The 144,179-nt window shown below is 33.6% G+C and overlaps 1 long non-coding RNA gene and 1 pseudogene across 1 annotated transcript; both read left to right on the top strand.

The window, feature by feature from the left end:
- Nucleotides 1–39,154: 39,154 nt before the first annotated feature.
- On the top strand, nucleotides 39,155–87,246 carry LOC149556050 (pentatricopeptide repeat-containing protein At3g09040, mitochondrial-like; annotated as a pseudogene).
- LOC149556051 (uncharacterized) lies at nucleotides 42,376–43,896 on the top strand. Its single transcript, XR_016364621.1, has 3 exons — nucleotides 42,376–42,913; nucleotides 42,993–43,072; nucleotides 43,267–43,896. It is a non-coding gene; the product is annotated as an uncharacterized LOC149556051 (long non-coding RNA).
- Nucleotides 87,247–144,179: the final 56,933 nt, after the last annotated feature.

The raw sequence follows: 144,179 nt of genomic DNA, 5'->3' as shown, positions 1-144,179 counted from the left end.
TGAGAAGAACAATACTTGAACACTAGTACCGAGACTTTCTAATAAAAAGGTGATTGAAACAAATGGATTTTCAGAAACAAGCTAAATGATAATGGAGACATTGTAAGAAACAATGCAAGATTAGTTTGCAAAGGATATGCATAAGAAGAAAGAATAGATTATGGTGAAACTTTTGCACCTATGGTAAGATTCGAAGGGGTAAGAACACTAATGGCCTATGATACATACAAGAAAATCAAGGTACATCACATGGATGTAAAATATGCATTTTTGAATGGGATACTTGAAGAGAAAGTCTATATTGAATAACATGAAGGATTCATTGAACCTAAAAAGAAAAACATGATCAGCAAGTTGAAGAAAGCATTGTATGGACTGAAACAAGTACCTAGAGCATGGTATGAATGATTACACTCTTATCTGATGAAGATTGGATTTTCTAGAACAAGTGAAAATGGTAATCTATATTTAAAATATGATGTTGAGGATATGGTGTAGATTGTTGAGATATTTGTTGATGATATAATATTTGGAGGAAATGACATGTTGAGTAAGATATCTGTTGAACAAATGAGTACTGAATTTGAAATGTCTAAGTTTGGTGAGATTTAAAAAATTATTAGATTACACAAACATTGAAAGGCATCTATGTTACTCGGACTAAATATGCGAAAGAAATCTTGAAAATATTTGGGATGGATGAGTCTAAACCAATCAGTACACCTATGGTGGCTAGAGTAAAACTATCAAAAGAAGACACTATTGATGAAGTTGATCAAACATTATACAAATCTATGATTGGAAAGTTGCAGTATATTGTACATAGTATACTAAACATTGTGTTAGCTTTTGGAATTGTTGCAAGGTTATCATCTAATTCAAAGAGGACACATATGAGTGCTATGAAAAGGATATTCAAATATCTTAAAGGAACTAAATATTATGTCCTATGGTATAAACAAGAGGATGACTTTAATCTTAAAGTCTGCACTGATGTTGATTGGGATGGAAATGTTGATGATAGGAAAAGCACAAGTGGTGGAGCTTTCTTTTTAGGAGAAAGGTTTATTACATGGATAAGAAAGAAACAAAGTTGTATTTCGCAATCTATTGTTGAAGTTGAATATGTTGTTGTTGCAATCAATTATTCAAATATTGTATGGATCAAACAATTGTTGGAAGGAATGTAAGAAGAGGTAACTAGGCCTCTTACTATTTATTGTGATAATACAAGTGCAATAAACATTTCAAAAAATCTAGTGATGCATGCAAAAAGAAGCACACATCAATCAAGTATCATTATTTAAGAGAGAAAGTGCAAGAGAAGAAAGTAAGGCTTGAATATGTAAAGTCTAAGGAACAAATTGTTGATATATTTACTAAGCTAATAGCTAAGGATGCTTTTGAGTATCAAAGAGGTAAACTTGGGGTTCTGTCCCTGTCCAAAATTCTTGAAATAAAAAAGCTTGTTGCATTAATTCATAGATGAATTGTAATATTTTTATGGAGTTGGTGCAGAAGTATTCATAGTTTAGGAGCATTTTTGAAGTTGTGAAGTTAAAAGTGATGAAACTAAAGTAATTTGTATATGCAAGGTATGAGGATAACTACAAGGTTTTATAAGTTTCATGATGAAATTTATAATGACCTTTGGCATTATTGTCAAAGGGGGAGAGTGTACCCAAGGGGGAGAAGATTACTACAATTGATTGTATGCCAATGAGAGAACCAATGAGAGAATATACTAGAATGAGATGAAACAACAAAGAGAGATTATCCAAAAGGGGTTGCTACAAAGATGAAGCTGAAAGAAAACTGAACCTGGACTTAGATATCGCAATCTAAGGGGGAGAAATGTTGAAGATGTTGAAGATTGTTGCAGTTGAAGATATAGACTAAGTTATAGAGTTCTAGATTGAATGCAAAGAACTGAAAAGTTGTATCATTGTCAATCCATATATTTGATTATCTTATGTAATGTTTTGTAATGTAAATCTTATGTTATGCATTGTCATCAATGTCAAAAGGGGAGATTGTTAGCCCAAACTGATAATGTAATTGATAGTGAAAGATTGTTAGATGTTGATGCTATGAATGTCATATCCCCATTTTAAGATAGAATTTTAATAATAATTAGATAATACAATGTTATTAAATAAACAATGATAATAAAGTTATATTAAAACTAATACTAAAATATAATTCTAGGAAATAATAATTATTTAATTTATATTATTAATGAAATAATATTTAGTGATATTTTAAATAATTAAAAATAATAAAAATTTCAATGAGTAAATAAAGAAATTAAATTAGATACAAGAGACAATATTGTAGAAAGTATGTTAACTTTCTAAATAGAATTTAATAATAAATAATAATAAACGTAAATAAGTAAGTAAATAAATGATATAACATAGAATAATATAAATTAACTAAATCTAATGAAAAGTCAAGAGATGCCTAACAAATAGACCTGACTCCTTAAAATTAAGATATAAAAGGGAGGAGAGTTTATTTTATAGAGGGGAAAAATAAAAATAAAAAGAGGAGAAGATAGGAGTTCAAAAAAGGAAAATGAAAGAGGGGAGTAATATGAAAAAAATAAGGAAGTGACTTTTTGAAAAGGTGTCAATGATATTGAAAGGATGTGAACCATCGAAAGGGTCATAATTATGAATAGTTACGACTCTTCAAAAATATTGTGATTATAAAGTAGTGGGACTTTTCCAAAGGATTTTAGTTATGAAGTGTTGTGACTTTTCAAAGGATTCGTATTATGAAAAGGTGTGACTCTTGGAAAAGAAGGTAAGAAAGGTATGTTTATGAATTATATTTTTTAATTATGTTTATGAATTTATTTATATTAATGAACCATACTTATGAATAATATTGTGTTAGCTCATGGGATTAACACCATGGATAATAATGTGAACTCGAAGCATGGAGCATGTGAGATATTAAGATCTCCATTGTCTGCCATGGCTGAGAATCGATATCAAAGCATGATGCATGGATATATTAAGATCTCCATTGACCACCACGATCAATAATCGATGTGCTAGAATATTTTGATGTTGTCAAACATATGAATATGTTGTTGACCTTGGATAAAGGATGCCCATCCAAGAAGAATCTTAAGGGGTGCACTCTCAGGATGATGGTGAGGTAGCTATGAGCTAAGAAGCCCAACCTAGAGACATCCTTAAGATTGGGGTTAACTTAGAGGGTAGAATAATATAGTTATTTTTATTATTATTGTGATTCTAACATTTATTTTGCAGGTATTACTTGTCCCTAACTAAACCTATTAGTGGGGAAATTACAATGAATGTATGTAAGAGAGTCATATCAATTGTTATATTGTCATTGATGTCAAATTATTATTTGGCTAGACATTATGCTAACTTAGTAGAGTACCATATCAAATTGATGAAAAGAATTTGATTGATGAAGAGGATTTGAAGAAATTATATTGAAGACCGAAGTGATATGTAAGGTATTCAATGGGTACTTAAATAAATTGGATAGAGATAATGTATCATTGATTTGATTGTTTTACAATCATGTATTATTTCCAAGTATTGAAAAGTACAAGCTTAACCGAGTTACAAGGTTAATGAAGGGAGACTGGCACCAAGTCACAATAGTATTGCCTAAGCGATGGACAAAAAAAAAAGGAACACAATATTACCTGAGCAAGTCAGTGTTAACAGAGTTCTATGTTGCCCGAGTAAATGTTATGTTTACCAAGTTACAGTTGAATGAACAAGTTTGGAAAATTGGAATCTAAGGTCGTCTTGTGAAAGAAATTTAGAAATTTTGAGATGCTCTAAGGCATGAGTTAAAGTTTTTTACAAGATCAATGATTGGGAAAATTCAAGAAGAATTTGATGAAGGATATTGAATGAAGATAAGGATGTGCACAAAGTTCTATGCAAGTTATATTTTCAGAATGTTTAGATTCATTGTATGAAGTTTTTGAATCCATTAATTTTGCATGAACCTAAGATTTATGATGTTGTTTAAGAGGCAAAAGATGAAAGGATCTAGAAACATTGAGAAATATATTTAAGGAGAAGAACAAGATAGTTTTAGGCTATTGATTTCATTATGTTGGTTGGATGACAATGATGTTGATGATCAAGAGTTGATGTGAAAGTGTGAAGTTGTTGAAGAAAAAAGAGTAAAGAGTTGAGCCAAGTGAATCAAGAAAAGAAGAGAAAAGATAAGAAGAAGAATTGGTGAAAAGGAGAATCATCCAAGCGAGCAAAAGATAGAGAAAGAGAAAGAACATAAATCTAAAAAAGAAAAGGTAGTTGCTAGTCTTGACAGATCACTTTATATTGTTACTCTTTAACCATTATTACAATAGTATTGCCTAAGCAATGGACAAAAAAAAAGGGAACACAATATTACCTAAGCAAGTCAATGTTAGCAGAGTTCTATGTTGCCTGAGTAAATGTTATGTTTACTGAGTTATAGTTCAATGAACAAGTTTGGAAAATTGGAATCTGAGGTCGACTTGTGAAAGAAATTTAGAAATTTTGAGATGCTCTAAGGCATGAGTTAAAGTTTGTTACAAGATCAATGATTGGGAAAATTCAAGAAGAATTTGATGAAGGATATTGAATGAAGATAAGGATGTGCACAAAGTTCTATGCAAGTTATATTTTCAAAATGTTTAGATTCATTGTATGAATTTTTTGAATCCGGTAATTTTGCATGAACCTAAGATTTACGATGTTGTTTAAGAGGCAAAATATGGAAGGATCTAGAAACATTGAGAAATCTATTTAAGGAGAAGAACAAGATAGTTTTAGGCTATTGATTTCATTATGTGGTTGGATGACAATGATGTTGATGATCAAGAGTTGATGTGGAAGTGTGAAGTTGTTGAAGAAAAAAGAGTAAAGAGTTGAGCCAAGTGAATCAAGAAAAGAAGAGAAAAGATAAGAAGAAGAACTGGTGAAAAAGAGAATCAGCCAAGCGAAAGAGAAAGAACATAAATCTGAAAAAGAGGAAAAGACAGAGAAAGAGAAAGAACATAAATCTGAAAAAGAAAAGGTGGTTGATATTCTTGATAGATCACTTTATATTGTTACTCTTTAACCATTATAGCAAAAAATCTTGGAAGTACTAAGTGGACCTAACAAGTATGTGAAATCCTATATGGTCACATTGACTAGTGATATTTGTAAGTCCTTTACATCAGGCCACTCTTTTTAGTCAAGCACAGGGAGTGATAAGGTCTAGATGATATTGTGGTGAAATCCTCTAACAAGATCTCTTTAACAAAGTGTATGTAAACTTTAACAAGATTGGATCCTAGCAGAGCTCACTTTAGAAGAGTGAAAATTTTGGGTTGTTAGTCCCAGGTGATTTTTCCCTTCATAGGGTTTCCACATTAAAATCATGGTGTTAATTGTGTGATTGTTAGTTATGTTGCAAGTTTTTTTACATGCTTTAAAATTTACTACAACTTAGTAATAACTAAATAACAACAATGTAATTTAACTAAGTAATTTACTGATACTCGGTAGTACAAGGAATGATGAGTTAACAATTTGGATTAAAATGAATGAAAGAGTTGATTAATGTTTACATTAAGTGATTTTCACTGAATTTTATGGTGTTTCATTGGTACTAAAATGTTTGAAGGGACTATAAGATAATTGGACATAATTGATTCATCCACCCACCCCCCCCCTCTAGCCCCTATTATCTAACAATGTCTAGGAATTAAAAGAGATTGTTAAGTAAAAATAAGATATATTGCAATATAGGATTAATAGGAGGAAGTCTTTTCAATTGGGTTTAAATAAATCAATCTCAAATATTATAGAAAATATCATAGCATTAGACAAGGGACATTAAACACTAAGGTATTCCAAGTAGACTTTGATACAAGTGCAAATGCAACTAGAGCAGTTTCGAATTAAGAGGGTACATTTGTTGTTTTTTAAAGCGAGAAGTTGATTGATGCCAAGAGGAGATATTCAATTTATCACTGGGAATTTATGTCTAGTTCCATCTTTATGGAGACATTACTTGTTACCAAAGGAATTTGTGATGTATATTGATCATAAAGCATTGTAATTTTTGAGTAATCAATGTAGGTTTAATCAAAGACACACGTGATGGGTTGATTTCTTGTAGAGTTATACTTTTGTATCAAAACATGGGAGTGGATAGTCAAATAAGATAGTTGATGCACTGAGAAGAAGAAGAAACTTGTTAACAAGGATGAAAGTGGAAGTAGTGGGTTTTGATGAATTGAAGACTTTGTATGAAACATATCCTAATTTTGCAAGACCGTGGAAAGCATGTAAGGAACCTATTACAACTAGCCAAAGTAAGTAGTTAGATTATGTCATTTAGGATGATATGATGTTCAAGGTATTTCAGTTATGCTTTTGTGCAAAGTTACATAATTTATCAAGTTGCTAAGGGTAGTATCCAAAACGTGAAATTGTATACACCATTACATGTACCTAGTAAACCTTGGGAAGATATTACCATGGATTTTATTTTGGGATTGCCTAAAACACAAAGAGGTAATGATTCTATATTTGTGGTGGTAGAGATATTTTCTAAGATGTCGCATTTCATTCCTTGTAAGAAAACTTCAAACACAATGCATTTAGTACAAATGTTCTTAGGGAGATTGTGAGATTGCAAGGATTACCAAGCAATATAATTTTGGGCTGGGATAGTAATTTTGTGGGATGTTTTTAGAGGATACTTTAGAGGAAGATTAGTATTGAATTGAAGTTTAGTTCTACTTTTCATCCACAAATCGATGTAAAAATAGAGGTTTTGAAAAAGAGGTTAGGTAATTTATTAAGATGTTTGGTTGGAGATAAACCAAACAATTGAGATGTGGTTTTGGCATAAGCAAAGTTTTCATATAATAATTCGATAAATATGAGTATTAGTAAGACACCATTTGAGATTGTTATAAGTATGAGTCTTAAGGGAATTTATCTAATCCTTTTCTGGAATTAAATGACCCAACTCATTTTTTTTTTATTAGACTGCAGGAATTGGGTGCAGCACGGCCCCCCTTATAAACTGTAGTGCGCTGGGTAAACTTTTTAATGTGATCGGTAGCGCTGGCGCGACACGCCCATCAATACCATGGAGATGGGGGAGACTAGAACCCATGACCAACCCCCTGCAACAGAGAATATTTAGCCAATCGAGCTAGGGCCCCCGCCCAATGACCCAACTCATTGATCCTTATCTTCAACACTCTTTCCATATCCCAAGAAATCAACTTAGTTGGTTGGAAGTTACGATTTCTCATAAACTGTTAAAATATTGTTCCTCTGCCAACACTATGTTCTAACACTCGATCATCACTAGGTTACTCGATTGCTGCTAAATTTCTTGCTCAACACATAAATTATTGACACTAGCATCACTCAACATATACTTCAAGCTCCTTAATCTTCTACTTTGTTACTCAGTCAAGCCAATGCATTTGATCTGTCTTTGATCACATCTTCAAGGCTTTAGCATTACTATCTTCTCCACTTGCAACATGATTTAAAAAATCACTTTATCTTGTCAAAGTCCAACTAATCAAGTGTCTATTTATAGTTTCCTCTTCATAACTTAACCTTTCCTATATATACTTTTGTTATGAATAACTTCTCAAATCCTCTTCATCAATCAAATAGATATGACACCCAAATCAAATAGAAAATTGTCTCATCAATAGGTTTGACATCAATGACAACATAACAATTGTTCCAATTGTAGTTTCCAACAATCTCCCTCTTTAGCATTGATGGAAACGCCTGTAGTTACCATGTAATCCAAAACATGTATTATCTCGATCAACATCCTCAATGTATCAAATCTTCATTATTGTCTTTAGTTTAATTCTGATTTTCATCTCTATAACTCTGATATGTAACAAACAAGCTCTTTCTATCATATCAGATCTGGCAACACCTCTAGTAAGTCTTATAAACCCCCTCTTAGTAATCTCTCCCTCTTTGCATGGATATCTTACTTTCATTTTCACCCTTGAATATCTCTTTCCTCTTTCTTGTGGTACCAATTTTCACTATCTCTCTCTTTGACAACAATGTCAAAGACATTTCAACTCATGCATATTTTCATGTAGATATCTTTATGTTAGTTCTGAATTCATCTTTTGTCACTTTTACATGAATGATCCATCATTATGTTCTTCTTTACTACTACCTTAGGCAACACCTAAAGTAGAACTATCTACATCAATTTGTAAGATAGTCTAATCAACACATTTGATGTAGAGCACCATCTTTTGTTAAGTAGCTTTATCTAGGGGAATCACCCCTAGTTTACCTATAAGATGTTCATGAGCATCTTCAAGAAAAGCTTTAGTGAATATGTGACCTATTTTCTCTTTAGTGTTCACATACTCCAATTTCACTTCTTTGTCTTGAACTAGGTCTCTCAAGTAATGACACTTGATAGCAATATGCTTTGTCTTTGTGTGCATTACAGAATTCTTTGATATGTTAAATAGCACTAGTTTTATCACAATAGATAACCATTGGATTTGTGATCTCTTCATTCACACCTTTCAACAATTGCTTTATCCATATAATAGTTGAAAAAAACACTATTGCTGCCACATACTCATCTTCAGTTGTTGATTGAGAAATGCAATTATGCTTCTTGCCTGTCCATGAGATTAGTTTTTTTCCTAGAAAGAATGCACCTCCACTTGTGTTCTTTCTATCATCAACATTTTCTACCCAATCAAAATCACTAAATACCTTTAGTTCAAATTTATCATTCTTCTTGCAATACAATCCATAGTATTATGTTCCTTTCAAATATATCAGTATCTTTTTTACTGCCATCATGTGATTTTCTTTAGGACTTGCAAGAAATCTTGCAACTATCCCAACTACCAATGCAATATTAGGTATGTTATGAACAACATATTACAATTTTCCAATCATTGATCTATATAATGTCTAGTTCACATTAGAAGAATCATTATTCCTAGATAATTTGTGTCCAGGAATCATAGGTGTACTAACTGCTCTTGAATCATCCATTCCAAAAGTTTTTAGTATCTCTTTGATATATTTGGATTGAGTAATGAAGATACCTTGCTTCATTTGATATACTTGTAAGCCAACAAAGAATTTGATCTCACCAAACATTGACATTTCAAATTCCTTTTTTCATTTCATCAGCAAATGATTTGCATAATGCTTCCTTAACAAAAGATTTAGATGAAAATACCTCATTGTTCTTGTCAGTCTTCAAGTATAGATTAATTTTATCACTAGTTCTTGCAAATCTAATCTTCACCAAATAGTTATGCAGTCTTTCATACCATGCTCTAGGGGCTTCTTTGAAACCATGTAAACCCTTGTACAGCTTGCACACCATATTCTTCTTGCTAGGATCCAAAAATCCTTTAGCTTTCTCTATGTATACTTCTTCTTCAAGTATCCCATTTAGAAATGTAGATTTGACATCCATCTGATATACCTTAAATCATTTATCAACAAAATTTGCGAGCAGTGTTCTAACTCATTTTAGTCTTTCTACAGGGGTAAATGTTTCCACATAATCAACACCTTCCTCTTGTGCATATCCTTTGCATACAAATCTAGCCTCGTTCCTTATCACGTTACCATTTTCATTCAGCTTGTTCCTAAATACCTACTTTGTTCCAATAACATTTTTGTTTTTGGGTCTGGGTACTAGTGTCCATGTTTTGTTCTTTTCAACTTGTTCAATTTCTTCATTCATTGCTTGTATCCAATCCTCATTCTCCAAAGCATCTTTCGCAATTTTGGTCTCAAGCTCACAAAGTAAGCATGTATGATTTCTGAGTCCTTTTCTCGCCATAACACCATATTCTTTATCTCCAAGATTTTTTTAGGTGCATGATGTCTTCTCACATATTTTGCTAATACAAGTACTTTTCTTCTTTTTTCTTCAATAGGTTCATCTTGAAAAATAATTTCAAGATCATTGTTTCTCTTTGGTTCTGTTTCTAGTTCATGTTCTACATGCTCGTCATTTTCTTCCTGATTTTTAGCTTCCTATATTTGTGACTTGGCATCATTTCCTTATTTCTCGGCACCCATAGTCTAGTGCTTAGCAACTGGCTATTGCAACTCAACTGGATCTACAACTTTGTTCTCTTGTTCAAGTGGAGTGCTAGGAGCACTATCATTCACATATACGAATGAACTGTAGTCTTCAAGTTTTGTCTTGCATTCAACTTCATTCTTTTCTATATACTCGTCAACTTTTATATTTGCATTTTCCACAACTCTGTTAGTATTAGAGTTCAAACACTTATAAGCTTTGCTCTTAGTGGAATAACCTAGGAATATGTTTTTGACACTTTTAGCATCAACTTTTTCAATTTCTATTGTCTTTTAAGTATGTAACATTTGCCTCCAAAAACTTTGAAATACTTTACATTAGGTGCATACCCAAATCATAATTCAAAAGGTGTAATATTTGTACCTTTCTTGACTTGCACTCTATTCAGGGTGTAAATAGTTGTACTTATAGCTTCTCTCTAGTATTTTTGTGATACATTTTTCTCCATCATCAATGTTCTAGCACAATCCATGATTGATCTATTTCTCCTTTTGGCTATTTCATTTTGACGAAGGGTCATGGATACTAACATCTATCTTTTGATTCCTCTGTCATTGCAGAATATGTTAAATTCATTGAAAATAAATTCACCACCTTTGTCAGATCTCAATCACTTCAAACTCTTTCATGTCTCCTTTTCAACTCTAGCCAAATACCACTTAAATAACTAAAAAACATTAGATTTTTCTTCAAGAAATATCACAACCATCATTCTAGAGTAGTCATCAATAAATAGAATAAAATATTTATCTCCACAATAGCTTTGAACACCAATAGGTGGTAAGTCGGTATGAACTAATTCCAAAATATCATTTGATGAATATCTATTGCTCTTGAAACTAGACTTTGTCATTTTTCCCAATTGACATTGTTTACACATAGCATTATCAAGTTTCTTCATTTTTGGAAAACCTCTTTCTCTTTTCATTTCACTAACATTGACCAAATTGTCAAAATTTACATGACATAACCTCTAGTGCCATAACCAAATATTTTCATGTATGTGCCAACAAACATACCTTTTTTCTGATCACCACTTCCAATTAGTTTACTATCAGCATCAAATATTTTGACCTTTTTATGATGGAAATCAACTTTGCAACCCAATTTCTTTAACTATGAAACAGTCAGAAAATTATAGTTAAGTCCTCCAACCCAATAAAAATTGTCACATTTGATCTTATTAGTCATTTGTATTGATCATTTACCTTTCAAAAGGCATGGAACATCATTACTAAATTTAACATAGTTGCCCTTGTATGGTCCAATATTCTCAAATTTACTTCTATCACTAGTCATGTGATTAGAACAACCACTATCAATTATCCATCTATCACTTTTATTCAAATAAGAGATTAGTGCATTTTTCTCATATTCATCAAAATCTTCTTTAAAAGCAACATAGACTACTTCTTCATCATTACTTTCAGATTCAGTGTCAGTTTCTTCTTCAACAATATAACAATATTTCTTACCTTTATCTTTGTAGTCCTTGTTCTTCTTGTTGTCTCGATCATCTCTTCTTCCTTTGTACTTGCTTTCCTTTCTCTCATCCTTGTCTTCTCTATTAAGACATCTTGTAGCAATATGACCAACTTTGTTGCATGAAAAATATATTATAGGAAGTTTACCTTTGTATTTTCTTTTACCTCTTCCAAGTCTTCTAGCCATCAGTGCCTCAAGTTTATCAATTTCGTCATCTGAAGTATCATTATCACTTTTCACTTGTTTTCCTTTTCCTTTCTTGCTAAGAACCAGTTGTGATTTAAATCTAGATTCAAAAGTAGTAGGAGTATAACTGTCAAAATTAGACATCTCAAAAGTAGTAAGCCTACCAATCACACCTTCCAAAGTTAGGGTATTACTTGTGTATGTCTCAGCTCTTGCATTGCAGAAACCCTAATAACATAAATAAGAAGTAGAGTTCTTAATACCTTGCTTATTACCGTTTCATCCTCAATATTTTCATTTGCACCTCTAATAGCATTGACAACCTCTAGTTCTTGCATAGTACTAAACTATATTCTCACCTTCTATTATTCTCATTTCATCAAATTTTCCTCTCAATCTTTTTGATTTGGCTCTCATGATATTATCATCTCCTCCATATATGGTCTTCAGTTTATCCCACATTTCATGTGCATTCTTGCAATCTTTTATGTCATCAACTCAACATAGCTTAGGAATGAAGCAATCTCCAACATTGCTTGGTTGTGTTCTTGCTTTTCTTTTAGTTGTTGAGTGTTCAGGGGGACTATTTTTATATTCACATATGCATTATCCAAAAACTCTAGTGCAACATCACCAATACCATCTATATGTAGCCTCATCAATCTTTGTCATGCAGGAAAATTCTCTTTTTTCAACTTTGGTACCTCCTTTTTGTACATTGTGATCTTTAGCTTTGAGTACCTTCAAACTTTTCTCTACAAGCACCAATGCTCTAATACCAATTATTAGAATATTTAGAATAACTGAGAGGGGAGTGAATCAATTATCCAAGGTCCAGATATACCAATTGAACAAATTGAACAAACAAATACTTTAAAAAATTCAAACATTATCATTCCATAGCTTGGTCTCTACAGTCATCACCAATACCATCTATATGTAGCCTCATCAATCTTTGTCATGCAGGAAAATTCTCTTTTTTCAACTTTGGTACCTCCTTTTTGTATATTGTGATCTTTAGCTTTGAGTACCTTCAAACTTTTCTCTACAAGCACCAATGCTCTAATACCAATTATTAGAATGTTTAGAATAACTGAGAGGGGAGTGAATCAATTATCCAAGGTCTAGATATACCAATTGAACAAATTGAACAAACAATTACTTAAACAAATTCAAACATTATCATTCCATAGCTTGGTTTCTACAGTCAACTTTTAGTAACATCAACTAGTTGTCCACTATCCTAAATATAACAGACTTGAAAAATGTAAACATTAATCAGTAAAACACCATAAATAACATCCACACAAGTTTGACACTAAGATTTAATGTAGAAACCCACTTTGAGAAAAACTACCAGTAACATGTCACCAATTTTTCACTCTTTTGAAGTGAGCTCTATTAGGAGCCTACCCTATTAAAGGTTACAAAACACAATGTTAAATGTGACCTTGTTAAAGGATTTAATCACCCTATTAGGATTGTCCTTGTTAGAGGAATTTATAACATTCCATTAGAATGTCACCCTACTAAAGGATTTGCATATGATTGTTAGGTTAATTTTGATTAAAGGATTTCAATTCTATTTACAATGGTTAGAAAGTAACAATAGGTTTTGATCTATCAAGTACAACTCACTTTGCATATACAGATTTTAGTTCGGCTTATAAGTTGATTCATTGTTTGGCCTCCATTTTCATTTCAATCTCTACTTTTCTTGGCAATCCTTCAAGCAATCACTCTTCACCTGTTCTCAACTCTTCTTAGCCTTCTGCTTAGATTCATTAGTCAACAACATTAGCAATTGGTCCAATTTTCAATAACACTCTGGAACTCTCTAAAAAATTTCCCTTGTACCTCCTTAAATAGGTAATTCTGATCTTTTGTTGCTTAAACATCACCGTAGATCTTAGAGTTTATGATTAGATCCACCTCATACAATAAATATGATCATCATCTTGTTTATCCTCTTCTTTTCTAGAAACTTCTCTTAGAATCCATTCCTTAGGTCATTTACCTTATCCTTTTCTAGCATTAAATAATCCAACTCATCGATCCTTATCTTCAACATGCTTTCCATATCCCAAGAAATCACCTTAGTCAGCTAGAAGTTACAATTTATCATAAACTATTAAAATATTATTCCTCGACCAACACTGTGTTCTAACACTCGGTCATCACTAGATTACTCAGTCACTACTAAATTTCCTTCTTGGCACATAAATTGGCACTCAGTTGATACTGATGGTCGGTCAACACTAATTTTTCTTGGCTTATTCTAGTGCTTGGTTGACACTAACATCACTTTGCATATACTTCAAGTTCCTTAATCTTCTGCTTTGTTTCTCAGTCAAACCTATGCATTTGAAATCTCTTTGATCACATCTTCAAGGATTTAGCATTAGTGTCTTCTCCACTTGTAACATGATTTAAACAATCACTTTATCTTTTCAAAGTCCAACTAATCAAATGTCCATTTATAGTTTCCTCTTCACAACTCAACCTTTCTTCTAGATACTTTTTTTATGAACAACTTCTTAGATCCTCTTCATCTATCAAATAGATATGACACTCAGATGAGATACAAAATTGTCTCATCAATAGGTTTGACATTAATGAAAACATAATAATTTTTCTAATTGTAGTTTCCAACAGAGGTTATGGTTCATTTCAAGAAATCCAGTTGAAACTTATAGCAATTTGAAGATGGGGAAGTTTGATTCTTGAAATGCTTTAGAAGTTGATGAATAATTTGAGGATATGGATATGTCACCCATATATAATGTTGTGGATTTTTTTAAGTATCATGAGACCGGTCTGAGTTCAGATCAGGATTGTTCAGATATACAACAATAGTATCTTAAGAAGAAAATGGAAGATATAGAGAGAATCTTGAGTTGCATGGTTTAAAGGAGTACAACAGATAAGGAGTATATGGAATATTTGGTGAAGTGGATGGACATAGTAGTTAATGGTTATTCATTGATTTCTCAATTTGAGTTGGATCAGTTTGATTCTTCTCAAATTGCAAAGTGAGAGACTCACTTTATTAATAACCTTGGGTGTCTAATGCAAGAGCATCTTGGGTTTAGAGCAATCTTGTATCAAGCAAAAATATTTCAATTTCCAATTGTTTAGTTTATCAGTTTGTATAGTCTATATGATTGATTCAGCTATCATTCATTTGTTTGAGTTAGTGGTTGAAATTGTTAGATTATAATAAGGACCTATCTTGGATCATGTTCCTAAGATTACAACTCATTTGGATCATTGTTTCTCAAGTTACGATTTGTTTTCTCTCAAGTAGCATGTTCTTGGACCCATTGGTGAATTTTGATCTTGAGATGGAAATCTACAACTTGTAAGTTTGGTGGCACATACATCTATGTTCTTGGATCATGTGTGGACATAAATTATAGTTTGTTGGCCCTTAAATAGTTCATTTGGTTTGTTCCTAATGATTTGGGACTATACCTATCTGTTGTATTGCATTTCTTGTTCTTGGGGGGTGTAATCTTTTCTTGGGTTGACCTATGTGTCATGTTGCCTATATATTGTAATGTAATTGATCCCAAATGATTGTAATTTGATTTCTAGTTGAATGAAGGTAGATTTGGTATTGCTCTCTCAATCTCTCTTTTTCTTGTTGTATTTACTCTTAATGCATTCTTGGAAAAATCTCTTTGAGGTTCCTCCATCCACGATTGCATCACTTCCCCATTCTTAGTGTGGACTAAATAGATGAAACATCTTATGTTTTATCTTTGGTGTAGGCCAAGTGGACAATCCTTGGGTCATATCATCCTCAGTATAGGCGAAGTGGATTAAGTTTTTTTCTAATGTCCATAGTGTAGACTAAGCAGACAATTTTATTATTTGGTCTTTGTCCATTGATGTTGAGCCATAGGACTAGGCATGGGGATTAGATCCTTATGTAGACTATGGTCTAGAAGTGTCTATAAAGATTGTGCCAAGGAGTTCCTTAAAAATTAAAAACATAATAAAATAGAATACACAATAACCAAGATTATTTGGTTGAATAGAAACTATCAAATCTTTGAATGTCATGTCTGACCTAGGCATGACCATAGATTGTGATGTGGATATCATTGAATCCTTCATGATTTAATCAAGAGTGGGCATAGATGGTGGAGATCATTGAATTCTTGAATGTTAAGAGACATTTATGTGCCAACTAGATTATTGCACCTTGGATTTTAATATTGGTTCATGTGGGTAGAGCTTATCCCTATGGTTGGTACTCTCATGTCTATGTCTAGTAACAGTAAGTAGTACCTTGTTGTGTTATGGTTATGTGGCATCATAATTTTACTTTAGATATTTTTCCACATGTTGATTATTCTCCATGTATTATTGTATTTTGCATCTATGTGATTACATTAGATTTTGGTATCACACTTTGAGATCATATATTTGATTGGTGTGGGTATTAACCACCTCTCATTTGCGTGTGTACATTGTATTGAGGTTTGGCTACTATCTTTGTAATCACGATGGAGTGAGCTTGAGGGTTCCACATGGTAGGGTAGTGTTGTATTATACCACAACTAGAGACTAGTGACAAATGGTGCACTCCTCTTTAAAGATAGAGATTTTGAGTATTGAGAGATTAGTTTTATTTCTTCACCTTGTACCATTATAATTTATATTTATATAACTTGATTTTTATGATCTTTAGATTATTTTTTAATGATATTGAAGTTGTAATTTGATGATGCAATCCAATGATTATTCCCTTGATTTATGCTATCTATTACACCTCAATGTGGAGCTAGTTGTTTACTAGTCGATGATGGCTTAGACTTTAAATTTATACCAAATTTGTTGATCATTGATTGTGCTTCAACAAACACCTATGTGATTCAATGCCTCTATATGTTGGGTTAATGCATCTGACTCACTAGTCTAAGACTTTTTGTGTCTCAAGTATTTACTAGTGCAAAGTTGGGTGGCAATTGTGTAAGTCGCAATGACCATGACTTAAAATAGTACGGATAGTTTGCAACTCATTATTTTAAGAGTCAAATGTAAAATAGTGTTTCTAGTCATAGCATGTGAGATAAATTCTCTCCTACTTCTCATGGAAGGTTACCCCCTATTATTGCTACTCAAATCAACAAAACACTCAACTACTTATTTACAATAAGCTAAATCAAGGTGGGATATTCTCTTATTTTAGAATAGATGTTACTATTACAATACAACCTTCAAATAATAGTATATTTCACTTACATAGTATTTGTTAGAGCAATAATTATGGACAACAAAATGTTAGGCATAGGAATAATTTTTAGCATAACAATACTTTAATGTAACCAAGAAACCCATGAAATCTCAAAGTCTTATCATGGCTTCTTATAAGATTTTAAGATTAAGAAAGAAGTGCATGAGTAACTCAGAATCTCCTTGGGCCATAATAATGGTTCCCACTTTTCATCACAAAGAAATCGGATGAAAAGTGGAAAAATTGTCTTCTTAGGGCTCCATTCAAATTTTTGGGCCTAGGGGCTTCATTCAAAGCCCCTTGTGTCAACAGGCATGGGGGCTTCATTTGAAGCCCCTTGTGCCAACTAGCATGGGGGGCTTCAAATGAAGCCCCTAGGGCCAATAGGTGGTCGAAAAGTGGGGTAGGGAGCTTCATTCGAAGCCCCACTATGGCCACCCAAATTACCCCTAGGGGGCTTTGAATGAATCCCCTTCATTTGAAGCCTCTCCAAGGGTTCCATTTGAAGCCCCCTTAATTCGAATGTCCCAAATAGGAACTTTTACAAACTTACTGAAATTTCTGTCAAATTTTGCCCTTTTGAGGCTCAAAAAAGGGCTAAACAGGTCCACATTTTGAAACTAAATATAGAAAATTATTGTACTCTAAATAAGATTTCCAATGAATATATTTTTAGTACATATTGTATTTATCGTTATGTTTTATTTTTAGTTTTACTAAATATAGGTTGTCTAGCTATTTCATAAATCTCTTTTGGAAGCTTCAAGAAAAATAGAAAATGAGAGAATTAAAATTTTCAAAAATATGTTCATCAAAGATATGTGTGTTACCTTTTTAGAAAATCAAGAAAAAAATTATTTCAATAAATAGAAATCAAATTATATTGATAAAAAATAACCTATGTCTGAATTATAGTTAGCATCACTTTGCCAATGAATAAAATCTATAATTTTTAACAAAATTGAATGAAACCAACTAAAATTGCTAGATATTGATGTTACTATTCTATCCTTGAATGAATTTTGTCATTTTCATATTATTATTTTTTTAAGTTATATTGATCAAACAACCCATCACTCTTTGAAAATGTCAATTTTCATACAAACCACTTCTTAAAGGAGATGGAAAAATGGACTTCAAATTATTATTTTTAAAATTAAAAAATATTTTTAGAAACTAGAAAAAAAATCTAAAAATCACTAGTTTACATAATGTTCAAATTCTTTACGATTTTTTAGTAATACACATATGAAAATGAAGTTTTTTTTAAATATATATGTATTTCAGTGTCAAAGTTGACCAAAAAGTGGGAACCATTACTATGGCCTGACCATGACATGAACTTGTGTTTAACCATGCATGCACAAATGAAGAAAATGAAACATCACAAAGTCTACAAGTTATTCCCCACCTTGAGTGCCCTATGTTAATTTCAGGTTTGATAGGTAGCCCTCTTCAAGATCAAATCTAAAACCCAAATTCTAACTCTGACCACAATATAAAACTCAAAGTTTGCAAAATTGGGTTCAAATCCCACTTGATCAAAGAAAGAAACTCACAATCAACTCAATAAATATCACCACATCACAATTTGTATTGGCACAAAGTTTCAAAATAATTTTCTTATTTTATTGAAAGAAATTTAATTTGAATCTAAGGAAAAAGTCTTAGAGTGCATACACAAATTGGTTGAATTCTCTTGCATTGTCAAAAGATCATTGTTTACAATGAGATCATTTATTTATATAGGAAAAGAGTGGAGAGAAAGGTGGATAAAGAAAGGAAAAATCCATAACCACTTTGACTTATTATTTTACTAGCTAACTAACTTTGACATATTCAATGTTACAAAGCCTAAAGCACGTGTAGCCTAATTACATGAAGATATTATACAAGTATATGTTTCTCTATATTTACAACTTGCTCATGCTCTACATGAAATATGTTACAAAAACTGCACCTATCCTATCAAAGCATGAGAAAAGAAGAAGTTGCCAAGACACTTGAGAAGTGCCTTCAAAGAGTGTCGATGAAATTCACAAACTTTTGCAAAGACTCGTGTACAAATACAAGATTTAGTTCACTTGTATGTTCTATGATGACAACTTTTTTTTTTGAACCATGCTCGCACTTTCAGAAATGACCTGTTATGCTCTATTAATTTTCTTTGTAGAGAACTCAATGAGTCTTTATAGCTTATCAACTCATCAACCATACAAAAATAATTGTTATACACCTCATGATGTAGATGAATAACTCCTATGAACTATGTCATATAATCCTTCTCCTTGATTAGTTCACCATTTTCAGTGATTACCTTGCATGTCGATTCTTGAAAGTGTTCATCGATCATGATTCTTGATTGTTACAATGATCCATTATCACCTTGATTTTCACCATTAACCCTTGAACAATGCATTTCTTGTGGACCATTCAATGCAAATAGTTATGATACATCTCCATAGAATAGATAATCTCATACTCTTATAGAACATCCAAGTCAACTTATGTCATGCTCTTCCAAACACCTATACCATCATCAAGAATACTAAGTTGTTAGTTGAATTATGTAAGGAGCTCATTCAACTTGGTCATGGTCTCCCTTTCATGCTTTAGAATCTTGTAAGTATCATAAATCACTTGCATAGATTTGGAAGCATACAAGTTGGGAAAAATACTACAAAGCTTTGGGACAGCAAAGAGTAATTGATTATGGGTGAAATCAACTCTTTAAATGAAGAAAAAAATAAAAAATGGGTTTTACAGAAGCACTACGATGGGTGAACAACAAGCTTTAGGTGAGAAAATGAAGTAATGATGGGTATATATAGATGAGGAAAGGTATCACACTCATAGATGGGGTTTTTATGTCCCAGTACAAGTCATTTGTTGAGCATATAATGCATATAAGGAAATTTTGAAGTCCATATACAACCTTGGAAAGAGGAGAAAAATATATGCAAAACACTTAAGAAGTGGACCTTTTAGCTTGCATTCAATAAAGGAAATACTTCCTATTTTGTTAAGTGATTCATTACTTAAAACGTAGTTATTAATCTTGATTGCATATGCAAGAAAGATGAAGTTCTTGTATATGCAACTTAGAAGAAATATTGAGATGAAACTAAAAGGATCAACGCTTAAAACACAAAACAAATACAAATCTGAAAATCAAATGAGAAATTTGCATTGACAAGAACAAATCTCTCTCTCTCTCTCTCTCTCTCTCTCTCTCTCTCTCTCTCTCTCTCTCTCTCTCTCTCTCTCTATATATATATATATATATATATATATATATATATATATATATATATATATATATATATATATATATATATATATATATATATATATATATATATATATATATATTGTGTGTGTGTACACACACACACACAATAAAAACTTGAAATGAAAGCCATAGAAACTCAATCTTTCCTTTGTATAGCTGTAAAATGGAAGTGTTTTTATTTGAGACCGAAACCTGCCACCTCCGCCAGTTGTGCACCTACTTCCTCCACTCCGGCATCGCCGCCTGCAACTCCAATGCTAACGTCATCCTTTAACGTGATATCATTACTTGCTAACGTGACATCATCTTTTTCGGCCAGTGCTAACATCATTTTTCGATCAGATGACATCATCATTCTGATTGCTAACGTCAGCAAACTGGCGACTGGATTTTTTTCCAATGATGGTCTGTGACGATCGTGCGGGCGTCAATTTTAAGACAGTGTCTGTAATTTTTTATAGAGCCTCTTTTTTGGAGCAGCAGTCAGTTTTTTACCCATAACTTGAGCATACAGACTTTTTTTGCGATCCGAAAGAAGCGCCAGAAAGCTAACTCAGATATGGAGAAAATGGTGCTAGCTTTGTTTGATTCTGAGTTCATTTGAGCTTACAATTTTGGTGTTGAAGTAGAGGCTTTTTTTTTCCTCTTCTCTACATCTGAATTCTAGGTTCTTTTCTTAGTTTTTATGTTTCTCAATAGTTGTTGCTTTGGTTTTGGGGGATATATTTATTCATTGTGGGAGGGAGCCTTTTCTATTCTGTAATTTACTTTAGAATAAGATCCTTCTACTTCCTTCTTTTTCTGTCAATGTCGGATCCTTCTATGATCTGACTCATGACGTATAACTATCACACCTAGAAGACACAGATGACTAGGCTTCTCATGTCAAGAGGCTTATGGTCATGTCTAGATGTGAACCAACCTGTTCTATAGTGCCCTTTTGAGGTGCTTCTGCACATAAACAAAATGGATGAATCCATAGGATTGATTGCACTAAACATCTCAAATATTCTAATATTTCACTTGGATAGTTTGACCACTCCACTGGTTATTTGGACCAAATTCCGCACGTTGTTTGGCACAGTGAATGAGTTTCGGGCACTATAGCTTGATGCAGAGTTGACTTTTTTGACACCAGCCAGCTTTCCCACTATTGAAGACTTCTTGATGAAGTTCAAATCTCTGCGTACAATCTTGCAAGGATGTGGTAAAAACAAAACAGATGATGAGTGTATTTTTTTGATACTCTCAAAGTTGTGAGGACAATATCAGATCGTTTCTTCCACTTTCTACTCCACTATGGATGCCTTGGGTAACAAACATCACATGCCTTCTTTTGAGACATTTTGTGATCGGTCGACACGAGAATAGGCTAAGATCCAATAGGTGGATGCCTCTAGCTCTTCCAACCAAGCATTGGTTGCTCAAACTTCTTAGAGGAAACCAAAATAGAAAGCCAAACTGAAGAAAGATACATCAAAAACTAATTCCAAACCTTCAACTAACCCTTCCAAGGGTAAATCTTCTTCGAAGTCTACTGAGTCTACCTCCAAGACTAAAAAGAAATCAACTAAGACCTACAATTTTTGTGGAAAGGATGGACATCCCATTTCTAGGTACATTAGAAATGTTTGGATGCTTTAGAGAAAGCCACGCAGGAGCATCACATTTTAGCTCCTAAATCTTCATCCCCACCTGTACGGAAAGGTCACACTCTTACTGCACGAGCTATGACTTCTAGGCCTACTTGGATTCTTGATTCTGGTGCCTCTCACCATATGACAAACACTCAGTAGTTGGTCACCTCACTTGCCCCTTGTCTTACTTCACAGATTGCTATTGGGAACTCATCACATCTTTATGTCATGGGTTTTGGTTCTGTTGCATTAGCTGGGGGCTCTCTTCAAGATGTTCTTCTTGTCCTTGATACATCGACATACCTATTGTCTATTTATCAGATATGCCACTCTGACTCTGGTAAGACAGTTGAGTTCTTACCACATGATGTGGTTATCTAGGACTTACACTATTCTGAGATGATTATGGCTACTGGGAGTGTTGACTCTACATCTCACCTCTACAGATTTGATGGATTTGAGTCTTCTGATGACACAAGTTCATGTCTTGTTGCATATGCAGATTCAGTAAGCAGACTTTGGCATGAGTGTTTTGGCCATGTCAATTATAGATATCTTTAGCAAATGAGTACACAGGCACTTGTTCTTGGGCTTCCCTAGATTTCCTGCACAAATGGTGTTTGTTAGGGTTGTGCACTTGGCAAACAACATAGGGATCCTTTTCCACATGGACAAGCCACTCATGCTTTGGCACCACTAGAGTTGATTCATAGTGACCTCATGTCATTTCCCACTCCTTCTTTTTTAGGTGCCAGATATGTGTTGACTTTCATTGATGACTTCTCTATACGTACATGGGTGTACTTTTTGAAGTACAAGTCTAATGTCTTCGATTCATTTTGAGTCTTTAAGACATTTTTTGAGAAGCAGTCTGATCTTTCTATTCGACAAATACGACAGATAATGGGGAGGAGTATGTGAACCAAGCTTTCAGGGATTTTTGCCCTAAACATTGTCTTCAACATTAGTTTTTAGTGCCCTACAACCCTCAGCAGAATGGTGTGGTTGAACGAAAGAACAGAACCCTTCAAGAGATGGCAAATTGTATGATTCAGTCCAGGTCCATGAATTTGTGTTCTTGGGCAGAGGTAGTCAATTGTGCCAACTATATTTAGAATCGGATGCCTCACAAGGTAGTTTGAAATATGACTCCTAAGGAGGCTTGGTCTCATGTCAAGCCTGATGTATCTTCATTCTGAGTTTTTGGTAGTGAAGCATGGGTGTTTATACCAGATGCTCAGAGGAGAGCCATGGAGCGGAAGAGCTGACACCTCATTTTTTTTAGCTACTACGAGGATGTTAATGCCTACAAGTTGTTTGATCCTAATTGCAAAGAGGTCCTATTTTGATGGGATGTCCAGTTTGATGAGCGCCTTCCTACAATAGATACCCTACCTCCAGAGTCTACTTCACTTACCACCACTCCCTTATCCTTTCTAGTCTCTTTTCTAGATGATGAGGATGATGATCATGTTGATCCCCATTTACCTCTGCCACAGGATCCTCCCTAGATGCCTAAATGGGCTCGAGCTACAGTTGAGGGTGCAAGATCGCTAGTTCGTGACCCTACCACTTCCTATCGCACCCGTACACATACTGCAGGTTCTAGTCTTCTCAGTCATGCTATTTGTGATGATCCTCAGACATTTGCAGTAGCGATAAGACATCCTGAGTGGGACAGTGCAATGAAGGAGTATTCTTCTTTAATGAAGAATCAAACTTGGGATCTTTGTTCTCTTCCTAAGGGAAGAAAGGTAGTCTGATGCAAATGGTTGTATCGTACTAAGTTTTTTGTTGATGGTTCTATTGATAAGTACAAGGCACGTCTTGTTGTGAAGGGTTTTTCACAAGTTGAGGGTATTGATTACACTGAGACATTTGCCCCTGTCGCCAAGATGAACTCTATTTGCCTTGTCTTATCCCTCACAACTTCACAGGGATGGCCCATTTTTCAGAGGGATGTGAAGAGTGCATTCTTGCATGGTGATCTTACTAAGCATATTTACATGGAGCAACCTCAGGGATTTGTGTAGAATTCCTCCTTGGTTTGTAGACTTCGACGCTCATTGTATGGTTTCAAACAAGCCCCTCAAGCTTGGTATGAGAAGATGGACTCTTTTATGCTTTCTACATGCTTCAAATGCTGTCATTTTGATCCTACAGTCTACATTCAGTGTCTTGAGGTTGAGGTTTTGATCCTTGTGCTATATGTTGATGATCTTCTTCTCACAGGTAGCTCGTCTTCTATGAGTAAGGATGTTCAGAGAGCATTGATGGAACAGTTTGAGATGACTGATCTTGGACTGCTACACTATTTTCTTGGTCTCTAGATTGTTCAGTCCCTTGCTGGAATCTTTGTTTACTAGCAGAAGTATGCTCTTGACATGCTTTGACGCTTTGACATGCTTGATTGCAAGCCTGCTCCTACACCTTTTCAATTGGGTGTTACTTTGTCTACCTCTTGCCCTTCACCTTCAGTGGATCCCACATTGTACCAGCAGTTGGTTGGCAACTTGTTGTACCTGACACACACTTGTACTGATCTCTCCTTTGTAGTGGGTTTTGTCTCTCAATTTTCACATGAGCCTCATGAGAGTCATTGACAAGTTGCCAAGCATATTTTGAGATACATTCAGGGTACATTGATGTATGGCATGCATTACACAACAAAGACTTCTCACATTGTTGGTTACACTAACTCAGATTGGGCAAGTGATGTTGATGATCAAAAGTCTACTTGTAGCTTTGTTTTTTGTGTTAGCTCTGGTCCTATCACATGGTCATGCAAGAAGTAGCATGCTCATGCACTTTCATCTATAGAGGTTGAGTATCGAGCCACAGTGCTTGCTAGTCAGGAGATTTTATGACTTCGGCAGTTGATGACTGAGTTTGGTTTTCCTCTTGATTGTCCCACTGTTCTGTGGTGTGATAATCAGAGTGCTATTCATATTTCCTGCAACCCGATGGAGCATCAACGCACTAAACACATTGAGCTTCATATGCACTTCATTCATTATCTGATCCAGGACAGTGTTCTCTCTTTGGAATATATTTCTACTAAAGCACATGTTGTTGACATCTTCATCAAGTCATTTGCATCGCCACGCTATCTTCAGTTGCAGTCTATGCTTGGGGTTTCAAAAGTTGTCCTTGGGGGGTCTTCTTGAGGCCTTCCTTCCTTCATGTTTTTTCAGCGTGTTTGTTCTATCTCTTTTTGGAGAGGGGTTTTTCCCACTAAGTTTTCTCCTTTGTCTCTGATTTACAGAGATTTCCTTGTTTTGGGTACCTGATCAGGCCTTGTTGTCGGGACCCATTTTCTTGCTTTCATAGCTTTGCTAAGTTAGCTTCCTCCTAAGCTTCACTTAAGGGGGGGTGTTAGAGTAAGTTATTTATTACTCTAGTTACTTTATCTCTCTTAGGTGCATATAATTAATATTTTATATTACTTATATTGTGTAAACCTAGTTTCTTTTTCCCTCTAGGGTTTCGTTCACCTTTAAAGGTTGAACCTTGGTACTTTTCTTTTTTAATAACTTGGAATACATTCTCGCTCTCATATTGTTGAGAATTTCCAAGCTCTGCTTTTTTCATTTTTTGGTTTCTCTTCATTGCAGGATATTTGCATGCAGGTGTTCTTGGGGATCTGTGAAGTTGGTTTTCTCAACTTCTACATAAACTACCACCTTCTACTATCCATACAATTGTTGCTAAGAGAAAAGAAATAACAAAAGGTTTTATCTTCTATTAGTTGATAAATATCTCAGCCAAAAAAAAAAAAAAGTAACACTCAAATCATTTATTTATAAAAAAAAAGAACATATTATTTGCTTTCTGTATTCTAATTGAAAATAAATAACGAAATCTTGCTCTCCTTACAATAATGACATCATGAAGCCTCATGGGCTTAAGCCATACCCTCGAGCAAGTAAACTCTATACACCACTATGATCAATGGTGGGCTTACTTTACATATCACAATCACTCATATTACAATAATAATTTGAGAATCTTGTTTAAACTAACTTCCTTAAGGGCCTGTTTGGTTGCTGGAATATGATTTAGGCATTGGAATTCAAAATCCTTGATTTGGGATTTTGGAACTTGAAATCCAAATTATGATTTCCAAAATTTATTTTGGGACTATTTGGTTCAAACTCAAAAATATTTGATATTCGAATTTTGTTTTTCCAAGCCTATTTGGTTCAAAATAGGAATATATGATTCAAAAGATGACTATAAAAGTTACTGTGAGAAAATAAAAAATAAAAAAATGGCAAAAAAAGCAGACTTTTGCGAAGCTCACTTTCGAGCATATCAAAAACCCTTTCGCGGTAAAAATAAAATATCCAAATATGGCAACAAAACAATAACACTAGCTGCAGAACTGATTGGAAGGCAGGTGCACCCCTGCATTCCAATTAGGAACAAATTTGAAGCGTTATCAAATGGCGATCAAAAGGAAAACTCCTCCCGAAATATGGCAAAAGAGTATGAAGCCGGAATAGTCGAAGAAGAATCCAAAACTGGACTTCCTTCTCAACCAAGGATAAAAAATTTGAAATTAGTCAGACATCAATCTGATGAATCAACAAAAATCAAAGGGTTTCAACAAAAACCTAGAACACCCAAAAAAACAATGGGTTTCGAAACCCTAATTCAGCTCTATTTTGAACACAATGCAGCCATTTAGAAATCATAGATTAGTAAGAATCAACAGGAATGGAAAACTGTCGTCAATAAAAAGAGGATGAGGCAAATGTATAAAAATTAGAATTTAGCACCAGACAAAAGGAGCGAAGGCATACACCAACGCCTCAAAGACCAAGAAGTATTTTTCTTCAAAACAAAAATACCCTAGAAAAGCAGAACAAACAACTCCATGGAAACAAAGTAGGAATACAATTCAACCCCCCCAGATTTTTGAGCTAAACAACATACTAATTGGCCACGCCATGGCACAGACTCTAGATCTTTTAAATAAGAAAGAAGCCAGTTATTCTATGCAAAAGAAATATGGAATCAATTCAGAAAGGAACCAAAGCAAGGTCGAGATCAGTCTATATACCACGCCATCGGAAGATGAATAACATATCAAAAAAGCTAAGTGAAGGAAAAAACTCTAAATCAAGTAACTTTGTGGAGGAGGACTATACAGACACCACAATCATCAGAAATACACACAACGAGGCTAAATGGAAGGAATGTGCAAGAAAAAGGTGTTTACATTTACTGAAACGGCCCAGATAAGTACACAACCAATCTGGCAAGGTATTTACCAAAGATCTCCTAAGAACAGGTAAGTACCATATTATCCCATGATAGGCATTATTGGTTTTTACAATGTCTGAATATAGAATCTAGAAATAAAATTTTGGAATTATCAAACTGTTATGATAAAGGATATCACATAGATTGCTTAGAATGGAAACCAAATATTAATGAAAATGATAATAAACATAAATAGGAAACCAAATGGATGGAATGCGTAAACATACTAGTAGAGCTAAATGAAAACCATATTCTAAAAAGAATAGGTCAATATTTGGGAACATTAATAGGGTTTGAATCAAACAAACATAAATCACATATAATTAGATTTCTAATAAAAACCAATCATAACGACCAATGTATAACTTAACATTTACTAAATATACAGGAGAATCAACAAGACAATAGGAACTAATTTTAGAAAAACAAAAATAAAAAACAACATTGAGAAATTATCAAGGGCAGGTAGAAAAGAGGATGGGAGACTTGAGGAAAATAGGATAATAAGGTCACCAAAGAAGGTCAGAGTTAAAGATGCAGGAAAAGCAGAAAGAGAGCAAGAAACCCAAACTGAGGATTTAGAAAGGATAGAAGAGGCAAAAGAAGGATTGATGACAAATATAGACCATCAACATTCACTAGAGATATATAGGAAATGTCGTGATTGTAAAATAGAGCTGGATTCAATAGATGAGATTGAAAGCAATATCAAAAAGATAAAGAAACTCACTCATGACATCCTGTTATTACAAAATGAACTAGAAGACCAATATATCATAGCAGAAGAAAATCATACAAAACACAAAGGAAAAGTTATTTTGGAGACTAAGGCAGAGGAGATACCAAACAACAGTAACACACATTTTACACAAGAAAAGGAAGATATTAGCAATAACCAGTTATGAAAATAGAATCACTGAGAAGTGGAACCAAAACAAGGAAATATTCAAGAACAAGATCAAGCAATGAGGTAGAAAGAGAAAAATCTATGCATCCCACCAGTAGACTCAGCTCAATGGAGTAACATAACTATCAGGAAAAAAACAAAAAAGAAGAGCTACAAATTCTGGCAAACACCAAGTAATAGAAAGGACATGTTCAATCAAGATGAAGAGAAATCTAGGAAGGAGTCAGATATAGGTAAAGAGGCATCAGAAATTGAACAAATAAGAAAGAAATTAATTATGCAAGAAGATGAACAGGAAAATCAAGCAAAGGAAGTAAGGGAAGAATTCGAACCCCTGATGGAAAGCTCTACTAGGAAGAATGAAACAAAAGAAGCAAGGTAGGAGGAATTTAGATAAAATCTAGAAGTAGAAGAGGACCTAATGAATAATCTACTTATCAAAGAAATCCTAGCAGAGGATCAACAGCCACTAGAAGTATCAGAGATAGCAGTAAAAGTAATCAACCAAATAAGGTTGGAAAACTTGGGCTTAGCAATGAATTAGGAAGGCATAAAGACACCTATATGTGGTAAGCAAAAATAGAAAAGAGGATGAAAATCATTGAAAGAATTAAGGGAAGCAACAGGGCAGGTAAAGGATCAAACTAAAATAAAGGAAATTCTACAAGGAGGGAAGGGGAAGAACCTTCCCAAGGAACAATGAAAATCACTACATGGAATGCTAGGGGCCTAAATGCCCCTAGCAAGAAACACTTATTAAAGCATAATCTAAAAATTTTTAATACAAATATTCTATTAATCCAAGAAACAAAACTAAGTTAAAAAGAAGGCATCAAACTGGGCAGAGACTAGGAATATGGAAATCACAATTTAAACCATCGCAAGGAGCCTCACGAGGGTTGGGAATTATTTGGAATAATCATAAAGTTAATGTGGAAAACACTATTTCTCACTCAAATTGGATGGGTAGTAGAGTTTCTAGCAATAAGGCAAACCTACAGATGATAGTAATCAATGTCTATGGACCCATAATAATAGCAGAAAAACCAATAGTCTAGAGTGAGATAACCAACTACATTAGAACATTGCAGGAAGAAAACATCATTATTGGAGGCAACTTTAATGCAATTTTAAAGAAAGATGAAAAATATGGTGGAGTCAAAATAGTGTCTAAAGCTACAGAAGATTTCAAAGAATGGATAGAAAAGAATTCTCTCATTGACATTCCAACATCTAATGGAATATATACTTGGAGTAACAGGAGAAAAGACTTTAATTACATTGCAAAAAGATTGGATAGATTTTTCTTCAAAGGAGAATTAAATAAGCTGAACAGAGAAATCAAGGCAAAAATATTACCTATGGCAGGATCTGATCATTTTTTGGTAAAAATCGAAATCAAATACCAAATTAAACCAAGCAAAAATCCATTCAAATGTGAAAAGATGTGGTTCATGGACAAAAACTTTATGAATAATATAAAAAACTGGTGGCAAGAAGAACAATTTCAAGGATCTAAAATGTTTTGCTTTGTGTCCAAACTTAAGAGCATAAAGGCAAAGATTCTAAAATGGAATAATACACAAGTCAAAAATATTTTCAAAGAAAAGATAGATATAGAAGAGAAACGGGAAAAATTAAATAAAGAAGTTATCAAAAATGGAATGAATAATGAAACCTACCAATTTGAAAAAGAATACCTAATAAAACAAGAAGAAATATTCTAGAAGCAAAAAACTAGAGAAAAATGCTTGGCAGAAGGAGACTGTAACACAAAATACTTTCATAATAGTACATTACATCATAGGAACTATAACAACATATCAAAAATCAAAGACAAGCAAGGAGAATCTACTAATAATCCAGATAGCATAGCAAATATCTTCGTAGACCACTTCAAAGATATTCTCAATAATTATGAAGCATCCAATAGAACCAGGCAGGAAGAATTGTTGAAAACTATTCCCAAGCTCATAACACATGACAATAATAAAATTCTTAACAAACCATTTACGCTACAAGAAATCAAAACAACCCTCTTTAATATCAATCCAGATAAATCTCCTAGACCTAATGGATTTCAAGTAGTCTTCTTTCAACAATGTTGGGAGATAATAGGAAAAGATCGATGGAAAGCATTGGAAGCAACTAGGAATGGAGGGAAACTTCTAGCAGAAATTAATCACACCTTTTTAACCCTCATACCCAAGAAAAACAAAAGTGTAGAACCAGGAGACTTTAGACCAATAGCTCTCTGTAACACTATTTAGAAGGTATTCTCCAAAACCTTAGCTAATCATCTTAAAAACCTTCTCCCTAAGCTAATATCAAAAGAACAAATAGGCTTTGTACTAGGGAGATCTATCCTAGATGGCATCTCAATCATCCAAGAAACAATCCATTCAGCAATAAAAAATAACGAAGCATACATGCTACTAAAACTAGATATTCAAAAAGCTTACGATAAAGTGGATTGGAGATTCCTATGTAGATCTCTTGAAGCTTTTGATTTTTCAAAACAATGGATAAACATCATCTTTCAATGTATTTCTACCCCAAAAATTTCAATCCTCTTCAACCGGACACCAGAAGGATTCTTTAGTATTTCAAGGGGGATCGGACAAGGTGACCCTATCTCTCCTTTTTTGTTTATCATTATGGCTGAATCCTTCGATAGAGCAATCAAATCAACACATCTCCAAAACAAAATCATAGGAGTAAAAGTCACCAAAAATGTAGAAAATACTACCCACCAGCAATTTGTTGATGATACAATTCTTGTTGGAGTAAGCACTAAAATAGAAATGGAGAACTTCAAAAATATCCTCAACAATTATTCTAAAGCTTCGGACCAAAAAATCAATGCAAAAAAATCGAAAAAAAATTCTTAAATACAAAAGGGGAAAGAGAAGATTATATATGCAATAGATTTGGATTCAAAAATGGTACATTCCCCTTCAAATACCTAGGAATATATCCGGAAAAAGGAAATCTAAGTAACCAAGGTTGGAAACAAATGCTAGAAAAGATAGACAAACAAACTGAAGCTTGGAAGGGAAAGTGACAAAAATCAAAGCAGCATTATCAGCCTTACCTACTTATCATCTTTCCTATTTGCAACTGCCAAAGAATATGAATCAAAAAATTGAAAAGAAGTTTAAAGATTTCTTTTGGAATGGTTTAGAAGACAAAAATAAAGTGGCATTAATCAGATGGAAAAAAATCTGTAGACCTAAAGAAGTAGGAGGTCTAGGAATCAAAAACTTAGAATGGTAGAATGAAGCCCTATGAGCCAAACAAGTTTGGAGAATGTATCAAGAAAGAGACAGCAAATGGGCAAGAATTCTTTACAACAAATATTTAGAAATAGAGGAAAGCACCTCAATATTTAGAACTAGGAATCCCCCCAAAGGCTTGGCAGCTTGGAACTTCCTTGTGAAGTGTCACCCCCTCATAACCAAGTATATAACTTGGGATGTTGGGAAAGGAGATAAAGTGTTATTTTGGGAAGATTCTTGGAACGGACATCCCCCCCTAGAAAAATCAGGTTTAAATCATAACATCATCAACCATTTAAAGAAAAAATGGGGATTCAAAGTTAAAGATTACATCACAGTAATTCAAACCTTTACAGAAACTTCCTGGGAATGGAAATCCTTAAGGATTGCGGCCTTAATTAGATAGATCAAGAGTTCCTAGAAAAACTTTTGAAAGATAGGCTGATCAAAGCTAAAAATACGGAAGATAGGCTAATATGGGCAGTATCCAAAGATGGAACTTATAAAGTCAAAGAAGGATATAAACAAATAACTAACTCATAGAAATGGGAAGCTTTAAACATGCCAATGAACCTGTGTTGGGACCCAGCAGGACTTCCCAAATTTGGTATCTTTCTATGGACGGCCATCTAAGAAAGAATCCTCATAGCAAACAGAATTAGAAAGATGGGATTAGAAGGACCATCAAGATGTATTCTATGCAAAGAAGAATTAGAAACTTCTGAGCACCTTCTTTATCAATGCAAGTTTGTGAAGGAATTTTGGACCTAGCTCAAATAAAAGCTTAACGGACAACCCCTGTACCAAAAATTTGGCAAAACCACATAGCTAGATGGCCAAAATACACTAACAAGAGTGTATATGGAAAACTGTGGAATATCACCCTAGCAATCTTAGTATGGGAAATATGGAAAGAAAGAAATAGATGGATTTTTCAAGATAAAGAACTTAATCCACTAACACTCTACAACAAAATTGAAGCAAATATAGTGGAAGTTATGAATAGTGACTTAAGAAAAAAGATGATAGAATAAGGCTCATTTACCAAATGGGATGCTGAAACCAAGAAACAATGGAATCTTCTAATAAATCCACCCCTAATATTCAAGAAGAAGAATACAATGGCTAAGAAAGAATGTAAATGGGAACCACCCTCAAAAGGTTGGAAGAAACTGAACTTCGACGGGGCCTCCAAAGGTAATCTTGGCAAAGCAAGAATAGGATGTATACTTAGGGAAGAAAAGGGCAAATGGATCATGAAAAGAGCAAAGCCATTGGGAGTGACATCAAATAACATGATGGAACTGGAAGCAGTAGAAGAAGGTCTAAAGATATGCATAAAGCTAAGAATTAAAAAATATATAATTGAAGGAAATTCACAAATAGTCCTAAACGCTCTTAGAAAAGGAAAAACCCCAAATTGAATTATAAACTCTCGATTGGAAGCTATCTTAAAATTATTGGAGGAATTTGAAGAAATAAGATTTTCCCATATTTTTAGAGAAGGTAATAATGAAGCAGATCAACTAGCGAATGCAGGTACAGATGGAGAACACATCTTAACTTTTAATCATAGTTAGATCACAAAGTATCAATCATTAAATACTAGGCATCATGATTTCCCAAATCAGCACATATTTTAGCACTTGCCTCTATGATTACATAAATTCGGCTTCTTGAAGTTTAATCACCAAAGTGACACTTCAATGATGACTTAGAGGGGAAATTATCATCAGACGATCTTAGATATTGCATCATTATGTGAATTTCTAGATCCTTCATTCTGAGGGTATATTATACCATTCTTGAAACCGGCCTCCTCATTTGTATTCTCCCCTTTTAGCAATTAGGCTAGTATAGCCACTACATTATGGATACTAACATATGCCTATATGTAAGGAAACTCAAGTGTGGAAACAGCTTCCTACACTAATCTCTTAAGAGAAGTATGGTGCAAATCCTATTAAAATCTTTTCACTTACAGATTCAATATCATGTAAACAACAATATTTTCTGCCAAGCAAGCATAAAGAAAATAGACAGAGAAAGAAACACAGAACACAAAGATTTACCGGGGGGGAAAAACCTTTCGATAAAACAACCCCACCCCTCCAGAACCTGCACAATGTATTATCTTCAACACAAGGTTACAATACACTTGCAATGCAAGTTCAACAACAACAACAAAAGACTCCAATAGCAACTCACAGTACCAACAATACACTTTTTCGCATACTCCTCTTCGCAACCCTAAAAATGCTTATAACATGTGCTTCACTTTTAGGGTTACTCCCAAAGGTAACCGTATTAGGGTTTTACCATTTTTCGAGAAAATAGGAACCCGAACCCCACTATTTGGGCAGAGTGTACAGTACTCAAATTTATCAGTTGCCACATGTCTTCACCTATCATTGAGTCTTCCTAACATAGCTCTTACCTGTCATAGGAATCTGTCATAACAGTTTTAGCTATGATCTCCTTATACACAATTCAAGATGCCGACACATCAACATTATTTGCAAGAAATACATTTTACAAAACAAATAATAAGAATAGGAATTATCCAAGGTTGAGACACCTTATTCCTAACACTATATAATACCTTTGAAAGCAGAACGATGGCATTCTATGGTCCGGTCAAGCCAGAAAGATGGAACCAATTGTTTCGACCAATTAACGACATGAGCATAGTAGCTATTAGTAGGGTCCTGGGAGAAGGGGTATTCAACTATGAACATTCATGGCAAACAAACAGTGATATATTAGGGCTTTGGATAGGATGTTTAGCTAGGGCAGGAGTAGCTAAATGGGACATTGTCAAATTAAGCCTCAATATATTTGACCCTAGTTGGCTAATAGGATTGGAGGAAGTTATTTTCAATATTGATGACAAGTTTAAAATCCCCTTGCTAGAGGCCTATATGGAATATGAATTAGGTAGCCCTGAACTCATGAGAAGCCCAAAATGCCCCATGCTTGGTGATTCGAGATAACATTCTCTTTTACAAAGAATGGCCAAAAATGGAGGCAAGTGTACAATTTCTTTTATGGTGGAGAGCAGTCATTGAGGACCTGACAAGAGATTGGCTTCTAGACTACCTCCAAGCTTTTGACGCCTACATCCACCCGGAGGTGAATTTCACCGACTTGGACACTATCGAATTATGCCTTCCTAACTATGACAGGTCAAGTAGGGCGAGGAACACTTATGAATTTCCTCTGGGTTCAAGGGCAAAAAATTTGTAAGAATCCATAGAGATTATTATGGTCTTCAACAAACGGAGCTAGGCAGATTAACTAAGCTAGTGGGTGTCTCAACATCTTTGCTATGTTTCACTTTTCCCTCTTTCGACAATATAGCCTCGTAGATGATAATAATGTAGTTTATCTAAATTTTTGAAAATTTTCTAATGTTACTTTTATGTCTATGTATAATGTATTAACCTTAGATATGACATGGCTACATTTTATCTTGACAGCTCATATCCTATATAAAGTTGGAAAAAATGTCAAGTTGTGTCGTAACTAAGCAGCTAGGATAGCTTTTTGGGTTTTCTAGATTGTAAGTTTGTATTACAATACTTTAGACTATATTAATATGAAAACTATATTTAGCATATATTGTCTCAAAATTGTTTTGAATTGGCTTGAATTTCGGCAAGAAAATCTTCAATAGGGCTTAAGTTTATCATTTTTTGAACTAGCTCGAGTTTAAAGGAAAATATTTGGCATGGGAGAACAAGATTTCATGACTAATAAAGATTTCAAGAATTAAAATTAGAAAACAGGTACATTAATCAAATTACTATTAATAAATCTTTTTTTAACACTTCCCAATGCATACAAGTAAGCACGTACACTCAAATTAAATTGTCAATTTAATCAATCGAGTCAGATATATTTAAACTCCCTATTTATAAGAAAACTAGGAAAGCATGGATTTGTCTAAATTTAGGCACTCATTTTATATTACAAATAAACATTAAATCAACTTGGCTCCTTTGTGATTTAACCCCACTCTAGTTGTAATAATATGGCCTTTGATTAGATTTTAATTTAGGATTAACGATTAACATTGTATGGTGGTTAGTTTGTGGTTTTTCTAATGTATGCAGGGATTATAATCAAATTAGGCGGCAATCCTCGGAGTGCAGGAGAAATGTAAACATTGAAATCCATCAAGTATAAATGCAAGTATAATTTAAGATACTCATTTGATTGTATTTTTACGAGGGTATGCCCCTTTGATTCATGTATAATAAAGGACTATGGTCTCGGGCTCGACTAGAGGTTTTCTTTCTCCGTTCTTTCTTACCAGTTCCTGTCAGAATGGAGACTTTTGTAATACTTATTAATTTTAATATAATTTAAGGCTTTGACCATTTACGGATAATAATAATAAAAGTTACAGTGAGAAAAACTATTTGTATCTCCAATTTGTTCAAGGAACTGTTCATGGTGCTTCCAACTCCACACATGCCGAAAATGTCAATGTTCATTGCAAATAAAAATTCAAGGAAAAGTTAAAAAGAAGACAAAAGAAATTAGATATGTGGGGTACTAGTTATTTTATTTAATCCAAACATATGAGCAAGTGCAACAATAGCAAACATTTTTCCCCAATTTAAAAAAATTGTTTTCGTACTAATTCCTACAATAATCTTTCTAATTTCTTCAAGTAGCTCCTACTTTTTTTAACAAAATGGCGTTCAAAGGGTACCCAAAAGTAGATGTAAAGGGTGTGATTTCTTGAAAAGCTTCACTCGGTTACAACTCAATTAAATTTCAAAAATGTGCAAAAATAAGTGCCCAAATAGGCATCCGGATGTCAAACCTAAATAAATTTTACTTTGGTCGAAATCCTTATTTTCAAAAAATGGGATTTAAAACGAGAATTCCAAATAATAAGTATTTTGAGGGGAGATGGAATTCTTATTTTGGCAGTCAAATGGGGATACCAAATCCATATTTCCCTGAATTCCAATTCTTATTTTATAGACCCAAATTATGGATTAGGAATTTTTGAGGGTCCTAAATTCCAATTCTAGCTCAAATCCATGATCCAAACGAACCCTAAATAATAATACATGAACAAGACATATAATGAAAACCAAACAAGTGGATGTGGAAATGTCTTATCTCTCTTTGAGTACCATTTGACATCCATATTGATATGCAATATATTTACCCTTTAATAATGATTTCCTCCTTTCCCCATTCTTTCTTCTCAAACCCTAATATAAAGGACTTTCAACTTACAAGGCTTGGACAGGGAGGTTTGGGTTGTATTGCTATCCATAAATTAATGTCATTTTCTCATTTAAGAGGGCAACATGCCCATAGACACCCCACCCATACTTCAACCCTCAAGTCAATTTTTAAACTCGTCACCTTCATTAAAGAGGGGATTTCAAGGGTCGTTTCATGACCAAATAGTAATATTATGAGTTTTATGAGTACCTTTCTCGTAGGTGTTCACTATAGGAGCCTATTTTTGCACAAATAATCATGAAATTGACCTCTCAAGACTTTTTAAAATTTGAAAGAATGTCAATTTTGAAATTCAATCCCCTTTATGATTTGCTAACATTAATTTTGAATTGAAAATCCTTGACACATAGTGCACACTAATAAATCCTCCAAGCATACACCCAATTTACCTTATAATCAAAATGGTTGAGATCTAACTTCCCAAAAGTATATTGTTCAACATAAACACAGCTAGAATTAGATCACGGTACTAAATTATTTTTGTTATAAGGTGTATTCTCATAGTTTCTATACAATAATGCATTATTCAATTGTATTTCTTATACAATATTTTTAAAAGTGCAATGCATCGTCATTACATCAAATAGTGAAATACAAGATTCCTCAGACCCCTAAATTGTGTTTTCATCCAAGTATCTCAAAGTGATATATATTCTCATGAAAAAAATTAAAGAAAGAATAATATTGTCATTTGTCAACCTCAATTTACACCATCACTCTATCTAATCCTTTGTAAAAGATACACTTTCATCAATTTAGAATTTTGTGAGGAATGGGGTCTCACATGAGTAAGATTGAACTTTGCTTTCTCATTAAGCCTTTATCCCTAGAACACTAGTAAAATTTATTCATAAAAAAAAATCATCTTTCTTACACAATGTATCACCAAAAACAAACCTAAGTCATCTTCCCTCAACCATTATCAAATTAATTTTAATTGCCTTATAACCCTATGTCCCCATGCATGGACAATTTCTACTTAAATTTAAGCAGCAAGCATGTTCCCATGTAACTCTTAGATTAAGAGGAAAGGATAGTTTGGGATCTTTTCCTATTATGATGGAGCAGCAGTTGCTAACAAGGGGCACATGTGCCAAAGTTCCTGCCTTCATGTTTGTATGGTTGACTGAAGTAGCTTTTGTAATGATCTCTATCTTGTTTATAATTATTATGGCGTAGATTTTGGTCAATTTTACAAAAGAATCTAATGAAAAATGTTAGAGTGTCTCTTAAAATGGAAACGTTCATAACATTTTTCTGTATATATACAACTAAGCTAGTGTTGATATCAAGGATGCCTATGGCCCATGGGATATAATGTTATACGAAGAGAGGAGCTAAAAGAAAGAATGATACATTATTATAAGGACAAGTAAAGGCAGAATAATAGAGAGAGTTGAAGAGAATTTGAAAATTATTAATATTTTTATTATTTTAAGTAATATATAAATAACAATAAAAATTATATTATATGAATGAACTACTCATTTCTACCAATTCAATTATAAGTTGAAATATTTAATTTTAAAAAAATAAAAATCGTTGATTACTTAAATCAAAGTACCAAGATATGTAGTAAGTTTGAGGGGTAGAATTAATGGTATAAAAGAAAATTGAGCAAAATTGTAAAATAGTGGAAGATAATAAATGTGTTTAAAATAAGAAACATATTTAACTCTATATTTGATTAAAATATTTATATTTGAATAACATTTTACAAATTACAAAAATAAACATCAATGTAGAACTAGTAATAAATATATTTAAAATAAGAAATATAAAACATTGAAGTCTATATTTGAACTTGGTGAAAATAGACAGGAATAATTAATATTGATTAGACATATTTGTGAGGTGGAAGATAAAAATGATTGTTTTTTTGGAAGTTTATCCACTTGTCACAAATGTGGAAAAGATAAACTTGCAATTAATGCATTCATTAATAGAGGTGTTAGAAAAAATATTTGTATTTTTGTTGAAGAAAATTGAATTTCTTCATTGCCTTTTTCATCATGAGCCAATACAATTTTTAAAAAATTATATTTTTCAATTCCAAAAAACATGCAAATTAATATAACTTTTGCAAACATTAGTATATGTTGAAATTTATGGATTATGCAACTAATATAGAACCTCATGATTCCATTAGTTTCTTGCCACTAATAATATCAAAATAAGCTTAGAAAAAAAAAGAAGGGGTTCAAAATAAGGAGTTGCATATCAGAAAAATGACAAATGTTTTCATCATAGTTTTTCATCTTGTCTAAATTTTCTTTTCCAAATTTAATTTGGAACAAATGTTCATTTAAAAGATGTTTGAAAATACTTTTTAAAAAAAAAAAAAAAAAAAAAATTGTTCCAATAGTAGGGCCACCAACTTCACAATTTTTTACTAAAAATGGAGCTAAGCTAGCTAGCTAAAGTAAGCCCAGCACCCATACACTAGCAGCCATATGGAGACCTCCCCCAAGAGGCACCATAGCAAATGCAAAACTTAAAAAATGGAGACAAGAAGAAAATGTTTTGGCACACCTATTCTGTTAGTAGAGACCTGGATTGCAAAGCACCTTGAAAATCTTATTTATTAAAGAAACTTTGTTCCCTTGTAATATCCTGTACAGAGGAACCCAAATCTGGAAATCTGTTCCAGCCATCTGAAAGCCAATAGTTCTCATCCTTTAAACCCAATGCCCGCTTAACCAAGCCGTCTTATGACTGCAGAAGCCCGTCACTAAAACCCCACCTCCAGACCTTCAAACCTCGCGAACACATGGAATCTCATATCGTAATGTAGGATCAAAGACTGTTAACAATGATCGAACAAACTGAAACAACATGCTATGTTGGAGAAACAGTCACCTGCTTTGTATTTTGATTCTCATAAGTTGGGTTTGAAGACAAACGACTTAACCCTGGAGAGACCGATGGAAACTTTCGTGTCTGACCCTCGAAAACCCTTTTGGGGAAGATTATCTCGTAATTCTTTCTGTGTTTGTGGCAAAAATTAAGTTTGCACGACCTGATACTAATATGGTAACGTGATATTGTTGCAAAAGATTTCAGCTGTTCCATCGAAATAGTTCTACATCCTACTAATAAATCTTATCACAAGCCACAGGAACTTTCGGTTCCCCAATTGTGCCATGTTGCATTTGCATAAAAATGACATTTCCATATACCGCCAATCTCAATCTTATGGGATTATGCAGAGAAGGTTTGTTAAAGGAATCATTACACTTTCTGCTTACTATATACAACCCACCTGTGAGCACTTCTAAGTATGTCCAGCTCTCGCAGACTTGCATTTCTAAGAATGCTCTTTCAGAGGGTAAGGAAATCCACTCCCGCACCAATGAAAGCGGATTTATGTTTGCCACAGACCAACTTTTACAGAATGGCCTTATACGCATGTATGAAAAGTGTGGAAATTTAGCAGATGCACACGAAGTGTTTGATCGAATGACTGAACGAGATGTCTTCTCGTGGAATGCAATCATTTCAGTGTACAGAAGGCATGGGTGTCCTCATGAAGCATTGACATTCTTTCATGAAATGCGAGCAAAGGGTATCCAGCCCAACCAGTTCACCTTTGCCAGCATACTCTCAGCCTGTTCGAAAATTCGAGTTCTGGAACATGGTATGTCCATTCATCAAAGCATAATTGAATGTGGATTTTTGTCAGATAATGTAGTTGCGAATGGCCTGGTAGATATGTATGCAAAATGTGGAAACATAAACAAGGCACGCGACCTGTTCGAGAAACTGTCTCAAAGAGACGTGGTCTCATGGACTGCAATGGTTGCGGGATATACACAAAATGGATTTGTTGAAAAAGGTTTTAAAACTTTCAAGCAAATGCAATTGGCAGTTGTTCAGCCGAATTCTGCAACCTTTGCAAGCATTCTCCCAGCTTGTGCTAAAATGGGAGCTTTAGAAGAGGGCATGGAAATTCATCAAAACATTGTGAAAAGGGGATTTTTGTCCACTCTTGTAATTGCAAATGCCCTGGTAGATATGTATGCAAAATGTGGAAGCACACACAAGGCGCATAAGCTGTTTGACGAAATGCCTCAAAGAGATGTGGTCTCGTGGAGTGCAATAATTGCAGGGTATGTGCAAAATAGGTTTGCTGAAAAGGCCTTGGAAAGTTTTAAACAAATGCAATTGGCAGGTGTAAATCCAAACTCCACAACCTTTGCCAGCATCCTTCCAGCCTGTGCCAAAATGAGAACTTTAGGACAGGGTATGTACATCCATCAAAGCATAATGGAAAGAGGTTATCTATCAGATGTTGTAGTTGTAAATTCCCTTGTAGATATGTACGCAAAATGTGGACAGGTACAAAAGGCAAGGCATCTGTTTGACAAAATTTCTCAAAAAAATGTGGTTTCATGGACTGCAATGATTACAGGATATGCACAAAATGGCTTTCTTGACGAGGCTTCCAGGCTTTTCAGAGACATGCCTGAAAGAAATGTGGTTTCATGGAATGCAATGATCGCAGGATACTCACAAAATGAGTTTGTTGAAAAAGCCTTACTAACTTTTAAGGAAATGCAATTGCTCGGTGTACAGCCAAACAATACTACATTTGCCAGCATCCTCCCAGTCTGTGCCAAAACAGGGGCTTTGGAACAGGGCATGGAAATCCACCGAAGCATGCTAGAAAGGGGACATTCATCAGATGTTACAATTGGAAATGCTCTGATAGACATGTATTCAAAATGTGGAAGCATACAAAAGGCATATGAACTGTTTGACAAAATGCCTGAAAAGAATGTGATCTCTTGGACTGCAATGATTGCAGGATATGCACAAAATGGATTTGTTGAAAAGGCTATGCAAGTTTTTAAACAAATGCGAGTGGCAGGTGTAAAGCCAGACTCAACAACCTTTGTCAGCATTCTTCCGGCATGTGCTAAAATGGGAGCTTTAGAACAGGGTATGGATATACATCAAAACATAATGGAAAGGGGATTATTGTTAAATGTGGTAGTTGCAAATTCCCTTGTAGATATGTATGCAAAATGTGGGAGCGTAAACAGGGCACGTGAACTATTTGAAAAAATGCCTCAAAAAAATGCAATTTCATGGAATGCAATGATTTCAGGATACGCACAAAATGGTTTATGCAAGGATACTCTTGAACTCTTCGAACTAATGCAGCACTCTGGAACATGTCCAGATTGTGTAAGCTATGTTTGTGTTTTATTAGCATGCAGCCATGCAGGTTTAGTGAATGAGGGCTGTAATTATTTCAATGGAATGAGTAACTTATATAACATTCTACCCACGATGGATCATTATGTGTGCATGGTTGACCTTTTTGGTCGTGCTGGCTATGTTGAGGAAAGTCTAAATTTTATCATCAAAATGTCAATCAATCCTGTGGTTATTGTGTGGATGTGTTTTCTTGGTTCCTGTAAAGCACATATGAACATAAGGCTAGGACTATTTACAGCAACTCTTCTCTTTGAGCTGGATCCTATGAATGCTGCAACTTACGTTATTCTGTCAAACATCTACGCAGAAGCTGGAATGTGGGGTGAAGTTCAACTGGTAAGGAGATTGATGAAAGATAGAGGAATTGAAAAGATTCCTGGATGTAGTTGGATTGAAGGTCATAAGACAGTGCGTGGTTTTTGTGTAGCATTCAGATAACACCAACTTACATTGTAGATCCATGCATGAGATTTGATATCATCTTAGGGTATGAAGGGAGCTGCGTATTTCCGGATCAAAACATGTCCTAGATGATATGGATGATAAAAAGAATGTTCATGTGCCACCATAGTGAAAGTCTAGCAATCATTTTTGGATTGTTGAACAAACCCTTGAAATACATATTAGGTTGTCCAGCATCTTGTAAGTGTATGTTGGCTACCATACTGCAGCCACAAGTTAATCTCCAAAATTGTTAGAAGCCAAATTCTTTTGAGAGATGCAAACTGGTTACATTGTTTCAATTTTTACACAAGGACAATGTTCTTGCAGTGATAATTGGTGATGTTAAAGTGAATCAATCTGTAGACATAGGCTTATAGTGTAACAAAATGCACGTTGTCTGAGCTGCAGTGATAAAGAAGGAACCATATTTGATTTCCAGATTCTAAAATGTAAATTTTTGTGCGTTTGGAGATCTAGACTGGGCTATTGACTTGATTGAAATCAGATGCATGATATGCAATATGCTATCCCTGCCTAAAGGTACTGATGAACATTTTTTTTATGCTGTTCTAAACTTTTACGATACCGTGAATGTGTCATAACATCAAACTGTTTTCAGGAAACCAACATATCTGGAATGCTGAGCAAAGTGAAAGTAATGCTGGAAGGATATCAAAGGATACTTGAAAAGCAGGAAATGTTCGAAATTATAGACAATGCTCGGAAATTAATAATATTTAATCGTGATCTATCCATTTCATTCAGCCAATCAAACTGCCAGACTTGCTTTGCATAAATTTATCTTCAAATTTATGTTATGTACAACTTGCATAATTTTTATCTGAAATATTGATCATAAAATATTTGGGCAATTTGTGATTGGTGTTGTACAGGGTTGGCAGCTGCCTTCCCAGATACCAACACGAGAGGGCACAACTTCAGAGGGCAAGCTGGCAAAACAGGATCTTGTGGCATTCCATTATAGGGATCATCGTATATGAGGACGCTGCAGGTCAAGAATGATCGAGAGGAACAGTTGGCAATTAGGGTTTTAGTTTATTTGCATGCAGTTGAGAGGTGGATGATATTACTGGACTGGCACATGGTTTTAATGACGGTAATTAAAAAAGTGAATCCCATAGAGCATATACCACCCTGCAGACATTACAGGGATTGAAGCATTTGTGCCCAAATCTGTAACCGCATTATAGAGACAAAGGGAGGAGTGAGTACCCTCAAATAAGGAACCCAAGTGACCAGGTGCAAAGAAAATTACATGGTGAGGAGTAATGGGTATGACAGCAATGAAAAGTATAGTTGGGCATCAAGTAGAAGGGAAGCTGCTGGATCACACTCCAGATGTGTCTCAGAAAGGTTCCTCACAGGAGGGAGGTCAAACACCTATGGAAATTGCCTTTTCTCCATTTATTATAAATGTTAAGATTCATCTCTGTCTTTGTGTAAAAGTTTTCCTTTTTGAACTTGTGATTTTATAAATCCCCCTCTACCTACAATTGTGGAAAGTTTGCCTGAGTTTAACTTAATTTCTAGGCAGAATGAGAGGTGTAAACTTTTCAAAAAATCATTGTTGAGCTTTAAACTAGCAATGAATCTGATATTGGAGTTAATCATTAGATTTCATAATTAGAGGCAGGTGCACAACACGGCTTCAGTCCTACATAATGAGTCAAAACACATTTTGGGGAGATCCAGCTAGTTCTGTCTGAGAAAGATGATAGGTTGTGTTACAAACATGGGAGAACTCCTTGCCCTTTTATATTTTATCTTGTGCCAGGTCATTTCTTACACTTGCTTCTTGACAATTAGTGCTCCAATCCAAGAGTGTATTGTTGTCTATCTCTAGTGCTCCAATCTGAGAGTGTGTTGTTATCTTTCTCTAAATTGAAGATGAATGATATGCTTTCTCTTTCTTGTGTGAGAGTTATTTTCTGGAAACATTTTTCCACCAGTGAAACATGGTGACATGTCACTGCATATGAACCCTCGTGTTCTGAGGACAGGTAAGTACTTGGTACAAGGGGACAGGGTGTGCCCCTGCTGCTGGAGCGTAAGGGCTGCCCTCTCTCACCCACTTTATTTTCCCTCTCTCGCCTACTTTGTTTGGCTTATATATTGACAAGTTGGAAGAATGATTAAAGAAAATGTCTAGGGGGAGTCCAACTTGCTAAGTACGTGGTGAAGTTGATTCTCAATGCGAATGATCTTATTCTAATAGCATAAACAGCCAAGGACTTTAGAGATAATTTGAGATCTTTGGAGAGTTTTTATCAAGAAGTTGGGATGCAAGTGAACACTAGCAAGACTAAAATTATGATTTTCTTTCTCAAAAAGAAACAGCAGTAAATTGACTTCCACTTTGAAGGCAAAATTTTTGAGATTGTGGAAGAATATAAATACCTGGGCATAGACTTTACCAACAAACTCTACTGCAAAACTTGTAGAACTAAGTGGATACAAGGGGGATGGAGGTCTTCCTTTTTGCTGCAAAAAAGGTGTAGACAAGCGGAACTTTGGGATTGGAAAACCAAAAAGATTATTTTTGGGTTGCTGGTCACGCTGGTCATGCTATATGGTTGTGAGGTTTGATGGAGCAGCCTATCTAACCACAAATGGAAGCAGATAGAAAGAATACAAAAATACCTTATCACTACCAACCTTAAAGTCAAATCAACAATACTATACGAGATCCTCTTGGCTGAAGGAGGGATGTTCCCAATGGAAGTTTTTTCAGTTATTCGTCTGTTAAGTATATTAAACGAGGTTAAAAATATGGACACAAAATGCTGGCCCAAGTTTGCCATTGAAGAGGGATTAGACCGAAGAAGAAAATGTGGATGAAGCAGAATGAAAAATGGTTAAATAAGTGGGATGTTGACATTCTAAAATGCCCCAACACCAATGAAGAGATAAAAAGACTTGCGCTAGAAAAATTTAACATTGCCATGTGGACAAACAAACGGGAAAGAAAAAGACCCACTATGTGAAAGGGTTCAACCCCATGTGGCGTTATGAAGTTAAAGATTACCTACAAGTGGACATGAAAGGTAAAATCAGGCTGCTAGTGGCATAGTTAAGAACAAGACCCCATCATCTATGGTGTGAGACAGGTAGATGGACAGTACCCAAGGAGGCGTGGGAAGAAATAAAGTGCTTCTTTTCCAATAAAGGGTGTGTTGAGACAGAATGGCACTTCATTTTTTAGTGTGTTATGTACTAGGATATTCGAGAACAGTTTGAGGATAATTTGAATGAGGGCCACTTGCACTAGCTCTACGGAAAGAATACTACACAAAAAAATTAGTTTTTTTATGTAAATTCATAACAGGTGGACTGACATAGAAAAGAACATGAAAGTGGTCCCATAAGCTAGTCAACCTCGTGGACATTATTAAAATACCTTCATTCATTCAAGGATGGCACGGTGTTCGGAGAATGGAGTGAGATGTTAAAGCATCTCTTAACCTTCTAGGGACATTTGTGCATTCCACTTTATTAAATTCCAATGATGAGAGGAATTTGTCTAGTGTTATGATTAGAGGTCTTCATCCACTACATTTTGTACTCGTTTTGAAATTATGCTACTCGTTGTAACCATATTTATGATATTTTTTGATATAATAGATCTCTTCCATTTGTAGATTTGACAATATAATTTGTCAAATTGAAATTTTATTTAGTATTATAATATTCTATTGATATTCAATGTTCAGGTATTTGTATTTAATATTTACAATTTTGTTATTTTACTTCTTTTATAACAAGCATTTCAACTACTACATGTATAATATATAGTATATAGTATGTAAAACACTATCCTTGTCATCCCCAAACTTAGGCCCTTTGTTCTATCATCTCAAAATTATTATCCATGTAAATCTAATATCTCTTATGGTTTGTTGTTTTCTACATTAATTTTGATTCTGCAACAAAAAATAATCTTATTTGATAAACTTATTTTTAGTTTTGCAAATATATTCTTAGTAATCTTGAGAATCTATTTGAGTATAGTTTCAATTTGCTAACAACACGTACACAAGGCTTAGTGCCTCTCTAGATCTTTGAATTTTCCATGTTAACTCTTAATAGAGGAATCATTCCTTCACTCTCTATACTTTACACCTTCATGGTTATATACCTACACTTGCAAGCATCATTATTTCCTCAACTTTTATATTCACATTCTTACCATGTGTTCCTTATATGTTAGGGGAATCATGAATTTACCATGTGTTACCTTGCTACTATTACATCCACTATAGGCATTCCATACCTACATGATTGTGTGTTGGTGCTCTTGGATGCCATATCAGGGGTCTATGCCATTCTAGTGCCTTATGCACTTACATGGGTGTTAATGACCATTGAGGGGAAAATCGGCATTTTCTATTCCCATATTGGGGATTATTACCTTCTAGATTTTGTCCCTATGTCATACATGCATCATGTTTTAAAACAAATTAAAGTAGGGGATATATCATTAGCAACATTCTTATATAAAGTTTTTAGGTACTTGTAGGTGTTATAGTGCATATGATTATGTAGTGACATTTCAAGACATAAGCTATTCATCATATGTGTTTTCTTTGTTTTGTAGGTCACTGTGGAGACTATATATTAAAAAGTGGGATTACACGCCCATATAGGATCATGTAATGTATATGAATCCCCCTTTGTAGACTTTGACATTTGAATTTTCACCTTACATGCATGTTTGCTGGGAGGAAAATGTAATTGTGAAATTATCAATAATTGTACCATTTCTCATGTAATTTAATGTCCATTTTTGAGGAAATGACTTCATAAATTTATATCAAATAATGACAAAATATCGTGTGAAGTTGAGTTCATTCCTCTATCCATTATCATCCATATACATATATTACCACACTTATATCTCACACCTTATCCTTGTATATGGTTCACTTCTTTGAATTTATGTATTCACAATACTTATCACATTTACTTATGTATGTGTCTCTATCTAATTTTTAGCCACTTAGATCTAACCATTTACGCACCTTTGGAAATTCACATAACTACAAATTGACCACAAGGTCCAAGAATTTGTGTTTCTTTCTAATAACTAAATTCAAAATTTAGTCAATTAACCTTCTTTATTGTCGTGCCCTAAGCTAGCTAAGCATGCTCTTTGAGAATATTGATGTCATACAAGTGCAGTTAAAGATATTCAATGTATCCATTCTAACACATCCATGATATACATGCTCTCTCTCGTCCTAGAGCATTGAAGGAACAACTAATATATATACATTTCAATTCAAAGGAGTAAAAATCTGTCTTGCACCATTCTAGGGCCCTTTCTTCTTGTTTTTTAATTGTTATACATGTTCCTTGGGGCTGACTAATAAGTATGAGTATGGTTGTGATAAAATGGTCATCATCTCAAGGTATTCTCAAATATTTCTACCCCACAAGTATCAAAAGAGTAAAAGAATGCAAAAATACTTAGGGTAACAAAAAGGTTAGAATTCTATTGTGTAGGGATGAATTTGATCTTGAATACTATTTTACAATGGAAAACTTCTCTAATACATGAGTATAAAATCTAAAACACTTGTCTAAAATAAGCTAACCCATTTTGTGAATATTATTGATTGATATTAAAAATCTTAATTGTTAGCACACATTCTTTGGTCATGTAATTGATTACCTCTATATTTAATTTTCTTAAACTAGGAAGTATAAGTGTCTAAGTTAATAAACTATTATTAGTTTATTTATATTGACTTATGTTTATTTATGTGTATTTGATCACGCTAACCTAGACTAATCTTAAGGGAACTTACATTTTCCATTTTAATAATAAGCATGAAAATGCAATGCTTAATCTTGTTGTCTAGTGATGAATTGCTATATATACAAGTTAAATATAAAAATGGCATTAATAATAATATAATTCAATAGTGTATTTTATCACATTAAAGTTTGAGTATCATGTTAATCTATAATTACACTCCAACATATGAGGTGTGATAAATATTTAGAGGGACACAAATATCAAAGTACCTCATTACTAAACTTATAGCTTCAAAATCCTAAAGGGATCCAAGAGATACTCGGTTAAAATTTTAGGGATTTGATATTTTCAGACAATGTAATTAAGGATAGGGTATCATTTTTTTATAACCTTATCAATGCAATTACTTCTTTAGTTTCCTTGCCAAATTGCATCTTATGATTATTAAAGCTTTTAAGATTATGCAAGAACCTAAATCAATGCAATGTATATCAATTTTAGCAACAACGTCATTCTATATGCCCCCTAAGAATTATAGATTCAAGATGGGGTTCTAATCACCTCAATATCTCAATCTTTACTACTCTCATTATATATTCCTCCTATTGAGCCTCTTTCATTTTTGCATCAAGTCCTCTCTCTATCTCATCTCTTTTTTTCTACAGCTAGAAATCTAGTCTATAGATTGGTTTTCATCCTTTAGTCTTTTGAGTAAAACTCGCACTCCATCTTTCTCCATTTCTTATATTGAAACCACTACAACACTATTTAGACATCCCTACATAATATCATTAACCATCAAAAATGACATTTAACTCAATGGAACCCTTTGTTAAAATTTCCATATATTCTTAACAAAGTCAAGCTTTTGGCATGTGAAACTTTATACTTAATAGCTTTTGAGACTTAAAAATCCCAAGTCACCAACATCTCTTTGTTTGAATGAATTGTTATTTGAGTAGGCCAATAGTACAATATTATGACATGTGTCGATATCTTGTAAATTCTATTTTTGACATATGCTCCTTTGCATTTCACATTTAAGATTATATACCCCTTTGAAAGAAAATTGTTGCCATATGACATCCACTAGACCACCAATCAAGCATTTTTTTTTTCACTACGTAGCATCTACTAGGCCATTGATCACTAATCCCTATAAGATCCATGAATATTCACATGATTAACAAAAGAGTCTATCTTGAATACTTTAAATGATTCAATTATTTTAAATATAAAATACAAAATAAAACCCATGTTATGAATACAAGATATGTAATAATGCAATCCCTTTTGAAAACCTACAACATGTTCTTGACTGATTTCTTTTAATATTGACTTGCTTTTATTTTTATAAAAGCTTTCAATTGAAATCGTAAAAGCCTTCAATACTTAGGTGGGACCAAAATTTCATTCCACTGATATGTTAACTAATCTTTAAACTTCTTCCTAGATAATACAAAGTTTCACTACTAAAATACTCTTCACCCAAAACGGGTCAATCCATATCCCTAAAATCAATCTTATACAATTCTAGGAGATGACAATGCAATGAGAAAAAAATTCAACCAAGTCAAGTTATAAGATGCATGTTTTTAACATCATAACCCCATATACTATTAGTTAAAAATAATTTAAAAATAAATAATATATTGTGATATTACTATCACGATTCAACTACGTAATGTTTCATGATTAATGGGTTGATTAAGCCAAAAACTCAAAACTTAACTCTTTGACTATGTGAACCCCCATAATCTCTCAAATAGTGTGTGATGAGCTGCACACACCAAAATAAATGATGTAGTTCATATATTTCTCTACTAATAATTGCTTAATAAGAAAATAAATGGGAGGATGTGTTAGAATCAATGAGCTAGTGTTGACATTCATTATCATTGATGTCAAAACTATCATACCAACAATCTAGCAATATCGATTGGTTGTTGGTAGTTTTAGGTATATATCTTGTTGGTTGTCAATGATGGAATAGGAGTTTTGGTTGTGGACAAGAAAATATCAAATGTATGTTTCTTATGTTCCTTGGTGCTACTAGGCAAGTGTTTTATGTTTTACTCCTACTTCACATGTATTGTTGCACTTCTATGCATTTGGCGTTCAATTGTTTTTATCGATTTTGGTGATTGTTATGGTTACAAATGTTTTTTCAAAGATTTATGACATCTAAACAATAGTGCATTTCATCAAATGATTTGGTGTATCACATACAACACACTATGTAGACTATTCTATTGGGGGTAATGGTTATCTTATGGCTTCTTCTTTTGGTCTTGGTTGTGGCATTCAAGTGGCTTCGACAAATGTGATATGAATTATAATATGCTAAGTGTGACCTATCTAGGGGTGATGTTGTAAGGTATTAGATAGAAGATTTGTATGCATTTCCTAAATTCAGGGTTGGTGCTTTGAAATTAAATGTAATTTAGCATCACATGTTTGGCGTGAGGTCGCTATATCTATACTTGGATACCAATATAAATAAAGAAAAACTCTTTGCATCCAAAGTAGTGTAAGTGTGTATGTAAGTGGTAAGAAGTACAATGGTTGCATACTCTATGCAAACTTGTAGTGGTGGTATATGTGTTCCTATGTTCCTAGGTATATGTGTTCCAATAGTAATATATCAGACAACAAATGTAGAGAAAACCACATCTTTTAGATCTACTAGTGGTGGAGGTAGCATAGCTTTATCGAAGAGTTGTTCATGCATATTAAGATGCAATTCAATCAGTTCATGTTCTTGTTGTATCTATTTTGATATCCATTTTGTGTAAGGGTAGTTAGCCCAAGTGACATTGAACCTTTTGGCAATGAATTGTTATACAAGGAGAAAAATTGGTAGTGGATCTCTTACAAAAATCACCTTAACCTATGTCACCCTAATAGGTGTTTCATTTCATAAGAATTATCTTCTCTGTGGTTTTCTACAGTTTGGGTTTTCCATGTAAATCTTTGTGATCCTGTGATTTTCACATTTACATTTTCTATGCATTTTTAACATGTGCTTGAGTGATAGACCATAAGATGGTATTGTTTTTGTTTATAAGTTTATAGACAATAATCGAAATGAATGCAAAGTTCTTTTGGAAAGAGCAACAAACATTGTTTCTACAGTCAAGTCTTGAATAGTGGTAAACACTCTTGAATAACAAGTAAACATTCAAAATATTGCCATAAGAAGCTTCCTTCTGCAAATGTATGGAAAAGATAATGGATCAGTAGTTGCTGGCAACAAGCTCAAATTGGGCAAGAATCCAATGCAAAGAGACTTATTAGTAATTACCAAATCAATTCAAAAATAATCAATTAATATTTTGCCTAAAAAAATTAAATTTAAATTTCAACTGTAATTCCATTTTTAGCTTTGTAGAACCAAATAGAGAATAGGAGTACGTATTCCTATTTTCTATTCAAGAATAACAAACCTAGTATAAGAAATCCCTATTCCTCTATTCCTATTCTGCAGCCAAATAGGCCCTAAATGGTTTTAGATCACTAGTAAATAGTTTTCCAAACATAGTAAAGTAACCCAAAAAATAGTTTAAGATTGCATTTTGCCAAACCATTTTGTTAGTGCGCGCTACCTAAGCATTACTTTCCCCACTACATTGGCAACACACTTAGCACTCAACCGCACTCGACACTCAAAGCACCAAGTCCACTGACTTGTTATGGGTTGTCATAAACATCCATATATGCCTTCGCAGCCCTTACAATAGGATGATAAATCAGGAGTGGGGGATTATGTTCCAATCATCGCAAGGGATTATGTTCCAATGGCTATCCAAATGCCCATTCTAGCTTGTTGCATGTCCATGGCTGAGCCTCAATAGCTCTTATGTCAGAGCTTTTTTCTCTACATTAGTATTATTACATCTTTGGAAGGCAGTGCTCCTTAAATGCAACTATCATTGCAAGCAATTCTCAAAAGAACGTGGATTTGAAACTTATAATATTATTGTCACTATATTTTAAAACCCAGGGTCAACACCTTTCAATATAATAGAAAAGGGGACAGGCTAATCTCCAGACAAAATGCACTAAAGACAAACAAAGTCAAAAAAAAAATCTAGATTCACGAAAACGTAGTGATTTTTTTGCAATTTTTTTTTTTGTTTTCGACTACAAACTATGCAGATCATGAAGATCAAATGTTGAAATTTTTAGAAAAAATCCAAGATGTTTTCATTTTTTTGAAAATTGGTCAACTGTACAGTTTGTCTAGAGGATAGTCGCGTCCATAGAAAAGGCTTGATAAACTTTGTCTCTCTATCTTAGTATGCAAAAACTGTCAAGCGTGGTTTGAGCTTTCATTGTCCATTTGGTGGAATAGTTCTTTTTAAACGTTGTTTAAGAGATTACGGTCTCTCATATTAAATTTGTTAATGATAGTTTGATCATATAATACTTTTCTTATGTTTTTCAAAAAAAAAATTATTTAAAACATTACAAATTATTTAAGAAATTATTTTAAATATAAATGGTTTATCAATATAATTAAAAATACATATATTCAACATAGTAATAAATATAGATACAAAGTTTATGATTTCATTTTTTTTATTTAAAAAGATTGTAAATCAATAATAATATAATATATTAAATTTTACTTTTATAAAATGTAGATTAATTGAATAATATTTTGTGAAGCAATTAACAAAAAATATAGTTTATTAGAAGTTATCTCAGATTTATATGTATTAGGAATATTTCATCATTTATTTGTAAGAGTGTGAATTTGAGTTTTTATAATATGATTTTGTCATGAAAACAAAGATTGAAGTATTGAAGAAACAGACAAAACACATGGAAAAAATCAACCACAAACTAACAAATATTTTACTAATGAGAGATACAAAGACAAATTTGGTTTTTAATTAAGAATCAATTAGGATTTGAAGAGCCTTGAACCCCTTAACAAATAGATTTTAGAGGGATAAGCAGCAAGTTTTCTACCATGCTTCGTTAATTTGAAATATATGTTTAAAAAATAATTCCATAATTTTATTAGGTTTTAAGATGAATCGTAAAACTAACTAGAGATAACCTACAAGATCTTCTCAATAGAAGAACCTATCCTTGCCTATAATACTACTCTTCACCTCAATACAGAAGAATTACAACTTAATAGGGACAAGTGAGGAAGAGAAAGTTAGGCAAGAAGAACACACACAAAATAATCGCACCTTGAAGGATTAAAAAATGAGAGTAGAGCATATAGAACATTTAACCTTTCCCAATTCGCACATCTCCTTCTCCATAGGGGATGCCACAACCTATGTACAAACTATGAGATGAAATGAATCAAATCAAGATAATGAACACAAGAATAATCCCCAACAAAAAAGGTGAAAAGTTCACCTTCAAAGGATCCTTTTGAGGAAGAGTTAAGAAAAAAACTAAACATAACCCATAAAAGTAGAGAGGAAAGAAGGCATCAAGCTCTAGTAGAGGGAAGTATGACCCCAAAACCAAAAGGTTCCCCTTAGTAAAAGTAAAATGAAGAAAAAAAGAGCCCTTGATTTTTTTAGAAACCAACTAACAATTGTACCAGACATAGACACTAAGAGGTGCCTCAAAAGAAAATGGAACTAGAATAACAAAGCTACCAAAAGAGGAATCCACAAAAGAAGCCCCCAACCACAAAAATGTGGATAAGATACACACCTAGGTCCACCCTCTTTGAAATATCCCTTGCATATCCAAGAGACTCCCCTTGCTAGCCATCAACCAAAAATAAAGTCAACAATAGAACCAAAGGAACTCTGGCAAGTGACCCTCAACATCACCATGTATGGTAACAAAAATACCACGCATAGACCTTGCAACAAAAATACCCCAAATAGAGGAAGGGAACAAGAAACCCATTCACCAAAATTAGAAACCTCATCCTTAAGATGAATCATGTTTGTAGGAAGAAGAAAATCTTTCAAGATTGCTTCATGCAAAATAACAATACCAATGAAGTCAAGGAAATAAATCCAAAAAAATTATAGAGCCAAGGTCAAAGACCAAATCTCGCACATGTAAACCAAGAAAAAAAAGAAAAATATTACAAAAAATAAAGCCCTTAAATCACATAATCCAAGTTGGAGTCCATCAATACTAGCATATGATCAGTGAAGTTGGAGGGTGCAGAGAGAAGGAATAGAGAATCCCATCCCTTAACACATGATCTTGGTGTCTAGACTAATTGATGATTCGTTGACCAAATAAAAGATGTACAAAACCAAGAAAGCCTCTCTATATAAATGCAAAGAAAACCCTCACACCCCAAATGACCACAAAAAAATCATTTATTATCATCCTCATGTGATTCAACTTTCACCTTTGTGCTGCCAAAAACCTTGACAACTCCTTGACTTTGGCTCTGTACCACTAGCTCTAACTATTAGCTTCAATTAAAATATTGTTGTTTTTTTATATTTTTATAGTTTTAACCAAGGATGTAGGGGCACATGCAAGAAGCCCAACCATTTCTCCGAGGATCTTTTGAAGGCCAATCAAGCTCCATCATTAACATTATAGAGACTAACTTGTGAGGTTCGAACCTTGTTTGTATGCAGTATAGGCAAGAAGCCCCACCATTTCATCAAAGGGTCATCCACTATAATTTTAATGGTTTGAGCCAAGGATGTAGGCACTATATGTAGGAAGAGCCGCCATTTCTCCTGTTGTGATGTGGAGCCTAATTAGACTCAGAGGTTTATTCGACATAGTTTTCTCCCCATATTTTTTCTATGGGGGTTTGGGGGCAACACCCCCAAGACGGGGTCAAGGGGCAACACCCCTGTTGAGGGACAATGCCCTTGTGGGGGTTTTTAGGAGTAGTGCCTCAGAAGCCAAAATTGACCCTATATTGTAAAAGGCATTGACTGTTATTTTCCTATTGGATGACTTATTCTAGCCCTAATTTTGTAAGCGGTAAAAAGCTTGTATAAAAAGGGTTAGGGTTAGGGATTTCACAATGTAATGGTGATATTGTAGCTTCTTGTGGCGATATCGAGCTATAAAGGATTGTGGATTGTAATCACTAGATAATAATAATATTGGACTTGTTGTTGGTGGACATATCTTGTAACACCCCACCAAGGGATCCAAAAGAATTAACCTAAAGTTTTACTAAGTTTGCCAAACTTTTTTTTTTTTTTAAAGAATAACATACACATCAAACATAAAGTAGCAAAAGCAATAACATACAATCATCTATAAGCATACATAACAAGTTACATTCCTTAATGATCCCACAACATTGAATCACATTTAAAGTTAATTAATACTAAGTCTAACAAATACCACATCCATATGAAAGAATAATTAAATGTCTAATGTCCATTTAAATAATATATATTTGTTATGAATGCCACCTGGCAATAAAATTTAGAATGCTCAATCATCCACTATACATGTCACAGGGTATGAAAGGCTAAAAGAATATACATTTAAAAAATAGAATTACATTATCCTTCTCGGATCCATGATAAAAAGTACAATACAATAAAAGAAACCATCCATCATAAAAGATATAAACATCCATCATAAGATATAACCATCCATCACAATGATACAAAGATAGAATGAAAGGAAATGCAGACAAGGAAACTCCAACCACAGTATCAATGGATGGATCTCAATGGTAAGAGTAAAAATCACTACAACCTGACCACCTGGTAACCCAAAAAGGCCCACTCCCACCATGCTAAGGAGATAATATCAAGTCCCAAACAAGATATCAATCCAAACATCAAAAGTACTCTCTAAGTCCAGGAAATCCTAAAAGTAATCTAACTCAAAGGTTCCAAGATAAATCAACATCTATACACAGAGGCACACAAAGACATGTAGGGAATCTACTATGTAAGCAGGCAAGTGTCATCACATGAATCATGCTAGAGTTACCCTAGCAATCTCTCAGGACTCTAGCCCCCTAGTGATCCCTATGCAGCCACTAGTATCCTTTCATACTAACAAGGCATACTATGAACGCAAGGTCACAACCAAGCATTCTCTCTACTCCCATCCTAGTCTGTACTAGCACTCGAGGCATGGGTGAGAACATACAAAGACTCTTATTAGGTTCATTTTATTCCCATTTAGTGTAGTGTTTTCACTTATTAAATAACTTACAATGGGTTACCCTGGGAACCACTTAGGGCCCTGGCCTCCATTGCAAGCCACTTCCCGACATTACGTATAGATAAACTACCCTGGGCTCATAAAAGCACAAATCAAATAATCATATAAAATCACCTCAGTCCTATACAAGTGACTGGAAAGCATCAAAAGATAATTCACAATAACACATCAGTTCTCTACAAGAAACTAGAAAGCATCCCAAAAATATCGATCGAAGACTCAAAATGGTTAAGTCAAATATGTCATAACATGACATCACCAAGAACAAATCATACCAAACACCTCAGTCCTATAAAAGTGACTGAAAAGCAACCAAATATAATTGAACGAAGACTCCAAAATGGTGAAGTCAAGTAGGTCATAACATTCACCTCAACTTCACACAAGAACACTGGAAAGCAATAACAATCAATAGATCAACACACATCATAGAGCATACCAGATACATTACCATGGTTGAGTATAAAAGATCAAAACCAAATCATCATAACATCACAAACGTAAAACTCCCAAGCCTCTGGTAACATCCTAAGACTGGTCAACACTTTACTCAACCCAAACACCAAAACATAGATAACATACAGATAACATAATGTGGGTTTCATAGTTTGGTTTGATTTAGAAAACATACTGTTGAGTTAGATGTAAGGTTTTCAATTTTCGTTCAATGTAAGTTTTCGAGTTTAACAGATTACGTCATAATCCTTATAGTTTAACCCATTTATTATATTTGGATTAAAAAGCACAATTACTCTTATCTTTAATGTTCCTAATTAAATATCATCAATGATAAAATATTTATCTCCAGAAAATTATTTTAATAATATTTGACCCTTAATAAAACCACTACCATTTTATCACTAATCAAAATTATAAAAAATATATATATATATATTTTTTATTTTATTTTTAAAGAAATAACTTTAAATGATATTAATTAATACGTTATTATTAACTATTATCTTATTCAAACTAAAATTAATTTAATTAAATTAAAAATTATTTATAACTAATTAAAATTAAACTATATTAAAATCCATTAATTATTTTATTATATTGAATAATTATTATTAAATAAAATTTATTAATAAAATCTATAATTAATTACATTTAAAATTACTAATATTTAATAACAAAAACTTTTAATAAAAATTATTAATTAAAAACTAAAACTATTAATAAGCAATTTTTTTAAACATAATATATAAAAGAAGAAAACAAAAAATAACATACCCTGCAATTGTCAAATCGTCGACCTGCGAAAACGGCAGCCTTGCTGTCGTGGACAGCATGTGTACTTGCTACCACGGCAACAGGCTTATAAAGGTTATCGCAACCTCCACTGTCGAGCAGGTAAGTCAAGGGGTGGGGATGTCATGGCCCCACCTTCCCACTTAATATTATTTTATTTTATTTTATTATATATATATATATATATATTTATTTATTTATTTTTTTTTTTTTTTTTTTTTTTTTAAATTTGTTACTAAACAAATTAATGAAACCCCCCCTCTGTAAATAGTTTAAAATTTATTTATTTATAACAGAATTATGACCAAACTCTGATAGGGAAAATTCAACGAACCAATCGACTTTTCAATATAAATTTTCCATATCATTTCAAACCCTTCCCGAATAAAATTGAGACTCTAATCTATAGAACAAAATTTGTTTTACTATATTTTAAACCTGCACGTATACAGAAGATATTGATATGCATTCAGTAATTTACAATATTGAAATATTCACAAGTTCATCACAGAGAAATTCAGATTTACAATCCACAATCACAAAGAAGACAGGAAAGGAAAAAGGAAAATAAATTGAGTGAATAATCATGAGCATCTACCTGGACTCTGATGCTAATCGCTACGACCAAGAAGATTGCAAAAGAAATTTCTCCTCTCAAAACCTTCTCTTCTTTGAAAATATTTCCTCTTCTCAAAATTTGCGATTCCTCGAAAATGAACCCTTAATTGGTGATAAGGAGTTCTCTCCTAAAACCCTTAATTGGTGATAAGGAGTTATCTCCTAAAATCGGAGCACTAATTGTGCGTTCACCTGAGAGGACTCCTTGCTCACCAAACTTTAACTCTTATTAACTTTTCTTTATCTTTTCTTTATCCTTTCCATGCACGTTTATTGAATTATAAAATAACTTTATTTAATTTTCACTTGACTTCTCATTTTCAATTAATTTATTAAATTTTAATCTCATGCACACATTATGCAATTTTTAAAATTTTAATAAACTAAAATATATATTTTTGCTTTAATTAATTTTTGAAATGTTAATTAATAAAATATTTATTAACTTAAATAATAATAATATTTAGCATTTATTTAAAAATGAACTCTAAATATATTACTATTAAATTAAATAAATATTATCACATTCTAAATTAAACTTATAACTTTTATCTTTAAATTTTTAATTCTTTTTATTTAATTAATTTGGAAATTAATTAATTATAATTAAATATTAAAAATACCATAATAATTTTCTATCAAATTAAATCATTAATTTAATATTTTAATTTGACTTAATTAATAGAAAAATCACCAAAGACTCATAAAACAAAATATGAAAACCCATTATAGAAAAACACATACAAGATCAAACTAAAGGGTTATAATCATGAATTAACATCATTCAATGCATTTGGAAGGTAAACAACTCGGATACTTGTCCTAATTTTCTAAGACAAATGGCTTTAAAGGTTAGGATTTGGACTTAATAATTTTCTCCCCTCTCTTACCATTCAAATAATGAGATAGGGTACACTCATCCTGGCAATTAAGGGAAGTTGATACCCAGTGCCTGCAATCTGCATAAAATTCACGCATGTACAAACACAATATTCTAAGCTAAATAGACAATGGTAGGAAGTGGTGCATCGTGTAGATCTCAACTAGTAGGTGACTACGACTCCCTTCCTTAACCACATCAGAAATGCCATACATAAAGAAAACATACACGCACACCATACACAAGCAGTATGGGGTAAGTATCCATAAGAAGACACATAATAATCCATCTAACTAATCATCATCAATTACTAAAATCACTGAATAATCATCATGCATATATAAAATTTAGAGTACCAAGTAATCTCATCATATAATCAACTGAATGTAAAACAATATCTGATAATGTCAAAACAATACTACTAATAATCAAGCATAAAACTGGCCTAAAAGAGTTTGGCAATGATAACAGAAATACAAACTAGGGGCAGGCACTACATCCACCCCCCTAGACTTAGGCTTACTCCTAGAAGCCTACAAGAAAGGTAAAACTAAAGAACTCACTATGCAGGTCCCATTGGACCCTTTCCCCCTGTAGGAGGATATGACTCCACTAAGAACATTCTCTAGGATCTACCCATGTCTCCAACTGTAGGTTCTGAAGCTGCAGGTCTCTAGCCTGAGAATTGTGATTTCCCTTAAGGGAAATGCGACGAATTTTGTCTACGTTATTCGCATGAGAAACATTCTCCGTCGAAACTACTCTACACTCTAGGTGCACTAGACTACTGAAAACTACCCCCACTAGGATAAGACTGAATACTCTGAGATGGCTAGTCATACTAGTTGTGCTTATTACGCTAGGCGTTGCGATAGTTCTTAGAGATAGAACCACCATCATCACCCTGGGTTGGAGGATAAGATCCTCCCTACTATTGATTACCTCCAAAAGGAGATTTCTTATTACCACCTGCTCCCTGATTACCCTTGGATCTCAATGTTGAAGGTGCTCCTACAAAACCCCCATGTCTTAGGTTAACACTCTGCTCTAGAAGAATGGCTCGATGTACTGCATCTTTGAGGGTTTTAGGTTCAAACACCTTAACAACCCCAACTAGAAAATTGTTCAAGCCTCTAATGAAATGTTGTGCCAACTGTATTAGGTTGTCACTAATTCTCGAAAAGGGCATGAGCTCAGAACTTGTGCTTATACTCTACTATGGTCATAGTGAACTATCTCAAGTTGTGGAACTCATCTGCTCTATGATGCTTCCATTCCTCTAGTAGGAATCGCTCACAAAAGTTTTCCAAGAATATCTCTCATGTGACACTGTTCATGTCTATGCCTAGCTTCTTCTCTTCGATAGTCCACCAAGTGCCTCCAAAGAGTTCCAGGTTGGTAATAGCAAACCTTGCTTTGACATTACTATCAAAGTCCTGAATAGAAAAAACCCTATAAAGAGCAATAAGCCATTGCTCGACTACATAACCTGAACCATGCACGTTAAAGGGTTTGACCTTGGACCTCTGAAGGTCCTTCATCTGAGTAGATACAATGGATCTCTATCGATCCCTTCGAGGGCTCCTAGACCTAGGTCTATGCTCATGTCCTCCGTGATATGCTCCATCCTGATTTTGAATAGGAGGTAGACGATCAATGATGGTTTTCATCATTTGCCTAAGATCAACCTCCTCAGAGTCAGCCTACTGCTCTCTATGGTTCTCCTCCTGATGCTCACTAAGTTGCTCTTCCCTATTCCCTTCCTGGAGAGGGCCTTCATGGATAGATTCATGAATATTGATGGCTCTGCCTCGTCCACGGCCTAGACTACGAACTCTAATTGAAGATCTTATCCCAGATACCATCCTACAATAATATCCAAGATAAAAGATGCTATAATAACCATATAACATACTAGTATAAAGCATATATAAAAGACACATGTTTTGAAAGCAGAACAAGTTTCAATTTTGAGTTTTGCCTATATTTAGGTTTACATATGTTTTAGTTTTGAAGTCAAAAAGTTCAAGTTTGAAAATATACAACTAAAAGTTTAAGTTCTATTTTAGTTCAACTAGTTCAAGTTTTAGCTTGAAAAAGATATACATAACAGTTTAAAGTTTCATTTTTGTTCAACTAGTTAACAACTAGTGGCATTCCAATATACCCAGAGCTCCCAATGTGGAAACTCAGGCTCTGATACCAGATGTAATGCCCCGCCAAGGGATCCAAAAGAATTAACCTAAAGTTTTACTAAGTTTACCAAACTATTTTTTTTTTAAACAAGAAAGAATAACATACACATCAAACATAAAGTAGCGGAAGCAATAACATACAATCATCTATAAGCATACATAACAAGTCACATTCCTTAAGGATCCCACGACGTTGAATCACATTTAAATTTAATTAATACTAAGTCTAACAAATACCACATCCATATGAAAGAATAATTACAAGTCTAATGTTCATTTAAATAATATACATTTGTTCTGAATGTCACTTGGCAATAAAATTTGGAATGCTCAAGCATCCATTGTACATGTTACAGGGTATGAAAGCCTAAAAGAATATACATTTAAAAAAATAGAATTACATTATCCTTCTCGGATCCATGATACAAAGTAAAATACAATAAAAGAAACCATCCATCATAAAAGACATAAACATCCATCATAAGATATAACCATCCATCATAATGATACAAAGATAGAATGAAAGGAAATGTAGACAAGGAAACTCTAGCCACGGTATCAACGGACGGATCTCAATGGTAAGAGTAAAAAGCACTACCACTCGATCACATGGTAACCCAAACAGGCCCACTCCCACTGTGCTAAGCAGATAGTCTCAAGTCCTAAACAGGATATCAATCCAAACATCAAAAGTACTCTCTAAATCTTGGAAATTCTAAAAATAATCTAACTCAAAGGTTCCAAGATAAATCGACATCTATACCGAAAGGCACACAAAGACACGTAGGGAATCTACTATGTAAGCAGGCAAGTGTCATCGCATGAATCACGCTAGAGTTACCCTAGCAATCTCTTAGGACCCTGGCCCCCTAGTTATCCCTATGCGGCCACTAGCATCCTCTCGTATTGACAAGGCATACTATGGATGCAAGGTCACAACCAAGCATTCTCTCTACTCCCATCCTAGTCTATACTAGCACTAAAGGCATGGGAAAGAACATACAAAGACTCCTAATAGGTTCATTTTATTCCCATTTAGTGTAGTGTTTTTACTTATTAAACAACTTAAAATGGGTTACCCTGGGAACCAATTAAGGCCCTGGCCTCCATTGTAAGCCACTTCCCAACATTACATATAGATAAACTACCCTAGGCTCATAAAAAAACAAATCAAATAATCATATAAAATCACCTCAGTCCTATACAAGTGACTGGAAAGCATCAAAAGATAATTCATAATAACACATCAGTTCTCTACGAGCAACTAGAAAGCATCCAAAAAATATTGATCGAAGACTCAAAATGGTTATGTCAAATATGTCATAAAATGACATCACCAAGAACAAATCATACCAAACACCTCAATCCTATAAAAGTGACTGGAAAGTAATAACAATCAATAGATCAACACACATCATAAAGCATACCAAATACATTACCATGGTTGAGTATAAAAGATCGAAACCAAATCATCATAACATCACAAATGCAGAACTCCCAAGCCTCTGGTAACATCCTAAGACTGGTCAACACTCTAGTCAACCCAAACCCCAAAACATAGACAACATACAGATAACATAATGTAGGTTTCATAGTTTGGTTTGATTTAGAAAACATACTATTGAGTTAAATGTAAGGTTTTCAATTTTCGTTCAATGTAAGTTTTCGAGTTTAAAAGATTACGTCATAATCCCTATAGTTTAACCCATTTCTTATATTTGAAATAAAAAGCACAATTACTCTTATCTTTAACGTTCCTCATTAAATATCATCAATGATAAAATATTTATCTCCAGAAAATTATTTTAATAATATTTGACCCTTAATAAAACCACTACCATTTTATCACTAATCAAAATTATAAAATAATTATATATATATATATATATATATATATGTATACATACATACATATATATATATATATATATATGTATGTATACATATATATATATATATATATATGTATGTATACATATATATATATATATATATATATATATGTATGTATGTATGTATACATACATATATATATGTATGTATAGATATATACATATATATATGTATGTGTATGTATGTATACATACATATATATATGTATGTATAGATATATACATATATATATATATGTATGTATAGATATATACATATATATATGTATGTATACACACACACATATATATATATATATATATATATATATATATATATATATATATATATATATATATATATATATATATATATATATATGTGTGTGTGTGTATACATACATATATATATGTATATATCTATACATACATACATATATATGTATATATCTATACATACATATATATATGTATGTATACATACATACATATATATATATATATATATATATATATATGTATATATGTATGTATACATATATATATATATATCTATATGTATATGTATACAGACATATATATATATATATATGTATACATACATATATATATGTATACATACATATATATATATATATGTATACATACATATATATATATATATATATATATATAATTATTTTATAATTTTGATTAGTGATAAAATGGTAGTGGTTTTATTAAGGGTCAAATATTATTAAAATAATTTTCTGGAGATAAATATTTTATCATTGATGATATTTAATGAGGAACGTTAAAGATAAGAGTAGTTGTGCTTTTTATTCCAAATATAAGAAATGGGTTAAGGGATTAAACTATGGGTTATACATACATATATATATATATATATATATATATATATATATATATATATATATATATATATATATATATATATATATATATATGTATGTATGTATATGTATATATGTATACATATATGTATGTATGTATATGTATATATGTATACATATATGTATGTATGTATATGTACATATGTATACATATATGTATGTATGTATATGTACATATGTATACATATATATATGTATACATATGTACATATGTATACATATGTATATATATATACATATACATATATATATACATATATATATATATATATATACATATGTATATATATATATACACACACATTTTAAAAGAAATAACTTTAAATGATATTAATTAATACGTCATTATTAACTATTATCTTATTCAAACTAAAATTAATTTAATTTAATTAAAAATTATTTATAACTAATTAAAATTAAACTATATTAAAATTCATTAATTATTTAATTATATTGGATATTTATTATTAAATAAAATTTATTAATAAAATCTATAATTAATAATTACTATTTAAAATTACCAATATTTAATAACAAAAACTTTATATATATATATATATATATATATATATATATATATATATATATATATATTTTTTTTTTTTTTTTTTTTATTTTTTTTTTTTTGCTTGGTAAACGGCCTAAGCCTTGATTGATTTTATTAATAACTAAATAAATATACAAGTATTCCCTCGTTCTGGCGGGCACAGACAGGAAAGAACGGGGAAAGAAGACCTTCTGTCCTGCCTGGGATCTCAGTCCTATATTATACAATAGTAAAAGGGGCATACCCCAGTGATTACATCAAAATATTTTTCAGAGTAATACAAATGTCTTTCAAAGAGGAATCAGATTGGAGGGAAGATAATCACCATCTGTCTACATTCACCAACATCAACAAATGTTATGGGTTAAATGTATCTTAAAACAAAACCAAATATAATAAAGAGCCACAAGGCCCTCTACTTAGGAAGAATTACATGTTGAGATTGAAAAAAGGTTATTAATAAACCCAGTTTCTTATACTTCTAATTAGATCTTTACCATAATTGAAAAGTCTATCTTAAATAATATTTTATTGATGTTTAGTTAATATTTTAATGTTAGAGATTTTGAAATAAAGATAAAAGTACAGGTGTGGAACAAATTCTTTAATCTTTTTAAAGATTTATATCCTTGTGTAATTAGATGAAGGTTATGTCGCCAATTGAAGTGATAAACTAGAATCCAGGGAAAGGCACACCGAAAATCCATCTATAATGTCGAAGAGTTTCTTAAGATTTCGAAAAAAGAAACCTATTGCATGGGTTACAATCTAAATTAATATCTCATAAGCTTAGTACTTTGAAAAGGAGAGATCCATTTAAGATTTATTCTGAATTTAAACCAGAGACACGCAAAGCAAAGCCATAACCACATACAAAAGGTTGTTTAGTAACTAAATATATTTTCTATTAATATATGATAATATGTACAGTAACCACCATAACCCATCTAATATTGAAAATATACATCAGAGAAAGGTGTTTAAGAGGCATATTCGCTCAATAATCTAGCAGGAACGACTTATCTACAGAGGCACTCTATTTTAAAATCGGGTGATACAAGACAAAATTTGATTTATGATAGTATTCAGGCTGACCCGAGAGATTATTTAGTCTTACTTTTTGAAAACCATTATAACTTCTGACGCTTCATGTAGAGAGCTAGCTGTTGATCTAGGAGGAAATTCATATGTAGACCTACTCCTACTAGTTTTGTCATAGTTTGGAAGACAGAATTCCACTTCCTCCATGTTGTTGAAATCCACATTTGGATGGATATAGGCATCGTATGCCCTCAAATAGCCAGTTAACCAATCCCTTCCTTGGTCTTCGATAATACCCCTCCATCTCAACAAAAAATTTATGCTCGTCTCCATACGCGGCCATTCGTTGAAAAACTTGATATTATCCCTAATAACCATGCAAGGGCATCTTGGGCTCCTTTCCAATTCCTAACTGTTGATCTCAAATTCCATGTATGCTTCTGGGAGAGGAATGCAAAGCCGAGCATCAATTTTTGCAACAGCAATTTCCAAGCCCACTAACTAGCAAGGATTGAAAATATTGTGGGTGATCCTGATAATATCCCATTTTTTGATCCCTGCCTGAGCCAAACAACCTACCCATAGCCCAACTATGTCACTGTTAGTTCTCGAAGAGTAGTCATAATTGAACACTCGTTCCCCTAAAGCTCGACTGACTGCTATATGGCTCATGTCATCTATGGGCCTCAAAATCTTGTTCCATCACTCTTGCATGATTGACCCATAGAAAGCCATTGTGTGGTTTTCATGAGCATGAAACAGACTGATGTTTGAATCCATCTCACCCAGCCTACTCCGTTGCCTAGCATAAAGCTGAACTCAAATGCTAAGAGAATGTATTGTGAAAACCCCTAAAGTAGCTGATAAAGGATGAGTCAAAATTTCTAGATGCCTAATAATGGGAAGGCATGCGAATGATTAATACAATTCCTCTCAAGATCATCATATCAAAAAGATTACTGGGCGAAAGTGAGGGATTTCTCGTAAATAGGTACTCTGTTTGATATGTGTGAGATCTTACTAAATATTGAAGTTGGATAGAGTATGATTAGTCCATCTTTGTTGTAAGAATTTTTAATGATTGAAAGTTAAGGAATTAATACCATCGGTTCCAAGATTTTCTAATATATTGGCCTCTTTATTGCCTTCTCTGAATATGTGAGCGAATCTTATATCTTCAAATGCCGAAAGAGACTTTATAATTGCTTCTAGTTTAGAGTTTAACACCCAGTTTGGTGTGCCTCCTTTTTGAAGTGCATTAATAATGATTTGGGAGTCCCCTTTAATTATAAGTTTTTTAATATTTGATTTAATACATAGATTAATTCCTTCTTCTACCACTTCCAGTTCAGCCATATTGTTTGAAACTATTTCTAATGATTTTGATCTTTTAATAATCCAATTACCTGATTCATCTCTAATGATACATCCTATTCCTGCTTTCCCAAGATTTCCTCTTGATGCCTTGTCAAAATTCAGTTTCTTCCACCCAGAAGGGGGAGGCTCCCATTTGCAAGAAAGTCTAGCAAGGTCATTCTTCTTTTTATAAGTTAAGGGGGGATTTATTAATAGTGGCCATAGATTTTTAATTTATGCATCCCAATCAGAGAAGGATCCCTCTTCTCTAGGTCTCTTTCTGAGATCACTATTCATAACTTTCGAAATTGCTACTTCTATTTTTGAAAATAGAGTTGTTTCTGAGAGATATTGTTTTGAGAAAATTCGGCGATTACGTTCTTTCCAAATTTCCCACATGACTATCGCCGGTGATATATTCCAGAGTTTTCCATATATTTTCTTATGATCCTCTTTTGGCCATCCCATCAAATGACCTTCCCAATGTCCTACTAATGGGGAAGACCAATTGAGTTTCCTTTGAATCCATCTCTAGCATTCCTGAGAGAATTTGCATGAGAATAGGAGGTGATCTACATTTTCTTCTTCTTCTTTACAAAGGGGACATCTGGATGGCCCTTCAAAACCCATTTTTCTAATCCTATCCTCTGTTAATATTTTCTTTTGCATAGCTACCCAGAGAAACATTCCTTCTTTAGAAAGATTTGTTGGATCCCAACATAGGTTCAAAGGAAGGGTGTTGACATCCCATTGCTATGAGTTGATTTTCATCTTATATCCATCTCTAACTTTATAGACTCCATCCTTTGATGCTACCCAGATAAGTTTATCCTCCTTGTCTTTACATGCAACGGTTCAATTTTTTAGTAATAGTTCCAATTTTTTCTTGTCTTCTAGATTGATGTCGATTTCTAAAACTGATTTCCATTTCCATGCCTTTCCCCAGTCTGATTCAAATTCCTCTAGGTAGTCTTTGACTTTAGTGCCCCATAGGGTTTTCAGTTGTAGTAAAGTTTCAGGGGAGAAGTTTGAACTAATCAAAGGAGGATTTCCATTCCAGGAATCTTCCCAAAATAAAGCTTCCTTTCCATTCCCTATATCCCATGTCAGATATTTGGAAATCAAACTACGATTATTCAGCAGAAAGTTCCAGCCGGCCGATCCTTTGGGAGGAGTATTAATTCTAAAGAGTGAGGTTTTATCTGAAGGGTTAAGATATTTATTGTATAAAATTTTTGCCCATTTCCTGTCACTTTCTTGATAGAGTCTCCAAACTTGTTTTGCTCCTAATGCTTCGTTCTGCCATTCGAGGTTTTTGACACCTAATCCTCCATATGCTTTTGGTCTACAAATCTTTTTCCAACTGACTAATGTTGCTTTTTTCTTGTCTTCCAGTCCTTTCCAGAAGAAGTTTCATAGTTTACTTTCTAGGTTAGCATTGATTTGTTTTGGAAGATAAGAACATGATAATTGATAAGAAGGGATGGCTATCAATACTACCTTAATTTTAGTTGCTTTCCCTGCCTTGGTTAACCATCTACCTTTCCAAGATTTAGTTTGGTGGTCAATTTTGCTAATTATATGCTCCCAACCTGGGTTACTTTGCTTGTTTTTATCCAGGTAAATCCCCAAGTATCTGAATGGTAATTTGCCTTTCTTAAATCCTAGTTTTTGACAGATTAGATCTTCCACTTCAAATTTAGTATTTAGAGAGAAAATTTCTAATTTTTCGGCATTTATCATTTGCCCAGAAGCCTTTGAGTAAGTATTCAAGATGTGTTGCATCTGATCTGCCTCTTCCAAGGTGCTTATTCCAGCAAGGATTATGTCATCCCCAAATTGTTGATGGGTAGTATTTTCAACTCCTTTAGTGACTTTTACCCCAATAATTTTTCTTTCTCCTTGCACTACTTTAATAGCCCTTTCAAATGCTTCTGCCATTATGATAAATAGGAAAGGAGAAATGGGATCTCCTTGTCTGATGCCTCTTGAAATATTCAGGGTGCCTTTGATAAGGATAGAGATTTTGGGGGTTGATAAGCATTGATAAATAATGTTAACCCATTGTTTGGAGAAGCCAAATGCTTCTAAAGTTTTGCATAGAAATCTCCAATCTACCTTGTCGTATGCTTTTTGAATGCCAAGTTTGAGTAGCATACAAGCTTCTTTATTTTTTAATGCAGAGTGGATAGTTTCTTGAATGATTGATATGCCATCTAATATAGATCTACCCGGAACAAATCTAGTTTGTTCTTCCGAGATAAGTTTGGGCAAGAATTTTTTGAGACAATTAGCTAGAATTTTTGAAAACACTTTGTAGATAGTGTTGCATAATGCAATAGGCCTAAAATCTCCTGGTGCAATACTTACTTGCTTTCTAGGTATAAGGGTTAAGAATGTGTGATTGATTTCAGTCAAGATGGAACCTCCTTTATGAGTTGCTTCTAATACTTTCCATAAATCCTCTCCTAAGATATCCCAACATTTTTTAAAGAAGAAGGCTCGGAAGCCATAGGGGCCCGGGGATTTGTCTGGGTTCATACTAAAGAGTGTGGTCTTGACCTCTGAAAGGGAAATAGGTTCATTAAGGAATTTATTATCTGCCTTTGAGATCAGCTTAGGAATTTGTTTCAGCATTTACTCTTGAGCACATTTGTTGGAGGATTCAAAGTCATTGAGTGTATTATAAAAGTATTCAATAAATATTTCTGCTATTTCTACTAGATTTTAAGTTTGCCTTCCCTCTAGATTCCTAATTTTGGTTATATTGATATAATTCCTATTGTTAATGGTGTTGTTGTGGAAAAATTTTGTATTACGATCTCCTTCTAGGAGCCATTTTTCTCTAGATTTCTGTCTCCAGAACGTTTCTTCTTTTGCTAGAATTTCTTCATGTCTTAAAAGATATTCTTTTTCTAATTGATATTCTTTATCTTTAACATTCCTAATTAAATATCATCAATGATAAAATATTTATCTCCAAAAAAAAAATTTAATAATATTTGACCCTTAATAAAACCACTACCATTTTATCACTAATCAAAATTATAAAATAATTTTGTGTATGTGTGTGTGTGTGTGTGTGTGTGTGTGTGTGTGTGTGTGTGTGTGTGTGTGTGTGTGTGTGTGTGTGTGTGTGTGTGTGTGTGTGTGCATTTTAAAAGAAATAACTTTAAATGATATTAATTAATACATCATTATTAACTATTATCTTATTCAAACTAAAATTAATTTAATTAAATTAAAAATTATTTATAACTAATTAAAATTAAACTATATTAAAATTCATTAATTATTTTATTATATTGGATAATTATTATTAAATAAAATTTATTAATAAAATCTATAATTAATAACTAATATTTAAAATTAATAATATTTAATAACAAAAAATTTTAATAAAAATTATTAATTAAAAACTAAAACTATTAGTAAGCGATGTTTTTAACATAATATAAAAAACAAAAAAATAAAAAACATACCTTGCGATTTTTAAATCATCGGCATGTTGACACGATAGCCTACTACTGTGGACAGTAGGCGTACCTGGTGCCATAGCAGTAGGCTTGCCGTGCAGCCTATAAAGGCTGTTGTGGCCTCCACTACCGAGCAGGTAAGTTAGGGGTGGGGGTGTCACAGCCCTACCTCCCCACTTCATATTATTTTATTTTAATTTTTTTTATAAAATTCTCTCTCTCTCTCTCTCTATATATATATATATATATATATATATATATATATATTTTTTTTTTTTTTTTTTTTTTTTTTTTTTTTTCTTTTTTAAATATTTTGTTACCAAACAAAATAATGAAACCCCCCCTCTATAAATAGTTTAAAATATATTTTTTAACATAATTACTACCAAACTCTGATAGGGAAAATTCAATGAACCAATCGACTTTGCAATATAAATTTTCCATATCATTTCAAACCCTTCCCAAATAAAATAGAGAATTTAATCTACAAAATAATATTTATTTTACTATATTTTGAACCTCCACATATACAGAAGATATTGACATGCATTCAATAATTTACAATATTGAAATATTCACAAGTTCATCACAGAGAAATTCAAATTTACAATCCACAATCACGAAGAAGACAGGAAAGGAAAAAGCAAAATAAATTGAGCGAATAATCACAAGCGTCTACCTGGACTCTGATGCTAATCACTACGCCAAAGAAGATTGCGAGAGAAATTTCTCCTCTCAAAACCTTCTCTCCTTCGAAAATCTTTCCTCTTCTCAAAATTCACAGTCCCTTGAAAATGAACCCTCTATTGGTGATAAGGAGTTCTCTCTTAAAATCGAGGCACTAATTGTGCGTTCACCCGAGAGGACTCCTTGCTCACCAGACTTTAACTCTTATTAACTTTTCTTTATCTTTTCCATGCACGTTTATTTAATTATAAAATAACTTTATTTAATTTTCACTTGACTTCTCCTTTTCAATTAATTTATTAAATTTTAATCTCATGCACGCATTATGCAATTTTGAAATTTTTAATAAATAATTTTTTTTAACTTTAATTAATTTTTGAAACATTAATTAATAAATTATTTATTAACTTAAATATTAATAATATTTATCATTTATTTAAAAATGAACTCTAAATATATTACTATTAAATTAAATAGATATTATCACATTCTAAATTAAACTTCTAACTTTTATCTTTAAATTTTCAATTCTTTTTATTTAATTAATTTGTCAATTAATTAAATATTAAAAATAACATAATAATTTTCCATTAAATTAAATCATTAATTTAATAATTTAATTTGACTTAATCAATAAAAAAATCACCAACAACTCATAAAACAAAATACAAAAACCCATCATAGAAAAACACATACAAGATCAAACTAAAGGGTTATAATCATGAATTAACGTCATTCGATGCATTCAAAAGGTAAACAACTTGGATACTTGTCCTAATTTTCTAATACAAATGGGTTCAAAGATTAGGATTTGGACTTAAGAATTTATCTCCCATCTCTTACCATTGAGCTAATGCAATAGGGTACGCTCATCCTGGCAATTCAGGGAAGTCGATACCCAGTACCTACAACCTGCATCAAATCCATGCATGTACAAACACAATATTCTAAGCTAAACAGACAATGGCAAGAAGTGGTGCATCGTGTAGATCCCGACTAGCAGGTGACTACAACTCCCTTCCTTAACCACATCAGAAATGCCATACATAAAGAAAACATACACTCACACCATACACATGCAGTATGGGGTAAGTATCCATAAGAAGACACATAATAATCCATCTAACTAATCATCATCAATTACTGAAATCACTAAATAATCATCATGCATATATGAAATATAGAGTACCAAGTAATCTCATCATATAATCAACTGAATGTAAAACAATATCTAATAATCTCAAAACAATACTACTAATAATCAAGCATAAAATTGGCCTAAAAGTGTTAGGATAAACCACGGACAGAAATAAAAACTACATGCAAATATAACCAATAACAAAAATAATAGAACACACAGAAATGAACACAAGGCACCAAGATTTAACGTGGTTCACCCAATCCCTGGGCTACGTCCACCAAACAGCAAGTCCGATCTTATTACAATCCAGTGATTACAACCTGATTACAATCTGTAATCCCTTACAGCTCAATACCGTCACAAGAACCAATTTTGTATCACCACACATAAAAAATACCCAACCCTAAGCCTTTTTTATACAAGTATTAAACCGCTTTAGGGTTATAAAGTATGTACAGTACTTTTCTGATCAGTCACCACAATCTAACAAAAAGAGTTCAGCAATGATAACAAAAATACAAACTAGGGGCAAGCACTACATCCACCCCCCCTAGACTTAGGCTTAATCCTAGAAGCTTACAAGAAAGGTAAAACTAAAGAACTCACTATGCAAGTCTCATTGGACCCTTTCCCCCTGTAGGAGGATATAACTCCACTAAGAACACTCTTTGGGATCTACCCATGTCTCCAACCATAGGTTCTGAAGCTATAGGTCTCTGGCCTAAGAATTATGATTTCCCTTGAGGGCAATGGGATGAATTGTGTCTACATTATCCACATGAGAAACATTCTTCGTCGAAACTCCTCTACACTCTAGGTGCACTAGACTGCTGAAAACTACCCCCACTAGGATAAGACTGAATACTCTGAGATGGTTGGTCATACTGATTGCGCTTATTGTGCTATGTGCTATAATAGTTCTTAGAGATAGAACCACCGTCATCACCCTAAGTTGGAGGATAAGATCCTCCCTATTGTTGATTACCTCCAAAAGGAGGTTTCTTATTACCACATGCTCCCTGATTACCCTTGGATCTCGATGTTGAAGGTGCTCCTACAAAACCCCCATGTCCTAGGTTAACACTATGCTCTACAAGAACAGCTCGATGTACCACATCTTTGAGGGTTTTAGGTTCAAACACCTTAACACCCCCAACTAGACGGTTGTTCAAGCCTTTGATGAAATGTTGTGCCAACTACATTGGGTTGTCACTATTTCCTGAAAAGGGCATGAGCTCATAGAACTTGTGCTCATACTCTACTACGGTTATAGTGAATTGTCTCACATTGTGGAACTCATTTGCTCTATGTTGCTTCCATTCCTCTAGTAGGAATTGCTCATGAAAGATTTCTAAGAATATCTCCCATGTGACATTGTTCATGTCTATGCCCAACTTCTTCTCTTCGATAGTCCACCAAGTGGCTCCAAAGAGTTCCAAGTTGGTAATAGCAAACCTTGCTTTGACATTACAATCAAAGTCTTGAATAGAAAAAACCCTGTCAAGAGCAATAAACCACTGCTCGGCTACATAACCTAAACCATGCCCATTAAAGGGTTAGACCTTGGACCTCTGAAGGTCCTTCATTTGAGCAGATACAATGGATCTTTGTCGATCCCTCCAAGGGCTACTAGACCTAGGTCTATGCTCATGTCCTCTATGATGTGCTCCATCCTGATTCTAAACAGTAGGTAGGCGATCAATGATGGTTTTCATCATTTTCCTAAGATCAACCTCTTCAGAGTTAGGTTGCTACTCTTTATGGTTCTCGTCCTGATGCTCACTGACATGCTCTTCCCTATTCCCTCCCTGGAGAGGGCCATCGTGGACAGATTCATGAACATTGATGGTTCTACCTTGTCCATGGCCTAGACTACGACCTCTAACTGAAGATCTCATCCCAGATACCATCCTACAATAATATCCAAGATACAAGATGTTATAATAACCATAAAACATACCAGTATAAAGCATATATAAAAGACACATGTTTTGAAAGCAAAATAAGTTTCAATTTTCAGTTTTGCCTATTTTTAGATTTACGTATGTTTCAGTTTTAAAGTCTAAAAGTTCAAATTTGAAAATACACAACTAAAATTTTAAGTTATGTTTTAGTTCAACTAGTTCAAGTTTTAGTTCGAAAAAAGATATACATAACAATTGAAAGTTTCATTTTTGCTCAACTAGTTAACAACTAGTGGCATTCCAATATACTCAGAGCTCCCAATGTAGAAAGTTGGGCTCTGATACCAGATGTAATGCCCCACCAAGGGATCCAAAAGAATTAACCTAAAGTTTTACTAAGTTTGTCAAACATTTTTATTTTAAATAAGAAAGAATAACATACACATCAAACATAAAGTAGCGGAAGCAATAACATACAATCATCTATAAGCATAGATAACAAGTTACATTCCTTAGGGATCCCATGACGTTGAATCACATTTAAATTTAATTAATACTAAGTCTAACAAATACCACATCCATATGAAAGAATAATTAAAAGCCCAATGTCCATTTAAATAATATACATTTGTTTCGAATGCCACTTGACAATAAAATTTGGAATGCTCAATCATCCACTGTACATGTTACAGGGTATGAAAGGCTAAAATAATATACATTTAATAAAATAGAATTACATTATCCTTCTTGAATCCATGATACAAAGTAAAATACAATAAAAGAAACCATCATTATAAAAGATATAAACATTCATCATAAGATATAACCATCCATCATAATGATACAAAAATAGAATGAAAGGAAATGCAAACAAGGAAACTCTAGCCATGGTATCAATGGACGGATCTCAATGGTAAGAGTACAAAGTAGTACCACCCAACCATGCGGTAACCCAAAAAAGGCCCACTCCCACCATGCTAAGAAGATAGTCTCAAGTCCCAAATAGGATATCAATCCAAACATCAAAAGTACTCTCTAAGTCGAGGAAATCCTAAAAGTAATCTAACTCAAAGGTTCCAAGATAAATCGACATCTATACTCAGAGGCACACAAAGACACGTAGAGAATCTACTATGTAAGCAGGAAAGTGTCATCGCACGAATCATGCTAGAGTTACCTAGAGAATGTCTCAGGACCTCGGCCTTCTAGTGATCTCTATGTGGCCACTAGTATCCTCTTGTACTGACAAGGCATAGTACAAATGCAAGGTCGCAACCAAGTGTTCTCTTTACTCCCATCCTAGTCTTTACTAGCACTCAAGGCATAGGTGAGAACATACAAAGACTCTTATTAGGTTCATTTTATTCTCATTTAGTGTAGTGTTTTCACTTATTAAATAACTTACAATGGGTTACCCTAGGAACCACTTAGGGCCCAAGCCTCCATTCCAATCCACTTCCCAACATTACATATAGATAACCTACCCTAGGCTCATAAAAGCACAAATCAAATAATCATATAAATTCACCTCAGCGATATACAAGTGACTGGAAAGCATCAATAGATAATTCACAATAACACATCAGTTCTCTACGAGCAACTGGAAAGCATCCCAAAAGTACTAATCGAAGACTCAAAATGGTTAAGTCAAATATGTCATAAAATGACATCACCATTAACAAATTATACCAAACACCTTAGTACTATAAAAGTGACCGGAAAGCAATCCAAATATAATTGAATGAAGACTCCAAAATGGTGAAGTCAAGTAGGTCATAACATTCACCTCAGCTTCACATAAGAACACTGGAAAGCAATAACAATCAATAGATCAACACACATCATAGAGCATACCAGATACATTGCCATGGTTGACTATAAAAGATCGAAACCAAGTCATCATAACATCACAAACGTAAAACTCCCAAGCCTCTAGTAACATCCTAAGACTGGTCAACAGTCTAGTCAACCCAAACCCCAAAACATAGACAACATACAGATAACATAATGTAGGTTTCATAGTTTGGTTTGATTTAGAAAACATACTATTGAGTTAAATGTAAGGTTTTTAGTTTTCGTTCAATGTAAGTTTTCGAGTTTAAAAGATTACGTCATAATCCCTATAGTTTAACCCATTTCTTATATTTAGAATAAAAAGCACAATTACTCTTATCTTTAACATTCCTAATTAAATATCATCAATGATAAAATATTTTAATAATATTTGACCCTTAATAAAACCACTACCATTTTATCACTAATCAAAATTATATATTATATATATATATATATATATATATATATAAGAAATAACTTTAAATGATATTAATTAATATGTCATTATTAACTATTATCTTATTCAAACTAAAATTAATTAAATTAAATAAAAATTTATTTATAACTAATTAAAATTATATTATATTAAAATTCATTAATTATTTTATTATATTGGATCATTATTATTAAATAAATTTTATTAATAAAATCTAAAATTAATATTTAATATTTAAATTTACTAATATTTAATAACAAAAATTTTTAATAAAAATCATTAATTAAAAACTAAAACTATTAATAAGTGATTTTTTTTAACATAATATATAAAACAAAAAAATAAAAAATAACATACCTTGCAATTTTTAAATTGCCAGCCTGTGAACACAGCAGCCTTGCTGTCGTAGATAGCAGGCATACCTAGTGCCACAGTAGCAGCCTGTCATGCAACCTATAAAGGCTATCGAGGCCTCCGAGCAATTAAGTCTGGGGGTGGGGGTGTCATGGCCCCGCCTCCCCACTTAATATTGTTTTATTTTATAAAAATTATATATATATATATATATATATATATATTTATTTATTTATTTATTTATTTATTTATTTATTTTATTTTTTTGGTTACCAAACAAAATAATGAAACCCCCCCTCTATAAATAGTTTAAAATATTTTTTTTTAACAGAGTTATGATCAAACTCTGATAGGGAAAATTCAACGAACCAATCGACTTTTCAATATAAATTTTCCATATCATTTGAAACCCTTCCCGAATAAAATTGAGACTCTAATCTACAAAACAAGATTTGTTTTACTATATTTTAAACCTCCACATATACAAAAGATATTGACATGCGTTCAATAATTTACAATATTGAAATATTCACGAGTTCATCACAGAGAAATTCGAATTTACAATCCACAATCACGAAGAAGACAGGAAAGGAAAAAGTAAAATAAATTGAGCGAATAATCACAAGCATCTTGGACTCTAATGCTAATCGCTACGCCCAAGAAGATTGCAAGAGAAATTTCTCCTCTCAAAACCTTCTCTCCTTTGAAAATCTTTCCTCTTCTCGAAATTTGCAATCCCTCAAAAATGAACCCTCAATTGGTGATAAGGAGTTCTCTCCTAAAATCAAGACACTAATTGTGCGTTCACTCGAGAGGACTCCTTGCTCACCAGACTTTAACTCTTATTAACTTTTCTTAATCTTTTCCTAATCTTTTCTTTATCTTTTCCATGCACGTTTATTGAATTATAAAATAATTTTATTTAATTTTCACTTGACTTCTCATTTTCAATTAATTTATTAAATTTTAGTCTCATGCACACATTATGCAATTTTGAAATTTTTAATAAATTAATTTTTTTTACTTTAATTAATTTTTGAAACGTTAATTAATAAAATATTTATTAACTTAAATAATAATATTTAGCATTTATTTAAAAATGAACTCTAAATATATTACTATAAAATTAAATAAATATTATCACATTCTAAATTAAACTTATAACTTTTATCTTTAAATTTTTAATTCTTTTTATTCAATTAATTTCTCGATTAATTAAATATAATTAAATATTAAAAATACCATAATAATTTTCCATTAAATTAAATCATTAATTTAATAATTTAATTTGACTTAATTAATAAAAAATACCAAAGACTCATAAAACAAAATATGAAAACCCATCATAGAAAAACACATACAAGATAAAATTAAAAGGGTTATAATCACGAATTAATGTCATTCAATACATTCGAAAGGTAAACAACTCGGATACTTTTCCTAATTTTCTAAGACAAATGGCTTTAAAGGTTAGGATTTGGACTTAAGAATTTATCTCCCCTCTCTTACCATTGAGATAATGTGATAAGGTACGCTCATCCTGACAATTTAGAGAAGTCGATACTCGGTACCTACAATCTGCATAAAATTCACGCATTTACAAACACAATATTCTAAGCTAAACAGACAATGGCAGGAAGTGGTGCATCGTGTAGATCCTAACTAGCAGGTGACTATGACTCCCTTCCTTAACCACATCAGAAATGCCATACATAAAGAAAAGATACATGCACACCATACACATGCAGTATGGGGTAAGTATCCATAATAAGACACATAATAATCCATCTAACTAATCGCGATCAATAACTAAAATTACTGAATAATCATCATGCATACATTAAATATAGAGTACCAAGTAATCTCATCATATAATCAACTGAATGTAAAACAATATCTGATAATCTCAAAACAATACTACTAATAATCAAGCATAAAGCTGGCCTAAAATGATTATGTACTGTTGGACGATACTCCAAAAGATGATCGTCCAACAACTCCTCATGATCTACAACAACCGCAACAACAAATGCCACACACCCAGTGAATGTTAGATGGTCAACAAGGCTAAGTAGACCTCCAGAAAGATTTTTTCGTTGTTTGTATTCTATTTTACTTATTGATGTTGGTGAGCCTGAATGTTATGATGAAATTGTGCAAGAGGATACAAAGATTCAGTGGGAGTCTACAATGAAAGAAGAAATGGACTCTTTGTTGAAAAATAAGACATGGGATTTATGCAAGTTGCCTGCAGGGAAAAGGGCTTTACAGAATAAATGGGTTTGCAGGTTGAAAGAAGAGGATGGAGGTAAGAAACGATTTAAAGCTAGGATAGTGGTAAAAGGATTTGCACATAAAAAAGACATTGATTTTGATGAGATATTTTCTCTTGTTGTTAAAATGACTTCTATTCGCATTGTTTTAAGTATTGTGGCTACTGAAGATTTGCATTTGGAGCAGCTTGATGTTAAAACAGTCTTTCTTCATGGTGATTTGGATGAAAAAATATATATGGCACAACCATAAGGATTTGAGGTCAAAGGTAAGGAGAACTTAGTGTACAGATTGAAGAAAAGTTTATATGGCTTGAAGCAAGCACCTCAGCAATCGTATCTAAAATTTGACAGTTTCATGCATGAGCATGGATACAGACAGTGTCATTCAGATCATTGTGTTTACTTTAAGAGGTTGGATGATAACAACTACATTATTTAATGTTTATATGTTGATGATATGCTTGTAGTTGGGTCTAACATGGATCACATTAAAGGGTTAAAGGAACAGTTAGCACATTCATTTGCTATGAAGGATTTGGAGGCCACAAAACAAATCCTTGGTATAAAGATTTGCAGAGATAAGGAGAATAGGACACTAACATTATCTCAGGTTGATTATATTGCGAAGGTGTTGCAACATTTCTCTATGGAGAATGCTAAAGTTGTTAGCACACCTTTACCTAGTCATTTAAAGTTGACTAAGGAAATGTGTCCAAAGACACAAGAAGAGGAGGATAAGATGTCCAAGGTACCTTATGCTTTAGCTGTAGGAAGCTTGATGTATGTTATGGTATATATGAGGCCAGATATTGCACATGTAGTGGGAGTCATTAGCAAGTATATGAGTCATCCAGGGCTTGAGCATTGGAATGCAGTTAAATGGATTCTCAAATATTTGAGAGGAACATCTAGTAAGTGTCTACATTTTGGGGGCTCTACTACTGATTTACAGGGCTATGTTGAGTCAGATTTGGTAGGGGACATTGATACCAAGCGAAGTACTATAGGTTATGTATTTACTATTGGTGGATCAGCAGTGAGCTAAGTTTCTAGATTGCAAAAGGTTAATGCTTTATCCACTAAAGAGGTAGATTATGTTGTTGCTACAGAGGCAGCCAAGGAGATGATATGGCTTTAGTTCTTCATGGAAGAGTTGGGACACCCTCAGAGGGATAATTATTTGTTCACAAATAGCCAGAGTGACATTCATCTTGCAAAGAATTTAGCTCTGCATTAAAAGACAAAACACATACGGTTGCGGTACCATTTCATTCAGTTAGTTTTGGATGATGAACACTTAAAGTTGGAGAAGATACATACAGATGATAATCTAGCAAATATGCTTATCAAGGCAGTAACAAGGGAGAAGTTGAATTCCTCTTTAGCTTCAGTTGGTCTTTCTGAGTGAACAGAATAAAAGAACAATAGAGTCCAAATGGTTTGATATTCCAGTGGGAGCTACAGGATCAGTAGTGCTATGATCAGTCTCCAAGTGGGAGGTTATTGTTGTGTAGTCTAATTGGTCTCTAAGTGGAAGATTGTTGTGATTTGGAGCCTAATCATACTCGGAGGTTTATTTGGCACAATTTTCTCCCCATATTATTTCTATGGGGGTTTAGTGGTGGTGCCCCCAAGACAGAGTCAAGGGACAGCACCCCTGTGGGGTCCTAGGGCACTTCCTATCATAGTACAAGATAGTGTCGAGGGGCAACACCCCCGTGGGGGTTTATGGGGGTGGCACCCCCGAAGCCAAAAATAACCTTATATTGTAAAAGGCATTAGTTGCTATTTTCCTATTGGACGACTCATTCTAGCCCTAATTTTGTAAGTGGTAAAAAGCTTGTATAAAAGGCTTAGGGTTAGGGATTCCATAATGTAATGGTGATATTGTAGCTTTTTGCAATGGTATTGAGCTATAAGGGATTGCAAATTGTAATCACTGGATAATAATAATATTGGACTTGTTGTTGGTGGACATAGCCCAAGGATTGGGTGAACCACGTTAAATCTTAGTGTCTTGTGTTCTCTTCTATGCGATCTATTATTTTTTGATATTGGTTATATTTGCATGTAACTATTATTTCTGTCTGAGGTTAATCCTAACATCTCCAAGGTTCTCCCTAAGGTCAATCATGTTTTATTATTGGTAGGGATGATCCCACAAGGTAATAAAAAGAATTATTTGTTATCTATTTTACTCTTTTAAATTGGAAGCATTTCAATTTATGACTGTGCAACACATATTTAATGCAACTCAAAGTTAAGTCTACATTTAGGATGCATTTGTGTATTTCCCTTATACATCTCTTAAATAGGATCTAAGTAGGACTTAATAGGTCGTCCTTGGCATTCCTATTCTATGACACAAAATGTGAGGAATGGTCTATTTACTTGGATCCTCCCTTTCTCTTATTCTAATCACTTTTAACTCCTTTTCCACACAAAAATGAGATTTTCTCATAATCTAAACATGATTTCTGCAATTGAAGACTTGTTCTGTGACCTCAAGACAATCTTGGGGAATCTTACACCTAATTAGTAGGGACGTAGTGCATCCCTACTCAATTAGGGACATAGTGTATCCCTTCTCGAGTCACCCTTTTTGGGCCTTGTATCAGGGGTCAATCTGAGGCTTTATTTCTAGCCCAGGTCTATCAATAGGAGAAAGTTAATTCAGAATCCTGACACAATTTTATGTCGGTCTCTTTTCTTATTGTTTGAGCAAATTTTGAGAATGTCTTAAGTAGTGGAGAAACATTCATTGATTTGAAATTGGTTCTCTAAAAATTTGGAGCAAATTTATACATGGGTACCCAGGCTCAATTCAATTCTGCCGAAAATCCACATGGCAAGGATAGAACGGATTTTAAAAGTTAATATAATAAAATGGCAATTGCAGATGTGGGATACGATGGTGAAGATGTTATTTTCCTTGGGGCAGACTAAGAGGTTGTGGAAGAAGGTAAAGTATTAGCATCTAGTTATCATGCCTTGCCTGAATACTTGTGTGACAATTAGTACATACTATTTATAGTTTAAGAATTTATATTTTTAAACCCCTCACATTAAAGCTCCCTTTAACCCTACTTTAGAGTGTGGTAAAAATACATGTTTAAATTGTTTATATAATATAACTAAATTTACTTATACCCTCATTAATATTCCAATTATCAACCTTTATAAATAATTAATTTTCTTAAATAAAGTTTATTTGTAACAACCATCTTTAACATTTAAATTGTTTTTAATAATCATACATATTTACTTATATGTCCATTTGTATTCTAATTCTCACACTTTATAAATAACTAAATTTCAATTTATTTATTTGTTAAAATTTTGATTTTGTTTATAAACTTTTGTTTGCTATAAAATACCTATGGACATGTCCCTTGCACCTCCTTTTGATACTCCAAACAAAATGCACTAAAACAAAACAAAGTCAAATTTATTTTTTAGATTCACAGTGATTTTTTTTCAAATTTTTTATTGTTTTCAACTACAAATTATGCAGATGGTGAAGATCAAATACTAAAATTTTAAATGGTTTCAATTTTTTGAAAATTGATCAACTAGGGGAGAGGACCCAATACTTGAACACCCTAACTTCGCGCTTATCAAAATTCCACGTAAAAATTTCAAATCGCTCCCAATTTTTTACAGTAGCTTATTTGGTGAGTCACCTACTTATAACTAAGGTTTCAAGTCCACATCACCTGTTATGATGCCACATCAGCATGCTTTTTGCCAAGTTGTCCAAAATAGCCCAAAAAAAAAATAAGACCAATGGTCGTGCATAAAGGGTACCCATAGTTGAACAGCTGATGTGGCATCACATCATTGGTTAATTTTTATAACTAAAGGTACATTTTATTCAATTTTAGGTAGTTAGCATTGTACTAACAACTTTAAAGTCACAAGTATTGGTACAATGTTGTCAAAAAAATTGAACATTAAGTCAACAAGTGTAGGTATCAAGTGAACAACTCTATTCACAACTATTGGAACGCGTTCAATTACTAGATCCTCTTCCCTATACAATTTGTAAGGAAGATAGCCTTGCCCTAAAAAAAAAACAATCCTTTCTTGGATCAGATTCCAATGCTTGACAATTTCCACCAGGGTTACAATGCAAACTTCATCAGTTTCGCTTGACGCATCATCGTCTAGATTTAGACAATGGTAGTGAAAAGATCATAGAATAAGAAAATTAACATATACCAAAAAGTGTATGTCATCAGGAATGCGGTTACCAAGCGTTGGAGGTATTTACAATGTCAACTGTTGCATGCTAATTCTCGAGATTTTGAACTCTTTTCATTCCATGATTAATGATTCTGGTCTCTACTGCAGATCTTATGGCAAATTTTGTATTGAAATCTTAATGGTGGAGTTCTTCGAGTGGTGTTGTAAGAGATCGATCATTGATCCTTTTCATGCTTTATGTTCCAACTAGCATTGATCCATTATCATTTAAAACAATGGTTGAAGGTTGATACAGATTGAGCAAAGATGCGAATTTTTGATGCTTTATTTATAATCCGACAATGCCAAGACAATTCGCCACAAGTCACAGTCTCAATCTTGCAGCATTGAGTAAAGAGGGTTGGTTGAAAGAGGCGCTTCACAGTCTGCTTACAACCCACAATCCAACAGTAAACGCCTCTACATATCTTCAGCTACTGCGAGTCTGCATCTCCGAGAAATTACTTTCAGAGGGTACGCGAATCCACTCCCACATCAATGAGAGGGAGTTTGAGTTTGCCACACGCAATTTTTTACAGAACACGCTTATACGGATGTATGATAACTGCGGAAGCTTGGCTGCTGCACGCAATGTGTTTGACCAAATGATTGAACACGATATCTTCTCATGGAATATCATAATTGCAGCTTACAGAAGACATGGGTATCCTCACGAGACATTGGCAGTGTTTCACAAAATGCAACCAACTGGTGTCCAACCTGATCAGTTCACGTTTGCCAGCGTACTCCCTGCGTGTGCCAAAATGAACTCGTTGGAACAGGGTATGGTCATACATCAAAGAATAATTGATAGTGGGTTTTCGACAGATGATGTAGTTGCAAATGCCCTGGTAGATATGTTTGGAAAATGTGGAAGCATAGAGAAAGCCCGTGAGCTGTTTGAGAAAATGCCTCAAAAAAATGTGGTTTCATGGAATGCAATGATTGCAGGATGTACGCAAAACGGTGATCTTGACGGAGCTGTAAGGCTTTTCGAAAAAATGCCTCGTAGAGATGTTATTTCATGGAATGCAATGATTGCAGGATATGCACAAAATGGGTTTGTTGAAGAGGCCTTGGAAACGTACAAGAAAATGCAATCAGCAGGTGTAAAACCCATCGCTACAACCTTTGGCAGTGTCCTCACGGTTTATACCAAGATGGAAGCGTTAGAACAGGGCATGGGTATCCACCAAAGCATAATAAAAATGGGTTTTTTGTCAGATGTTTTAGTTATAAATGCCTTGGTAGATATGTATGCAAAATGTGGAAGCGTACACAAGTCAGGTTAACTGTTCGACAAAATGGCTCAAAAAGATGTCATCTCATGGACTTCACTGATTGCAGGATATGTACAAAATGGAGTTGTTCTAAAGGCATTAGAAACTTTTAAGCAAATGCAGTTGACGGGTGTAAAGCCAAACTCCACAACCTTCGCTAGCATCCTCCCAGCCTGTGCAAGACAGGGAAACTTAGAACAGGGTATGTGCATCCATCGAAGCGTAGTGGACAGGAGCATTTTGTCAGATGTTGTAGTTGCAAATGCCCTGGTAGATATGTATGGAAAATGTGGTAGCATACAGAAGGCATGCTATCTGTTTGACAAAATGCCTCAAAAAAATGTGATTACATGGACTGCAATGATTGCAGGATACACACAAAATGGGCTTGTTGAAAAAGCATTGGAAGCCTTTAAGCAAATGCATTTGGCAGACATTAAACCAAACTCCGCAACTTTTGCAAGCCTCCTCCCTGCTTGTGCCAAAATGGGAGACGTAGAACAAGGTATGGAAATCCATCAAAGTATAATGGAAAGAGGACTTCTGTCAGATGTTATAGTTGCAAATGCTCTGATTGATATGTATGCAAAATGTGGAAACACGCATAAGGCGCTTGCACTTTTTGACAAAATGCCTCAAAAGAATGTAGTATCGTGGAATACAATGATTTCAGGATATACACAAAATGGGTTTGGTGAAAAGGCTCTGGAAACATTGAAGCAAATGCGCTCAGCAGGTGTAAAGCCTGATTCCACAACCTTTGTTAGTGTCCTCCCAGCGTGTGCCAAAATGGGAGCTTTAGAACAGGGCATGGATATCCATCAAAGCATAATGGAAATGGACATATTGTCAGATGTTGCGGTTGCAAATGCCCTAGTAGACATGTATGCAAAATGTGCCAGCATCCATAAGGCACGTGAACTATTTGATAAAATGCCTCAAAGGAATGTGATCTCGTGGACTGCAATGATTTCAGGATATGCACAAAATGGCTTTTGCGAGGATGCTCTTAGTCTTTTTGAATTGATGAAGCTCTCTAGAACACACCCTGATCATGTAAGCTTCAGTTGTCTATTATTGGCATGCAGTCATGCTGGTTTAGTGGAGGAAGGCTGTAAATACTTCAATCTCATAAGTGACTCCCATTGGATTACACCTACAATTGATCATTATGTGTTAATGGTTGACCTTCTTGGTCGTGCTGGCTACATCGAGGAAAATCTAAATTTCATCATCAAAGTGCCAATTAAACCTGTGGTTGTTGTATGGTTGTGTTTGCTTGGTGCCTGTAAAGCACACAAGAATATAAGGTTGGGAGTATTTACTGCAACTCTTCTTGTTGAGCTGGATCCTAAAAATACAGCAACTTATATTCTTTTATCTAACATCTATGCAGAAATGGGTCACTGGGTTGAAGTTCAAATGGTAAGAAGTTTAATGAAAGATAGAGGCATTGAAAAGATACCTGGATGTAGTTGGATTGAAATCCACAAAATATTACATGCATTTTGTATAGGAGACAAATTACACCTTCAGACATAGACGATCTTTGCAAAGTTGGAAACTTGTCATGGTGGGGAGAAGGAATAAAAAGAATTATTCCTCCGTCATTATAGATTGTTTAGTTTCGTGGAATTCATTTATTCATCTGGATTGGAAAACACGTATCTGGGAACAAATGTTAGCTATCAAGTACCTCAAACACCACACCGCAACAAGTTTATATCCAAGATTGTTTGTGAGTGTGAACCAGTTCCTCAGTTTAAATCAATTACAATGTTCTCGTGGGGGTTATTGGTGATGCTAAGTGAAGCAATCCAAGACTTCAATGCTCGGAGATGATAGGACGAGACTTGATAGTTCTTTGTTCCAAATTTAATCCATATCTTGTGTTCGGGTGTTCAATTTGGGATTCCATTACATATATCAAATATATGTGGACAATCTGGGCAGAACAGTCTGATGGTGATCCAGATATGTCAGGAAATGATCTGGAGCAGTCTAAAGGCGATCCAGATGAGCAGTCCAGGAAGGCGCTGTCTGTGGTGCCACAAGAATGCACCTCCTCATAGAGCAAATATAATGCATTTAGGCTAAAAACATGGGTAGTGGGTGCATATATGTTGCCCTGTAGCCATTGGCGTCGAGGGATGGCCCAGAAGAACAGAGCAATCTGGGGATGATCGGAAGCAATTTGGGGGTGAATGCAGATTTCCTCAAAGGAAGGAATTTGTGTAGAGTCACACTAGAAGTTGGGAGGACTATGGAAGACATCTTAACATGTGTAGTCACTCAGCATAAATCATCACTCTGTTGTAGTCAACATCCTGGCTGTTTATTGGGCCTGCCTTCAACATATACAATCATCATGTTAATTACAATGCCTTATCAAATATTAATTGTATAACATGATAAACTGCACTCAATATTGGATCTAGGAAGATCACGAGGTTAACAAAGAGCATCGTGTAATACCTTTTAAAGGTTGGAAAGACACAGAGACAGACAAAATACATCAACACATCAGGTGAAGGCTCAATAAACATGAAGCTTCACCGCAAGGAACATATGTGTAATTTGAAGAAAGAGAAATATATGTAATAAATGTTATTCAAGAATATATATATACATATAAATGAGTGTTTACATATATTTTTAAATCTGTTTAAAAACAAATTTTCAAATAAGGGATGCCTCATAAAAACATGGATGGGCTGTTTCTGATTAATTTAATATTATTTTATTTCTAACTATTTAATTTTTACTTTTTAAAATGTTTTTAAGATAATTATAAAAATATTATATCTAGAGTAAAACTGAATATTTAAATTTAATTCAAGACTTCTCTGAAGAGAGTTTTTAATTCTATTTTCTAATTTCCTTCATGAAAATAAAGTTAGGGAAAATGATTGTTTTCTTTTCCATTTAATGTGTGTATGTGTATCTAAATTAGTTTTTAAAACTATTTAAAAAATAAAATTAATATTTTTTGCTTAACAATTTGTGTTTAAGAAGGTAACAGTCTTATGGTAAGCCTTATTGTTGGGGGACTGATTGTGCATCATGGAATGACAGATTTTTAAAGTAGGTTCTTCAAGTATTTCTATGGAGAAGGAAAGGGAAAGAAGGAAAGAAGATACAATAAGATAAAATCTAACTAAAGACCACACTCCATAACACAAATTGTTGAGCATTTCAAAACTCCATTTTGTTAAAGCATAATGCAACATAAGATATTGCAAACAACAAAAAGAATCATAAACATGTTTCTGTAGTCTACGACTTGCTAAACGTTTGTACTAGCTTTAACCAAACAACACAATTTCATTCCTTAAATGATATAAAACATAGTTTAAAAGATAATCACATAATAATTAAGAGTTTTCGAACGAGCCTTATCCAATTGCCTTTGTCATCACTCCCTATGAGATTTGTTCAATCAACAAGCTTGCTTTTGTGGTCAATCTTTGAGCATCGTCAATGAATTTCAAGGTAGGACACAATCACATCTTTTATCTTCTCCCAAGAAGAAACATATAACTGCTAGAGAAGAGGGACAAAATTCACCTGCCATGCTAGGGTAGACTCTATTCTACAACTATTGAAGTTGTTGGTCTTTGTCTCATATATCTTCTCGTATATTGTTGACTTCGCCTAAAGCATTTGATAAATCCTAGTGCCATAGCTCCAACTCTTGGTTGTGCATTCTCTATAGGAATTTAACATCTTGCCTTACTCTCATTTATGTAGGGATTCTTGAATTTCTTGAAACCTTCTCTAGAAATCGGCTTCCTCGAGTTGCATTCTCTATTAGGTTTCACTCAACTCTTGATATTTGACATTGAGTTGGGTTTCTACCAACTCCTTTTTCTTTCTTTTAGGGGGTTTTGATGCCCTAAGGCATCTTCTAACCATTTTTGCAACTTCTCATAGTCAAGCATTGCTTTTCTTTCCTTTTGAAGTTGAGCATCTTATTATCTAAAATGTATTGTTGGAGTTGTCCCAACTTCTGCCTTCTTGTTTGCAATGTGAGACCAACATCTGTTTTTTTCCTTTTGTAGGTTAACACTACTCTCCTGGAGATCCTGAAGCTCTTCATCTTTGGCAAATTGCAACCTCTTTTACCTTTTTGAGGGCGATGATTACATTTTTGGAGGCCAGAGTTCCTTTTGTGTTGTCCTCATTATTGCATGCTCTATTTGAAGGAAGGCATAACTTTTTTCTTGATTTTCCATCCTTAACCTGAAAGACTACATTTCATGCCCCTTTATTTCAATTATGAGCCTCTCCACGCTAGTGCACACACTTTCTAATTCCCTCCTTGTATTCTCCATTTTTTTATTTATGTTTCAAGAGATTGAAGTTGACATTCTTTGCAGTTCTTCCATATAGTCTACTTTACTATGAGGGTCAGCACGCCTAATATTAATTTTGACTACTTAGACTGAATAATCTTCTATCTACATCTCACTTTCCCATTTTAGAACTTTTAAAATCATTGACACCAACATCGGCCTCATCATAGAGGGTCTCCATCTTGTCAGCATCCTTGAGTTTTTTCTTTTTCATTCTTGCAACTCAATTCTATCTTTTTGTAATAGACTGAAACCTTAATTCTTTGGGAGACTAAACTTTTTTGTCCAACAAAAGTGAAACCAATTGGAAGACCAAAAGATAGGGTGATCACTGGAGCACCAGTCTATGAACTAGCAACCAATGTTCTAGGAAGGCTTAGGGTAGTAGGTTCAAGAAAAGTGGATTGTTTGGGAGTGTTGGGGTTGCAAAAGAGGAAGTGGACCATCAACTAAATAGATGTTGAGGGAGGTGGAGTGGTTGATGAGGATGGGAAATGCATTGATGATGGTGTTTGTGTATCTGTATTAGTTGATGAAGAGTTTCAAGTAGATATAAATATAGATGGGACTTTTAAACTTAGGAGAAAGGTGACTATGAAATGGCCTTCGTCATGGTAAAGTTAAGCACAAAAACACGAATTATTATTTGGCTAGAAATATATGGCACATTGGAATCAATAGTCATGACCATGTTTGATTGTAGAGAATGAGGTTACACAAAATTGGCCATTATGACACTTACAGATTATGAAAGGGATGGAGATGGTGGTAATGTGGAATTGACCAAATATTGAGAAGAAAGAAGGGGTGAAAATTTTGTGAAGGTAGTGGTAGTGTGGATTTGACTAAAGATTGAGAAGAAAGAAGGGCTGAAAAATGTGCTTGTTGAATAGGGGTCTTGGGGCCATTGCCATGACTGCCTCCTCGTCTTTTTCTTTGTCTTTCTTCAAGAACATGTGTTGGGTCTAATTTCATTGGTCTTCGTCTCTTCTTTAGAGGAGGTGTGTGTACTTCTTCCACTTCAAATCCGTTAGAATATTATACTCATCGATACCACCGCTTTAGTATCCTTGTATGCAATTTATGAATTGTCAACACAATGTTGACCATCAATTTGGACAATGAATAAACCACCAATCTCTCTTCCAATTGGGATGATTCTACCTTGCCTTGTTGAGGGGTAACTCAACGTTCAAGCCCACCTTCACCATTGAAATTATTTGAGGACCCCACACTCAAATGCTCTCTATTTCAATCTACATCAAAGTCATGATCCCAATTATATCGTTGTACAAGGTGTCCATATCACCAATTTCTTGGCAATAAATCTAATAAGTTGACATCTTATTACGGGTTTAATTTTCTTCTCTAAGATATTTCTTTATTGACAAGGTAATCTTTCAAGCTAGGTTCACCTCTATCACCTTCTTGTAAAAAATGAACCAAGATCACCCCCTGCTAAGAACCTAGATAAATCTACAATTGTGTTGGGCCCTATCTATATTGAACTACAACACTCTTTCCAATAAATTCGCATAGCATTAGAAAAGGGAACTCTATGATTAGAGGGTAAGCAACCATCTAGATCATGATACCAAAATCATAATTAAGACGCAAGCCTAAACTTAATATCTTGGCAATGAGTACATATTCAACTTTCTTCTTTGATACATATATCCCTCCATAAGTCAATGTACCCTTGAAGGTCGTTTTCTTCTTCCTTCTAAACCTAAAAAGCATATCCACTATAGACATGCCAAAAGCCCTCTAATGTCAGGGTCTAATTAGTTATGCACAAGCAACCTAAAAGATTCACCCATGTAAAACCATATCCACACACAAAATTAAAGTCTTCTCCACAAAGAGTTAGTTGATCTCCTAAAAACCTTAGAAACTTCTCCTCCATTCAAAAATCTTGAAGAATATGGGATAAAACGACCAAAAAAAAAAACTCATAATAATCACATGTAGCAAACAACACATAAGTCCACATAGTTACTAGATTTCTTCTATTCCCCTCACGCATGACATATAATCTAGGCATTTTTGAAATGTTACATTTTGATATCAAAACAAGTGAGCAAGGAAAGAGGAGTGGAATTTACTTTCTTTGTTATACTTTCAAAACTATATGTGGATCCTATTGGCAATGACTTTTTTAAATTATAGTGATAGGCATTGTCTTCCTTTCTTAGCTTGAGCATGAACCTCAACTAGTATGATTGGATATCATAATCACCATCTTTGCAATAGAAGAAAAAGAACTTAGAATACATTCTACAAATATTGTCTGAAGGATTTGTGAAAAACAAGAAATGTAGGCGTAGACCTATTCCTAGGAAATTGGTTATATTCATTGTTGCGAAAGGTGACAATATGACCTCTCTTTGACTAGAAAGCTTCAAGCACACTATACCTAAATCTAAAAATTTTGCAATCATACAGGAGGCAAAGTTTCTTTTTAATCACTCCAAAATTGATGACCAATCTCAATTTGGTCCCATGGAGCATTCAAGTTTGAGCATAATAGCATTTGGAATATATGTTAGTTCAAGGCAAGGGTGTACCTAAGGCATTGAGGAGTAACGCAAGCTAGACTACCACAAATAATAACCCAACCAATATTTGTCCTTTTGATTCATTGTGATCTTCATGTTATAGTACACCCTTCTCAAAGGTCCTTGGAATTAGTTCACAAATTTGGATTACAGATATGATTGGCCCAATCTTGCACCGTAGTTGCATCCTTGTGGACAACCTTCTCCAAGGTTTTGGTGTGTTCATATTTAGGTCTCTAAGACATGGGAGTGTATGCATAAGAAGCATTTTTGAAAACATCTACATAGTGAGGTATGTGTACAACCCAAGCGCTAGCATGAGAGATTGAAACTTCTACAACCATAGTCAAAGACAACAAATAATTCCTTCCTCCAATCATTGTCATTTTTATACTTGGTATCTACTTTTAAATTACCTTCCTTCATTGGAATCCAATCTTAATCCTCAACCTACAAATTGTCTTCAAAATGTCACCATTGAGATTGATACAAAAAATATATCTATCGCTATTCAACACTTTCCTTTTGTTTCTATTTGATGCATCACAACTTTAAGATGCATTAGAACTCATAAAATAATCTTATTTTTTAAGACTTTTCAAAACATAAAGATTTATAACATTTATCCATGCTTAGATCCACACACTTCTCTCAAATTATTCACCGTTGAGGTTCATGTCAATCCTTTTGATAAGCTAGATTAAGTTCTTATTTTTAGACTTTACAATGACATTTTCTTGAGGATAATAATTTAACATATTAAAATCATTGTCAACATTGCCATGATAGTAAAAAGTGTTATCGATTGCAACATCATGTCCAAGATGACATTGATTCGAATACCACAATTGTTGAGGGTGTTAATGATAAGGAAATAAATCCATGGCATCCCCTAATCAAAACTTGTAAATATATACCAATCATTTGCCCTCTCATTCTATCGATACTATCCATCCTACCAATTCTTTGGCTTCCTATCCTATCAATGTTTTTGAGCCTAATAATCCTTTAGTTGTGAATATTGACAATATGTATGAAGTGGCCAACAATGTTGTTAACCTCATTAAGCAACCTAAACTTAAACCCTGACCTAAGCCAGAACCTTACATTACGTTTGATCATAAGGAAACTATTAACTCACCTGATGGACTTATATACATTATTGTATAGATCAATGGAAAGTTCTCTCAAGTGGTACTTATTGATCCTACGTGGTGAATGTTATTACCAAGGAATATCTCTTTACAAGATAGTTTCATTAAGAAACTTATGAAAAATCTAATGTGATGATTAAGGTGCATGACAATGTTTCTAGTTCTACCATAGGTTCTATCAGCCTTCTCACTAAAGTTTGCATGAATTTCTTAGATGTCACCTTTGGCATTATTCCTGCCTCCAATAAATTCCAAGTGAGATTGAGACCTTCTTTTTTTAGTTCCAAGAAAGCTATTGTTGCTCCTATTCATAAGTGTTTAAAGTTATCTCAAAATGCATAAATTATCATGATTAATCGTAGTCTCCATAAACCATTAGTGAGTCATGAAAATAACCTTGACTTATTTTGGCCTCAAACACCTCAAAAATTACAACCTTGACAAGACATCATTCTCAAAAAATCAAAAGTGAAATGATATAAAGTCAAGCAAACCTATGAATTTTCCACCTCCTCATCTTAGACTTAGGCTCCTTCCTAAACCCTGCATTCCTTATATATAAATGCTTCAGTTTAAACTCCTATAACCTACAAACATGATGGAGTTCAAGATCGAGTGTACCCAACTTGGAGGTGACCTACTCCCCAAAAAATAACCACATAGTGTAAATATAACAATAGCACAGAGATTCAGATCAATTGCAACATTTATTTTGATAATAGAATCATAAGATTTACATTCAACATGCTCAGTTGTAAAGCCTTCTGGGTTACGCCCAATACAAAGAAAAATACAACTCAATCCTCATATGTAAAGATCCACCTCCTACCTATCATCCCTCAAGATGATCCTAGCTACTCCATGCTTAACTGATTGACTCTAGACATCATAAGACCCTCTACTTATACCAAACCAAGCCATAGCTCAGCCTGAAAGACTACATTAAATAAACACTCAATCCACAAGTCGGCCTGGCAGATTAAATAATAGTTAGGACAGTCCCCAAGTTTACAATCATAACTAACTCATAAGATAAAATAACATTATGTGGGCTTAGATATATTCCATCTAATGATCTAGATCTAACATCACATAAGTTAACTCCCATAGATTAAAGCTCACATAAATAATCTCCAATGTCTGCCTAGAAAATAAGGAACATGTTACTAGTAGCCACCAAAAGAGCTCTAACTCCAACATGATCCATCTAAGCATTATGTGTACATAGCACAAGGTCAACCAAGATGCCTTAAACATAACCCTAACTGCACAAAACATAGGGTCCATAAAATCCAAGCTTGATGCTCCTATATCAAATTCCTAGGGTAAATAAAAAAAGTGTGTCCCTCACTTTGATGCCAAAATAAATATTCGCACCCATCTTCATCTTCACAAAGGTTTCCACTTCATCAAGGATAAGATAACAAATCTGCAAATCCAACATTTATGCTTCATCCATTCAAACATCAAAATCTTCTTTGCTATGGCTACCCAATCAACATGCTCACTCCCAGGTATAAACTGAGCCACATAAGGCCTCACAAACAATCTTTGCAATTGATCACAGTCAGGAAAAGTAACATCCTCAAACATAAAATCCATGTTAAGACCATCATGAAAATCCAAACCAAGTCGGCAACAACATGTAAACCCAAATCCACAATAGTAGCAACATGCAAACCCTCAACCATGTCAACCACAAGAAAATCATAAACATCCAAATCCATGTCAGTAATAACATATAGATTCTAAACCACATCAGTAATAAGTATGTCTAACTCCACATCAATAGCAACATCCATATCATTAACAATAGGATCCCCAACCATATAAGAAGGAACATGTGAGTCCAAAACCATATTCACATTGATAACAATATGAAATCCAAATCAACCATATCAGTAGTAACTTGTACATACTCAATCATTTCAACAAAAATATATGAATTTAGATCCATATCAATAACCATATGCAAATTCTCATCCATATGTAAATCCTCATTACCACAAATACAAATCTCACTATCCACAATAAGATGCTCTGTAATTTCCATGTCATATCCATCCATGTGCTCGTGAAAACCAAAAGATACCTCATCATCTTTAGCAAATTCAACCTTTACCTCCTCCTCATTAGCAAAGTGTCTTGTTCTCTTAACAAGCCTTCTAACTGGCTAGAGAACACTCCTTTTGATTAGTAGATGCTAACTCAAACAATGCTCATCATCTCTTCAATCCTTCGTTTGAATTTAGCCCAAATCTTATCCAACTTATCCATCAAGTTCCTCTTAAAGTGTAACTACCTCACATCGGAGATCTAATTGCAAGACTCCTATTGCCTCCCACTCAAAAATCTACTTTCCATCTTCGCAACCTTCCTCAATTTGGTGATATGTTCACCCAAGGAGAACTTCTTCTCTCACAACAAGCTTTCACTAGCAAAATAATCCATCTTCAAGTCCTCTACAATTGCGAGCCAGAACCATGATTCGTCACCTCGTGTAATGTCCCCACTTTAGCAATTGTCCAATTGCATGACCGTTAGCTTTTCTTTTAATTTATTTTATTTTATTAATCCCACATTGCTTGTGAAAAGTGGTCGACCCTATGAAGTAGGAATAAAAGGAGAGCTTATGGCTATTGTTAGGCAAGTTGAATATGAGAAGAAATTGGATGCATGAGTTATGGATCTATTCCTGGCATTAGAGGATGTCTATCCTCTCTTGTAACCTTCTAGACATCATTCCCTTGGGGTTTGGCCTTTGGAATTAGTGGAGGAATGTTTTTATGAGGGTCTTGGACTAATTGAAGGTGGTTTTTACTGTACCAACACTGTAGCATGGCACTATTCATATTACTATAGCAGCAAGTTGGGAAATCATGACTAGAATAACATGTTATAATGCTGGAGTAATTAGTGAGTTGGAAAGCTTTCTATGTATTTGATTTTATTAGCTTAAAAACTAATATTATTTCAATAGCAGTTCAATCTTCAGTATTACATAAATTCCTTCTTGTTCATGTTATGTGGTTTCAAATCTATGCAAAGACATTAAAATCACTATTAGTAGTTGGTTTGGTTTTTTGGGCATTTCTAGTGTGCCCATTATAAAAACTGAACCAACTCTTGATAGAGATTTTAATGTCTTTGCATAGATTTGAAACCACATAACATGAACAAGAAGGAATTTATGCAAACTGAAGATTGAACTACTGTTGAAATAATATTAGTTTTCAAACTAATAAAATCAAATAAATTGAAAACTTTTCTACTCACTAATTACTCCAACATTATAACATGTAAAATCATCCCTTCACAATAGCATAAGTATCAGACAAGGAGTGGGAATGATATGAGAAAACACCCAATCTACTTGTAGTTGGAAATGTGCCCAAGCTACTTGTTAATGAAGCTGATACCAATGAATTCCAAAGGCCAAACCCTAAGGGAATGATGTCTAGAATGTCACAAGAGAGGATAAATGTCCTCTAATGCCAAGAACAAATCCATAACTCTCTCATCCAATTTCTTCTCATATTCAACCTATCTAACAATAGCCACAAGCTCTCCTTTTATTTCTACTTCATAGGGTCAACCACTTTTCACAAGCAATGTGGGATGAATAAAATAAAATAAAAGGCTAACAGTCACACAATTGGACAACTGCTAAAGTGGGGACATTATTGTCTGCCCCCCTTGAAATTGCTTGTCCTCAAGCAATCCAGCAATACAATGAATTCCAACCTCCACCTAGATCCCAAATCAAGTGGTATGTGACATCCCTGTGGACATTAAACCAATTGAAAACCAGCATGACCTATACAGCCTAGCACCCAAAACTTGTGTTGATGATCTAGAAGTTAGAATGTCACCAGAAGGCAACTCTATAGAAGATCTATGAAACCTCTTCTTCCCTGTATCCACCCACATAATATATATTGGACTGGAATCTTGATCATCACCAACATGCATTGAAAAAGATGTAGCTACAAGTGAACCATATGCACTCATGCGAAATGTATCAAAAAATAGGTGTAGTCGCATCAAAGTATATGGACATAGGAACAGCACTAATTGTCACAATAGAAAACTGAATCAAATCTATAGTTGATGAAAACTCATAATCATCAACATCTGTGCCATCATTAGAACACACATCAACCACTGCATGCATACTTCTAAACTCCTCATTGGATGGTTCAACTGACATAGAAGTAGCTGTTGATATGACATTATCCTTGCATTCTCCTAATCCCACTATTATTGCATCGCCATCCCCTAACAAAGCCTCATATATGGACTCCTAACTTTGCACACATGACTTAATGCCATATTGTGAATCAATAATACTAGAGCATAAACCCACATCTACTGACTCTGTTGAAACACCCACATCACCAACATCATAGCTAGGTGGTTCTATACGTGTCTCGATCCCACCTAAGGAAGAAACTATCTCGATCCCACCTAAGGAAGAAACTATCTCTTGCACTATAGCAACACCATGAGATTTCACATACAATTATCCAATAATAATCTTATCCTTGAGAGAGCCAAAAGTATTAATGGTAACAACTACATCAACTATCTCTGCACTAATTGTAGCAAGAGCTCTAGGACCCTCAACCCACTAAAGCCTAGTGTTGTTATCCTCTGCTGCCACTGACTGTAATGGACACCCTTGGATGTCCCAAAAAACTAAACCAAATTGCTGAAAGGAATTATGTCAAACAGTTTGCATTCAAAAACCCCTTATAACTCCGAAAATCAAACGTTTATTTGTTTGTTGTGTTTCATGCATGGAATTGGTATCATACAACATAAAAAAGAAAGAAACTACAATAATATGCAAAGTGGAAATGAACTGCTGCTAATAAAATGTTATTTTCAGAATTCATAAAACCAAATACATGGCAGATTTATCAACTCACTAATTACTTCAGCAATATTGTCATAATACTCTAGCCCATGCTTACAAACTTGTTGCTACAATACTTTGTCCTCCAATCATTCCACTACCTTCATAATACCATTCCCTCCAAGCGGCATAAGCGTCGGACAAGTAGTGAAGAAGATATGAGCAAAATATCAAATCTGCTTGTAGTCGGAAATGCAACTAAACTGCCTGATAATGAAGCCAATAAGAAAGAATTCCAAAGGCCAAACCCCAAGGGAATGACGTCTAGAATGTTACAAGAGAGGATAGATGTCCTCAAATGCCAAGAACAAAGCTGCAACTCACACACCAATTTCTTCTCATATTCAACCTGTCTAATGAAGCCACAAATGCTTCCTTTTATTCTATTCCCACGGGTCCGCTCAACTCATATGGGCAATGTGGGATAAAAGATGTGTAATATAAAACATATATTAAAATACCCCTTATGTCTCCCTTGGGTACACATCACCATAAAATAAATATTAAAGTAACACTTTAATATTTTACAATTAAATTAGACGTTACTTTAATAAAACTTCAGGCATTAAAATGTATTAGCAATCGGACTCCGAATAATGTGAGTGATAGCTCATCGGAAAGCTCTCACCGAGGAGTATCGAATCTAATCACCAAAATTGACCTGCATTATGTCCTGCTAACTTACTAAAAATAGTAAGTATGCCTGAAACTGAGTAAATCAACTTCGTTTTGGCCCAAACTGGAAATGACTAGGCCAAAACACTCCAAGATCCCATTAAACCCTTCGTTAGCCCTCGGGACCATGTAGAACAAGGCTAACGCACACACACTTGGTCAACTGCTAAAAATGGGGACATTACAATCCGCCCCCCTTGAAATTGCTTGTCCTCAAGCAATCTCAGTCCAGCCTGCTGAATAACCTGCTCACTCTCCCATGTAGAATCTTCCTCCGGCAGGTCTTTCCATCTGACCAAATACTCCTTCACTATCCTGTAATGGCTACTTTAGAAATAGCTCTGATACCACTGTAATGGACACCCAGGAATGCCCAAAAGCTGAACCAAGGCTAAAATTATATTAATTCTAAAAATGTTGCAATCAAGTACAAAGAGATGTATTCCAAAGGCCAAACCCTAAGGGAATGACGTCTAGAATGTTACAAGAGAGGATGAACGTCCTCTAATGCCAAGAAAGATATGTGATTCACACATCCAAACTCTTATCAAATGCAATTCACAATCATCCGATACAATAATCCCATGCTCAACAATGAGACTTACAGCCCTATTTATCCTTTTCTTCATCCTTCTGGAAGGAACTAAAACATTAATTAATTGCAAGAGCTAGAAGCTTCCTCCTTCCAATAATTAATGCATACCCTAGAAATTCCTCCCTGACAATAATTATTTAAATCACGAGAGGCTTTCGTCCTTCCAATATTTAATACATACCCTAGAAGCTTTTAATACAAAGTCACCTTTTAATTTTTAATTGAATGACTTTAATTTTTCTTATCCTCCACTTAGATTTTGGAGAACGTGAAGGCTAAAACATGGGATCATTACAAATCTGCCCTCCTTGAAATTGCTTGTCCTCAAGCAATTAACTAACATAATGGACTCCAACCTCCACCTGGATCCCAATATGTGATATCCATATGGAAAAACCAATTGCAAACCTGCATCATCAAGACCAACCCCTGTAGCCTAACATTCAAAACTTGTGCTGATGAAGTCAAAATGTCATCATAAGGCAACTCCATAGAAGATCTATGAAACTTCTTCTTCCCTTTATCCATCCACATAATATATATTGGATTGGAATGCATATTGTCACCATCATGCTTTGAAAAAGATGTAGCTGTAGGTGAACCATATGTACTCATGCTAACTGTATCAACAATAGGTGTTGCCGCATCGAAATATATGGACATAGGAACAACATTAACCAATGCAACAGAAAATTGAACTAAATTTGTAGTTGATGAAAACTCATAATCATCAACATGTGTGGCTTCATTAGAAAATACATCAACCACTGCATTTATACCATTAAACTCCTCATTGGATGGTTCAACTAACATAGAAGTGGCTGTTGATATGACAGTATCCTCGCATTCTCCTAATCCCATTATTGTTGCATCGCCATCCCCTGAAAAAGCTTCATATGTGGACTCCTGACTATCACCAATAGCATAGCCCGGTGGTGTCTCGATCCCATCTAAAGAATCAACTACCTTATGCTTTGGAGCAACATACAAATCGTCAATGTTGATGCCCATCTTTTTTGCCATAAGTTGCAACATCATATCCATTCGCCTATTTTGCTCCTGTTGCATACAACAGCCCTTCTCTAATGTACCCAGTAATCTAAATATTACATTTTCTTGATCTTGACTGATATACATTTTGTCAAACACTTTTCCCTCTATCCGGCTATCTATAAGATCTCCACAGGATGGCAGGACTAACAGCTCTGATACCACTGTAATGGCTACTTTAGAAATAGCTCTGATACCACTGTAATGGACACCCAGGAATGCCCAAAAGCTGAACCAAGGCTGAAATTATATTAATTCTAAAAATGCTGCAATCAAGTACAAAGAGATGTATTCCAAAGGCCAAACCCTAAGGGAATGACGTCTAGAATTTTACAAGAGAGGATGAACATCCTCTAATGCCAAGAAAGATATGTGATTCACACATCCAAACTCTTATCAAATGCAATTCACAATCATCCGATACAATAATCCCATGCTCAACAATGAGACTCACAACCCTATTTATCCTTTTCTTCATCCTTTTGGAAGGAACTAAAACATTAATTAATTGCAAGAGCTAGAAGCTTCCTCCTTCCAATAATTAATGCATACCCTAGAAATTACTCCCTGACAATAATTATTTAAATCACGAGAGGCTTTCGTCCTTCCAATATTTAATACATACCCTAGAAGCTTTTAATACAAAGTCACCTTTTAATTTTTAATTGAATGACTTTAATTTTTCTTATCCTCCGCTTAGATTTTGGAGAACGTGAAGGCTAAAACATGGGATCATTACACTGACACAATTGCATGTCCCTATGAAATAGGTGCATCATCAACACTTTGGATAGGACTAATAGGTTTCATACTAAATATAGGTACATTTGCATCAGGAACTCCTATCGAGGAAAACTCAAGCTTCTTTCCCTACAACCTCGATGACAACCTTCTAAAGGTGGAAACCATATACCTTGTTGCCCTTTCAATTGTCTTTGGATCTGACAAGCTCTCTGTCAATCTCTGTTTATGAAGCTTAAGTTTCTCCATACTCTCCCACAAAGTATTCATCTTTATGCTAACTTCTTCATTACTCCACTGACTTCTAGAACTGTCAGTCCCCTATGTTTGTCCATAGCTAGAAAATGCTAGAGTATTAGTCAATCCAAATGTAACAATAAATCTGAAAATAATATAAATTTCCTACCCCACAAGATGGTCAAAAACCACTCTGATACCACTATAGTGGGCACCTTAGAAATGCCCAAAAATTGAACCAACCCCTAATAGAGATTTTAATGTCTTTGCATAGATTTGAAATCGCATGGCATGAACAAGAAGGTATTTATGCAAAGTAAAGATTGAACTATTGTTGAAATAATATTAGTTTCCAAACTAATAAAATCAAATACATAGAAAACTTTTCTACTCACTAATTATTCTAGCATTATAACATATAAAATCATCCCTTCACAATGACATAAGTGTCAGACAAGGAGTGGGAATGATATGAGCAAACACCCAATCTACCTGTAGCTAGAAATGCATCCAAGCTTCATGTTAATGAAGTTGATAGCAATGAATTCCAAAGGCCAAACTCTAAGGGAATGATGTCTATAATGTCACAAGAGATAATAGGCATTCTCTAATGCCAATAAGATATGTGTAACTCTCACATCCAATTTCTTCTCATATTTAACCTGCCTAACAATAGCCACAAGCTCTCATTTTATTCCTACTTTATAGGGTTGACCACTTTTCACAAGCAGTGTGGGATAAATAAAATAAAATAAAAGGCTAACAGTCACACAATTGGACAACTACTAAAGTGGGGACATTACACCTCACAATGAAGAGATCTAAGACTCCTTAGATAATCAATCCAGCACACACCTATTACAAGATCAAATTCTGCTCTGATACCATTTGATGCAGTGCAAGGCCAAGTGTACCCTACTTGCCACAACAAATAACTACATAGAGAAAATATAACAATAATATAGAGATTTAGATCAATAGCAACATTTATTCTCATAATAGAATCATAAGATTTATATCCAATGTGCCCATCTGTAAGGCCTTCCAAGAAATGACCAATACAAAGAAGAATACAACTCAATCGTCACATGTGAAGACCCACCTCCTAGCTATCATCCCTCAAGTTGCTCTTGGCTACTCCATACTTAACTGATTGACTCTAGACATCACAAGACCCTATACTTATACCAAACCAAGCCACAAGTTGGTCTAGTAGATTAAATAACACTTAGGACAGCCCCAAAGTTTACAATCATAACTAACTCATAAGATAAAATGATATTATGCAGCCTTCGACATAGACTCACATGTCATCTAATGATCTAGATCTAAGATCGCATAAGCTAACCTCCATAGATCAAAGCTTGTGGAAACAATCCCCAATGTCTTCCTATGAAATAAGGTACATTTTACCAACAAACACCAAAAGAGCTCTTAACTCCAATGTGATTTATCCAATCATTATGCCCACATAGAAAAAGATCCACCAATATGCCTTGAACATAACCCTAACTACTTGGAACATAGGGTCCACAAAATCCAAGCTTGATACTCCTACATCAAAACATCTAACAATATATATCTCTCAACTTAACAAGTTTCCTTTCATTCCTCCTATAAAGGATGAAAAGGAATTGGTGTTGATCAATCTAAACCATTTCAAATTTCCATGTCCAAGGGAAAAAGAAAACCATAAGAGAATAAAATTGTTTAAGCATCATAATTTTCCCTTTTTCATTAAAGATCCATTTGAGATTAATCTAGATGATGATGCAAATGATAATATTTTCAATGGAATAAATGATGTAAATAATATTGATCTTAATGATTTTGATGATACAGATGAAGTTATTGAAATCAATCATGAAATTTATTTCAGATTTTTTTAAGAATTTATTCTATCTCCTAGTGGCAAATAAAGTGACTAATCATTAATGGTCCTTGTTTGGAACTTTCAAGAGCTTCATCTTCTATGCTTGTTGTTGTTTCTATGAATGAAAACCATACCCTTTTTTAAACCACAAAAGTTTAAAATTCTAGCATAACATAGGAATAACTTCATGAAATGTGGGACAAGAAAATCTAAATTGAACCTTTGGTTTCTAGGTCAGTTACTATTAGATAATCACCTATTAAAATTGAAAAAAAATTATAAAATTTTGGAGGAAAAATGGAAGACATGTGAAAACACAACTAAATACTTCAAAAACAAACTAATCTTCTAGGTGATACATCAAACTAACATGAATATATTGGAGCCTTGTACACAGAGAAATTTTGGTAAATCTACAATTGATTAACTAACACAAACTTAATGCATGCAAAACTTACATATGAGTGTTTAACAAGAAGGAGAATGTTTTTATACAAGCTGATAGGAAAAAGAAGCATTTCACAATCAAAGATTTAATATACTTAAGCTCACAAGTTGTGACCTATGTAAGATATAAAGTTGCTCACTTACAAGCACAAATCTAAGACATAAACTTGTAGGGTTATAAAAAGTATGATTCACAACAAGTAACACATCATACAATAGACTGAGTGCAAGTTAGGTCTCTAAAAACCATCACTAGATCATGACTAACTCATCTACATCCATCACAACTTAAATACAAGTAACTAATCATCAGTTTACTAACTATTAATTGAGATATCGTCTACTATGTTACTGCTTCACCAATCACCTGACCATTATGTCATGACTCCATCCATCATAATAGTAGGTTGTGGTCATAAATATATTAGCTTGATTGTTTCCTTTACACCATCTTGATATTGTTCCTCTTTATTTATTATATATTTGACAAACAAATCAAATCACATATCACCACTAACTGTTATAGAAATTACACTATCAATTCACCTAATCATCCCTTTCTTCACTTCAAAAGTAGTGATCATACCATGGACCTTCAAAGACATCTACAATGCTCTCTTAATGATCATAACCACTAAAACTCACTACAACACTTTAGTCATCATGTTTATTTTAGGCAACATGTTAAGAACACTAGGTCAATAGTTGATATCAATGAAAACATAGTAATTGATCATCATGGAATTAAATTTATACCAAGACATTACTAATATCACTTGTTATCATAACATCATTTATGCCAATACTATTTGTATTGGAGAAAAAGAGAGGAAGGAAATGGAGATAAAATATATTCAACTTCATTAGAATCCTTGTGCTCTAAGGTTGGATTTCTGGAAAGGGTATCAATGTATACTAGTGCACAATCATCTTAACAATAATTGTTGATTTGGCTTGAGATGTATCTCGAATAATATTAGATTATTTAGGTCCAATAAGATAGAAAGAATCCTTAAGAACCTCACATATCTTATCCTCTACTTCTAAGGTATTCTTAGGATAAGGATAAACATAACTCATTAAGGAATCATCTATAGAAGAAGTACCAATGAAACTCATGGGAAGTGGTTTATCATTAGGAGAAATAGTCATGTCATCATCCTCTTGTACCAAATGATCCTTTTAAGGAATAGGCATCATAGAAGAAATGTCATCATTGTTATTGAAGGCCTTTTGGGTAAGAGGGAGATCTTGATAAGGAATGGTGGTAATCACAATGTCCTTAGAGTTGTCATCAATTTTGGGAGGGTGAACATTTAGAAATGAAAAACTAAATTGTTATCACGTGCATGAAATGGGACATCTTTATGATATAAAATAAAACTTGAAATTGAATGATAAAATGAAGATAACAATTGTATGGAAAATAAAAGATAATAACCACAAATGATATATTTTGTGTTATCTATTGTGGACAAGATGCAATGCAATACAGTCTAAGAATGAACTAAATCTATGAAACAAGATGCAATTTTTTTGTTTATTTCACAATGCATTTAGATACTAAATAATGTAATTGATGTAAAGGGAATCTATATACTAAATGAAAGGTAGAACCTGTAGATCTAAATACATATAATGTAACAAATTATTAAACACAATGCATACAAAGTAGATCTAAATGAAAAAAGAGATCTAACACCAAAATTAGAAGTGGAAATATTACAAGTCGAGTTCACCAAACTGTATAGAAGTGAACCTATGCATACAATGTGAAGATGCAAAGGATAAAACATGAAGAAGATTTAACTACCCAATTAGAAAGTATAAAAAATTAAAGTGGCAGGTTCACCAAAATATAAAGGGTGGAGCTACAAGCATGTAAAGGAAATCCAACATCAAGATTAAAAGAGTAAGTGGGGTTCACCAAAATGTAGTGTAGGAAATGATTATCAATGGTATATTTCTACTTCACCACCATACATTGGAAAGAGGGTCCAAAAATTTGACCCCTTTAAAGATAAAACCTAATTAAAACAACCCAAGTAGATGTGGGGGTGACAATGGATGATTTAGCCCCGAAAGAAATGTCTATTATAGGGCTCTTTCCATTTAATTTATGAATTGATAAAAAGATAGAAGTGTTTATGCAAATGATAGTGTAATAAAGGAAACACATACACTGATAAACAACAAGACAACTAATTTAGAGCATTCAAACAAGTGCTATGAAAGGAAAAATATAAAGTTGTAATCACCTTGAGGGATAGTAGAGGAAGAAACATTAGACCTGTAGAAACCCTGTCAAACAACACTGGAACTAGAAACATATTTTTGATTTTGAAACCTAAAGTTTATAACTTTATGCTGTGAAAATTTGAAGATTGTAAGAAAAAATTGAATTGGTGTGACATACACTAGGTATGGGTCAATTGTTTTGTGACCTATATCTTGAAGGGTTGAATTCGAAGGTTTCAAGACTATAACTAATACTGCAGCCTCATATCTTCAATTGTGAATCTAATACTGTGTAAATATTCACCTACACATAGCATAAGGAGAAATTATTAGAGGGTAAGAGGTTTTCCTTGGTAAATCTATTATTTAGGAATTAACCTTGAATTGAACAAAGAAAATGTGATTGTGTAGAAGAGATTGAGAAATAATGAAGTATATCATACCATGTAAATAGAATTATACTTAATATGTGATCAAGCATGTCGATGCAATAGCTTTGACTCAAAACAAATACCCAATAACAATCATGTAAGATAAAACCTCATACAGTGGAAGCTTTTGATTTGCCTTGACATTAGGTTAAATAAGAAGACTAGGAAGATTTGAATGAATTTACATACCCTCCCTTATTGGCCAAATGCTTTGTCCCCTATCAAGCTAGAAGCTAGATCTATGGAAGGAAATGCTTGATACATAATGGATGAATACCTTCAATAAATTCTTGAACTCCTTTAATGCACAATAAATTTCTTGGATATCTTTCAATTAATAGATGTAAAAATTAGGGTCAAAATCATGAAAGGTTGACCTTAGGAGGTGAGAAAATGATAATATTGTGCATTGGGCCTAAAACTCACCAAACTTTAATCCCTAAAGTATAGGTTGATTTGGTGTGACCTATACCATTATAGATCACACCAAGTCGACCTATACCTAGAAGAGTACATCTTTAGGTATAAATTATGGGATTTGATAAGAGAAGTGTTAAGTAGCTCAAATAAATTCAAAAGATAAGAAGGAAATTTTAGCATAAATGTTAAAATGGGTCCAAGAGGGAAATGGATTATGTGAATGAATGGATAAATGAAAAAATGTACACATGAACTAGATCCAACTTAGGTTTTGAAAAATATTAAATAAGAAAGAGGACCTTGATTTAAATAATGTGTCCAATTAAGTAGAGTGTGAGATCCTAATATAAGGAACACACTAAAGTAGGCTAAAAATGGTCCCAAATGAACACAAAAGTAAGTGCTTACTTTTTAGGACTATACAAAAGTAAAATTTCAATTACATTTCAATTATATAGTTAATTCCAAAATTGTGATTTGATCTAGACATACCCTTTTCTATCCAACATTTCATCACTTTTCTATGTAGGAACATATTGTACATGCACAAAGATAGGTACATTGAGAATTAGTATATTTATAGAATGCCTAGATTATTTGATTGGTGATAGCAAAGATAAAGTTTCCCTAGCATGATAAAGTCCACTTCATGTTGGTCCTAAGTGATTAGATTACTAAGAGGGGGGTGAATCAATAATCAACAAATAAAACAACTTTTTCACCTTTTAAGCAACTAACTAGTAATCAAACATAAGTATCAAATTAAATGTCCAACACATGAAATTATTCACACATTTGATATAGATATTTTGGTTACACAAAAACACAACTTGGATCAAAATCGTAGTGGGGATTAGTACCTACAAATGACTTGCACTCTTATGAAGTATACCCTGATAGGAGCTTAACCCTGTTAGGTGTTTACAAAGGCACAATTAAGTGCCACCCGATTAGGGGATTTACCTCCAGAACTATTAGACTATTTAACATAGTGGGAGTAGCCTAGTTAATTGACTTAAAAAACCCATCAAAGTGTCAACATATTAAAGGATTTGCAATGAGGACCTATTAGGTTTCAACCAGTTAAAAGGCTTCACCTTTTGTAATTAAGAGGGAACAACATAAAGAATTATCTATGAAATAACACTTCCTCTACCTATTCATATCTACTCAAGCTCATTTACTCTTCTCAAATCAATTCTCTTTTTTTCTGGATGGATCACACCTCCCACTTCTTCACACACCAACTGGACCACAATCAACAACAATAAAACATGTCCTTTCACCTGTTATACTGAGTTTTGCCACTTCCACTGACTTGACAAAGCCCTAGATGTATTATCATTATAAAATTCAAATATATCACTCAAATCCAAATTTCATAAGATGTTATCTTATGTTATAATTCACCTTTCATGATCACGCCTATAATTCATAGTATTTGGTGTCAGAGGTCAAACATCTTTTGACTTGTCACAAACTTCCTCTAAAATCTTCTCCACATTACTCGATCTTAATCACTTGCAATAGCTAACATCACCTCCACATGTATATCCAAAAAATATGGTTACAATTGACTCATTACAATCTTGACACCTTTCACTAATTTCAGTTAACCAATCGTTACTTAGGAACTCATCCTTTGTTAACCTGTTTGACTCTTCGTCAACCTATTTGTCACAGCTTTTATTAGAATGATAGAATAACTGGGGGAGTGAATCAGTTATCCTCAGGTCTAGATGTACCAATTCAACTTTTGACAACTTCAAACAACTTATTCAAACTCATAAACTCACTCAGCCAATATAGCAACTTATCAGTAAACAAACTTATTCATCACATCACTATCTCTTTATGCACTATATGCCAAATAATAGAAATAAACAACAGTAAATAGCATGCATCATGAAAACAAAATTCACATATTTATGACACCAAGATTTAACGTGGAAACCAAATTTGGGAAAAACCACCAAGTAACATGCTACCATTTTTCACTCTTTTGAAGTGAGCTTAGTTAAGAGCCAACCCTATTAAAGGTTACAAAATGCACTATTAGGTGTGACCCTATTAGGAGTGGCCTAATTAGAGGTATTTAGATCATTCCATTAGAATTTTACCTTGATTAAGGGAATTACAATATGACTATTAGGTCAACCTTGATTAAAGGATTGTTACGTCTGCCATAATGGTTAGAAAGCAACATCTAAGTTTGATCTAATAAAATACAACTCTTTTTACAAATTCAAATCTCCATTCAGCTAATTTCCTAGTTCATTAACTATACTTCATCATATACTCCATCTATGATCTTCTTGGCAACTCTTCAAGCAATCACACATCGCCAATCTTCTCACTTTTCCTCTACTTCTCTATTCTTCACTGTCCTTCACAAATTCGCCAATCAAAAACCATAAAACATCTCTCATTCCTCCTTAAATAGGTAGCTTTGGTCATTTTCCACTTAAACATCACTGTATATCATAGGGTTTGATCAAATTCATTAAATGTGTCCATCATTTTACCCTTCTTCTCCTTTCTTGAAACTTATGGAAACATATCATTAAATCCTTTTCATAGATCACTTAACAAACTCAATTTGTACATTAAATATGCCAACTCATAAATCCTTATCATTAATCTATTTTTACCAATTCAAAAATTCATCTATGTTGGCCTCAAATATTGATTCTTTTACAAATTGTTAAAATGATGACACTCAATCATCACTATATTCTTTAGCTCAGTCATCACTGAATAGCTCGATCTCTATTGTTTTGTCTTGCTTGGCTTACACTAGCTCGCTCGGCCTTCACTATGCTTGGTCACTTCTTTAGTTTTTCTTTATCTTGCTTAGTTACTACTATCACTTGGTTAATATTGTTTTCTCGGCTAACTCTTAAGTTCCTTAATCTTCTACTTAAACTTATTCATTTACCTAGTAAATTTGTCACTAGGTCAAGCTTGTGTTTTACTCAACTTCTTTTCTTTTATCAAACATCCCTTCCATACTTCAACTCATCTGACTCTGTCACTTAATATAATGATCAAACAATGCATTATCTTATCAAAGACTAATTGATCAAGTGCCCATTGTAATTCCATCAATCTCACTCTTCTTTGATCAACAACTTTTACTAATCACCTTGCTATCTCTTTTTAAATCCTCTTCATCAATCAACTAATATGGCACTCTACATTGTTAGTAAATGTCTTACCAGTAAGGTTTGACATCAATGACAACATAACAATTGTTCCAATTGCAGTTTCCAACAATCTCCTCTTTGGCATTGATGGAAACACCTTTAGTCACCATGCAAATACAAAAGAATTTTTCATGGATTTATCACTAACAACTCCCTCTATGTATTGTATCATATCTTCATTAATATCCTTAGTTCCATTCACAATCTCATCCATGCACTCTCATATATGCTTTATCAACTGTGCTTCTTTATACTTCTTCCTCTATGATACTAATTGTGATTTTTCATTGTAATGGCCCCCTCTTTGAGATTTCTCACACTTCTTCCTTGTACAAATTTACATATTACATTCATATTCTCCCTATTTATGTAACTAGATGGTAATCGATATATTCTTCCTCTTTGACAACAATGCCAAAGATATCATCCACTTTATACACAACATCCTCTTTGTCACTATCTGGCTGATTTTGAAATAATATCACTCCCTCTTTCATCTTTTCCTTGTGGCTTCATCTTCATACAAATATCCTTCTTTTCACAGCTTTAGGTAGCTCCTAAAGTGTGACCTCTTGCATCAATATGTAAGATATTCTGATCATAACAATTGATGCAATATTGCATCTCTTCTTAGTTTGCCTCAAATAGGGGAATGACCCCTAACTTACCTTTTAGATACAAAAATAGATTCTTAGGTAATGCCTTAGTGAATATACCAGCCATCTACTCCTTTGTGTTCACATATTCTAGTCTTACTTCTTTGTCTTGCACTAATTCTCTCAAATAATGATACTTAATGGAAATATGCTTGGTATTTGTATGCATTACAGGATTCTTAGATGTGTTTATAGCACTTGTGTTATCACAATATATCACCATAGGTTCAGTAATCTCTTCCTTCATTCCTTCCAACAATTGCTTCATCCACACAATGTTTGAACAATTGACTATTACAACAACATACTCAACTTCTACTATAGATTGAGAAATATAATTTTGCTTCTTATTTGTCCATGGAATCAACTTCTTGCTTGTAAATAAAGTGCCTCCTCTTTTACTCTTTCTATCATCAATGTTTCCAGCCCAATCAACATCTATGCACACTCGTGGCTCAAACTTGTCATTCTTCTTATACCATAAACCATTGTCTTTTGTACCTTTCAGATATCTTAGTATCCTTTTCACATCCATCTTGTGACTCTCCCTTGGATTAGTGGAAAAACTTGCAACAATTCCATGAGCCAATGCAATGTCAAGTCTTCTATGAACAACATATTGTGATTTGCTAATCATTAACTTGTACAATGTTTGGTTCACTTTAGCAGAAACATCATTCTTTGAAAATTTATGCCCAGTAACCATAGGTGTTCCAACTAGTCTTAAATATTTCATCCCAAAGGTCTTCAATATTTCCTTGATATACTTTTCTTGTGCAATGTATATACCTCCTTTAAGCTCTCCAAACAAAAAATTTAAGCTCTCCAAACATTGACATCTCAAATTCTTTCTTTATCTCATTAGAAAATTATTTGCATAATATATCATGTCCTCCAAATATGATACCATCAACAAATATTTAATCTAGCAATATCTTACTCTCATATTCACTTTTCAAGTACAATTTGTTATTATCATTAGTTCTTGCAAAACCAATTTTTACCAAATATGTATGTAACCTTCCATACCATACTCTAGGGGCTTGTTTCAAACCATACAATTTTTTTTGCAACTTACATACCATGTTCTTCTTGCTAGGGTCAACAAATAGTTTAGGTTTTTCAATGTAGACTTCTTCTTCTAAGATTTCATTCAAAAATACAGATTTAACATCCATTTGGTATACCTTAAATCCTTTGTAACCAACATATGCAAGCAATTTTCTTACTCCTTTCAACCTTACAAATGGGACAAATGTCCCTCCATAACCAATTCCTTCCTCTTGTTCATATCCCTTGCAAAATAATCTTGCTATGTTCCTTGTGACTTCACCTTTCTCATTCATCTTGTCTCTAAATACCCACTTGGTTCCAATCATAGTCTTATCCTTTGGCCTTGGTACTAATGTCCACGTCTTGTTCTTCTCTATTTGATCAATTTCCCCATTCATTGATTTGATCCAATCTTCATTTTCTAGTGCATTTTGACCATTCTTGGTTCAAACCCACATAGTAAACATGTATCATTCTTCAATTTTTTTCTTGTCATGACTCCTTAATCTCTGTCTTCAATGATTTGATCTAGTGTATGGTGCCTTCTCACATATTTTGCTAATACAGGTTCATATCTTCTTTATCCTTGTGATAATTCACTTGGTCCATCTTGTTCATCTTCTACAAGTATCTCCTACTACAACTTGGCTTCCTCTGTCTTGTGCTTAGTCCCCTCTCTCTATGACTCAACTTCTATAGCTTGATGCTCAGCAGCTTGCCAAGGCTCGATAGAGCCTATCTATTTATATGCAATAGTGCCAATCTGTTTATGCTTGATAGTCTCCTTCTCTAGTTTAGGTAAGGTACTTGGTTCTCCTTCATAGATGTAGTCAAACTTTTTTTAATCTTCAAGTTCTTTCTTGCATTCTTCTTCCTTTTTTTCTACAAATTCATCAACTCTAACATTTTCACTTTCAACAATTTTGTTAGTGTTAGAATTCAAATGCTTGTATGTCTTTCTTTTAGTGGAATATCCTAAGAATATACCTTCATTTCTTTTTGCATCAATTTTTCATTTCCTTTCATCTTTTAGTTTTTAACACTTACTTCCAAAAACTTTGAAATAATTGGCATTAGGTGCATAGGCATACCAAAGTTCAAAAGGAGTTTCATTTGTACCTTTCTTGACTTGAGCTCAATTCAATGTACAACTTTTTTGAAACATTCATTTGCATCAGTAGTGTTCTTGCATAACCCATAATTGATCTATTCCTTCTTTCAATTATTCCATTATGTGGTGGAGTCCTAGGTGCACTCATTTTTCTTTTGATTCCTTTGTCATTGCAGAATGTATGGAACTCCTTATAGATGATTTCACCTCCTCTATCTGATATTGAACACTTCAAACTCTTACATGTTTCCTTTTCAACTCTTGCCAAATACCAATTGGACATTTTAAATGCATCGTATTTTTCTTTAAGAAACATCACAGACATCATTTTAGAGAAATCATCAACAAATAGAATAAAGTACTTCTCGCCATAATAGATTTTCACTCCAATAGGACCACATAAATTAGTATGAACCAACTCTAATATATCATCAAAATAATAGGGCTTGCTCTTGAAACTAGACTTTGTCATTTTCCCCATTTGACATTGTTTGCACATCACTTTATCAGGTTTTCTCAATATTGGTAATCCTCCAACTCTTTTCATCTTACTAATACTTACAAAATTATTAAAGTTTACATGACATATCCTCTTATTTCATAGCCAAACATCTTCAAATTGTGAAAATAGACATGTATCTTCAGATAGCTCTAGATAGAATAAGTTACCTCGTGTTTGCTCTCTACTTCCAATTAGTTCACTAGTAGCATCATATATTTTTGTCTTCTTGTTTTGGAATTTAACTCTGTAGCCTAAATTATTCGATTGTGACACACTTAACATATTATATTTTAGCCCATCAACCCAATATGCATTATCACACCCGATCTAATCATTCAATCTAATTGATCCTTTACCTTTTACACAACATGGTACATAATTTCCAAACTTAACACAACTACCATTATAGTGTTCTAGCTTTTCAAACTTACTTGTGTCACCAATCATATGATGTGAACAACCATTATCAATTATCCATCTATTATTCTTACTCACATGGGAGATTAAAGTAGTTTTCTCATCTTTATCATATTTATCTTTTCATTTCCACATAAATAACTTCTTCATCATGTTCATCAAAATCAATATCAGAACCATCTTCTTCAGCAATGTAACAATATTTATTACCTTTTTCCTTGTGGTCCTTGTTACCTCAGTTGTCTCAGTTGTCTCTCCTTTATCGGTATTTTCTTTCTTTCATTTCCTCCTTCTCATCTATGTCAGGACATCTTCTATCAATATGACCAAAATTGTTATATGTAAAACATATTATAGGAAGTTTACTTTTGTATTTTCCTTTTCCTCTTGGTAACCTTCTTGCCAATAATGCTTCAATATCATCATTTGATTCACTATCACTATCCATAGGTTTACTCTTTTTATTTCTTTTAGATCCATCAAGGGTTAGTTGAGACTTGAAATCACATTCAATAGTAGAAGGTGTATAGTTATTAAAAATTTGACAATTTAAATGTAGTGAGTCTACCAATTAGACTATCCAAGGTGAGATCATTACCAGATGTACATCTTAGTTCCTAAATTGAAGATACCCTAATTGCATAGATAGGAATTAAAGTACTCAATACCTTTATTATCACAGCCTCATTAGATATGTCTACTCCCAATCCTCTAATTGTATTTGCCACTTCTTTGATTCGGCCACAATATTGTGCAATGATTTTTCCTTCTTTCATTCTCATGTCAATAAACTTGTCTCTCAAACTCTCAAACTTTCTCCTTCAACCCTTAACACATTTTTCTCTTCTCCGTGAATTTGTACCAACTTGTCCCATATTTTCTTAGTAGTAGTGCAATCCTTCACATCATCAAAGTCAGCATAACATAGGAAAGATTTCATATCTATCATCATTTGATTGTGCTCATGTTTCTCTTTGATTTTCTCAATAGCCATGGGTCTAGGTCAAGCAATATAATGCAGATTCTCCAACTCTAGATAAATTCATTCTCATCATTCATTGTCGTTTTGGGAAGTTCTCTTTGTTTAGCTTGGGTACCTCTCTCTTGTACATCTTGATCTTTACCTTGAGCCCCTTCAAACTTTCCATACAAGCACCAAAGCTCTAATACTAATTGTTAGAATGATATAATAACTAGGGGTGAATTGGTTATCCTCAGGTCTAGATGTACCAATTTAACTTTTATCAACTTCAAACAAATTATTCAAACTCATAAACTCACTTGGCCAATATAACAACTTATTAGTAAACCAACTTATTCATCACATCACTATCTCTTTGTTTAGTATATGCCAAATAACAAAAATAAACAACAATAAATAGCATGCGTCATGAAAATAATATTCACACATATATGGCACTAGGATTTGACGTGGAAACCCAATTTGGGAAAAATTGCCAAGTAACATGCTACCACTTTTTACTCTTATGAAGTGAGCTCGATTAAGAGCCAACCCTATTAAAAGTTACAAAACACATTGTTAGGTGTGATCATGTTAAAAGATTTAAATCACCCTATTACAAGTGGCTTAGTTAGAGGTCTTTAGATCATTCCATTAGAATGTCACCTTGATTAAAGGATTTACAATATGATTGTTAGGTCAACCTTGATTAAAGGTTTTTTACTACCACAGTGGTTAAAAAGTAACAACTAGGTTTGATTTGATAAAATACAACTCACTTTGCAAATTTAGATCTCCATTCAGCTCATTTCTTGGTTCATTGGTTGGGCTTTGTCGTATACTCCATCTCTGATATGCTTGGCAACTCTTCAAGCAATCACACTTCACCTAACTTCTCACTTTTCCTCTACTTCTATCTTCTTCATTTTCCTTCATAAATTCTCTAATCAACAACCATAAAACATCTCTTATGCCTCCTTAAATAGGTAGCTTTGATCTTTTTCTGCTTAGACATCACCATAGATCTCAGGGCTTGATCACATTTATTGAATATATCCATCATTTTGCCCTTCTTCTCCTTTCCTTGAAACTTATGGAAACTTCTCCTTAAATCCTCATCATAGATCACTTAAAAAACTCAATTTGTGAATTAAATATGCCAACTCATCAATCCTTATCATTTACACATTTTCACCAATTCAAAAATTCAACTATGTCAACCTCAAATCTTGATTTTTTCACAAACTATTAAAATGTTGATACTCGAACATCACTATATTCTTTAGTTCGGTCATCATTGGGTAGCTTGGTCTCTACTATTCTATCTTTCTCAGCTTACACTGGCTCACTTGGCCTTCACTACGTTCGATCGCTTCTTCATTTTTTCTTTATCTTGCTTATTCACTACTATCACTTGGCTAATATTGTTTGTTTGGCTAACTTTTAAATTCCTTAATCTTCTACTTCAACTTCTTCATTGACCTAGTAAAATTGTCACTTGGTCAAGCTTGTGTTTTACTCAACTTCTTGTCTTTCATCAAATATCTCTTCCATACTTCAACTCGTCTGACTTTGTTACTTAATATAATGATCAAACAACACATTATCTTGTCAAAGGCAAACTGATCAAGTGCCCTTTATTATTCTATCAAACTTACTCTTCTTTACTCAACAACTTTTACTAGTTCACCTTGTTATCTCTTATTTTTAAATCCTCTTCATCAATAAACTGATATGGTACTCTACACTATTAGTAAATGTCTTACTAGTAAGGTTTGACATCAATGACAACATAACAATTGTTCCAATTATAGTTTTCAGTGACTTCATTGGTCACTTGTCTAACCTGAAATTGTCTCACTTATCATCTTTTCATCCTAAAATAATTTACCTGTAATGATAATGAGTTGTTGTCCTAACTAAATTATCTTCACTAACTAGTGAGCATCCTTATGTGATCATTCCACTCAATTCATCATGGATTTGATAAACCAGTCAAATCACCTATAGATTATCACTAACTACTTATAGTAGTTGCATTATTACTTCAACAGTCCTCTAACTACATCCCTTTAATTATACTTGACAACATACTATAGAATACTAGCTCAATAATTGACATATTAAACAACACAATAATTGATCATCATGCAATCAAATCATCACTTGTTCTTTGCATCATCATATCATCACCTATTCTATCAACTTCACAAGTTATGACAACACTTGATTCTAAACAAAATTCAAATCATAGGTCAATCATTGTCAATACAACTCATATGTTCTACTAATAATAATTTTTTGGTTTTTTATTTATCAATGCATCTTGAAATGAAAGGTAAGGGATATATTTGAAGAGGTTGTTATCAAAGAGGGAGAGAACATATTTTAAGTTATTTAACATTATTATGGCACCCTTTTTCATTGATGTCAAAGGTGGAGAAATTCATAACTTAATATGGGAAGGTATGTCTATGGGAAGTTGTATATATTAAGGATATTCATAAAGTTATACTTAGAAAACTTTTTGGATTGATGTTTTTTCAACATATGTTATCATCAATGCCAGAGGGGAGATCGTTGAAATTAGAAACAATGTGAGAGACTTTTGACACTTGGGGAGATTGTTGAGGTTGCTGAGATAAAAAAAATGTTGTATTAATGATAGTTTTTGTCATTGGTGTTGACATATGTTCTGTGGTTGCTAACAAACTCAAATTTTGTATGTTGTAGGTTATTGATCAGTATAATATGAATAATGATTGATGGTCCTAAGTATGTGAGCATGTCTTTGTGTCACAGTGTGAGTGTAGACATTGTGTCTATGGTCATAGTATCTTATGTGTTGTTTTAGTTAAGTTAAAGTTGATTTAGTAAAGACTGGTGGAAGACTAGTGGATAGGAAATTATGCCAGAGGTCATTGTGGTATTTTGGATGTAAATCAGTGGCAAGTTGGAATTAATGTTTGAAAACATAGAAGGTGTTCTAATGTCCCTTAATTAGGACCTTTCATAATATACTTTGAAAATAATCTATTGACATTTGATATACTTTTCAAATCAAATAATTCTCCTTTTATATTTATGATGGGAAAAAGTTCTTCCAAATGTCACACTTGTTCATAGTCATGATGTCCTAATCAATTAATAATAGTAATATTATAATATTTTATACATATATTTTTAGTGATTACTTATTTATTATTTGACATTAAAATATAGTAGTATTTCTTTTTTAGTTAATATTATTATTAGTGTTAGTACTATTGTTATATAAATATTATTTATTTATTTTATTAATAATATATTAAAGTATTTGATATATATATATATATATAATTTAGATTCAATAGTATATTATTTAATATCTAATTACTATATATATAATTATATGATAGATTTATATTATTATAATATACAATAATTTATATTTTCTTCTTATTATTATTATATTATTTATTCTATTAATATTATAAACTTTATATCAAATGGTTATTTATTATTAAGTCTTATCTCAATATGGGGATATCACAGTCCTTCCCTCTCAAATTTGCTTGTCCTCAACCAAGTATCATACACAACCTCTTTCATAGATACCAAACATATTTGCATGCAAAAGGCCTAAAAGATTTATAAGGTATAGATCTTAACGCATGAAAACACACAGTAGACACGAAGTAGACACATGAATGCTTGCTTTCTTGATTAATGCCTTACTAGAGTCAAGAAGATGATTTTCTTCTTTGATATAATTGTGCAACTACAAGTTCTCTTTAGTACATGTATATATAAGTTTCAAGAAAATGTGAATCATGATAAATTACTCCATGTCAACCTCAAAAGATGGAAGGAGTTGATAGTATCCAAGTTGCCTAGATCCCAAACGGATGCCTACATTTTTTAAACATGCCAAGAAACCAATCTTCCTCCTAAGAATAATACTCTCCCACTAATTCTCTTTCTATCATCTACACTTCCTACCCTATCTGCATCAATGTACGAACATAAAGTGAAATCGTTTGATTTTTCATACCATACTCTGAAATCATATGTACCCTTCAAATATTTGAAAATTCTCTTTACTATTGCATAATGTGATTCTTTAGGATCAACTTAAAATATTATTGCAAATCCAACTACATTAGATATATCAGGTCTTATGTGTGTCAAGTATTGCAATCCTCCAATCATAGATACATACTTTATCTTCTCAACAATAGGTGTTTCATCTTTACTAGAAAATATGTGACCAGTTACCATAGGTGTTCCAATAGGTTTACAACTTTCCAAACCAAATCTTTTCAACAAGCCTTTAAGATACTTAGCTTGTGTTATGAAGATACCATCTTTATTTTGAAAAATCCATAATCTTAAGAAATACTTCATCTCACCAATCATACTCATCTCAAATTCCTTCTTCATCTCTACTACAACTGCTTCACTTGCTTCATCATCACCTCCAAAGATTATGCTATCCACAAATACCTGAACAATTAGTAAGCAATTGTCAATCTCCTTCAAATACAATTTACTATCAGAATTACCTTTTGCAAATCCCAAACTTATCAAATACTTATCTAATCTCACACATTAGGCTCTAGGTGCTTGTTTCAATCCATATAATGTTTTTTTTTAAAATTTGCAAACCGTATCTCCTTGATATTGTTTAGCGATCATTTTGCATGATGCTTAAAGACATAAATCCTTTCAAATCTCTCTTAAAAAGATGATCAATGACCAACTCCAAGGTTTTGAATGGTTGTTTTCCAACTTGCTAGGTAACTCGATTGAAGATAAATGTGTATGTTTATAAGGAGGCCTTTGTTGGTACGCACCAATATGCACAACTTTACTGAAATGTAACCACAAAATAGATATATTTTTGTATTTTTATTTTATGATGAATGCAATTTCTAACCAATGCAACTATAAGAATTCCTATTTTAACCGAATGTTCTAAAAAATAAATAAAGAAGATAGAGTAATGAGAAAGTAAAGAAATTTTCTAAAAGAGAAATTCCTAACGGACATAAGCTAAAGTTGTACACATCTGTGAATTAAATTATCAAAAGGATTTGGTAGGAAACCAATGAAATTAGGAGCAACACTTCCTCGACTCCACTAATGCAATCATCGATGGGAACTTCAATAATAACTAAAAGATGTTTTACGTTTCATCAAATTGTCAGACCACGAAAAGTGCGCTTACACAAGACAAGATGCTATGCAAGAACAATAGTGATCCTTTATCTAATTTGTCACAACAACAAAATCCATTAACACAAGTCAAACACCATAACTAAAAGATTTCACAATTATAACAACCTAATAAAACCATTAGCTCCATTATTATTCATGAACATGCATTCACAAAAATACCACACTCTAGTGAGATTTACTACACTTAGAATAAGAGCACCAATAACATATATTGTTGCATCAAAATAATGGTCTGGAGTATATATTACATTTGTGTATTTAAAAGAAACCATCTTCTACTTTTGTGTTAGGAGTGAGAGCTCTTCTAATGCAAATGCATACTAAAAAACTTATAAAATAAAATTATTTACATACAAAATGACTCTCTAAATGGTGCTAAGTAGGTCTCTGCCCTTGTTTATATCAATTAATGGGTGCATGAGCCTTTCCATCACTTAAACAAATAAAATAAGGAGATAAGAAGATAGAAACAATGAGTTGATCTGGGAGTCACTAAGAGCTCTAAAAATGGAAGCTTGACCTTCTCTTGGTATCTTTGGGAGTTGAATTGCTGTCAAAATGTGTTTCTGATGCATGAAATGCTCTAAAATAGCAATTGGAAATTAATTGTCAGTGCACTACTTCAAAATTTTCAGTGCACCTTGAAAAAAGTACACCTTGGAAAAGAAAACCTTGGAAAAATTGCACCTTCAAAAAAAAGTTCACCTCGATGACAAGACCCAAAAATCAAAAAATTCTTCTAAGTGTCAAAACTTGATTTCCAACATCTAGGTTTTCTTCCCCTTTATACCAAAATGATGTTTGGATGCTTGCTTTTGAATTTCTCTATTATCTTCATTACTTCCTTAGCCTATGGTAAATATAATGAATCATACTTATTTTGAACTACTTGTCGATAGTTTCTCACTTCTATCCTCATATCCACAAAATCATCAAGCTTAGAATCAAGTTCTAACAATGCTTCCTATGTTGTGAAAGCTTGTCTAATATCATCTTCTAATGAAGTTATCTCAAATGTATCCCTAAATTTTTGAATTTCTATTTGTACTGAGGCGATTTTAGTCTTTGGCTCATCTTCAAAAATCTCAAGGCTAGTGGCATTGTAGTATTTATCCGCTTCCAAAAATTGCTCTTGAGTCTTATTCTTTATCTGTTGAATGTCTTTGTGTAGCCCTTCCATGACTTTATTCCCAGAAGATATCTTCTCTATCTAGTCATCTAACTTATCTAATTCACCTTGCAAGCATATCTCCATTAGCATCCACTACCTTTTCCCTTTAATAAATTTGAGTGCTTGCAAATCATTGGCTCGGGTACATACCTCATCCATAAGCTCAAAATCTTGGTTTATAATGGCAACCAATTTTTCAGTGTTAGTCTAGATGTTGTGCAAAAGGTTCAAATTAACTTGTGTTATTTGCACTCTCTTTTCCTCAAAATTGTGATTTCATTTCTGACAAGCGTCCAAAAATGAGTCCACTGGTGGCCATGTTTCCTTCCTTTCCAATGCAGCTCCAAGAGAGATCTCAGGATTTTTAGGGTCTATAGGTCCTACTACTTCATTCAAATACCTTCTTAATGGCTCATTATTCTTCATCAACATCAAAAGTTGTGATTCATCTTTGTCCAAATGTGTGAACACTTGTTTGAGACCTGTAGTGATCAAAAGCTTCACCATGTCCACCTTGGGTTTCGCTAATACTACCTCCTTGATTTGGTAGTCCTTAGGATTTAATTCCTCTACATGGGGGGGGGGAGGTGGAATGAGAATATGTACCAAAAGGTCTTGATCCTAATTCTTCATTATAAAGGCCAATGTTTTTGCATCACCCTTGGGTGGCTCAAGCTTCTTAATCACCTTTATTGATTATGTCATGCCTTCTTCCTCTGTCAATTTCATTTTCTTCTTTTGTCTAAACATAATCTCTTTCTTAAGCCATAATGGTGTTTTCCCCATTGGTGGCATGTATCATGTTGAAGAATTAGGCTCTATTGCAAGTTCATTTCCCTTATCACTCCTCTTTGAAGTCTTTTCATGTTGAAGAAGAACTTCAGAGTGAGCTTTTGTGTCATGTTGGGTTGGGAACCTAGCCTATGTATCAAGAGGAGGAGGTTACCTCTATAGTTTTTCCTTCCTCAAATACTTTATTTGTGTGTAATTGCACATACTCTCATTCATCTAGAGTTTGACTCTCTGGTTCAATCATCGGAGGAGGTAGAGCCATTGATCCTTGATCCATTACCTCGAGCATATCATGTGTTGGTGGAGGAGGAATACAAAGAGGTCCTTGTGGTAGTAAAGGTAGTTGATTCTGATACTCCCCCAATGGCTCATTCTTAGGGGTGTCCCGTACTTTCTCTCCTACCATCTTCATACCCTATAGGCATGAAGTCAAAATCTAAGAGGTCAAAAATGTCTACCACTCGCCCTCCATTTTTGCAATCTATTTATGTTGCTAATCTTCTGAGATCTCAACCTCAATAGGCTCTGGCATAAGGGTAGAAGAAAATGTTTGATTCAAGCTTCTTGTCTTCTCTCATTTGGCCACAATAGCTAAGTGATTCCTCTAATTTAAAGGGACAAAATCTATTAGCTCCCCTTCCTCCTCATCTTCCACCTCAGTGATAGTTTTTGGTACCTATGGTGAGGGATTTCTCTTCTTCTTTAGTCTCCTCCTCTTCACACCTACCACCTTTGTCTCTGCTCTAGTTCTTTTGGGCATTGATGGGGAGGCTTCTTTTGTTGAGGCTCGAGGTGGCAAAACTCCTTCCTGTGTTGGTTGCACCTATTCTTTATCTTGTTGAGCTTATCCTGGCTCTTTTTGGGCTTCTTCTTCCTGAGTAGTTGGTTCTTCTTGAGCCTCTTCCTCTTGCTCTCTTCTTTGAGGGGTTGCCTTTCTCTTCTTGCCCTCACCCTTTTATGTCTCAAAATACTCAAACTCCCACTCATGTTGGTGTACTTTCTCTGGCCTCACTAGTGATTTGGCAGGGTAGGTTGGTATAGTGACCTTTGTTCCTTTACCTCTTTTAGGTCAAGTTATTGATTGAAGAGGTAGGACTTGAGGAATTGGATCCATTCAAAAAGGCTTCCTGATCCATTCTCTAGTTAGCTCAACTACATGTCAACCTCAGTGATTGATATCATCATTCTCCTCATGCCCAATCTCTACATTCATAGTGTGCCTTTCATAGATCTTGTCTCTGTTGTATAAGGGATCCATTATCTTGGGGACATCTTTGTCCCATGCTTTGAGGGGTATCTTCATGTTCAACACCTTTTTTGCCAGTTATAGACTCATTCTACAATAGTCCCTAATGTGTACACCATATTCATCTGCTACACTCATCCAGTGATCGTCTAGGGCCTCTTCAAGTACAAATTTCTTTCCCACCAAATGTTGCACCATTCCAACGTTGTCAAAATATGGGCAAGGTGCCTAATAATCCTCGAGAGGATATTGATCCCATTCTAAATAAAATGTAGCAATATCTAGATTTTGCTTCACCTTGAAGGCTCTAATGGTGATTTCGCCACACCCAGGTCTTCTTATGTTGTTTTCTTACCCTATCATATGTAGAAGTAAGTTGTCTAGCTATCTCCAATAATATCAATCTATTTGATGGATATCATGGGAGCTTCTTTGGGCACAAGAGAGTACTAGCTACTCATAGATAGGTGAATGTCTTGAATTGTATATAATATGCACCAACCTATGTTATTTGTGTCCTCTTCTATGAACTTGATGATGACAAATATGAACCCATCATTGACCACCCTATATTCCACACTTTGTAGTGGGAGCTTCTTCTTTACCAGTTGTGGGTACATAGCATAAGGCCAAGCATTTGCATCTTGCATGCTTCCCTTTCTATACAGCCCTGGATAATTTGTAGTTCTTGCCACTGACATATACACCATATATGAGGTCATGTAGAAGTAGGGGTCATTTTTTGCCAAAATCAACTACTCATCCAGGTTATCACGCAGGATTGTAGCCCAATAAATAGGCATCTTGCCCATTCTGATGGTTTCTATACAGTGTACCATCCATGTCTCTAGGTGAGTTTTTATGGGAAGACCCATGGCTCTACTAAAGAGAGCAATTGAGTAGCGAATGTTGTCTATCATATACCCATGCATCATATCAACCTTTCCAGCTCTTCTACCCAAAATTATTAAGTAATTTGATTGTACCAACTCTTTGGCCTCTATTTAATTCTCTATATACCATATGTCTGCTCCCTCATAGGTGATTTGAAGTTATTGATCTTCTTATGGAAGATGGAAGACCTTTTCAATGTTTCAAGCCCTGAGGTCCAAGACTATCTCCTCGATCACACTCTTGACTACCTTCTCTTTGGTACATAGTGATGAGCCAGGGTCATGATTAGTTTAGATGATTGAATTGATGTTGGGTGAGAAGCCACATTCACCAACCCATTTCAGATTAGAGTCGACACCATGGTTGACCTCTCTTTTGGTTTGTTGCATAGGATGAGAAATACATTCCAATCAATGTATACCAATTCAATGTCTTGGACCTCCATGTGTTTATCTTAGAACCAAGATTTCTTCGATGGTCCTTAATACTTGAAAGCTATCAGCTTTGCTACTTGCTCAAACAACCTCAAACTGATGAGAAAATGACCAAAAATAGTTAAAACTTATCAAAATCCCCCCTAGTACTTGAAATGTGCACATGTGCACCTAGTGCACCAATGCACATTTCCTTAGCATTAAAATGTATATAAAAAATTGTGCAGTTGCACATGTGCACACTTGATTCTTTATTTGAGCATGTTGGGGGTGGGGGGATTGGTTAGTCTAGGTGGGCACTAGCACACCTATTGAGGGTATGCACATGTGCATGTACGCACCTCAATAGGTGGTTCACCTTAGAAAAGGTGAAGTCTTAGATATACAGAGGTGCAGAGGAGTGCATATAGTAGAGGTTTGAAGGTGCGGTGTGTGGAGAGAGTAGAAGACAAGTGACTAATTCAAAGGCGGTGGGGTCTATTTATAGACCCTAAGGTCAATTGTGCACCTTAAAGGGTGCGCACATGTGCAAGTGCACATGTGCACATCCTCTAAAGGAGGTGAGTGTAGAGGTGCACATGTGCAGAGGTGTGCACTTTTGCACTTAAAAACCCCAAAAAATGGATTTGTACCCCTTTTTACTATTTGATACTACTCAATCAGAGACCAAGGACTAACATAGACCTAGAAGAAGGTCCAAGATGACCAAGACACCTAACTAGGTGCTTTAAGATGATTTTGAAACTAGGGGATCCCCACTTTGTGACTCAAAATGGGGCATGTGTTGTGGGACCACAACAGATATATAAAAGGAAAATCATTAGATTGCTCAATGTACACCCCTTCATCTTGTTCACCATTTAGAAAATTTGATTTGATATCCATTGACTGATACACTTTGAAAGTTTTGTTAGCTGCATATGCCAAAAAACATTCTTACTACCTCTATTCTAGCAACAAGTGCAATTGTTTCTTCAATGTCAATTCCTTCTTGTTGTGAATAACCTTTACATGCTAGTCTTTCTTTTTTTTCTCACAACTTCACCTTGTTCATTCATCTTGTTTTTGAATACCCACTTAGTTCCAATAGCATTATTATGCTCAGGTCTAAGAACCAATTCTCATGTATTGTTCTTTTTAATCTTCTATGATTCTTCTTTCATAGCTTTAATCCAAAATTAATATTTACTAGCTTCATCAAGACTTTGAGGTTCAATTTGAGAAATCAATCATATTTATTCGTGTACCTTCTTTCTTGTCTTAACTCCTTTGTCTTTTCTTCCAATAATATAATCAACGGGGTGATTCTTTATCAAATTTTTGTTAGTTGTCACTACTTCAACTCTAGGTTCAGATCTTGGTCGTTCTCTTTGCTCTTATTTTTGTGCTTCTTTTTTAATTTCATTCTACAAATCAATATCAGTCTCATAAAATAATTTTTTTATCATTATTTAATCTATTAGGCCTTGGATTAGTCTCTTCATTTGAATTGTAATCAAGTATCCTTTCCTGAATTCTAAATTTCTCATCAACTCTTACATTTTCACTCTCAGCAATAGTCATAGTTCTCTGATTAAAACACCTATATGATTTATTTTTCAATGAATATCCAAAAAACATACCTTCCACTAGTACAAAAAATAATAAAATTTATGACTAAATAAACTACTAAAAATTGTAGATATATGACCAATTTTGATCACATGACCATTAGTAGTTAATTGTCAGTCATTAATCTGACAACCAAATTTATGACTAAACTATTTTAATCATTGATTTGGTCTTTGATTTGATCATGGATTGGTTGTTGATTGTTATTAAATATTAGCTTTGGTAGTTGATTGTTATTAAATAGTAGTTTATTTTGTAATAAATTTGGCAATTGACTTAGTAGTTGATTTGATAGTATATTTGGTAGTTGATTTGGTAGTTAGTTTGATAGTTGATTTGGTAGATAGTTTGGCAGTTGATTCGGTAGTATATTTGGCAGTAGATTTGGTAGTTAATTTGATAGTATATTTGGTAGTATATTTGACAATTGATTTGTTATTTTATTTGATAGTATATTTGGTTGTTTATTTGGTAATATATTTGCTAGTTTATTTAATTATATTAGGAAATGATGTAATCAAACCTTTATCCTCCTACTTGTAAAGCAGGTGCTCTTCCATTAAGCTAGTACCCTTTAAAGAATAACAAGTTTAAATGCATAATATAAAAATCAAGAGAATATTTTCATTGTCAAATCCATTACATGTGGCTTGTTCCCCTTATTACAATAAATTTATTATGTGGCTTATCTAATAAAATTACAACATTATGAGACATATTTCCAACTAGTTATGTGGTAGCCACTTCCTCTGAACTAACATTCTCTCAAAGGGAACATAGCTTGAATGTGGTCATTCATTCATCGAGTCACTTAAAAAATAGAAGAATTAGAGAGAAACTGTGTAAATACGTACACACTACCAAAATTCAAATAGGAAGCTAGAAAATCTCTTAATTATTTTTGGTAATCTCTCTACACAAGTTGAGAAAAAAGGAGTGCTCACTAGGTTTGAATTTTTCTTTAACATCCTAGTGTCTACCTTCTATTATTGTAGTTTAAAGTTTCATTGGAGTAACATCATATAATTTTATTAATATATTTGCATGCACATCTAATTAATCAATCAGTTGCTTGTTTCATTAAAGTAAACAAGTATTAACTTCCTTTACCAAAATTTATTTAACTAAGTACTTAAATCTTAAAAATAAGGAGGTAAAATTGAACTACACTTATGTTTACTGGCAAACTTGTGCTTGTTTCATTCCCAAGACATATTTTATAGTAATTAGATTGCTCTTTCCTCTTTGAGAAAATTTAGTCCCTAATAGTAAATCTATTAGTGTGACTCGAAATTTGAAATTTGAGATTTAGAAAAACTATACAATTTTTAATACTTTTTAGTAATATTTACCTAAAACATAACACTGTAAAAACAACCTCAAAAGTCCAAAATGTAGATTTTTTCCACATTAACCTACCTCAATTGGTAACCCAATATCTTTGCTTACAACTCAACATCTTTGCTAGGCCACTTTGGTAATTTGATCCTCCTCCACTTACATATATATTCACCCTTGTCGCTTTTAGTTTTGACTCATATATATATATATATATATATATATATATATATATATATATATATATATATATATATATATATATATATATATATATATATATATATATATATATATATATATATATATATATATATATATATATATATATATATATATATATATATATATATATATATGTATATATACACACATGTTAAAGTTATGCTTTTGAAAAATAAAAATCAATCAAGTTAGTTCATTGTAAACATTTAATTTGCTTAACATACATCATTCAGGAATGTAGATACTCAGACAAGAATCATTATTAACCATAATTAATTTTACCATTTAATAAAGAAAAACCTTTTTATGTAAAGCTCAAATGATGTCATTAAATGTGGCAACAACATCTGTGAAGTTAGCTATTCCTCCACCTATTAGCAATGCTCTCTTGTGGTCATCTGGGTTTATTACTGCACACTACAACAATAACTAATCTTTAAAGCTCCATTTATATCAAATAGAATTTTATTGTTTGTTTAATGTCTCTGGCTTGAAAATATGAAGTGATTTATGGCCAAAGAATGAATTTTTGAATATTGGAGGTGCTAATATGTACGTAACTTGTCACATTGCACATACTTTTTATTGCAATTATTATTATCCTACTTGTATATCAATCTATCACTCTGTAATTTAAGAATTATTTTTGTACTAGTTTTATCAATATTTTAATAGTAACTATTCAAGTATTCTGGGAGCAAATAAAATATCCAAGATTCATGGAAAATACCAACATGATATTAAAAATAGGATAAAATAGAATCCACAACATAATATTCAATGACTTACCATAGATATTTAAAGTTGACTCGTCTGAACTAATAATGGACAGATCTAAGAAAAACTAGTAGCTTAAATAACATAACAATCTAATAATATTTGACAGATCCTATATTTGAGTCCTAAATAACTTACAAAAAAGCTTGGCATAAATACATAATTGACAGACCCTATTTAGATATGGAGATAATGCTCAACATATCAAACATAACACAAGTCTAGTATACCAACTAGAGAGTTCAAAGATTCAAACACACTTGGCATGGGAGATGTCACAACAACCTAACACAACTAGAATTCCACACATTATGTAATTGTAGAATGATATTCTTTTGTTTTTATTTGAATTTCTACTAAACATTGTATTGTCACAAAAGTTTTGTTCCTAGAAGTAAATAAAATATTCTCCATAGATTTCTCCATGCTATTCTCTTGGACCTCGAGTTGTTGAGAACATGTACTAAGAATTAGTATTTGAGTTCTTGTTAATGATCACTTCCTTATTATTTAATGATTATTAGTGCTCTTCCATGCTAGACAAAGGGAGGAGCATAACCTATGTTTTTTAGAGTAACTAAAAAAATGTTGCTACATCATAAAATAGGTGATTCTAAAAAGAAATTTTTTTGAAGGTATTGCAAATGTTCAACAAGTCATCAAGAAAGTTATTAAAGAAAAATATGCACTTTTTGCCCAAATCGTTTGGCTCATGATGCAACTGGGTCATCTGACTTTAACTTCCTCGTCTACTCTACATGATAACATTCTTTTGGAAGATCCAACCCTTTTAAGCTACAAGTCAATTTTGACATTCCAATTTTTTTAGGCTAAGGTGGATTTCTATGTTCCATGGTGTTTTTGGGACGACGACAAGGAGAAGGTAGGGGACATGTTGATATCCTAAAGGTTAAAAAATAAGGGGCTGTAGGAGACAGTGGAAGAATGCTTACAATTTAAAAAAAAGTCATTCATGTTATGTATTTCAAATATATAAGCATAGTTCCCCTATGCCATGCATTTTTGAACCATATCGAGGTGACTTGTATTTTAACAAAAATAGTGGAAAATATAGTGACTAGAGAGAAAAGATGTACCTTTTTATTGACAATTGTGATGTTACTGACTATGGTATTGAGAACAGAGAGAAGCATATCCTCTTGTTCACTTGTCTCAAAATTGTTGAGCCCCTTTAAGTCTAAGAGCACGTAGAGACATCTATTTCCCTTATTGTCATCTCTATCTTTACATGTTGTAATACATCTTCCATCAGCAACATCAAGAGGAGACCCCAACAAATGATTCAACAAATATGACTTTTCGGTATTTGAATTCCCATGAAATAGCTAAATGGATGGGAATAAGGCAAAGAAGCTTTTTATCCTACCTTCCCATATTCACATGTTTCTGATACTATTTTGTAGTTGAATTTGGGCAATTATCTACACTATTAACCTTAAATTGAATCTCCATACCTAATTAATCTTTATCTTTTCCAGCCTTAAGTTGTCTAATAACTTCTAAATATTTGAGACATCCATCAGCATTGCAGTTATTTGATCTACTACTTTCCAATACTATTCTGAATTTAATGCAATTCTTAGCACTTGGAAACAATTTAGGAATTATTGAAAACTTGTCAAAAATGCAATATATCTAACCCAAATAGGGGTACCATCCTAGTGATTTATTTATGTTTCATCTTCAACAGATCTTTAATCTGACGTAATTGCTACAATTATACAACTCTACTAGCCAAAGAAGTTTTCAAAATATGGAACAGATAAAACTAGGAGCATCCGCATGACTTTCAGTCTGATTATCTTGTCCTAGAAATATTTCACATGATCTGATCCTTGAGATAATACTCACTTGAAGTGATTAGTATTGGCATCGAGGATCAGTATGTTGTTGATTTTAATTTTAATGATTTTTAGTATTTTTTAATTCTTGTAGGGTCTTGGGGCCTTGAAGTAAAGATCTCATCAAATGCCTTTATTGTCTCTAACAGCAACTTCTACATAAAGTGTACAGAAGGATGTTGTACAAGCACTTAGTCTTGCAAACTATTTGGTATTTAGGAAAACTTTTAACCATCCAAATCTAAAGTAAAATGCTCATTTATCAATCATTTGATGTTTTTTGACTTTTATAAATGCAACACATACAATGATGGATTTTTTTAATAATCTCTAGCAGGTATGCTATTATGCCAAAGACAAAAAAATGTGTAGAGGGCATTGATAAATTCATCAAAGAAAGTTACCTGGATGAGTTTAGGATAATTTATTTCTTATCTCAAACGTATTTTGAAAAAATTATTGAAAAGATATAGGTAGGTTTTGATAGTAAATAAAAGTTTGATCTATTTAGAAAGTTTAAATAATTGATGTTTTAAAATATATTTCTACATATCTCATTTGATTTGGAAGTACCTTTTTAGAAACTCGGGCACTTTGCAAGGTGAGAGAAAATGGCATAATTAGTTTATTGTATGTCATTTCAAATGAAATTGGATTATACATTTGTTTTTCATTCAATCATTTTATAATGTATGTATAGAAAAGGAAATAATGTGATATTTGGTTCATGTATATATTCTAGGCTTATGGCTTGTAGTTTGAGATGAAAGTTTGAACTTTAAAACTATGATAAAATGGAAGTGTGCTATTGCTTGCTAAGTTATTGCATGAACTAGTAAGTTTGTATAAGAAGATCTATAACCTCTGATTTGCACAATCAAGAGTTATTCTTGAGGCAATACTCATGGAAATGCAACATCTCACATCAACTTTTGGCAATGTTGTAGAATATATTTTAATAGATGGGTTGTATCATATGATTGTGCAATGCATCAATTTACAATAAGCTCGTGAATTATATTACAAATTTCCATCAAGTGATTTCATCTCATGGATTGCAAGAAATGTGTAAGATAGAATAGTTAAAAGGGTTTTAGAAATTACAATTTGATGCATTAGGATGTTGCCTTGACCGAGACAAAGATCGTTGCTTTAGAATGGAGTATCAACATCCATGAAAGGATATTGAGAGGTTTCTTTTATCACAAATTGTAGATGCAAGCTTGTAAATATTTGCATGCAAAATGTGTAATCTACAGTAGCATGTTAAAAGTACGAAAATCATTAAGAAGGTGTAACTGGATAAAAATGAATCTGAATACCTCACCCTTTGCATATGAGGATGGTGTTCATGATAGCCTATGGAAAGATGACAAACTGCTTCATTTACTCAATCAACTAGGTAGGAGCCAAAATCCAAAACCTTTTCTAGCGTCTTACAAGCCTATGCTAGAATAGAAGATGTAGAGAAAGGCATGGATGTCCATCAATATATACTCAAAGTGAATTATTATTAAATGTTGTAGTTTCCAATTCTTAGATAGACATGAATGAAAAATACAAAATCATAAAACGAAATGCAAAGAAGCATAAAAAGGGCATGTAATTTACTTCATACATTACAATATAGAGAAATATGATATTAGAAAAACATAATTGTTAAGGTATATGTGGTAAGTAGTATGAAGAAGTTCTAAAATCATGAAATGGAATGGGATTCTCTAGTTATGCTAGATATGAATTCTAAAACATTGGCTAACCTCCCCCATACCCACATCAGGATTCTATTTACTTTGGTAGCCATAAGCATGCACTGGGATATATGATGGGAGACTAGTATAATGGTGCCAAGTTCATTCTGAATGTATGGATGCCTCATACACAAAAGTTGAATTAAGTCAATCCTAGATGTGGGTTATCTATATTTCATTCAAGAAAGATCTCAAAATATTTGCACTTGGCTGGAAGGTTAGCCCGAAGCTCTATGGAGATTCAATTCCTCACTTCTTCACTTATTACAAGATGCTACAACCTGTTATCTTTGGGATTTTTGCAGACTAAGAATGGAATAGCCATTGGAGTCTCCAAATCACTAACCAATTCTTTTAATGGAAGTCAATATAATATTAGTTTTCGCATTTGGAAGGATCCATATCATGGGAATTGGTAGCTAGGATTTAAAGAAGGGCTACTAGTGGGCTACTAGCCTACATTTTTCTTCAACCACTTAGTAGATTAAGTAAGCCCAAGTAGTAAACATATAAGTTCAAGTGGTAAATTATTGGGGTTTAAGTAGAAAAATGAGATCATAATTTCTAGTAATTACATGCTAATATACACAAATTTTGAGTGTTTAATTCAGGGAAAGTACTACATCCAGTTCAATTTCAAGCACACCTCAATGGACAAAGCTAGGTGCAAGTGCCATGGGAGTTTGATGGAAGAAATTTTTTTTTGAAGTATTAGAGAATATTTTAACTCAACACCATTTAGGTTCTTACAACATGGACTTCCCCATTTATATGTTGTTTGATGGAAGAGACAACCTTTGGTGGTGGCATCTAAATCTTATGATAAGATTTATGGAAGTACTCAAAGATGGACTTTGGTCCATTTAGTTTTGGCATGCAAGAAATTTGTGATACACCATATAGTTTGGGCCTAGGCATTTGTAGAATCTTGATACTCCATTTCTTTTTTGTTGTTGAGTACATATTTATATTTTTTATCCATTGGACATTTGTGTAGTGACATATGCTAACATATTAATAGGTCAACGAACTGGATGCTACTGAGAGGGCTAGTGTACTAAAAAATGGTAGTTTTTAATTTTGAAATTTTATTGATCCAACTCCATAATCTAAGTTTAAGATTCATATCTAGCACAACATAATGGATGTTAAGGTCTACATTGAAGTTCACAACTACTTTGTTGGATTCTCAAATTGATTAAAAATGGATTATAAACCATACATGAATTGGGAATTTTTTTGGAAGAAACATGAAACATAAAATACATCAAATATTCTTGATGGGGAGTATTCAATTCACTTTGAATTTAAACCTACATTTGGTGTTAATTTGCCCTAGTTTTGAGAAAAATATGATACCTGTGTCTCATAATCTTGGTAATAGAAATTGTCATGAGACGCACATTCAAACTAGCAAGAGCAATTGAAACTAGATTGAATTAAGTGTTTCTATATTTAAAAATTTGGATATGCCCTAATTAAAGAATAGATTGACAACTAATTATAAGCTCTATTTGACTCCTATCTAATGAAAAATTTATTATACTTTAAAACTAATACTTCAAACCTATATTTCATGAATATTGACTTACAATGATCTACATCCCCCAAAATTTTCTAGGTGATGTTCATTGAGGTGAAGAATTATGATTCAATATAAGGCAGGAGTATCCCCAAAGGAGATGTCCTAGCTCCCAAAAAATAACCACATAGTAGAAACATAATACAACAATGTAAGATCTGATACCAAATGCAACTCTTTATTCATGAAATAACTAATTACATGCAATGTGTCGAGCTATAAGGCCTTCCCGATTGCGACCAAATACAAAGCAAGTAATAGTTCTACAAGATCCCTCAAGATTCAACCCAAAACCCTAGCTACTTCAGGCCCACACTCTAGTAGAAACTTCCAAGCAAGATCTAAACTTGTGCTCGCAAGCCAACCAATCAATCTCCTTGTTTTCCAATCCTCAGCTACTAGCTCATCAAAGTTCACTCCTCTACTTCATCCTCTTCTCCAAGTTGGATGATTATTGACTAAGGACTCCAAAATATCCCCTACTTATACCCAACTAAGCCACAAGTCAACCTAGTAAGCTTTAAAATAAACAAACCCTTATATTAAATACATGTTGAGCCACAAGTCGACCTCCAATAGATATTAAATACCAAATGCCTTAAAAGGCTTACAACAATTATTAAATACATATAGAACCAATAACCAAGACCCAAATAGGTCCACACAAACTCTAATGAGCAATCCATTTCACTATCTTAATCTTCATGCAATAAATGCACCAAATCATCTAAACAAATCTATGAGAACTCCATCCCACAAGCCACACTACCAAACATCAACAACCACCACAAGCATCATTGAGCTCCCACAAGCATTGCTAAGCAATAATATATGTTGAGCACCTTCAGTGACCGAGCACCTTGGCCAATAATACACCCAATAATGATCGAACACCACTCCTTTGGTGACCAAGTCTACAACACCAAGCTCAAATCCCTCCAACATGCAGTATTTATAACAATGCTAGGATGCTCCTGCATCACATTAGTCTCTCACAACAGATTATAAGTGATGTTCATAGCAATGACACACTCGTCTCTCTAAAAAAATTCTAGGTAATGCTAATAGAAATTGAGCATTGGGCCATACTTCAAGCATCTACTTGTTACCTCATTTGCTCAAATTAATGTTGAAGTGTTTTTCCCAATATTATATTTTTATCCATCTTGTGTAAGCTAAAAACCAATCATCATCCTACATATAAGGGAATTGGTTGCAAAAACATTATAAAAAGTCTTTTGTCCACCTTCATAGTGAGATAAACCATCATGGTTTTGTACATTTGTGAGTGAGAGAAGTTACTTATCATCAAAAAAATACATCTATTGAATTATTTATCATAATTTCAATTAGTTGAATTTCTATGATCTAAACATTTATATGGCACATAGGTTGTCTTAACTAGCCACGACAGCAAGAAGTGTTCCTTTGGGGTTCGTATATGTCCCAAAAGAAGAGCACTAACATTATTAACTACTACAACCGAGTAATTAATTACAATGATGTGTAAGTAGGAGCTGAGTTGGCTATATATAGCCACTTCATATTTAGTATGTGTATAATGATGAATATGACTTGACTGGAATCTCATTCTTGTATTTGTTATGCCTCTTGGTCCTAGAGATTGTTTGGTTTTGATAAAGTTACCTAATTTTTCCGTTTCTAAATCAAAAAATGGTCCCTTAGACAATTAACTACTTAAATAACAAGACTGATTATTATAGTGATGTGTTTGTGGAGCTAGGTTTGACATTTGCAACCACATTTTATCTATTATTCTTGTCATTTCCTCTATCAAAATGTTACTATTTCACTTTTTCCACTCTTTGTTGCATAAGTTGATTGGTCTTTCACAAGTTACTAATTTTTTTCTTCTATTTTCAAAATGTGGCCCCTTGCTAACTTCTAAATTGATGCATAACTCCTCCATCTGAAGAACATTAATTCACATCACATTAGAAACCAAACCAATGACAATCTAAGAAATGATGGTTGGGAAAACAGATGTAGGTGAAAGAGTAAACATGCTCTATGTTGGATTTCTTAAATTGAAAAGACTTGGTTGGTATGAGCTAAAGTGTACACAAATAATAGAAAGCATAATTTAATGGATAAGTTTTTTGTGATAATGTTAAGTTTTTATTTTATTTTTCTGATTCAATTAGACCATCTTCTTAGGACAAAGAATTTACTCTGAGCCTTATGTAAATGCATATTTCTTTTGTGGTGTACTCTCATGGGGACCATGGTTCCAAAACTTTCTAGCACATCCAACCGAGGTGGATTTATAACAAGAGATTTCACTTTAGTAATGATGATGACATCTTTCAAATCCACATGTCTAGTATTATCATAGCAAGGTTGCATAATTTAGTCAAGTAGATTTCAAAATGGATTATTTAGTGGGGAAGTGTATTTTTGTGGATTTAAAATGTTGATAGTTGATTGGCTACACAGTGAGTTATAGAGTCCAAACATGTTTAAACACCTTCAAAAAAGAAGTAAAATGTGTTGACAATGTTATGATCTCAAGACATTGTCCCAATTTCTTCTAAATTGTAACTATGATTTTCTGCATTTGTAATTTAGATTATATTAAGTTTTATTCACTTCATAGTGGTAGAAAAATGTGTATGACATCTAGTTGATATAGAAGATACATAGTAAAGCATTTTAATGGGGAGTTAGGTCCTTGGAACTAGAGAAGTGAGATTGTGAGTGTAAATGACAATTGTAGAGTGCACTCTTTTAGAGTGGATCAATGGTGTATGGATGCACACACTTCATCTTCCACATTTACATGAACTAGAGACATTAAGGGCTGGTATGATTAGGTTGGAGTTTTCTAAATGTAAAGAGAACAAACTATCTTGATTAGCTATTACTTCCAATAACGTACGACACTGATTTGCTCTAAATGTATCTATATGTGAAAAATAGTTTTATTCAAAGTTTAAAAATATCCATGATTTGAATAATATTATGACCTTCAAATGAAATACACCAGAGCTAGTAAATCTATGAAGGTAACAAAATTTTAATTTGAGTAATACTTCAAAGATTTAAGGAAATGTTATTTTCCAGACTAGCAATATTACTAAATGTAACTATATCATGTCGCGGGAAGTTTTGTTGTTCTAGCACTGAAGGATGATCCAATGATAGATGAAAAATGATGATGTAGGAATGGCAACCAATTAACATTAGGACATAGGAGAAAGCATACAAGTAAAGTGTGTGATAAGTGCATAAAGGAAGCATACAAGAAATAACAGACATAGAAGAGGAATGTTGTCGATGTGCACTGAAAGCCCTATTTTTTTAAGGATGCAATTTTCATAGCCTCCTACACCATGAAAATAAATGTGTTTTCATATATAAGTTTATTATTATTACATTTAGCCTTGAATTATTTTTGAAGGATGTGAATTATTTTGCCCATTCAAGGCCAAATAAGGGAGCTTTCTTTCCTAACCTAAGTAATGAGAGCTTTAACAATAATTCTAATTCCCAACTGATGTGAATTCTATGAAGAAATGATATATTTTATAGTACACACACACACACACACACACACACACACACACACACACACACATACTATCGACCCAAACCTCTAAAGACCAAATTCAACAGTTCCATGGATAAAATTGTCTTTAATTCTATTCCTTGTTAGGGAGTGTCACAATGATATACTAAGGGAGGGGTGGACCCCCTCAGCATGCATTATTCTTCTATAAGGCAATCAAATCTTCTGAAGTAGAGATTTGATCATTGTTTCAAGCAAACAAATTTACTTCTACAAATTCACCCAAGTAAGTGTTAGAGTAATTATTTTGTTTCGCTTATTAATTAGATCATCTTGATTTAGTTAATTAAGTGGTTTATTACTCTAGTTACTTAAGCTTGCTTTTAGGTGCATATAATTAATATTTAATATTAATTATAATGCGCAAACCTAGTTTTCTTTCCTTTAGGGTTTTGTTCACCTTTAAAGGTTGAACCTTTGTACTTTTCATTTTCAATAACTTGGAATACATTTTTTTCTCTCATTTTGTTGAGAATTTCAAAGCTCTGCTTTTTCCATTTTCTGATTTCTCTTCATTGCAAGCTATTTGCATGCAGGTGTTCTTGAGGATCTATGAAGTTGGTTTTCTAAACTTCTACATGGTATCAGAGCGGACTTGTTGCTTCCTCGTCTAAAGATTCTTGAAGCCATGATTCAAAGTCTAAAACCCTAGTTTTTTCAAAGTTTTTTCTTCAAAAGGGTGAAGGGAAATTTTTTGGGGCACTTTGGGCCCAAACAGATGTCGCCATTGGATCTGGAAGGTCATTTGCAGTCAAGAAACATATAAAATTTGTCATTTTTGGCTTATGGGAAAAAAATTTAGCCCCCCTGCAAGCTGGCATACAGTCGTACGGACAAGAAATTTAAAAAAAATCAACATGCCACTGCAACAATACTCGCATGCCACCATGGGGCCACCAGCACTCTGTCAATGCTCAGCTCAGAGGGAGGCACCACCGGCATGACACTCCAACTCCTCTGCAGCTAGTGCGTCATCGATCTTACACCTGATCTTTGCCTCCGCTTCACTGAAGACAACGGCGCTGTCGAGTTTTCCTCTTGGGCACCACTGCCACCAGTGAAAACCACTCTTTGGCCACTCTGACTGTCTAGCGTCACTTTTTGGTGCTATGACATTATTTCTCAATCGTCGTACCACTTTTTTGGTAGCTGACATCATCACAGCCAAACCCTAGCTGACGTCATCATTCCAACTATTGATGTCATCATTCTGGTTACTAACATCATATTTTTGGCAACTAGATTTTTTTTGGTGACGGTCGTACAAGCGTCAAATTTAAGACAGTGTCTGTAATTTTCTAGAGAGCCTCTTTTTTGGAGCAGCAGTCAATTTTTTGCTCATAACTTGAGCATACAGACGTATTTTTACAATCTAAAAGAAGCACTAGAAAGCTAACTCAGAGATAGAGACAATGGTGCTAGTTTTGATTGATTTTAAATTCATTTGAGCTTCCAAATTTGGCATTGAACTAGAGGCTTCTATTTTCCTCTTCTCTGCATCCAAATTCCAAGTTCTTTTCTCAGTTTTTGTGTTTTTCAATAGTTGTTGCTTTGGTTTTGGGGGATATATTTATTCATTGTGGGGGGGAGCATTTTATATTTTGTAATTTTCTTCAAAATAAAACCCTTCTACTTTTGTCTTCTTCTTTCTCTCAATGTCAGATCCTTCTGTGATCTGGCTCACGCCACACAACTATCACACTCGGAAGACACAGATGACTAGGCTTCTCATGTCAAGAGGCTTATGGTCATGTCTAGATGAAAACCAACATGTTCTACAATGCCCTTTTTAGGTTCTTCAGCACATTAAAAAAATGGATGAAGCCATGGGACTGATTGCACTAAACATCTCAGATAGTCTACTATTTCACTTGGATGGATTGACCACTCCACTAGCTTTTTGGAGCAAATTTCAAACATTGTTTGACATAGTGAATGAATTCTAGGCACTACAACTTGATGCAGAGTTGACTTCTTTGACTCCTACCAATTTCCCCACCATTGAGGACTTCTTGATGAAGTTCAAATCTTTGCGTACAGTTTTGTAAGGATGTAGAAAAACCAAAACAGATGATGAGTGTATTTTTTTGATACTCTCAAAGTTGTGAGGATAGTATTAGATCTTTTCTTCCACTTTCTACTCCACTATGGATGCCTTGGGTAACATACATCAGATGCCTTCTTTTGAGATATTCTATGATAGGTTAACTCATGAGCAGTCCAAGCTCACTTAGATGGATTCACTTACAAGTTCACCATCACAGGCATTACTTGCCAAGGATACGCAGGAGCAAAAGCCGAAGCAAATATCTGATTCCTCTTCTTAGCACTCTATTGGTCCATGGAGAAAAAGAAGACTGAGACTCCTTCTTGTTCCTATTGTCAGAAAGGAGCTCATGATGAGGCACATTGTTTTCAAAAGAGATTTGATGTCTATGAGAAACATATTGCAAATTTGCAAGCCCTTCTTCAAAAGAGCTCTATTTCATTCCCATCCTCTTCTACCTCATAGGGGGTTGCCTTTCAGTCTTCTTCCACCTCTTCGACATCTTCACCAAATTTTGGATAGGGTCATGCATTACGAGCTTCCATTGCATCCCCTTCCCAAGTCCCTTGGATACTGGATTCAAGTGCTTCTCACCATATGGCATCTCCTCAAGGGGTCTTCTCCTCTATTGAGGCTTCTCTAATTCCTCGTATTCTCATGGGGAATAACACTGCTCTAATAGTCTATAGGAAAGGTTCAATTCACATTCAGGATGGCACATTAAATGATGTATTATATGTTCCATCTCTCTCTGCAAACCTTCTCTCGATGTATCAGATTACACACAATGGATGAGGGAAGATAGTTGAGTTCACTGCAGATTTAATCTTCATTCGGGATAGTGCAATAGGAGGCCTTATTGCTACAAGGACAATTGATCATACCACCCATCTCTACACCTTCTTGCACTTTGGTACACCATCTCCATCATCGTGGCATACTTCTTCTCTTTCACGAGAGCATCATGTGGTGCAGTCAGGACATGTGAACCTTTGCATTGTTCCTGAGATCACCACACCACATCCCATTGAAGTCTTTTCTTCTTCATCTCTGTCGGACCCTCCAGCTCCACTCATCAAGCCTTCAAGAGCACTTGTTGCAAATTCTATAGAGGACGTTCATTTCCTCTCTCATGGTAGTGTCAACACACCTGCATTGAGGATTCCTTTTTAGGATCCTCATGTCTACTCCTTTGAGCATCAGTTAGGCCTTCCTGTCATTCAGTGGTTTCCTTGTTTTGTGCCCTTGTTTCTGCATTGGAGTTCCACTGGTTCGTTCATTTCTACAAGGGCTTCATCATTCAGGGGGGGCTTTAATGTCTCATCTCTCTCTCATTGGGGGGTTGTTTATGGTTTTGAGAGAGTCTCTTAAGCCATTTTGTTTTTGGTTTTTTTTTTCATCTCTTTTTGGAGAGGGGTTTTTCCCACCGGGTTTTCTCCTTTGTCTCTGGTTTATAGAGATTTTTTTTTGTATTGGGTACCTAATTAAGCCTTGTTCCTAGGACCCATTTTCCTACTTTCTTAGCTTTGCTAGGTTAGCTTCCTCCTGAGCTTCACTTAAGGGGGGGTGTTAGAGTAATTATTTTATTTTGCTTATTAATTAGATCATCTTGATTTAGTTAATTAAGTGGTTTACTACTCTAGTTACTTAAGCTTGCTTTTAGGTGCATGTAATTAATATTTTATATTAATTATAATGCGCAAACCTAGTTTTCTTTCCTTTAGGGTTTTGTTCACCTTTAAAGGTTGAACCTTTGTACTTTTCATTTTCAATAACTTGGAATACATTTTTTGCTCTTGTTTTGTTGAGAATTTCCAAGCTCTGCTTTTTTCATTTTTTGGTTTCTCTTCATTGTAGGATATTTGCATGCAGGTGTTCTTGAGGATCTGTGAAGTTGGTTTTCTCAACTTCTACAACAAGCATTTGATAGTTCTACCAACTAAGTGATGCTATTTTACAAGTCTATTGAAGCAGGCATATGATTTTGCTTCAAAAAAAAAAAAGTTACTCAAAAAGTAACACTCAAGAGTTAATTGTTCATAATTGTGGATAGAAGAACAAAAATAGAGATCATTGGTCACTCACCTAGTGTCATATAAAAGGGGAAGACATAAAATAAGAAGAATCAAAATACAATTAATAGAGAAATGTCATGAAAGGAAAGACTCATAGTTCAAGTGGGATGTTTGGATGCACTTGTTTAAAGAATTTATCATTCAATAAAACTCAATTGTATGGAATATCCTTAGAAATTCAATAACAAAATAACAAGTCAAGTCATACATTAGTTTATTTCTGGCATTTGGTTACAGGTTAATGACTACCTATGTTGCAACCCACATAAGATCACATGCAAATTCATAGCCTAAAAAGTTAAACACCTAAACATATGCAACTAATAGAAAACCAAATAAGGGTGGAGAAAAAGGGACCTCATTGTATTAAATCTCTAAAAGAGTGATATAACATTCAAATTGTAAGCCAATTTCCTTCTATATTTTTTTAGTCTATTCATCCTAAGACACGCGCAAATCTAAATCAACACAATACTCAAATAGGTAAACAAATTGCATACATTGATTTTTAACAAATTATAGTATTGATAGACAACAACGAACAACTTTATCTATATTGAGTTTAGCATATATGAGTAGTTGAAAACTTCTCGCTTAAGTCATGAGACTCTTCTCATAAGCCGCTTTACTTCAATGACAAGAGCAACTATTGTATGTTATAAATAGTTACAGAAAAAGTTTATTCAACCACCAATTTCAAACCTAAGTTTCTAGTTTGGTTTTAGGTAAGGGTCTAGGGTGCAAACACATTAGCTCACTATTCTTTTCTTACCCAAGATTGATGTAGCTTGGATATGTCTATATGTAAACTAAACTTTAAAAAATACATAGAATTTGCAAAAAAACATTACAAAATTGAATATAGAACACAACTGATAATTGACAAATTTTGTTGAGGAAAGTGAGTGAGGAATTTTTTGCTTTTGTTTTTCAAATTTTTAGTGTTGTTAATGTGGTAGGTAGCTAGTTTTAGGGTTTTTTAGGTTTTCACTTCTTGTTTCTATTCTTCATATAATGTCCCCTTTTGGGATTCCCTGGATATTTCCCTAAAATAACGGGTTCAATTAAAATAAGAAATGTGATGTAGTTAGATTTATAACTTTACAAATTAAAATGTTGTAAGCAAGATAAATCATGGATTATAACTTGGAATCACGTTAAACACTATTGGAAACATAATTCATGACCAATTATTCCTACAAGGGTTAAAGATCAAATAACATATAAGTGCATGTATGCATTAATAAACATTTTGATCCATTTAGAAAAATTATGTAATATCTATAGTTCACCTTTTGAATCTGTCCATAATAACAAACTTTTAACCACCGACTTCTAATCTCCCAAACAATGGTGAAAATGAGTTCTAAACAAATTTTTTACCACCTTTTTTTATATGCCTTGTGTCTGAAATTGAAATGAATGGAGAGCACAAAGCACTACAAAATTCTAACCGACATGTCAAAAAAATATGCAACCATGCCAAGTGATGATGCCATTTGCAAAAATGAGAACCTCAACACCCTCTACAAGAATAAAAAGCCCAAAAATTTGGAAATTTGCCCCCTTATGCCAAAATACACTAGCTATGAAGACCACTTGCAGCAACAATATTCTCAACACCATCATTTTGAATTTTTTCCTCTGCAATTTGGAGCTCTTTCATAGTTACAAGATGTTGTCACTGTAGTAGGTTATCCACTTAGTCGTGACTCAATTTTTGTGACTAGTGGAGTTGTGTCACACATTGAAGTTCTTTGCTGGAGTTATTAGAATTGGCAAAAAAAAATTTCTTTGGGTACTTAACTCTTTTCATAACACATTACTTAAATTAAGTTACCCAATTATTTCTCAAAATCTTTTCACGAAGATCAATTTTTTTGTTTGATTTTGTAGGTTCTATTTATGCCTTTAGTGGAATTAGCAATAGTGAAAGCTATTGAACAGATTCTAAAGTGTTGAATATTGAAATGGCTAAGGACAATGTAGATATTCATCAAGGAATTCATTCTTCTATTGTTCAAGTAGCAAGATGTATCAAATTGAAGGTTTTTATTTTGGACATCACAAAACCTATACAGTTTGGAGCTGAGATTGAGAACCTTCCATTTTCTGATGTAATTTACAAAGGAAATATGGACTAATTTTCACGATTTCTACTTTTTTGAATTTAATTTACGTGGGAAGGATATGAAGTGGAATTACATATGCACTATGCAAAGGAGTTTGCAAGAGTAGCATAGAGTTTGGTAGTATTGGATCCAAAGACGAACATAGTTTGTAAAAGGGCATCACAACTACTAATTGCCAACCAATCACTTTTTAATCAAAATTTGGACAAACACTTGGATTAAATTAATACTTTAAAAATAAAAATAAATTCCTACGACAGATATGTGAAACACTTATATGCTTATAACATTTAGAAATGCTTACTCATGGCACATTAGCATTATATTAAACACTTTGCAAACAGTTACTCAACAACAAGAAATGGTTGTTCCAATTTTAGAATATAGATAAATGATGTTACATAAAGAGAATCGATCATGGCCTCAAATATTCTATGGTTTGATGCATTCACCTACTTTGAGCTCATCATAAAGGTGATAATGTGATGATATTATTGGAAAAATTACAATATTGCATCAAATTGATAGGGAAATATTAAAAAAATTGTTAGAAAATTTATTGTTGAAAAGAAATTTCACCAGCATACCCACATAATACCCTAAGTTCCCATTGAAATAGTATGGTCTCTCAGAAACCTGCCAATATCTAGAGTAGTTGCATTTCTAAAGTCAGCAAAGGTTTGGGATATTGATAGTGTTGAACCAATTTATCACATCACCAATATTGTGTTGACTTCATCACCATATATTTCCTGTGATACTCCAGATTTGGGATGCACAAAAATTCGCAGATTCAACACTTCACTGCATGCAATCTATACATTCCTGAATATTGAATGTGGATACCCTATGCAACTAGCCCTTTGTAGATCATGTTCTTGGTGTGGCTACAAAAATGGATTACTAGCTTGCATATTGTATTTTTATGTTGTTGCTCAATAAATTCTTCCTTTGTGTGAATGTGTGAATGGAAGGCTCAATTAATGTGATATTGGTCATATCTTTCCATAGCAACCTTTCATTCCCAACCACCAAGGTAATTTACTTTTTACTATTCAATCAATATTTTTTAAAATATATTTATTATTAGTATGAATTATGTTATTTATATTAGTATGAATTATGTTGTTTTATTGTAATATTGCTATTAGGATTGAGTTGTGTAATTTTTAGATTCAAACATATTTACCCATGTTTCATGGGTTGTGGTTGAAAGGAACCAATCTCCCAAATGGAACA

Source organism: Cupressus sempervirens, chromosome 5, assembly GCF_028749045.1.
Source record: "Cupressus sempervirens isolate cs-2001-9-10 chromosome 5, ASM2874904v1, whole genome shotgun sequence".
In the NCBI taxonomy this organism is placed as follows: Eukaryota; Viridiplantae; Streptophyta; class Pinopsida; order Cupressales; family Cupressaceae; genus Cupressus; species Cupressus sempervirens.
The sequence above is the reverse complement of the archived record's forward strand: the minus strand, read 5'-3'. Positions and strand labels throughout refer to the sequence as shown.